This window comes from Macaca fascicularis, chromosome 11 (genome assembly GCF_037993035.2).
Source record: "Macaca fascicularis isolate 582-1 chromosome 11, T2T-MFA8v1.1".
NCBI lineage: Eukaryota > Metazoa > Chordata > Mammalia > Primates > Cercopithecidae > Macaca > Macaca fascicularis.
The window spans coordinates 78,403,801-78,547,979 of record NC_088385.1 but is presented as its reverse complement, the minus strand read 5'-3'; the positions used below and the strand labels follow the sequence as shown (position 1 = coordinate 78,547,979).

General features: G+C 38.0%; 3 protein-coding genes and 1 non-coding gene across 12 annotated transcripts; 1 reads left to right on the top strand and 3 right to left on the bottom strand.

Annotated features, from left to right (window-relative positions):
• Positions 1-50,612: 50,612 nt before the first annotated feature.
• Positions 50,613-66,518, bottom strand: TMEM19 (transmembrane protein 19). Of its 8 annotated transcripts, XM_074007421.1 has the most exons (8): positions 66,312-66,518; positions 65,806-65,844; positions 62,874-62,987; positions 56,007-56,144; positions 55,071-55,325; positions 53,516-53,725; positions 51,743-51,831; positions 50,613-51,647 (listed from the first exon to the last, which is right to left on the bottom strand). In XM_074007421.1, exons 2-8 carry the CDS (start codon positions 65,831-65,833, stop codon positions 51,624-51,626), a joined length of 858 nt encoding a protein of 285 aa, XP_073863522.1. In that variant the 5' UTR covers positions 65,834-65,844; positions 66,312-66,518; the 3' UTR covers positions 50,613-51,623. The 8 variants fall into 8 exon arrangements, with proteins under 8 accessions (XP_073863522.1, XP_005571606.1, XP_065380643.1 ...); XM_005571549.5 differs by having other exon boundaries at positions 65,806-66,518; XM_065524571.2 differs by having other exon boundaries at positions 50,613-51,831.
• A 5,724-nt stretch (positions 66,519-72,242) lies between these two features.
• On the bottom strand, positions 72,243-88,961 carry THAP2 (THAP domain containing 2). The gene is made up of 3 exons (XM_005571545.4): positions 88,687-88,961; positions 78,516-78,711; positions 72,243-76,225 (listed from the first exon to the last, which is right to left on the bottom strand). The coding sequence occupies exons 1-3, from the start codon at positions 88,755-88,757 to the stop codon at positions 75,800-75,802; spliced, it is 693 nt and encodes a 230-aa protein (XP_005571602.1). The 5' UTR covers positions 88,758-88,961; the 3' UTR covers positions 72,243-75,799.
• Positions 88,962-89,430: 469 nt separating this feature from the next.
• On the top strand, positions 89,431-143,843 carry ZFC3H1 (zinc finger C3H1-type containing). 2 transcript variants are annotated; one of them, XM_005571546.4, is made up of 35 exons: positions 89,431-90,231; positions 95,683-96,099; positions 105,484-105,548; positions 108,198-108,396; positions 108,953-109,176; positions 110,695-110,818; positions 114,643-114,740; positions 116,103-116,312; positions 116,824-116,988; positions 117,891-118,028; positions 118,649-118,770; positions 119,170-119,319; positions 120,053-120,227; positions 120,468-120,599; positions 120,971-121,513; positions 121,598-121,707; positions 122,530-122,661; positions 122,762-122,883; positions 123,770-123,871; positions 124,436-124,555; positions 125,521-125,704; positions 127,021-127,207; positions 129,192-129,380; positions 129,954-130,191; positions 133,238-133,343; positions 133,430-133,628; positions 134,157-134,251; positions 138,246-138,356; positions 138,622-138,726; positions 138,860-139,025; positions 140,108-140,208; positions 141,649-141,750; positions 142,434-142,473; positions 142,774-142,836; positions 142,966-143,843. In XM_005571546.4, the coding sequence occupies exons 1-35, from the start codon at positions 89,634-89,636 to the stop codon at positions 143,101-143,103; spliced, it is 5,970 nt and encodes a 1,989-aa protein (XP_005571603.3). In that variant the 5' UTR covers positions 89,431-89,633; the 3' UTR covers positions 143,104-143,843. The 2 variants fall into 2 exon arrangements, with proteins under 2 accessions (XP_005571603.3, XP_073863521.1); XM_074007420.1 differs by lacking the exon at positions 110,695-110,818.
• LOC123567793 (small nucleolar RNA SNORA17) lies at positions 113,647-113,770 on the bottom strand. The gene has a single exon (XR_006690896.1). It is a non-coding gene; the product is annotated as a small nucleolar RNA SNORA17 (small nucleolar RNA).
• Positions 143,844-144,179: the final 336 nt, after the last annotated feature.

Below are 144,179 nucleotides of genomic sequence, written 5' to 3'. Positions count from 1 at the left end.
ATTTAATATATTTTATATAATTTAATTTCCATTGAGACTTTCACTTTGATGGCTGAGTTGTTGTAGAAAGCAGAATAATGCCCTCCCCCTACTCTGGCCACAAGATGTCTACATCCCAATTCCTGGAACCTGTGAATGTGTTAGGTTATGTGGCAAAGCGAGGAATTAAGGTTGCAGATAGAATTAAAGTTGCTCATCATCTGACCCTAAAATAGGGAGAGGATCTTGGATTACCCAGGTGTTTCCAGTAATTCCACGGTTCTTCAAAGTGGAAGCGAGAGTTAGAGATGTGATTACAAAAGCATGATCAGAGTGATGAGATCCACCATAGTGAGCTTTGAAGATGTAGGAAAAGAACTTATGAACTAAGCTATATGGGTGGCCTCTGGGAGCTGAAAAAGGCAAAGAAAATGACTCTCCCCTATATCCTCCAGACACGAATGCAGCCTTTCCTATACTTTAATTTAATTTAATTTATTTATTTTGATACAGTATCTCACTGTCACCCAGGCTGGAGTGCAGTGGCGCGATCTCGGCTCACTGCAATCTCCATCTCTGGGGTTCAAGCGATTCTCATGCCTCAGCTTCCCGAGCAACTGGGATCACAGGTGTGTGCCAACACGCCCCACGAATTTTTGTATTTTTAGTAGAGACAGGGTTTTTCCATGTTGGCCAAGCTGGTCTCAAACTCCTAATCTTAAGTGATTTGTGTGCCTCGGCCTCCCAAAGTGCCAGGATTACAGGGGTGAACCACCATGCCCAGCCCCTGTACCTTAATTTTAACCTAGTGAGACCCATGTTAGACTTCTTACCTACAGAACTGTAAGACAATAAATTTGTGGTTTTTAAACCACTCAAAGAATGATAATTCCATTACAGCAGCAATAGCAAGCTGATACAATGATGTTAAAATGTGTCATTTAATTTCCAAATATTTGGAGATTTGCCATAATATCTCTTTCTGTTATTGATTTATAATTTGATTGTTATGGCTTGGGAACATACTTCATATGATTTTTATTCTTTGACTTGCAGTCTGACCTCTGTATCCACTGGTTCCACATCTGAGGATTCAACCAACCACAGACAAAAAATATTTTAAGAAATAAAAATAGGTCAGGTATGGTAGCTCATGCCTGTTATCCCAGGACTTTAGCAGGCTAAGGCAGGGCGTTTACTTGAGTTCAGGAGTTCAAGCCCAGTCTGGTCAATGTAGTGAGACTTCATCTCTTAAAAACAACAACAACAACAACAACAACAACAACCAGAAAAACAACTAGTCAAGGATGATGGCATGCACCTGTAATCCCAGCTACTCAGGAGGCTGGGGTGGGAAGATTGCTTGAGCTTGGGAGGTTGAGGCTGCAATGAACCGAGATTGTGCCCCTGTACTCTAGCCTGGGCAACAGAGCAATACGTTGTCTCAAAAAAAGTAAAATTAAAAATTAAAAATTACAATACTACAATAAAAAGTAATACAAATAAAAACCAATATAGTACAACAACTATTTACATAGCATTCACATTGTAGTAGGTATTATGAACTCTCATTTAAAGTATATGGGAGGATGGGCATAGGTTAGACACAAACGCTACTCAGATTTCGGTTTCCTCTCAGGTTCCTGGAACCAATCTCCTTTGGATACTGACAGATGATTGTAGTTTAAATGTCTCATTGCCAAGATTTTGATCTATCTTCGCGAATGTTTTATGTGTATTTGAAAGGAATGTGCATTATGCTGTTGTTGAGTGAAGTTTTTTTATAAATGTCAACTAGGTCAAGTTGATTGATAAAGTTATTCAGATCTTTTTTATTTTTATTGATTTTCTGTCTCCTCAAATCTCCAACTTCAACTGTGGATTTGTCTGTTTCTCCTTCCAGTTCTATTAGGTTTGTTTTTGTTTGTTTTGTTTGTTTGTTTGTTTGTTTGTTTGAAGACAGGATCTGGCTCTGTCACCCAGACTAGAGTGCAGTGGTAGGATCTCGGCTCACTGCAACAACCTCTGCCTCCCAGGCTCAAGCTATCCTCCCACCTCAGCCTCCCAAGTAGCTGGGACCATAGGTATGCACCACAAGGTCCAGCTAATTTTTGTATTTTTTATATAGTGGGGGTCTCACTTTGTTGCCCAAACTGGTCTTGAACTCCTGAGCTCAAGTGATCCGCCTGCCTTGGCTTCCCAAAGTGCTGGTGTTTCAGGTGTAAGCCACCACGCCTGGCCAACAGTTCTATTAGTTTTTGTTTCACGTATTTGAAACTCTATTTTTAGGTGCATCCACGTTTTGGATTTCTGTCTTCTTGGAAAATTAATCCCTCTATTATAATGTAATGTAACTATTTATTCTTGATAGTATTCCTTGCTTCAAAGTCAACTGTGTTTTATATTAATATAGATATTATAGCATTCTTTTCATTGTTGTTTGCAGGATTTTTTTTTCTATCCTTCTACTTTTTATTGTTGTTTGTTTGTTTGAGATGGAATCTCGCTCTGTCACTAGGCTGGAATCCAATTGCACGATCTTGGCTCACTACAACCTCCGCCTCCCGGGTTCAAGCGATTCTCCTGCCTCAGCCTCCCAAGTAGCTGGGACTACAGGCATGCGCCACCACACCCAGCTAATTTTTGTACTTTTAGTAGAGACAGGGTTTCACTATGTTGGCCAGGATGGTCTCGATCTCTTGACCTTGTGATCTGCCCGCCTCGGCCTCCCAAAGTGCTGGGATTACAGGCATGAGCCACTGCGCCTAGCTATCCTTCTACTTTTAATCTATGTCTATGGGTTTCTTATAGAAAGCATATAGTTGAGTCTCGCTTTTTAATCTGGTCAGACAATCTCTGTCTTTTAATTGGTATTCCCGGTCCAAATTAAGCCAATTAACAGGTACTGTCAGTGGATGACTTTACCTTCTTGATTACTAAAAACTAGATCAATAGATGTGTTCTCCCTCAACTTTCAATTATCCTATTTAATAATAATGGCAATGGTTGTAATTATTCAGAATTTTCTATGTACTAGACTTATTTTTACATGTATTAACTAATTTAATCTTAATAACAATTTTATGAGCACTATTAGTATCATCCTACTTTACAGATTAAGAAAACAGAGTGACAGCCGGGTGCGGTGGCTCACACCTGTAATCCGAGCACTTTGGGAGGCAAAGGCAGGTGGATCATGAGGTCAAGAGATCAAGACATCCTGGCCAACATAGTGAAACCCCGTCTCTACTAAAAATATAAAAATTAGCTGGGTGTGGTGACATGCACCTGTAGTCCCAGTTACTCAGAGGGAGCCTGAGGCAGGAAAATCGCTTGAACCCGGGATGTGGAGGTTGCAGTGAGCCGAGATTGTGCCACTGCACTCCAGTCTGTCAACAGAGCGAGACGCCATCTAAAAAAAAAGAAAAGAAAACCAAGGGACAGGGAGGTTTAAGTAACTTGCTCAAGATCACAATAAGAAACATTAGAGCAGTTTCCAAATGCAAGCACTAGGGCTTCAGATATCAATCCTACACTATATTTCTTCACCACCTTTAACGGGGCTTCTTTTCCTTCTCCTTCTCCTTCTTCTACTTTTTTTTTTTTTTTTTTTTTTTTTTTTTTTTTTTTTTGAGATGGAGTCTCACTCTGTCACCTAGGCTGGAGTGCAGTGCAGTGGCACAATCTCGGCTCACTGCAACCTCCACCTCCTGGGTTCAAGCGATTCTCCTGCCTCAGCCTCTGAGTAGCTGCGATTACAGGCATGCACCACCATGCCTGGCTAATTTTTATATTTTTAGTAGAGATGAGATTCACCATGTTGGCCAGGCTGGTCTCGAACTCCTGACCTCAAGTGATCCACCTGCCTCAGCCTCCCAAAGTGCTAGGATCACAGGCGTGAACCACTGCGCCTGGCCTCTTCTTCCCTTTCTAATCCACATTTCAAGAAGGATGTCTTCATGCATTATCTCTACTTTTTTCACTTCTTAACCATGCCATCTGCTCCCATAGTACTATTCTGATATAATTAACAATAATCTTCATATTGTCAAATCCAATACACATTTCTTAGTTATTCCTCTGGCCTTTTCTGCTATATTTGACTTTACAAATTTCTCTCCTCTAAACTGCATTAGATATTTCTTCTCTGTGTTCCCATAATACCCTATATACATTCTTATTTTTGCAGTTATATAATGTACCATAATGAAATATTCAGAAGTATTACGGTCTAAATGGGCCCCTTAAAATTCTTATGTTGAAACTTAATCACCAATGTGATACTAAAAGATGGAGTCCTGTAAGAGGTGATTAAGTCATGAGGGCACAACCTAATGGATGGGTTAGGAACTTTAGAAGAAGGCTTGAGAAAACGGATTCACTCTCTTCACTTTTTCCACCATGTGAAAGGACATAGTGTTCATCCCCCTTTTGCCCTTCCATCCCTTCTGACATGTGACAACACATAGATGGTGCCATCTATGAAGAGCATGCCCTCACAAGACACAGAACCTTGATGTTGGACTTCCCAGCCTCCAGAACTGTGGGAAATAATTTCAGCTCTTTATAAATTACCCAGTCTATGTTATATTGTGATAGCAGCACAGGTGGACTAAGACAAGGAGTTGGACTGTTCACTGTGTCATAAGCTCCCTGACATCAAATGCTGTTTCTTATTTATATTTGTATGTCCAGTGCTACTAAAGTGCCTGGCACATTGTAGGCATTAAAAAATAGTTTGTTAAATCAATAAATAGTCGAAAACCATTTATTAATAATGGGTATATTATTTGTTGTCACTTTTACAGCAGCAAACAAAAAAACCTCTCCAGGCATAGATTTTATGAACTGTATTATTATTATTATTTTTTGAGATGGAGTCTCGCTCTGTCGCCGAGGCTGGAGTGCAGTGGCATGATCTTGGCTCACTGCAACGTCCACCTCCTGGGTTCAAGCAATTCTCCTGCCTCAGTCTCTCAAGTAGCTGGGATTACAGGCCCCTGCCACCACACCTGGGTAATTTTTGTATTTTTAGTAGAGACAGGGTTTCACCATGTGGGCCAGGCTGGTCTCAAACGCCTGACCTCAAGTGATCCACCTGCTTCGGCCTCCCAAAGTGCTGGGATTATAGATGTGAGCCACCACACCCAGCCAGCTGTATTATTTTTTATGATTCAATAAGGAGATAAAGCTCGGCTGAAACGCAATGATTCTTCTCTTCCCCAATAGGACCCCTTATGATGCTCTGTGGAAAAAGGGAAATTAAATATGTTAATTTGTTAATTAACAAATAAATAAATAAATAAATAAATTGATATTATGGCCTTATAATAATATCCCCTAGCATGATTTTCATTAGAAAAACCATTGCCATGAACTATGGGCTTGACAGCATTAATATAGCATCTTACTGCCTCCATCCTCATGAGCTTTCTTTCATGTTCAAAAGCAAAGGAACTTCCATCAACTATTTTCAATCACTGATTCTGTAAGTTTAAGAATTTCAGGGACTGCTACAAAGAATCAGTTTGATTATTAAGTCAAAGCCAGACTTTTGTTTTCATGCTTGAAGAAATAACTACTCTGGGACTCCCCTCCCTCCTACTGTAGACAACAAGAAACAGGGTGGAGAGGGTGGAATTAAACTAATGGACAACAGGCAGCACAGGACTGTGATCTTTGAGTGAAGGGAAATAATCTAGATGAGCATGATAACTGCACTGGCTTTCTGTCTGGGGACAATTTCTAACCACAGTGTAGGAAGGTCTCATTAAGATGAGATGATAGTAATTGAAGTTCAGGGGTTCCGAAGCCGCTAAAATTTGTGGGAGAGTAAATAGGAGAGAAAGGAGCTAGAAAAGGAACTCCAGAAATTTGCATAGGGTTTCCTCCCTTGAGTCTTTGAGACTAAATTCAAATCTGTGTGCCTGAAGGGTGAAACTCTATGAGACTGGGCAAAGAACAAATGCTGCGGAATGAACATTTACAGAGGTGCTGTAAGGTAGACAATTTCTAGAACTCCCAAAAGCCTAGGAATCATTTTAGTGCCCATCAGAGAGAGTAGAGGGACCTCATTGAATAAATGGGCCATTGACTAGAGATCCCAGAGGGTTCCAGCTTAACAGTGGAGCTAAACTAGTTCTATAGTAAAGGCGACCTCTACTTACCTTAAAACACGTAAAATCAAACATTGAAAAGATGAAGTTGATCCAAAAGTCACTTAATTGCCTGCCAGAATAAAGTTCAATACTCCATAGGAATACTACAATAACTTTAAAGGAATATTACAAAAAACTCGTGAAGACAGAAATCACAGTTCAGGGAGATTAAGCTGCTAGAATTGTGAGACAGAACTAGAGAGTAGGGCACTGAGTAGAGACAGACTTCTGGAGAACTGTAGAGGGGTTTCAAAAAATATTTGACTAAGTACTGATTTGCACATGACTGAAAGAAATTTTGGAAATAGACACTGGAAAGGAGTGAGCAAAATAATTACTGGGATTCATACAGAGAATAATTTGTGTTCCCACCAGTTGGATTGGAGAGGCCTCATCATAGACAGGGCATTGGGTACAGCCCTCAGAAGAGTCAGGTCTTAGGAGTGTGGACAAACAGCCAAGTAAAGTATTCTCTGGACCCACCATAACAAACTTAATACAAAGCCTCAAATGGTTCAAACTGATCCTCAAGTGTATTAAGCTGAACATCAGAACAAAAATCAAAACTCTTTAAAAGGATACAAAAATTCAATACTTCACAATGTAAAGTTCACAGCGTCCAGCATCTAACAAAAAATGGCTTAACCTGCAAAGAAGCAGAAAATATGATCCATAACTAGGATAAAAATTAGTCAATAGAAATGGGATAAGAAATGACAGAAGTGATGGAATTGGCAAGCAAAAACATTAAAACAACTACTATAAATTTTAAAAATACACTAATGAATTAAAGGAAAATGTGAACATAAGGAGGAGAGAAATGGAAGACATAAAAATGTTAATAAAATTTTTAGAGATAAAATATAATTTATTAAATGAAAAATACACTGGATGGGATTAAGAGCCCATTAAACATTGCAGAGGAAACAATCAGTGAACTTGGGTAAGAACAATAGAAACTATACAAAATGAAGTATACAGAAAAAAGACCAAATATAAGTGAATTGAGCCAAGGGGCAATATCAAGTGGTCTAATGTATATGTAAATGAAATCCTAGCAAAAGACAGCTGAGCAAAAATATTTGAAAGTTGGTCAAGTACTTTCTAAATCTGATAAAAACTGTCATTCCAGAGATCCAAAAAAGTCAACAGACCCAAAATAGAAGCAGTATATAGAAAGCTCCATAAAAGGAAATCAGTTTCAAATTGTTGAAAACCAGTGCAAGAGAAAAGCAGCCAAAGGAACAAAGATTTTTAAAAAGTAATAATTTTCTCATGAGAAGTTATGCAGACCAGAAAACAATCAAATGGTATCTTTAAAGTGCCGAAAGAAAAAATATTCAACCAGTAATTATCTACCAGTGAAAATGTCTTTCAAAAATGAAGTCACATCCAATCCTGGAAGCTAAGCATGGTTCGGCCTAATTAGTACTTGGATGAGAGACTGTTGAGTGATGTAGGTTTATTAAAAAAAAAATTTAAAAATTTAAAAATGAAGTTAAAGTGACAACTTTTCAGATCAATGAAAGCTGATAGAATTCATTGCAAGTAAATCTGCACTGTAACAAAGTTCTCTAGGCAGAAGGAAAATTATGAAAATGTGGATCTGTGCAAAGGAATGAAGAGTACCTGGAATGAGAAATCTTTGAGAAAGAAACATTAAATTTCTTTCTCATATTTTAATCTCTTTAAAAGATAATTATTTGTAGCAAAACAGAGAAGTAGAGAAAACTCACAATGCTAAAAGTTGCCTCTTTGAAAATATTAAAACAACTGATAAACCTGGCAAGAATAAGAAGAAAGAAAACTCTAATTATTAATATGAGAAATAAAAGAGGGAATATCATGACAGATCTTATGGATATAAAATCCATGAAAGAAAATCTTATGTGAATTAATGCCTACATGAAATGGAAAAATTCCTTTAAAGACAGGAATTTTAAAGTTCCTTTAACTGACTCAAAAAATAGAAAATTTGAATAGCACCATAGCTATTAAATGAATTTATGATTTATACATTTTAAGCAAAGAAAGTTTCAGAGCCAGATGACTTCACTGGCGAATTTTACCAAATATTTGATGGAAGAAATAATACCAATCCTACACAAAGTTTTTCAGAGGATTAAGGACAAGGGAACATTTTCAATTCATTTTATGTTATTTATTTTTACTTTTTTATGTTTTTGAGTCAGAGTCTCACTTTGTCACCCAGGCTGGAGTGCAGTGGCATGATCACATCTCACTGTAGTCTTGACCTCCTAGGCTCAAGTGTTCCTTTCACTTCAGCCTCCCAAGTAGCTGGGACTACAGGCATTCGCCACCACACCCAGCAAATTTTCTCTATTTTTTATTGAGATGGGATCTCCCTATGTTGCCCAGGGTGGTCTCAAACACTTGGGCTCCAGGGTTCCTCCCACTCTGGCTTCCCAAAGTGCTGGGGTTACAGGTATGAGCCACCATGCCTGGCCACAACTCATTTTATGATGGCAGCATTACCCTAAAACCAAAATTAGGCAGAAATTACAAGAAAACAAACAAAACAAAACAAAACAAACAAACAAAAAAACCCCTGCTGGTCAATATCCCTGGTAACTCTAGACACAAGAATGATTTTTTAAATTGGCAAATTAAATCCAGTAATGTATAAAAGAATGATACGCTGTGATTAAGTGGAGTTTATTCCAGTAATTCAGAATAGATTTAACAACAACAACAAAAATCAAAGAATGCGACTCACTATACTAACAGAATAAAGGAGGAAAACAATAAGATTATTTCAATAGATTCAGAAAAAAAAATTCAACACACATTCATGATTAAAACTCTCAGCAAGCTATGAATAGAAAGGATTTTTCAATCTGTTAAAGAACATCTATGAAAAACTACAGCTAATATGATAATGGTCAAAGAGTAAACATTTCCCTTTAAGATAAGAAATAAAGCAAGGCTGTCTGCTCTCAGAGCTTCTATTCAACGTTATACTGAGGTCCTAGACATTGTAATACACCAAGAAGAAGAAATAAAAGGCAAAGAGACTGAAAAGAAGTAAAATTCTCTTTACTCATAGAAGATACGATAGTTAATGTAGGAAATCCTAAGAAATCTATAAAAAACCTACTAGAACCACAAACTGAAACTGGCAAGTCACAAAATAAAAGTTTTGTTTTGTTTTGTTTTGTCTGAGGCAGAGTCTCGAGAGTCTCGTTCTGTCGCCCAGGCTGGAGTGCAGTGGCGCGATCTCGGCTCACTGCAAGCTCCGCCTCCCGGGTTCACGCCATTCTCCTGCCTCAGCCTCCCGAGTAGCTGGGACAAAATATAAGATTTTTAATGTTAAAAAATCAGTTGTAGGCTGAGCGCAGTGGCTCACGCCTGTAATCCTAACACTTTGGGGGGCCGAGGCCGGCGGATTACCTGAGCTGAGGAGTTTGAAACTAGCCTGGGCAACACGGTGAAACCTCAACTCTACTAAAAAAAAAAAAAAAAAAAAAAAAAAAAATTAGCCGGGCGTGGCAGCGTGCGCCTGTTGTCCCAGTTACTCGGGAGGCTGAGGCAGGAGATCGCTTGAACCTGGGAGGCAGAGGTTGCGGTGAGCCGAGATCGCGCCACTGCACTCCGGCCTGGGAGTCAGAGCGAGATTCCGTCTCCAAAAAACAAAACAAAACAAAACAAAAATCAGTTGTATTTCTTTATAATAGCAAAATTTGGAAATCAAAATTAGAAAACAGTCTCTTTCTCTCTCTCTCTTTTTTTTTTTTTTTTAAAACATGGTCTTGCTCTGTCACCCAGGCTGGAGTGCAGTGACACCATCTCATCTCACTGTAATCTCTGCCTCCCAGGCTCAAGCGATCCTCCTGCCTCATCCCCCGAGTAGCTAGGACTACAGGTGCTGGCCACCATGCCAGACTAATTTTTGTATTTTTAGTAGAGACAGGATTTCACCACGTTGTCCAGGCTGCTCTCGAACTCCTGGGCTCAAGTGATTCTCCCACTTCGGCCTCCCAAAGTGCTGAGATTACAGGCATGAACCACTGCAACCAGGCTCTTTTTTTTTTTTCCTTTTCTTTCTTTTTCTTTTTTTTTTTTTCTTTTGAGATAGGATCTCACTATGTTGCCCAGGCTAGAGTGCAGTGGCACCATCATAGCTCACTACAGCCTCAACCTCCCAAACTCAAGTGACCCTCCCACCTCAGCCTCCTAAGCAGCTGATACCACAAGTGCATCCCACCATGACCGGCTAATTTATTTACATTTTTTGTAGCAATGGAGTTTCCCTACGTTGTCCAGGCCAGTCTATGTTGTCCTGGGCTCAACTGATTCTCCCACTTTGGCCTCCCAAAGTTCTGAAATTACAGGTGTGAGCTTGTAATTTGTGAGCACAGGCTTCTCTCTCTCTCTCCCTCTTTTTTTTTTTTTTCTCCTGGAGAGATGGGGTCTGTCTTGTTGTCCAGGCTGATCGCAAATTCCTGGCCTGAAGCGATCCTCCTGCCTCATCCTCCCAAAGTGCTGGGATTACAGGTGTGAGCTAGTGTGTCTGTCCACAATCTCATTTATAATAGCATCCAAAAATATATATGTATATATATAAGACACAATTAACAAAATATGAGCAAGATCTTTGTGGAGGCCAAAGCAACTCCATCTTGGATGCTAATCTGCCATGTTGACTTCTGATTAACTCCTATTCTGGGAAGACCTCTACGATTTCCAGTTTATTGTTCCTTGTGTAACAGCATGTACTTACAGTAAATCTTGCCCTTGGGTCAAAACAACCTTGATGTTGAAACAGAAAGGATCCTTCGTCACCCTCACAGGGTGTACGATGGGTGTTTGGCTCGCTTCTTCAGTGCCCCCACTGCTCAGACCTCTAGGGGAGCATACAGACTGGCAGGCTATGGGGTTCCGATCCCACGGCAGTGTCTAGGGGTGAATGTTTACAGCCGAAGCCCCTGTGGGCGTGCTTTACAGGGTGCTCTTTTAGTTTGCCATCTATAGGCGGCTTGTGTTAACCAGCTCAATTACACCCTCTACCTTGTCATAAAGACAGAGGGCTCTCTGTATCCGGGGTTCTTGCCTTGGTGCAGTGGAATAATAGGATCACACGTGAGCTTGGAGAATAAGTGCAAATTTTTTATTGAGTGGAAGTAGCTCTTCACTGATGGGGGAGCAAGAAGGGAGATGGTTTTCTCCTGGAGTTGGGCTGCTGATTGGTCTCGCTGTTTTCTGACTGCCTGGGCCAAACTCCACCTCCTCTCGTTGGTCGATGGCGGGTCGGCATGCCAGCCCTCATCCAGCCGCTTGTGTCTTCTTCCACAGATCTGCTCCTCTCCACGTCCAGCAGCTTGTGGGTGTGCCTGCTAGGGTCTTGGGTTTTTATAGGCACAGGACTGGGGGCATGGTGGGCCAAGATGGTCTTGGGAAATGCAACATTTGGGCTGCAAGGCAGGAATATCTGTCCTCAGCTAGGTCCATGGGGGTGGAGCCCTAGTCAGGGACTGTGCCCTACTCTACCCAGCACTTTTTTTTACCCTTCCCCACTTCATCATTTAAAGGACCACACTCTTCCCTTCCCAGCACTTCAGTAACAATGTTATGGTACTTCAATTGTCCCACACATCCTTCTGAGTCACGCTTTTCCCACGGTATGTAAGTCCTGGGTCTTGGGAGTAATGGTGCGAGACACTATCTTGTCTCCCTACCGCTCAAGACATGAACATGGCTTCTGTTCATAAGTCTCTATTAAATGTTTCTTTCTGAGAAACTGTATCCATCAGCCTCTTTCTTTGGCCTCTTAGCTTCCTCTTGTTAGATATAAGTTCTAAATTTCTTTTCAAAGAATCAATATGTCAGTATGTTCGATTCTTTGCCTTCTACTTTTAAACTTAACTTCCTCATAAAGCAACCTTTTTCGATTACCTGCTCCACCCTGACTCATTCCGATTACCTGCTCCACCCTGGCTCATTCTGTCATAACCATTTTTCCCTCCAAACCACTCACCCCATCGCTCTCTTTAGCCAACTGGAATTAGTTTAGCCTGTGCGGTCTAACCCTAGCCAATAGGGGAACGACACAGCAGTAGGGGCCACTTGCTTCAGGGATAAGAACCCCTTCCTCTCCCTTGTCCAAGTGTGTTCTCACCACTCCTCCATCTGTAAGGGCGCACCCTTCTATAGAAGTACCTTGCCTTGCTGAGAATTAAAAAGAAAATTTTACATTCGAGTGCGATTTCTTCTGCGGCACTGAAAGTTTATTTATAACACTCTGGACTTTGGGGGTAAGTTTGCATAGACCTGTTCACCTTGGAACAAACTGTTCACTGAAAACTACTAGGTATTTCTGAGAGACAACAAAAACTTAAACAGTGAGACGTACAATGTTTATGGATTAAAAAGCTAAATAATGTTAAGATGTCAATTATTTGAAAATTGCTACATAGATAAACACAATCTCAGTCAAAATTCCAGTTGATTTTGCCAAATGTATGTAACATATTGTAGAAATTGACTGGCTGATTTGGAATTTTGACCATTAAGGGGATTTTTGTTTTTTATTTTTATTTTTGTTATCTATTGTCTATCTATTATCTATGTATGTATGTATGTATGTATGTATGTATGTATGTATGTATGTATCTATCTATCTATCTATCTATCTATCTACTGTATTTGAGACAGAGTGTCACTCTGTCATCCAGTCTGGAGTGCATTGATGTGATCGCAGCTCACCACAGTCTCGACCTCCTGAGCACAAGTAATCTTCCCGTGTCAGTCTCCCTAGTAGCTGGGACTAAAGGCTGCGCCAGCATGCCCAGTTAATTTCTTATATATTATTTTAGAGACAGGGTCTGTTGCCCAGGCTGGCCTCCCAAAGTGCTAGAATTACAGGTGTGAGCCACCACACCTGTCCTATTTTTGTTTTTTTAAATTCAAATATGTTTACCATTTCTTGTATGTTTTCAGAGTTTTCATTTGTGGTTAAGAAAGTCTCTCCCCTCCTAAATTGTAAATATGGTATTTTATTTTCTTGAAACATCTAGAAAAAAAAGTTCAGTCATAGTCTATCTACAATTTATATTTGAATATGGTAAATAACTGGTTTAAATTTATTTTCTTCCAGATGGGCAATGAGTTGTGCTATGCCATTTAAAAAATAACCCATCCTCTCTCCAGTTAAACTATCATCTTTTTAAATGTGTGTGTATGTGTGTGTGTGTGTATATATATATATATATATTTTTTTTTTTTTTTTTTTTGAGACGGAGTCTCGCTCTGTCACCCAGGCTGGAGTGCAATGGCGCAATCTCGGCTCACTGCAACCTCCGCCTTCCAAGTTCAAGCAATGTTTCTGCCTCAGCCTCCTGAGTAGTTGGGACAGGCACCTGCCACCACACCTGGCTAATTTTTTGTATTTTTAGTAGAGACGGGGTTTCACCGTGTTAGCCAGGATGGTGTCAGTCTCCTGACCTCGTGATCCGCCCGCCTCGGCCTCCCAAAGTGCTGGGATTACAGGCATGAGCCACTGTGCCCGGTCCTCACTATTCTTATTTCTCATATTTTTTTGGCTGTTCTGTAGCATTTAGCCTTTCATATAAATGTTACAGCTATTATTATCCTTTTCTAAAATAAACATAACTGGATGACAACTATTAATATATTACTTTTGAAAAGACTGCCATTTTTATTCTGTTACGTTTTCTCATCCAAACATATAATTTATCTTCCCATTTCTCAGGTCTAATGTTCTTAAATTGTGGCTGTCAATAAAATTTTCTTTTTCTTTTCATATTTTTACTTTCATTTTATTCCGAAGCACTTTATATAGTTTTTCCATTATTATGAATGGAATATTTTTTCTCACTTTTTATTTCTAGGTGCTTATTGCCAGAAAATTGAAAAACCTATTGAATTTAGTATATTGCTTTGATATATAGCTACCTTACCAATTTATCTTTTAACTCTACAAGTATTTTACTAGCTCTCTTAGGTTTTCTAGGTATATAATGTCATTGGCAGAAAGAGATCACTTAAACTGTTCTTTTAAAATTTTTATGCCAGTTCTTTCATTTTCTCATCTTATTGTATTCATGAAAACTTCTAAGACAGTGTTAAATAAATATGGTGCCAATATGATTCTATGCCTAGTTTCTGATTTGAATGTAAATTGTTTACCTGGCCTGCCATTTAAAAAACTATTTTCCACTGTATTTTGCTAAATGATCTTCATTATGTTTAGGTAGTTTCCTTCTATTTTTATTTACTTGGAATTTTTGTTAGAATGGTGATCTAGTTTGAATATATGTCCCCACCAAATCTCACATTGAATTATAATCCCCCATGTTGGAGGTGGGGCCTGGGGGGAAAATGTTTGGGTCATGGGGGCGGATCCCTCATGGCTTGGTGCTATCCTCGGGTATTGTGAGTTCTTGAGCGATCTGGTTGTTTGAGTGTGTGGCACCTCCCCGCCCACTCCGTCTCTTGCTCTTGTTTTCACCATGTGCCGTGCAAGCTTCTGCTTTGCCTTCTGCCATGAGTCAAAGCTTCCTGAAGACTCCCCAGAAGCAGATGCCTACACTATGTGTCCTGTACAGTCTGCAGAACTGTGAGCCAATTAAACCTGTTTTTTTTTTTTAAATAAATTTCCCAGTCTCAGGTATTTCTTTATAGCAATGCAAGAATGGCTTAATACAGATGGCTAGTAATCTAGTCAAATAAATATTTTTGGCATTTGTTGATCTCACCATATACTTTTCTCTCTTTTAATTGTTATAGTAATTGATTATGTTGGTAGATTTCCTGATGTTCAAACATTATTGCATTCCTGAAACAAATCTTGCTTGAATTTTTTTTTTTGAATACCAGACTTCACTTTTTACTTTTATTTAGAAAATGGATTTTCAATTTATTCTGACATCCTAAAATAAATTGGGAAGTGTTACAATCTGAGCAATACCTTAAAAAGAAAAAACAATTATCTGTTCTTTCAAAGTTGTCAAAGGCTCTGGTACCAGAGCCTTTTTCAAGCAGTAGATTTTTTCTTTTTTTATTGTCTTCACACTGGGCATGGTGGCTCATGCCTATAATCCCAGTACTTTGGGAGGTCAAAGTGGGAGGATTGCTTGAGCCCAGGAGTTCAAGACCATTATGTGCAATATGGGGAGAACAGGTCTCTACAAAAAAATTAAAAATTAGCTAGGGGTGGTGGTGTGCACCTGTAGTCCCAGCTACTCAGGAGGCTGAGGTGGGAGGATGGTTTGAGCCTGGGAGGTCAAGGCTGCAGTAAGCTATGACCACGTCACTGCACTACAGCCTGGGTGACAGTGAGACTCTGTCTCCAAAATAATAATTTAGCCAAGCATGGTGGCATGCACCTGGGAGGCTGAGGTGGCAGGATCACCTGAGCCCTGGCTTATAGATGGCCACCTTTTCACTGTGTCCTCACATAGTAGAGAGAGAGACAGCTCTGGTGTCTCTTCTTTTTATAAGTCCCCAGCCCTATTGGATTAGGTCTCTGCCCTTACTACCTCATTTTACCCTAATTACCTCCTTTTAGGCCTTGTCTCCAAATATAGTCATGTTAGGGGTTAGGGCTTCAACATATGGATTTTGGGGAGACAAATCAGCTCATAGCATTCCACCCATAATCCCCAACATTCATTCTCTTATTACATGCAGAATATGTTCAGTCCGTTCCGACAGCTGCAAAGGTCTTAACTCACTCCAGCATGATTTCTGAAGTCTAAAGTTCAGTCTCATCTAAACATCATCTAAATCAGATATAGGTGAGATTTGAGGTATGATTCATTCTGAGGCAAAATTCCTCTCCCACTGTCAACTTACAAAAGCAGACAAGTTTCCAAAACACAATGATATGCCAGGCATAGGATAGACATTCCCCTTCCAAAAGAGATAAATTGGAAAGTAAGAATCGTGGTAGGTCTCAAACAAGTCCAAAACCTAGCAAGGCAAATTCCATTAGACCTTAAGGCTAAATAATTATCCTCTAGGCCGGGCGCAGTGGCTCAAGCCTATAATCCCAGCACTTTGGGAGGCCAAGACGGGTGGATCACGAGGTCAGGAGATCGAGACCATCCTGGCTAACATGGTGAAACCCCGTCTCTACTAAAAAAATACAAAAAACTAGCCGGGCGAGGTGGCGGGCGCCTGTAGTCCCAGCTACTCGGGAGGCTGAGGCAGGAGAATGGCATAAACACGGGAGGCAGAGCTTGCAGTGAGCTGAGATCTGGCCACTGCACTCCAGCCTGGGTGACAGAGTGAGACTCTGTCTCAAAAGAAAAAAAAAAAAAAAAGAAATATCTTCTAAATAAAATGTGGTACATATACACCATGGAAAACTGTGGAACCATGCAAGCATAAGAAAGAATGAAATTATGTCCTTTGCAGCAACATGGATACAGCTGGAGGCCATTTTTCTGAGCTAATTAATGCAGAAACAGAAAAAAAAAATGTTGCATGTTATCACTTATAAATGGAAACTAAATATTGAGTACTTATGGGCATAAAGATGGCAACAATACACATAAAGATGAAAACTACACAAAGGAGGGTAGGAGGGGACAAGGGTTGAAAAACAAACTATTGGTTACTATGCTTACTACCTCAGTGTTGGAATCAATCATATCCCAAAACTGAGCATCACACAATAAACCCATGTAACCGCACTTTACATCCCCTGAATCTAAAATACAAGTCGAAATGAAAAAAAGAATAATCCTCTTTTGATGCTCCATCTTCCAGATCCACTGAAGTGATGATCCCATCTTCTGGACCCATGTGGTGACAGCATCACCCCCATGGCTCTGTGGTGTGGTCATACCCCTTGGGCTCTCCCAGGGCCCTGCCCCTATGGCTTTCTGCTAGGGTCCCTTCCATGTGGCTCTCTGTAAGTACCCCACTTTCTGAAACATAATAGGAAACATCCTTCCCTCCTGGACCTGTGGTGGGAGTGGCAGCCCTGGTGATCACTGAAATCACCTTTGGGTTAATCTCCCCTTTTCTTGAAGAAGGGCAAGCATTTGCAGCCAAATAGCTCTATGATCTTGTGCTATAGAATTCCAAAAATTTGGCAGCCTTTATTTTATCCCATCTCCCTTCCCTTCAGTTCAAACTGGCAGTGTTTCTGCTAATAGAACCCCAAAAACTCTTTATCAAGTGATAATCCAGCCATATCTTTGATGTTCCCTTTAGAAAAAAGTTTGATTTGATTTTTTTTTTGCAATATGGATGGTTGAGAATTTTTCAAATCTTTAAGTTTTTGTTTCTTTTGTTTAAAAAATTCCCTTTTTAATTCACCTCTTTCCTTTTGCATTTTACTATAGTACTCAGGAGGAAACAAGCCACACCTTCAACACTTTACTTAGAAAGCTCCTCAGCTAAAGATTCCAGTTTCATTGCTGGCAAGTTTTTCTTCCACAAAACAGTAGAACAAAGTTTGGCCAACTTCTTTGCCACTTCATAACAAAAATCACCTTTCCCCAGTTTCCAATAACATGTTCCTGATTTTCATCTGAGATCTCACCAGAATGGCCTTTAACACCATATTTCTGCCAATATTCTGCTCATGATTATTTATATATTATCTGAGAAGATGGAGGCCTTCTCTCCAGCTCTCTCTTTTCTTCTCTGGAAGAGAATCTCCTTTGATGTTCATATTTCTATTGTGAAGCAGGTTCACTAATAACCAATCCCAAAGGGGGACTCCCACTGCAGAAAGGACAACAAAGATCATCACTATGCCAGCCACTAAGAATAGGATTCTAAACACTTCCACCCACTGCATCCTGGGTTGCAGTGTTACCAATTGCCTGAGGCCAGTGAGACAGAGCACACTAACATGCAACAAGTTACATGAAGCAGATTTATTACTTACAGATATGCAGAGGAAGACAAAAGAAGCCTAGAATCCATTGTGTTAGGATTATCAGCATAGTTGATCACTGGCAGGACAAGGGAGTCACTCTGGTCAGTGACAGAGTAAGGTCCAGGATGGCAAATCCAACACTATGTCATAGTGTCCCCAGCTTGGGAAAACCTCACAAAGGTCCCATGCTTCCAGGCCTCTGCATCCATGATCCTATAGAAAGACCAAATTGACAGGTTAGTTCCCCTTTCTCCTTCCCTCAGCCTCAGATGTTCTCTGCCTATCAGACAGGGGTTGCTCTGAGTTGGTGTAATGACTTTGTCTGTCTGTCCCTGTCCCGAGCCCACTACCTCTGCAGGCATCCATTGATTGCCCTTGTTGTTTGACCCATTGTAAGTTGAAAAGATCGTAAGTTGAAAATGCATTTAACACACCCTGACATACGGAATATCATAGCTTAGCCTGACCTACCTTAAATGTGTTCAGAGCACTTACATTAGCCTGCAGTTGGCCAAAATTATCTAACATAAAGCTTATTTTATTTTATTTTACTTTTAATTTAACTTAATTTCTTTTTTTGAGATGGAGTCTTGCTCTGTTGCCCAGGTGACAGAGCCAGTCGATCTTTTGGCCTCAGCCATCTAGTCCGGGAAAGGAAGTCACATTCTGTATAAACTTGACATTCTAATGTCACCCACCCCTGTGGGATCCTATAGAAGGGAGGATCCCAGGGAAAGCATTACTTCCCGATAAGAGTTAGAAAACTCCGTCTGGAGCACTATTGTGTGAACCATAAACCACCCCCACGATTTGCACTTTAAAGGAAAAAAGGAAAATGAATGAACAGGAGCACTAAGATTGGAATTTCATAGGTGCAGCCTAATTGGACTGCTACCTGGTCCACCTCCACCCCAAACAAACTCAGTGTTTGCCAACGTATGCTGCATTGCTGTGTTTCTCTTGTGATGGAGTGCAGTGTCTAGTGTCCATACTGCCCTAGTCAAATGGAAGTACCAACCCACTACAAGAGCTCTTTAATGCTCTTTCTTCAGTTGCTTTGTGAGGCAGCTGTTTCATTGAATAGCTCCATTTATCTGCAGATGATGGTGTGCATGTGAAGTCCTTCATATCCCACTAAAGTGTATTCATTGTCATGTTGCTGGGGGGAGTGGAGGATGTTCTTTGACCAGAAAGAAGTCTCATAGGGTATCCAAAAACATGACATAGGTTCTTTTCAAGGGCAGCTATGGTAGTCCCAGTATCTACTCAAGTGACATACCAAACTAATGATGTTTTGAATTATGATTTTTCAACTTTACAATGCTGCAAAAGAATACATATTCAGTAGAAACTGTACTTTGAGTACTCATATAACCATTTTGTTTTTCACTTTAAGTACAGTATTGAATAAATTTCACAAAATATTCAACATCTTATTGTAATATGGTGAAACCCCATCTCTACTAAAAATACAAAAAATTAGCTGGGTGTGGTGGCAGGTGTCTGTAATCCCAGCAACTCGGGAGTCTGAGGCAAGAGAATGGTGTGAATCTGGGAGGCAGAGCTAGCAGTGAGCCGAGATCACGCCACTGCACTGTAGCCTCAGCGACAGAGCGAGACTCCATCTCAAAAAAAGAAATTAAATTAAATTAAAAATAAAATAAAATAAAATAAGCTTTACGTTAGATGATTTTGGCCAACTGTAGGCTAATGTAAGTGCTCTGAGTACATTTAAGGTAGGCCAGGCTAAGCTATGATATTCCATATGTTAGGGTGTGTTAAATGCATTTTCAACTCATGATCCTTTCAACTTACAATGGGTTTATTGGGCCATAACCACATTGTAAGTGGAGGAGCATCTGTATATTTGTCCCTTCCAGGTAGAGGGCTGTTGCCATAGTTCTTGTCCCCCAACAGTGGGTTCTTTAATAGTCCAGTCATTTAATTGCCATTCTCGTGCCAGATGGCTAGGCTGTTAGCAACAGCCCATGAATCAGTGAAAATGTAACAGGATATGATTGTAGGGGTGGCTTGCATGGTCATCACCACTGCACCTAGTGCAGACCATTGGCAAAATGTTCACGTTTAGTCTCAGTCAAAAGACGGCCCTACATTGGCCAGATGGTAGCCCCAGCCCAGTGGACCCAATCTGCTTGTTGTTTTGCAGAGTCATCAGTAAACTGTGTCATACAGTCAGTAGGCACCCTCTGAGTCTTGGGCGTCAAGTGGCCACAGGAAGAGTCAAAACACACCTTAAACATTCCTTGGTCCCTTCTGGTAAGCTAGCCATTTGTTCATAGAGCCTGCTGGTCCCTTGGGGTTCCAGTTGGTTCCAATCTTGACTGTACCATTTCCATTTGATAATGGAGCTTTGTTGAGCTGATCCAATTTTATTTTGGGGGGTTGTGAGCACTCTAGTAAGAATGGGAAGTTCAGGTTGCATTGTTGCATGTGGCACCCCTGCCATAAGTTGCTCCGTCTCCACCGGTGTCCAATAACAAGCAAGACATTGCCTTTTAAAAGATGTATATCTGGTGACTGTCTCAGGTAACTTACATATTCAAAATCTCACAGGTTGATATACCTCAGTGGCAGTTTTCTGTTGCCACAGACTCTAATCAGCATGCATGGAGGTTGCAAACATTTGTAATTTCATCAGGTTAGCAGGCTCTAAAAGTTTTCAAAGTAGTGCCTGAGCCATGGCTTGTTAAATGACTTCCAAGGTCTTCTGCTGCAAAGGGCCCCATTCAAAGTTAAGTTTGCTAGTCACTTTGACTAAGGGAAACCAAAAAACATCCAAGTAGGGTACATGCTGTGTCTAGTGGTCAAAGTGGCCTACGAGCCATTGGGCCTCCTTTTTATGAGTGGGTACTGCCAAGGTTAAACATTTTTCCCTGACCATATCTGGGATACTCTTTTTTTTTGTCTTCCTATCCAAGTAGCCTTGACATTCAGCATATGATAGTCCATTGTTAATCTTCATACCTGGAAGGTGTTTTTGACCAGCCAAATTGGGCTGTTACATTGTAACAGGATGGGTTGTAACATTTTTGTCCATAGTAAATTTTGAATTAACTCAATAATATCCTGTTCTCTACTTAGTATGCAGCACTGCTTTTGTTGAATAACCTATTGGAGCTTAAGTCACTTGAGTGGCAGGCAGGAGTGGATATGCCCCACTGCTAAGGCTTGAATTCTTAGCTGTCAGGAGGCATAACCCGTTAGGTGGTGGTGATGCTGTGTGTCACAAGCAGCCAAAATGTCAATTCCTATAATGTACTCAGTGGTTGTAACCATGGTCACTAGCACTGGAAATGGCCCAAAGTGTCCCACCTATAAGGAGATAAACTCTACCAGCAGATAAGCACCACGGATTACCACATTATTCCAAAACTTCTTGATACAATGGGTTTATTTTTTCTCCTTTTATCTTGACAGAAGTATAGGGCCATTGCCTCCAATGGGAGCGTGGAGACCTGGTTCCCATCCCTACTTGTGCCATTTTTTTTCAGGAGAGCAAAATGTTCTGTTCTCCTTGAACAACTATCTAAGACAGCCAAGATAATATGTCCTTTGTTTTTCCCCATATCTGTCCCTTAGATCATAAGTTTCCCTTCCTGTGAAGGCACATGCCGCACTTGTTGGTTCCCTCTTAGATGCCTCAGAGACCATCTGAGGACTTCATTCTTGTTCCCTGTGTCTCAGAGTCCATCTGAGTACCCAATTCCTGAGCTCTCCAGCTCCAGGAATGAGTGATTACATAAATGCCCAACAGCCAGGGGACTGAGCACACACTTCCCTGTTTCCACATTTCTTCCTGTTGCTTCAGTCCATGCAACCAGCTCCCTCACATCTGTGAGGCAAGGGGCAGGGGTTATGTAACCTACATTCCACTTGTTATTCTTTCTTCCCTGTAAATTATCCAGTTGCATGTTTAGACCCTATTTCCCTAGGCTGACATCTCTATCCAGGGCTGAGTATTAAGGTATATAACTCCTCCTGTTTCTCCAATAAAGTCATGGTTCTGTCAGACTGGACCCTGCTCACTGCACCAATTTTGTCAAGCAGTCTTACTTAGTTCCTTTTTGTTTTTCTTATTTAATAATAAATTTATTTAATGGCAATAACCAATTTCAAGGGAGGACTCTGCTATGTGGAGGACAGCAAAGATCCTCCATTATACCAACCAACAGGAATAGGAATCTGAATACTTCCACCTACTGCATGCTGGACTGAGTCCATGAGACAAAACACACTAACATGCAACAGGTTATATGAAACAGATTTATTACTTACAGATAGGCAGCAAGGGGCAAAAGAAGCCTAGGATCCATCATGAGCTTTCCCCCAAGGCTTAAAAAAATCTGCCTGGGATGGATGGAGTCTCAACGACATGTGCCTCACTTGCACCACAAGTGAGGGAACAGAAAGGTGGCCAACACTGGGTCATATACTTTCAGAGAAAAAATGTGTCACTGGGAAAAGCTTTAAAGGACACCCTGATTCCAGAGGAGAAGGGAACAAAGCTCAGGCTGTCCTGGTCAGTCTCCCCCTAATTCAAGATGTTACATTTCCTAAGAGGGATAGAAACAAGGCCTGGGCTGTTTGGGGAAGGTCCTCCCTATCTCAGGATACCACATTCCCGTCACATTCTATCATTATTCTGAGAACTCCAGGTAAGAAGAAAAGAGGGGAGAAACTAGGTTGGCCATAGCTATCTAGGAATCATTGAGCATCTACCAACGTCTCTTCATGGCAATCCAGGCCTTTTCTATCATGCATCTCAAAGTTTCTCTAGCTTCTATCCATTACCCAGTTTCAAAGCCACTTCCACATTTTTAGATATTTGTACATCAGCACCCCACTTCTGCAACCAAATTCTGTCTTAGTCTGATTGGGCTATCATAACAAAATACTGCAGACTGGGTGACTTGAACAACGAAAATTTATTTCTCAGAGTTCTGGAGACTGGAAAGTCCTAGATCAAAGTGTCAGTTGATTCAATTCCTGGTGAGGACTCTCCTTGTAGATGACTGTCTTCTCATTGTGTCCTCACATGGCAGAAAGCAAGAGAGAGAGCTCTGGTGACTCTTCCTTTTCTTATTTTTTCTTTGTTTTCTGTTTTTTTTTTTTGGTTTGTTTGTTTTTGTTTTGTTTTGTTTTTTGAGACGGAGTCTCACTCTGTTGCCAGGCTGGAGTGCAGTGGTGCGATCTCAGCTCACTGCAACCTGTGCCTCCCAGGTTCAAGTGATTCTTCTGCCTCAGCCTTCCAAGTAGCTGGGATTACAGGGGTGCACCACCACGCCCAACTAATTTTTGTAGTTTTAGTAGAGATAGGGTTTCACCATATTAGGCAGGATGGTTTTGATCTCTTGACCTTGTGATCTGCCCACCTTGGCCTCCCAAAATGCTGGGATTACAGGCGTGAGCCACTGAGCCAAGCCCCCTTTTCTCATAAGGCATCAACCCTATCAGATTAGGGTCCCACTCTTAATTACCTCCTTATAGGCCCTATCTCCAAATATTGGGAGTTAGGGTTTCAATATATGAATATTTAGGGGACACACTTTAGTCCATAGCACTATTTCTTTTGTAAAGATTGCAATTTTATACAGAGTACCAATTTTTGGTAAAATATTTTACTAAAAAATTATTCATTTGCTTAAGGCTTTCAAATTTGTTGCTGTAAAATTGCTGGTAGTAAGACTTTAAAAGATTCATAAAAAATGTGTATTATGGCCGGGCGCGGTGGCTCAAGCCTGTAATCCCAGCACTTTGGGAGGCCAAGACGGGCGGATCATGGGGTCAGGAGATCGAGACCACCCTGCCTAACATGGTGAAACCCCGTCTCTACTAAAAAATACAAAAAAACTAGCCGGGCGAGGTGGGGGGCACCTGTGGTCCCAGTTGCACAGGAGGCTGAGGCAGGAGAATGGTGTAAACCCGGGAGGTGGAGCTTGCAGTGAGCTGAGATCGTGCCACTGCAGTCCAGCCTGGGCGACAGAGCAAGACTCTGTCTCAAAAAAAAAAAAAAAAAAAAAAATGTGTATTACAAAAAAAAACCTTATACACAAATTCCAAAATTTGTTTGCACCAAAGCAAACTTGTACTAACTTGTTATAACATGTCTGAACAGGATCTAATTTGAGGTACTAAGAAAGATACAACATCAGGTTGAAAAAGCCCCAATCAAAGCAACTTAAATTCTGCTAAAATTGAAGCAAGAACAAACATCAAATTTATGGGGAAGCTTGATTGGAAGAAAGGTGAAATCACCAATGCTTTACAAAAGGTATATGAGGACAATGCCCCAATGAAATCAGCAGTGTACAAATGGGTAGCTTCTTTTAAGATGGGAAGAGATGATATTGAAGATGAAGTCTGCAGTGGAACATCATCCAATTTTTGAGGAAAACACTTATCATGTTTGTGCCCTAACTGAACAGGATTGATGAATAACAGCACAAACAATAGCCAATACCATAGACATCTCAACTGGTTCAGCTTACACAATTCTGACTGAAAAGTTGAGCAAACTTTACATTTCATGGGTTCCAAAACTGTTGCACCAGATCAGTTGTGAACAAGAGCAGAACTTTCAATGAAAATGTTAAACAAGAGGGGTCAAGATTCTGACGTCATTCTTCAAGGAATTGTAACTAGAGATGAAACACGGCTCTACCAGTACACTCCTGAAGACAAAGCACAATCAAAGCAATGGCTACCAAGAGGTGGAAGTGGTCCAGTCAAAGCAAAAGTGGACTGGTCGAGAGCAGAGGTCATGGCATCAGTTTTTTGAAATACTCAAGGAATTTTTCTTGTTGGCTTTCTGGAGTGCCAAAGAACAATAACATCTGCTTATAATGATAGTGTTTTGAGAAAGTTAGCTAAAGTTTTGGCAGAAAAAACATCTAGAAAAGGTTTACCGAAGTCCTTCTCCACCACAATAATGCTCCTGCTCATTCCTTTTATCAATTAAGGGCAATTTTGTGAAAGTTTTGATGGGGAATCATTAGACATCCACCTTACAGTCCTGATGTGGCTCCTTCTTACTTATTTTTGTATCCTTATCTTAAAAAGTCTGTAAAGGGCACCCATTTTCCTTAAGTAAATAATGTAAAAAAAGTCTACATCAACATGGTTAAATTCCCAGGACCCTCAGTTCTTTAGGGATGGGCTAAATGGCTGGTATTATTGCTTACAAAACTGTCTTGGACTTGATGGAACTCATGTTGAGAAATAAAATTTTTAATTTTTATTTTTATCTTTTTTCTTTTTGTGGAGAAAAGGTTTCTCTTTGTTGCCCAAGCTGATCTCAAACTCCTGGCCTCAGGTGAGCCTCCTGTTTATTTTTATCTTTTAATCCATTTTTTTTCCACAAACTTTTTGAAGTCCCCTTGTAGTCTCATGATTATTTTCCGCTTTGCTGAATATGTAGTATGTCTTCTTTTTCATGCCTAATTGTGTCTATTTTTGCTGTATCCATTATACTTTATCAGACTCATGAGTTTATTTATTTTGTTTTCAAAGAACCAGCTTATGTAATTATGCACACTTTCTATTCTTTTTGTTTGTTCTCTGTTTCATTGATTTTGGCTACTAGATTATTTTTTTAAATCCTCCTGTCTCAGTATACTTTGCTAATTTTTAATTTTTAAGATGAAAAAATTAGTTCCTTTTTGTTTTTCTTATTTAATAATAAATTTATTTAATGGCAAACATTTCATTTTGGATTCAGCTTTCAAATGTCCTATAAGTTTTGGTATGCAGTCTTCTTTTCACTGCTTCCAAAATAGTTTCTAACTTACCTTTGGTTTTCCCCTAATTTTTATTGTGTTATTATCTGAGAAGGTAGTCACTAGTATCTCTACTTTTAAAATTTTATTTTTTTTAAATATTCTTCATGAGAAAATACATGGTATATATAAATGTTCTAAGGACATACAAAAAAAAAAGAGAGAATATTGTCTGTTAGAGAAATACGAGATTCTAAATGTAGCCTTTAAAGCAAGGTAATTTTGTGCTTTATTGTGCTGTTCCCCTAGAATTGATCAATTCTAAGAGAAATATACTTATGTCTGACACTAAATACTTATCTATATTATGCATTTCTAATGTTTTTGCTTTACATGATGTACCAGTATGATGTTTGGTGTATAGAATTTAAAAATTCTACCTTTTTCAGGCCAGGTGTGGTGGCTTATATCTGTAATGCCAACACTTCAGGAGGCCAAGGCAGGAGGATTGATTGAGGCCAGGAGTTCAAGACCAACCTGGTCAACATAGCAAGCTCCTGTCTCTACAAAAAAAAATAAAAATAAAATAAAATAAAGATTAGCTGGGCATGGTGTCACATGCCTGTAGTCTTAGCTACTTGGGAGGCTGGGGCAAGAAGATCACAAGTCTAAGAGTTCAAGGTGGCAATGAGCTATGATGATGCCAGTGCCTACCAGCATGGGTGACAGAGTGAGACCTAGTCTCTGAAAAAATAAATAAAATAAGTACAATAAAATTATACTTTTTGCATAAATTGTACTTTTTATTTTTTATTTTATTTTTTTTGAGACAGAGTTTCCCTCTGCCGCCCAGGCTGGAGTGCAGTGGTGCGATCTCGGCTCACTGTAACCTCTGTCTCCTGGGTTCAAGCAATTCTCCTGCCTCAGGATCCTGGGTAGCTAGGATTAAAAGCACGTGCCACATGCCTGGCTAATTTTTGGATTTTTAGTAGAGATGGGATTTCACCATGTTGACCAGGCTGGTCTCGAACTCCCAACCTCAAGTGATCTGCCTGTGTTGGCCTCCCAAAGTGCTGGGATTACAGGCATGAGCCACCACGCCTGGCCAAATTGTGCCTTTTAAAAATTACATAATGTCGATCTTTACCCTGTTTAGTGTTTTTTATTTTAAATTCCACTTACTCTTATATTATTGGTGGCATTTCTGCTGTCTTGTTTGCATTTGCTTGAGATATTTTGCCCACTATCTTGTTAACTTCATCATTTTAATCTTTTGAACAGCTTTTATATTTACATACTTTTTTTTTTAGACAGAATCTCGCCCTGTCACCCAGACCGGAGTGCAACGGCACCATCTCGGCTCACTGCAACCTCCACCTCCTGGGTTCAAGCGATTCTCCTGCCTCCCAAGTACCTGGGATTCTAGGTGTCTGTCACCATGCCTGGCTAATTTTTTAGTATTTTTTAGTAGAGACAGGGTTTCAGCATGTTGACCAGGCTGGTCTTGAACTCCTGACCTCAGGTGATCCGCCTGCCTTGGCCACCCAAAGTGCTGGGATTACAGGTGTGAACCACCATGTCCAGCCTCAGGTAGTTCTTTATAGCAGTGTGAGAATAATACACTCAGTATATTCTTATTCATTTACGTATAACTATGCATACACACGGCAGGGTGTATTTTCGCTCATTCTGTTTTTTCTCTCTTTGATTTTGAGGTGCTTGTACAGATTAATTGTTGTCTTTTCTTTAATATCTTTCTCAGACGAGTCATGTGAGTGACCCTCTGAATTACTGCACATTCTCAAAGACCTTTTTTTCCTTTGACAGATTAATTATATCTGTCAACCTAAAAACCATGAGATCTATAAATCTGGAAAGGAGAACTTTATTTCTTGAGTAGGGCTGCAACCTGTAGTCTGGGAAGCAGAGCCTCCAGCTAAGACCAAAAGCAGACAGTTTGAGGGAGGTAGGGTGGCACAGGAGTTTTATGCTAAATGGGTTGGCTAAACACATATTTAACAGGCTAAAGGAGAAACTATAAATATTCACGAAGGGGGGGGGTTGTGGTCATGCATGGTAAGCAAACATACATGTTACATACATTCACTTTGGGGTGGAGACTTAACGTTAAAATGCAGTAAAATTAGGCTCTATACATCAAAATGTGAAACTTAGGACACAGAGGTGCTGTGTGGGTAGCCTCTGTAAACCGGCCAGAAACATGGTCAGTGGTTATTTATCAGGAAGGAATAATTTGTGAAACTGGTAAGCTGCCATGTCTGTACTGCACAAGGGAGGGGAGTCTGGCCATAGTGTCAGGTGGTAGTTGAAGCTGAAGTTAGTGGAAGGGTTTTCCATTCTTTGTTTTCCAAGGCTGCTTTCTGTTTAACTCTTAAGAAAAGATCCAGGGCCGGGTGTGGTGGCTCACGCCTGTAATCCTAGCACTTTGGGAGGCCAAGAAGGGTGGATCATGAGGTCAAGAGATCGAGACCATCCTGGCCAACACGGTGAAACCCCGTCTTTACTAAAAATACCAATAATAATACCAATAATAATAATAATAATAATAATAATTAGCTGGGCATGGTGGCACATGCCTGTAGTCCTAGCTACTTGGGAGGGGAATCGCTTGAACTTGGGAGGCGGATGTTGCAGTGAGCTGAGATTATGCCACTGCACTCCAGCCTGGTGAAAAAGCAAGACTCCATCTCAAAAAAAAAAAAAGAAGAAGAAGAAGAAAGAAAAGATCTGGTAACAGTTAATGAACAAAGGGGTATACTGAGGTGTGACTGTGACTGACTTCCTGTCTTGTCATGGCCTAGAAATTCAATTTTTAGTTTTTCTGGGTTCTCCTTGGCCAAGAGGGGTCCATTCAGCCAGTCAGGGGCTTAGGATATACTTCACATATCATGGCTAAGTAGAGAATCTTGCCTTTTCTCTAAAGATGACGTTCTACTGCTTTCAAGTTTCCAACAAAGTACAATGCAAGTCTGATTCTTTTTCTTTTTTGACAACTTTTTCTTTTTAAATGATAGCAAATAATAATTTGCTCTTCAAAGTTCAGGAATTTTACCTGATTTTGTATATATCATTTTTCATCAATTTAGCCTACCTTGGATTTTCTGGGAGCTCTTTTAATTTATAAAATTAGGTCTTTAGCCCTCCTCCAATGTTTCTTTTATGTATCTAGAATGCCTGTAATTTTATATATTAGACCTCTTGACTTTTTCCTCCCGTTGCTTATTTTTTCTCTCCTAATTTCCGTATCACTTTTTTTTGCTGTATGCCTTGAGAGAGTTCTTCTACTTTACCTTCTAGGCCACTACAGTGACCTACTTCTTTTTCAATTTACTTACCAATATAATTAATTTTTTATATTTCTAGTAATTTTTCTTTATAACACTTGAATTTCATTATGTGGTTTAAAAATATATAAATATAAAATTTCTTCCCTTTTGGTGGAGATTATTATTTTATGACTGTTTCCCATTGGGCTTGGGTCTGGTTTTTGGAGGACCTGAATTAAAAGAAGCAGTTCTCTTTCCTTGTGCTGGCAATGTAGAAAGCAGGCAGGTTGTCATCTTAATTTTGACTCCATAAATAGAGGTTTGGGAACAGTAGATGCAAAAGAGGACTTAGGAGCCATACTTCCTGAGTCCAAATGCCAGCTCTTCTGTTAATTAGTGATCAATCCTTGGGCAAATTATTCAAATTCTATATCTCAATTTCCTTATCTATCCAATGGGGGAAAATAAGATTTAAAAAATTTAATTGTATGTGAGAAAATTCTTGAGGGGTTGTCATGACCATTAAAAAAGCCTACCTTTTTGAAGCACTAAGTATAGTTCCTGGCAAACATATTGGCTATTTTTAAAACTTCTTTCTGAAAATGAATGCATACATGGTAGAATACAAATTATTAAATCTGTGAACATTCTAGCTTCCCTTCTAGTGGTTCTCAACCTTGGCTCCACATATGAATCACTGAGAAGCACTTAGAAATCCTCCTACCTTATCTCAGACAAGTTAGATCAAGTCTCTAAACTTGGGGTTTCAAGGAAGTAGGAATTTTCAAAACTCCCCAGGTGATTCCACTTTGACGCCAGTGTTGAGAACAACTGCTTTAATACCTGTGCCAAAAAAAAAGAAATCAATGTTTGCCTGTTGATCTACTCTCATACTGGTCATTGCTGAATTTCCCCAGACAGATTTTTTGGCTTTGCAGAATGCAGATCTTAAAGAGAATGAGGACTTCAGAATGTGGCTACATCTCAGATTCAAGGAGATTTGTAAAAGCTGTCAGTGATTTCCCATTGCCCTAAGATAGAGTCCTAAATTCTGTCAAGGCAAAGCTCATTGGTCTAGTCTCTTTGTGCCTGATGCTCCCACCTCCTGTCTCACTCCCACTATGGCTCACTAGGTTCTAGACAAAAGAGCCACTTTTCCCTTACTTTAACATGCCAAGCTCTTTCCTGCCTCAGGGCTTTTCTGCTGGTTGTGTCCTGTTCCACCTTTGACCTGGCCACTGCCCATTATTGCATAGACACAATCTACTAAAACTCACACAAAGAAAAAGAGATATACTGAACAGGGCTTTCTATTTTAAAAATTGAATCAATAATTAATAACTTTCCAAACAGAAATTACCAGGCCTAGATGTTTTCATTGGTGAAGTCTACCAAGGATTTAAGGAACAAAAGATACCAGTTCTTTACAAACTGTTACAGAAAACAGAAGGAGAGGGAACACTTTCTAACTCACTATTTATAAGGTCAGCAATTTTCCCTAATGCCAAATTACAAGAGAGAAAAACTGCAGACCCATATCTCCCATAAATATAGTTTCTGTAGGTCATGAATTCAGGAGCAGCTTTGTTGGGTGGTTCTGGCTTGAAGTCCCTCATGAGGTTGCAGTTAACATTTGGCCAGGCTGGAAGCTTGACCATGACTGGAGATCTATTTTACACAGTGCTGGTTGTTGGCAAGAGACCTCAGTTTCTCCCCATATGGGCCTCTCTGCTGATTGCTTTAGCGTCCTCATGACATGGTAACTGGCCTTCCCCAAAATGAGTGATCCCAGGGAAAGCAGGTTGAAGCAGCAATGTCTTTTATGGCCTAGCCTCAGAAGTCACACACTGTCATTTCATCTATGTCCTATGGGTAACACAGATCAATATTTAGTTCCCTATTCATTTTGGGAGGGGACTAAAAAGGTGCCATCCTGGAGATTGTTGATGACATCATACAATAGAATACGTTTCAGCAATGGGAAGCCATGAATTACTTATACATGCCACCATGCACAGAAAGCTCTGATATTATAGTGATAAAAGCCAGACACAACAGAGTACATCCTACATAATTCCATTTGTATGTTGTTCTAGAATAGGCAAAACTATGGTCTTGCCTCTGAAAAGAGGAGTGATTGACAGGAAATAACACAGGGGAATTTCTGGGATGATGGAAATGTTCTATATCTTGACAAGGGAGTGCTTCACATAGGCATATCATTTGTCAAAGTTGTACAGTTAAAAATATGTGTGTATTTCAATGTAGAAACATTCACCTCAAAAGAATAGGACCATAAAAAAAATCTAGCAGGGACTGGGAATGAGTGGTGGTCTAGATAAACAAGAATGGCAGCATGTCCATAAGGGTTGAAGTTAGGTCATGGAATTTATCAATGTATATTATATTAATCTGTATATGTTTAAATATTCCAAATGAAAAGTAATAAAACCCCAAAACAAAACCCAAGCTGTAATAAGCTTCTTATTCCTTTGTGTAAGAGTGTATCTTCCCTTTTGTTTTACCATGCTAATTAAAAGAGCATTCATATCTCATGGAGGCTGTATTATTAATTACACACCAACAGGGTCAAGTCACCTTAACAATCTTAATTATAATTGAGAAGCCAAAGGTGGCTTCTCAACCCACTTCTGATGGGTGGGTAGTGAAAAAACCCTCCAACAGCCCAACCCTCCAAAATGTCATATTACTTATGTAAAAACTGGTGAAATCCATCCAGTTCTTAGGGAAAATGGGACAGCAATCATGGCACAAAGATGGCTCAGAGACCACGTGTCCTCTCAAGTCAGTTGACTTTTCCCCCTTTCTACCAGAGGGAAGCTGAGCAGGCAACCCAGTGATCTAGACATCTAGAGAGGACCTCCTACTTTTTTTGTAATATCTCCTATTTCTTCCCTTAAGGGCTCCAGGAGCATTTGGAGGTCGGGGTGGAGGTGAAAATTAAATGAGAGGAAAGGAATTTGTAAATTGGCACACAGGTTAGTTTACCATTCCTGAATCACTCCAGGATCTAATTCTAAATGCAGAAATACATATACATTCTCACAGACGCCAGTGAACTTTCTGCCAGTACAGAACCAATAGCCCTCTAAAAGGAATGTGCAGAACAATGTGGTGATGTTAGAAAGCACAGAGTATATCCTGGAATCAGTAATAGTCCAGATGGCCTGAATACACGAGGCATTTTAGGAGAATAAATATTGAAAAGGCTAAAGAAGCATAGTGAGCCTTGTGCCTATTAGTATGCCTTATCTCATCAGGAGAAAAATGACCCCAAAAGTTTAAGAATGAGGTTTGGTTAATATAGCTTGGTGTAAAAAAATTATTTTTTGCAAAATGAATTACACAAACACTTTTTGCATATCAGATTGGGACTCATCTTTTTTCACAGAATAGTAACACCAATAAATATAAAAGAAGAACCTTGCAGTTGTATGGCTCTTTAGTCATGTCGAATAGTATAGTAATGGTAAAACGTATTGGCTACTTAATGTCTACTAGAAACTGTACTAGGTACCTTAGGTGACTTAACTCCCTTGATCCTCCCAACTACGTCATGAGGTACTATTAATAACCCGAATTTATGGGCCGGACATGGTCTCACACCTGTAATCCCAGCACTTTGCGGGGCCGAGGTGGGTGGATCACCTGAGGTTAGGAGTTCGAGACCAGCCTGACGAACATGGTGGAACCCTGTCTCTGCTAAAAGTAGAAAAATTAGCTGGGCATGGTGGCAGGCACCTATAATCCCAGCTACTCGGGAGGCTGAGGCAGGAGAATCGCTTGAACTGGGGAGGCAGAGGTTGCAGTGAGCCGAGATTGCACCATTGTACTCCAGCCTGGATGACAGAGTGAGACTCCGTCTCATAAAAACAACAACAACAGAAACAGGCCGAATGCGTTGGCTCATGCCTGTAATCCCAGCACTTTGGGAGGCCAAGGTGGGCAGATCACGAGGTCACGAGATCAAGAGCATCCTGGCCAACATGGTGAAACCCCGTCTCTTCTAAAAATACAAAAATTAGTTGGGTGTGATGGCATGCACCTGTAATCCCCGCTACTCAGGAGGCTGAGGTAGTAGAATGACTTGAATCTGTGAGGCAGAGATTGCAGTGAGCCGAGATGGTGCCACTGCACTCCAGCCTGGCCACAGAGTGAGACTCCATCCCCAGCCCCCACCCCAGAAAACAATTTGTGGATGAGGAGCCTGAGACACAGGGAGGTTAAGTAAACAGGTTCACAAAGCTAGAGAGTGGCAAAGTTAGCATTTGAACCTAAGCAGTTGAGCTCCAGAGCCTGTGCTGCATTACCCTGTCACTCAAAGCTGACATGCTGTATTAGTTTTCTGTGGCTGCTGTAACAAATTATCACAAACTTAGTGGCTGAAAACAACACAAATTTATTATCTCACAGTGTTGTAGGTCAGAAGTCCTAAAATCAAGGTTTTAGCATCACTGTGATCCTTTCTGGAAGCTGTAAGGAAGAACACATTTCTTGGCCTTTTCCAGCTTCTAGAGCCCACCAATGTTCCCTGGTTCATAACCTCCTGCCTCCATCTTTAAAACCAGCATCTCTCTGACTCCTCTGTTGTTACATCACTTTCTTTGACCATAGTTAGGAAGAGTTCTCTTTTGCATTTACCTATGTTGTTTGAATTGTGGTAAAAAACATAAAATTTACAATCTGAACCATTTTTATTTGTACAGTTCAATAGTGTTAAGTATATTCACATTGCTGTGAAATGGATCTCTAGAACTTTTTCACCTCTGAAATCTGAAACTTTGTACCCATTAAACATCTGTTTTCCCTTTCCCCTTATCTCCTGGTAACCACCATTCTACTTTCTGTTTCTGTGAACTTTAGATACCTCATATAAGCAGAATCATATGGCATTTATCTTTTTGTGACTGGCTTATTTCATTAAGCATAAGGTCCTCAATCCAGTTTCATCCATGTTGTAGAATGTGACAGAATTTCTTTCCTTTTTAAGGCTGAATAATATTTCACTGTATGTATATAATACATTTTGTTTATTCATTCATCCATGGAGGGACATTTGGGTTGCTTCCATCTCTTGACTGTAGTGAATAGCAATGCCATGAGCATGGGATTGAGACCCTGCTATCTCTTTGGGATCCTGCTTTCAATTCTTTTGGATATATATCCAGAATTGGAATTGCTAGATCATATGGTAGTTCTATTTTTAATTTTTTGAGGAACCTTTAAACTGTTTTCTATAGTGGTCACACTGTTTCACATCCCAACACAGTGCACAAGTTTCATTTCTCCACATAATTGTCCACACTTGTTATTTTCTGTTTTTTTGTTTTTGTTTTTGTTTTTTTGAGTTGTCATCCTAATGGCTATGGGTGATATCTTTTTGTGGTTTTGATTTGCATTTCTCTAATAATTAGTGATGTTGAGTGTCTTTTCATATGCTTATTTATTTGTATGTCATCTTTGGAGAAATGTCTATTCAAGTTCTGTGCCCATATTTTAATTGGATTTTTTGATTTTTCAGTTGTTGAGTTGTAGTTCTTTATATTCTAAATATTAGCTCCTTATCAGAGATATGATTTGCAATTATTTTCCCCAAAGAACACTCTGATTGTATTCTTTGATGCACAAAATTTATAAATTTAATGTAGTGTCATTTGTCTATTTTTGCTTTTCTTGCCCGTGCTTTTGTTGTCATATCCAAAACATCATTGCAAAGTCAAATGCCATGAAGCTTGCTCCTGCATTTTCTTCTAGGAGTTTTAAAGTTTTAGATCTTATGTTAATGGGTTTTTTTTTTTTTTTTCAGACAAGGTCTTGCTCTGTCGCCCAGGCTGGAGTGCAGCCAGTGGCACAATCTTGGCTCACTGCAACCTCTGCTCTTGGACTCAAGAGATCCTTCCACCTCAGTCTCCTGAGGAGCTGGGACCACAGGGGCACACCATCATGTCCAGCTAATTTTTTGTACTTTTTGTAGAGACAGGGTTTTGCAATGTTTCCCAGGCTGGTCTCAAACTCCTGGACTTAAGGAATCCACCCTTCTTGGCCTCCCAAAGTGGTGGGATTACAGGAGTGAGCCACTGCACCCAGCCAAGATCTTATGTTAATGTCTTTAACTCACTTTGAGTTAACTTTTGTATATAGTGTAAGGTAAGGATCCAATTTCATTTTTTTACATGCAGATACCCAGTATTCCAATATCATTTGTTAAAGAAACTATCCTTTGGCATTGTCTATTATTGGTACCTTTGTCAAACATCATTTGCCCATATATAAGATAATTTATTTCTGGGCTCTCTATTTTATTCCATTGGTCTATCTGTCTGTCTTTATGACAGAACACATCAGTTTGATTACTGTCTCATTGTAATAATTTTTGAAATAAGAAAATGTGAGTCGTTCAATTTTGTTACTGTTTTTCAAAATTGTTTTAGCCATTTAGGGTCCATTGAGATTCCATATGAATTTTAGGATGAATTTTTCTATTTTATAACAAACGTCTTTAGAATTTTTTTTTTTTTTTTTTTGAGACAGGGTCTCAATGTGTCACCCAGACTTGAGTGTAGTGGTGGAATCATGGCTCACTGCAGCCTCAACCTCCCAGGCTCAATAGATCCTCCCAGCTTAGTCTCCTGAGTAGCTGGGGCTATAAGAGCATGCCACGACATCTAGCTAATTTTTGTATTTTTATGTAGAATTGAGTTTCGCCATGTTGCCCATGTTGGTCTCAAACTCCTGGGCTCAAGTGATCCACCCACTTTGGCCAACCAAAGAGCTGGGATTACAGGCATGAGGCGCTGTGCCTGGCCCCCACTGGAATTCTGATAGGGATTGTATTGAATCTGCAGATTGCTTTGGGTAGTACGAACATCTTAACAATATTGTCTTCCAATCCGTGAACACAAGATGTCTTGTAACTTATTTGTGTCTTCTCTCATTTCTTTCAGCAATGTTTTATAATTTTCATCACACAAGTGTTTTACCTCCTTGGTTAGGTTTATTCCTATGTATTTTATTCTTTTTGATACTATTGTAAATGGAATTTTTCTTAATTTCTTTTTCAGATTGTTTATTGATAGTGTACAGAAATGCAACTAATTTTTGTGTTGTTTTTGTATCTTGCAACTTGGTGACTTCATTTATTAATTCTAATAGGTTTTTCGGTGAAATCTTTGTGGTCTTCTACATATAAGATCATGTTAATTGCCAGCAGAGGTAGTTTTACTTCTTTCTTTCCAATCTGGATACTTTTCTTTTTCTTGCTAATAGCTCTGGCTAGAAATTCTAAAACTATGTTGAATAGAAGTGACCAGCGTGGTTATCTTGGCCTTCTTCCTTATTTTAGAGGAAAAACTTTCAGTCTTTCACCATTGAGTATAATGTTAGCTGTAGGCTTTGTATAAATCGCCTTTAATATGTTGAAGTAGTTTTACTTCTATTCCTGGTTTGTTGAGTGTTTTGTTATAAAAGGATGTTGAATCTTGTCAAATGTGTTTTCTACATCCATTGAAATGATCCTGTGGCTTTTGCTCTTCATTTTGTAAATGTGGTGTATTACACTGACTGATTTTCATCAGCTGAACCATCCTTGCAGTCCAGGAATAAATTTTATTTGGTTGTGCTGTATAATCCTTTTCATGTGCTATTCTGTTTGCTAGTATTTTGTGGAAGATTTTTTGCATCACTATTCATCAGGGATATTGGTGTGTAGTTTTCTTTTCTTGTAGTGTCTTTCACTGTGGTATCAGGGTAATCATAGCCTCATAGATTAAGCTTAGAAGTGTGTCCTTCTCTTCAATTTTTTGAAAGAGTTTGAGGAAAATAAATGTTAATTAGTCTTTAAACGTTTGGCAGAATTCTCCAGTGAAGTCATCTGGTCCTGGACTTTTCTTTGTTGTGAGGTTTTTGATTATTGAATTGATTCAATCTTCTTATTTGTTATTGGTCTGCTCAGATTTTCTATTTCTTCATGATTCAGTTTTGGTGGGTCATATATTTCTAGGAATTCATCTATTCCTTCTAGATTATCCAATTTATTGCTGTACAATTGTTCATAGTATTCACTTATACTATTCTTTTTTTTTATCTCTTTGGCATTAATTGTACTGTCTTTTCTTTCATTTATGAATTTAGTTATTTCAGTCTTCTCTCTTTTTTTAAGTTAATCTAGCTAAGGGGTGTCAATTTTATTGATCCTTTCAAAAAGCTACTTTTAGTTTTGTTGATTTTTTTCTACTGTTTTTCTGTTCTCTATTTAGTTTCTCTCTGCTCTAATCGTTATTATTTCCTTCTGCTAGCTTTGGATTTAGTTTGTTCATCTCCTTCTAGTTTCTTAAGGTGTAAAGTTAAGTTGTTGGTTTGAGATCTTCTTTTTTAATGTACACATTTATAGCTATAAAATTCTCCTAGTACTGCTTTTGTTGCATCCCATAAGTTTTGAAATATTGTTTCCGTTCTAATTTGTCTCAAGTTATTTTCTAATTTTCTTTGTGACTTCTTCTTTGACCTATTGGTCAAGAGTAGTATGTTGTTTAATTTCTACACATTTTTAGATTTTTCAGTATTCTTTGTGCCATTGCTTTCCAGTTTAATCCATTGTGATGTCAATTTTCTTGAATTTGTTAAGACTTGTTTTGTGGTCTAACATGTGGTTTATCTGGAGAATGTTTTATGCACCCTAGAAAGAAATGTATACTCAACTGTGGGGTGTTTTGTATATATCTTTTAGATCCAATTGATCTGTTGTGTTGTTTAATTTCTTTATTTCCTTATTGATCTTCTGCCGGTTGTTCTCTCCATTTTTTTTTTTAAAGTGGGGTATTGAAGTCTCCTACTGTTATGTGGCTATGTAATTCTATCTCCAATTTTGTCAAAGTTTACTTCATATATTTAAGTGCTCTGAGGTTTGGTGTATAAATATTAATAATTGTTATATTTTCTTAAAACGTTGACTTTTCCATCACTATATAATGTCCTTCTTTTCTTATCCCTTTTGCTGGTACTCCCTTTTTGGTTTTTGTTTTCTTTTGAGATGGAGTCTCACTCTGTCACCCAGGCTGGGGTGCAGTGGTACAATCTTGGCTCACTGCAACCTCTGTCTCCCGAGTTCAAGCAATTCTTATGCCTCAGCCTCCCAAGTAGCTGGGACTGCAGGTGCCTGCCACCATGCCTGGCTAATTTTTTTGTATTTTTAGTAAAGACGGGGTTTTGCCATGTTGGTCAGGCTGGTCTCGAACTCCTGACTTCAGGTGATCTGCCCGCCTTGTCCTCCCCACATGCTGGGGTTACAGGTGTGAGCCACTGCACCCAGCCCCCTTCTTAGTTTTATAATAACTTTGGTGCTGTAGCTTCTCAACTGACCTCTAGCATCCCCACAGAGGTATTCTGGTCAGTATACTGCTATTAATTTGGTGACTCTGTGGGAGGAGGAGGGCCTGTAGCTTCTTAGTCCACTGTCTTGCTGACTGGTCCTCTGCTTTTATTAGGTTGGGTCCACTTGGATAATCCAGGTTAATCTCCCCATTTAAAAATTCTTAACCTTAACCATGTCTGCAAGTCCTCTTTGCCACAGAAGGCAAATATTTACCATTTTTGAGGATTGGAACATGGACATTTTGGGGGAACCCTTACTGTCTACTATACATGGTTTCTCCAAAGGATTTTCACATATATTAACTCATTTAATATCAACAATGCGGTGGAATAGAAATTACAGTACTTTTCCATACAGGAAGACTAATAGATTTGGTTTTTGCCCCAGGGTTATACTAGTATTAGGGCCTTTACAAATGGATCTCATCATACCTCTCTAGCTTCATTTCACACAACTCCCTCCACCTGATTTATAATCACAGTCACCCCTCACACATGTCATGCCCCTTCACAATTCAGTCACCAAGCAGTTAGGTAGAGAGGTCTCACCAAACTTTGTCATACCCTCTATTATCATACATATACACTAGTGTATAGTGTTTTGCTACACATTAGCCACACATATGTGTACGCTGCTAACAAATGGGGTTTTAGGATAGAATTGACTCTAATAGCCTAGTTTTGCTTGAGAAGTGGTATAATAGACAACAGGAAACTGAATTGAGGGTGAGACATACATCTCTCTATGTAGAACTTATAAAAAGAATGGTTTAGACACAAGTCTACAAGGTGTTGCAAAACTTGTAGACTCCTTAGCTGGGTAAGGGTCATAAAATGGGATCTGAGAGGAAAAAGCTTTTGTAAGAGTAGGGAAGAGTTTCTTTAGAGGGAGTAGTAGTCAGGCTGTAAATCTCCAACTTGGAGAGGAGTGGGAGATTGCCATCTTCCAACATCACGCCTAGTGAGGGGGCATTAAGTGTACCTTTGAGGAGTGTTTCCTTTAGTTGGAGAGAGAGATGACTGGTGCCTGACTCATGCCTGAGAAAATTAAATGGACTATTACTCTGGGGGCTGACTCATGGCCAGGGATTCCAGAAAACACAAAAATGCCTGCCTCTCTGATGGTGAACCAGAAAGGTGCTGCTACACTGAGATCGACTAGCACTGTCAAAATCCCGGCTGTCAAAGCAAGGGATTTTTCCCATGAAGCATGTGGATGACCTGGTGAAACCCTATCACGAAGTTGTCTTAAGTCTTGGCCAAGATCACTGCCGGAGAGGGGAGACTGCCTAGCAGAAAGAGGGCAGATACCCAGGAGCTGAGAAAGCAACAACATGGTATAGTGTTAGAATAACAACCCCCAATGCATAATACCTCTCTGCCACCTTTCCCCTTGCATCTAACTTTGCTACTCCTTCCATCAAGAGGTGGAATATATTTCCTTATACCTTGAGTTTTACTGGCCTTATGAGTTTTATAATCAATAACTGCAGCAAAAATGACATTGTGAAAACTGAGGAAGAGAACTGGTATGGGTATTTCTTTTGAGAATATGCCCTCGGCATGAGATCAATGGGTCAAAGTGCATGTGTTCAACTTTAGCAGATACTGCTAAACACTTTTACAAAGTGGTTGTACTAAACATATTCCCTGTAGCAGTACAAGAGTTCTAGTTGAACTGCATCTCCTTCAACAATTTAGTATTTTCTATTGTTTTTCGCTTTAGCTATTGTGGTAGGTGGGGTATCCAGTGTGGTTTTAATTTGCATTTCCCTGATGACTAAAGATGTTAAGCACCTTTTCAGATGCTTATTGGCCATTGGATATCCTCTTTTATGAAGTGACTGCTTTGCTCATTTTTCTATTGAGTTGATGGGACTTTTCTTATTAATTTGCAGGTGTCTGTTTTATAGTCTGCATATGAATCCTTTGTTGGACATACATGCTGCAGATATCTTCTACTACTCTGGAAGCAACTTTTTCACTCTTAATAGAGCCTGGCTGACCAGAAATGATTAATTTTAACATAGCCAAACTTATTTTCTTTCTGATTAGTACTTTCGTGTTCTATTTAATAAACTGGGGCTTGGCACAGTGGCTCACACCTATAATCCCAGCACTTTGGCAGTCTGAGGAGGGAGGGTCGCTTGAGGCTAGGAGTTCAAGACCAGTCTGGGCAACATAGTGAGATCCTGTTTCTTTCTTTTCCCTTTTTTTTTTTTTTTTTTTTGAGATGGAGTCTCGCTCTGTCACCCGGGCTGGAGTGCAGTGGTGCAATCTCCGCTCACTGCAAGCTCTGCCTCCTGGGTTCATGCCATTTTCCTGCCTCAGCCTCCTGAGTAGCTGGGACTACAGGTGCCCGCCACCACACCTGGCTAATTTTTTGTATTTTTAGTAGAGACGGGGTTTCACCGTGTTAGCCAGGATGGTCTCGATCTCCTGACCTCGTGGTCTGTCCACCTCGGCCTCCCAAAGTGCTGGGATTACAGGTGTCAGCCACTGCGCCCGGCCTGTGAGATCCTGTTTCTAAACAAAATAAAAATAAATGAGTTGGGTGTGGTGGTGCACATCTGTAGTTTCAGCTACTTGGGAGGCTGAAGCAGATCACTTGAACCCAGGAATTGAGAGCTGTGGTGAGTTAGGATCACATCATCACACTGCAGCCTGGGTGACAGGGAGACTTGTCTAAATAAATAAATAAATAAGAAATGTCCTCCCATTTCAAAGTCACAAAGTTGTTCTGTTTTTCCCAAAAATCTTTCACAAGGTTAAACAATATATTCTATAATCTATCTGAAATTGATTTTCTTTGTGGTACAAGAAAGGGGTCAAAATATTTACGTATTTTCTCACCCAGATATCAAATGACCCAGAACCACTTACTCAAAAAACCATCATGTCCCCTCTGCACTGTACTGTGATAATCAAGTGACCACTTCCTTTCTCCATCTCCCTTTTCATAAAAAATTGCTGCATTAGGCCAGGTGCAGTGGCTCACACCTGTAATCCCAGCACTCCGGGAGGCTGAAGCGGGTGGATTGCTTGATGTTAGGAGTTTGAGACCAGCCTGGCCAACATGGTGAAACCCCATCTCTATGAAAATATCAAAAAAAAAAAAAAGCCAGGCATGGTGGCGCACACCTGTAGTCTCAGCTACTCAGGAGGCTGAGGCATGGGAATCGCTTGAACCTGGGAGGCAAAGGTTGCAGTGAGCTGAGGTTGTGCCACTGTACTCCAGCCTGGATGACACAGTGAGACTCTATCTCCAAAAAAAAAAAAAGAAAAGAAAACTACATTATTTAGTTACAAAAGCAAGAATATTCATTGTAGAAGATGCAAAAACATACAGTTAAAATAAAGAAAATGTTAAAGCCCCAACAATCCCACCTCCTGGGAGGTATATACACATCCTGACTTCTTTTCTGTGGCTATATATCTGTATGTGTGTATGTGTGTGTGTGTGTGTGTGTGTGTGTGTATTTTTTTTTCCTTAGGTGGAGTTTTGCTCTCATCATCCAGGCTGTAGTGCAATGGTGTGATCTTGGCTCACTGTAACCTCCAGCTCCTGGGTTCAAGCAATTCTCCTGCCTCAGCCTCCCAAGTAGCTGAGATTACAGATGTGCGCCAGGAAGGCTGCCTAATGTTTTTTTGTATTTTTAATAGAGATGGGGTTTCACCATATTGGTCAGACTAGTCTCGAACTCCTGACCTCAAGTGATCCAACTGCCTTGGCCTCCCAAAATGCTGGGATTACGGGCGTGAGCCACCGTGCGCAGCCTCTAGGAATATATTTTTTAAACCAAATGGGACCATACCATCAATTCTGGTTTTTGAATTATTTTTTGCTTAATACATTATGAGTATCTCTCACGTCAACAACTATGTATGTTAAATATTTTTAACTAAATACTATTCCTTTTAACATTGTACTCACCCAAGATATAATTATTTTGACACTTACTGGTTTTCTTTTTTTTTTTTTTCTTTTTTTTTTTGCGGGGCAGGGGGCAGAGTTTCACTCCTGTTGCCCAAGCCGGAGTGCAATGGTATGATCTTGGCTCATTGCAACCTCTGCCTCCCGGGTTCAAGAAATTCTCCTGCCTCAGCCTCCTGAGTAGCTGGGATTACAGGCACGCGCCACCATGCCTGGCTACTTTTTTGTATTTTAGTAGAAACGGAGTTTCACCAACATGGTGAAACTAGCCAGGTTGGTCTTGAACTCCTGACCTCAGATGATCTGCCCGCCTCAGCTTCCTAAAGTGCTGGGATTACAGGCGTGAGCCACTATGCCCGGCCCACTTACTGGTTTTCTTTTGGCCTTTGTCCTTAGAAGAAGTGTAATTAAATTCACTAACCATGAATGTGAAAGTTTTTAAACCTGCTGCCAATTGCTTTAGAGAAAATAAAAACTTCAGTCAGAGGGCAATTAGAGGGGCTGTTGAATGGCAATAGTTCAATTCTCTCAATTCTCCTGTCCCATTAGCACAATTATCTACTGGATTTTTTTTCTTCTTTTGGAAAATCTCAGTGCTGGTTGAACAAGCTATACCTTTGCTATTACAACACAAATAATAATTCCCTAACTGCTCAGTATTTCCTTCTATCATTAGTTAATCTGAGTGTCTATCACCCATGCTTTCTTACTTAACCTTTTTGAGCTCAGTTTTGTTATTGGCACAAAAATGAATAATGTACCTACCTCATATGGTTGTTGTGAGAATTAAGTAAGTTAATGTATGAAAGTGTTTAAAACAGTACCTAGCACAGAGTAAACTACTACTATTATTATTCCAAAATGCTTTTCCTTGGAAGACTACACAGACTGTGTAGTTTTCTATGCCCTCCTTCAAGATTCATTTCTTATAAATGAAAAACAGGACACCATTTTTAATCTAAATGGTAAAGATTAAGGAAGCAATAATATTCAGTGCTGCTGAAGCTGCAGTGAGACCAGTACACTCATACACTGAGTTATTAGAAACTGTTGAAATCTTCCCAAAGAGCAATTAAGTAATGCTTAACAATAGCCTTTGATGCAATAATTCCACAAGGTAGTCCAAGACTTTTCCATAAACCAGTCATCACTATGCTATTTAGTATAACACATATAGAATAAAAAACTAAATGCCCTCAAATAACAAATGAAAGTATGATGATCTCTAAGCTGGATTGCCCAGCCATTAGAAATATGTTCAAATAATTTTTAATGAAAAGAGAAAATTCTTACACTCTGAAAAAGCTTCTCAGAGGAAGTGTTATTGAGCTGGTTTTTGAAGGATCAATAAGGGAGTAGAAAAGAATTCTAGCCATAATGGATGCGTACATAAAGGAAAGGACGTATTCAAGAGCTGGATAAGATTATACTCACTCATGTGAGATAGTATATGTATTTTTTAGCTTCAAGTCTGGGCAATGAGGTAAAAAGTTTCCTTAAGGTTCTTTATTCTAGAATTCTATGACAATGTGTTGAGAATTTTGTCATGCAATAAGGTGTCTGCCATGTATTATTCCAAATGTAAACTGCTAAGCAAGATCAGAAGAATTTGAAAAGTCTGCCAAAACTCCAGTCTCATACCAGATTCGCTACGTGGGCAAGAAGACATGTGATACTTACATTAATTTCTACAATAATCTGAAAGCGAAGGTGATACAAACAAGAAGCAGAGCAATACTAGGTAGAAAAGGGAGTGGTCCCTGGTGAGGGCTCCACCCTCAAGCCTGGACCTGCAGCCCTAAATGAGAACTTCACATCCCCGTTTTCCCACCCAAATGTTGCCTTTTCCAAAACCACCCTGGCCTGCCCCACTCCCACCCTGTACCCATAAAACCCACAAGCTCCACTGGCAAGAGAGCAGAGCGGAGCAGCACAAGGAGAGAAGAGAAGCAGCAGCTGGAGAAAAGCAGCTTGACTTCAGAGGGATGGCTTGTTGGCGGGACTTCAGAGAAGAGTTTGGCCAGGAATGGCCAAACTCCAGGGGGAGATTATCTGCTCACTCCATCCCTCTCCAGCTCCCCTTCCCGCTGACAGCTACTTCCATTGCTCAGTAAAACAATCTGCATACACCACCCTTCAACTGGTTCGTATGACCTGATTCTTCCTGGATGCTGGACAAGAACTTGAGTACCAAGACGGAAGAGTATAAAAGTCTGTGACCCTCACCCTCCACTGAGGTGGTGAACACTTAGCCATCTGAGGACAGCAAACACTAAAAGAGCACTGATCGTAACACATGCCCTCTGGGGGTCTGGGGGTCACAGACACCCGCTCCTGGATGGCAGAGCTAAACATTGTAACACGCTTGGACGCTGCCATGGGGCCTGCTCAAAGCTTGATCCTACCAGAGAGGAGTAACCGGATGGTTCCAGCATTTGTTCGCCCCAGCAGCTACACTTGCTCACCTGTGTGCTCCCCCTTCTTGAGGGGTTCAGAGCTTCGGGCTGAGTAAACGAGCTACCCCTTCACAAGTCCTGTGAAGAGGTCAAGGGAAGTATCCCGTCTCAAAGGTATCAAAAAATTCCCTTGAGTATCCACTGTTACTTTTACTTATACTAAAATTCCATTTTACTCTTTCACTTCATTGTTAATAAAGTCGTTTATTAAGAGAAGAAATACGATTTAAAATAATGATGAGGGGGTGGAGGGGAAAGAGGGGTAATTCCCAGAGATTATTTTGTTACTTTGAGCATGTTTTTGATTCATAGAAAAAACAAATTTGATTATAGACTTTATAAAAAAGTACTTAAAATTATTTTGTATGTGTATTTTTAATAGCATTAAATACATCTGTAATTATCTCAGATAACAATAGTATTTTGGTGTACATCCTTCTAATCTTTCTTCCTAGATTTTTATTTTATTTTATTTCTGAGATGGAGTCTTACTCTGTTGCCCAGACTGGAGTACAGTGGTGCAATCTCTGGTGCAACGGAGTACAGTTCACTGCAACCTTTGCCTCCTGGGTTCAAGTGATTCTCGTGCCTCAGCCACCTGAGTAGCTGGGACTACAGGCATGTACCACTACACCTGGCTAATTTTTGTATTTTTTTAGTAGAGAAGGGGTTTCACCATGTTGGCCAGGCTGGTCTCGAACTCTTGACCTCAAGTGATCTGCCCGCCTCAGCCTTCCAAAGTGCTAGGATTACAGGCATGAGCCACTGCGCCTGGCCTTCTTCCCAGATTTTTCTAGGATATAAGCACCTGACTTGAAGCAGCAAAAAGACAATACTAATTATAACAATTTCATTGAGTTTAAAGTGTGTTAAAACACACTTAAACAAATTATGTACAAAATATTGCAAATTTATTTTTATTTTTTAAAGACAGGGTCTCACTCTGCCGCCCAGATTGGAGTACAGTGGTACAATCATAGCTCACTGCTGCCTTGAACCCCTGGGCCTAAGCGATCCTCTTGCCCTAGCCTCCTGGGTAGCTAGGACTACAGGCACACACCACTACACCTGGCTAATTTTTAAATTTTTTTTGTAGTGATGGGGGTCTCACTATGTTGACCAGGCTGGTCTCAAACTACTGACCTCATGCAATCCTCCTGCTTCAACCACCTAAAGTGCTGGGAATATAGGCATGAGCCACTGTGCCTGGCCCATATCCCAAATTTATGTCAATAATTAGCTTGGAGAAGATAGGAGGAGCTCAGTTGCTGAGGGGTTAGTGGGGGCAAAAGAACATTTAAGCTTTTTAGCCGGGCATGGTGGGGCGCACCTGTAGTCCTAGCTACTTGGGAGGCTGAGGCAGGGGAATCGCTTGAATCCAGGAGGCGGAGGTTGCAGTGAGCTGAAGTTGCACCACTGCCCTCCAGCCTGGCGACACAGTGAGACATCCTCTCAAAAAAAAAAAAAAAAAAAAAAAAAAAAATTTACTTTATGTCTAATGTTGTAACTTTTATTTATTTTTTATTACTTTTTAAATTGAGACAGAGTTTCTGTCACCCAGGTTCGAGTGCAGTGGCACAATTACGGCTCACTGTAGCCTCCAACTCTCATGCTCAAACAATCCTCCCACCTTAGCTTCCTGAGTGGCTGGGACTACAGGTGTACACCACATTTGGCTAATTTTTTATTTTTTGTAGAGACGGGGTCTTGCTATGTTGCTCAGGCTGGTCTCAAACTCCTGGCCTTAGGTGATTCTCCCACCTTGGCTTCCCAAAATGCTGGGATTATAAGCATGAGCTACCACATCTGGTCTAATGTTGTAATTTTTAAAAAGGAATAGAGTCAGTGTATTATTTAATATTAATAAAAATTTTAAAATCCAAATTTAAAAAAAGAGTTGTCATATTTATAAAATAAATTTGTGGCTGGGTATATGGCTTGCACCTGTAATCCCACACTTTGGGAGGCCGAGGTGAGAAGATCACTTGAGCCCAGGAGTTCAAACCCAGTATGGAAAACATAGCACATAGTCTGGATTCATCTCTGCAAAAAATTAAAAAAAAAAAAAATTTAGCCGGGCACGGTGGCTCAAGCCTGTAATCCCAGAACTTTGGGAGGCTGAGACAGGCGGATCACGAGGTCAGGAGATCGAGACCGTCCTGGCTAACCTGGTGAAACCCCGTCTCTACTAAAAAAATACAAAAAACTAGCCAGGTGAGGTGGCGGGCGCCTGTAGTCCCAGCTACTCGGTAGGCTGAGGCAGGAGAATGGCATAAACCCGGGAGGCAGAGCTTGCAGTGAGCTGAGATCCAGCCACTGCACTCCAGCCTGGGCAACAGAGCGAGACTCTGTCTCAAAAAAAAAAAAAAAAAAAAAAAAGTAGCCGGGTATAGTGGTGCAAGTCTGTAGTACCAGCTACTCTGGAGCTGAGGCGGGAGGATGACTTGAGCTGGAGAAGTTGAAGCTGCAGTGAGCTATGATCATGCCACTGCAGTCCAGCCTGGGTGATAGGGTAAGACTCTTGTCTTAAAAAAAAAAAAAAAAAAAAAAATCTTGTCTGGATTCACAATTAGATCTACAAAAACAAATTTTTTTGAAGAGGGTAGTTATGATAAATGGAGAGTTTAGTTTTGTCAGGGAAAATAATGTCAAGCCTTGCCCTGCCACTCCTTCACTTCTTCAATAATTCCTGACTCATTAGTTTCAAAACCATTAATACTGTTTGGCATGATTGAAAAATGCTGGAAACATTCCAGTTCTCAGAAGTTCAGGCAGCCAAACTGGTTTTTCATTTTTTATTTTCCTCCAGGAATATGGTGCTGATTATCACCTTCCAGTCACTCTTAAAAGAAACAATGAGTAGAGTCAAACAATTCAATGAATACATACTGAATGCTTAAGTATTTTAAAAATATCAAGAACCACTTGGAGTTATAAAAACAGATACTCCATAAGGAGATTAAATAATTAAGCCATATAATTGTGTTTTCATTTTTTTTTCATTTTTTTTTTTTTTTTTTTTCCGAGATGGAATCTCGCTCTGTCACCCAGGCTGGAGTACAATGGCACGATCTCGGCTCACTGCAACCTCTGCCTCCTGGGTTCAAGTGATTCTCATGCCTCAGCCTCCTGAGTAGCTGGGACTACAGGCATACACCTCCATGACCAGCTAATTTTTGTATTTTTAGTAGAGACAGGGTTTCACTACGTTGGCCAGGCTGGTCTTGAACTCCTGACCTCATGATCTGCCCGCCTCGGCCTCCCAAAGTGTTAGGATTACAGGCATGAGCCACCTCGCCTGGCTGTGTTTTCATTTTTAAAGCGCACCACAATTCACCTGAGATATGGTGGCTAGTACAGACCATTCTCATTGTGATAGCACTGGGAACATTAGATAAAACATCAGGACGGTCAGATGATTGGGCCCTAGTATACCCACTGTGCCTAATAGGCAGCAGCTGTTCATATCACAGGCATGCGGCAAAATTTAAAACATCATTTCACATGCTTTCTCTCTATACTAGTCCTTTATCTAATTGGGGTGGGGTTGGTATTTCTGCAGGCAGCATCCTACGTGTATAGCAACTAGAAACAGGAAAGATATATATGAGAAATAGATAACTCAAGTAATGAGAAAAGCTAATAATAGAATGTCCTGCTGAATCAATTCTTTGGTCTCCTGGTGGCTCCATTTAATGAGTTTTCAACACGCTACTCCTGGAATTCTTCAGGAGCTGTCCCAAGCCACATCTATCTGCTCTCTTCTATCATGGAACAGTATGAAAAGAAATAGTATGCTTTATATTGCTAGGTAGGTAGTTTTATTATACTGTTACATAGAGCTCTTTCCACGAAAAGTGTTTTTAACATGAACTGCCCATTCTGCAAAGAGGAAAAATATGTTGAATTAGGTAAATACCCAATTCAAAAGATGTTACAGTAAAATACATATAAGACTTACAAAAAAAAAAAAAAAAGGACAGAGACACAATTTCTTATCCTCAATTCTCATCTCCAAAAAGCTATGAAAACCAGTTTCTTTATAAAGTTTGGTGACAAAACCTGACCAAACTTGATCTGAGGCTTTTTATGATCTTTAGTTATACTTAGTGGGGATGTTCATAAATCACCACAAAAATAGGAGTATATTTGATAATGAGCTGCTATCCCAGACTTTTTTCAGTAGTTTTGAGTGAAATATTTTATACAGATCCTATTAGTTTTTGAATATCTCAAACATTTTGATTGCAAAACACAACTAGACCTAAATTTTCAAATACAGGATGGCAAAGCAATATTTCCCCAAACTGTTAATGATACAGTGATTCTACTAAATCCAAAGATAGTTCCAATAAATATTTTTGTCCCCTCGTATGTCATGAGGATGAATCTCCGGGAAAAGAAAAAGGGCATGTGAGAACAATGTGCAGGCTGTGTGAAAAGTGACACATGATTTTATAAGTGATGTAGCTGTAAGACACTGTGCAATTACCAGAAGTTATTAACCCACAAAGATAACATATTGTGTTGTTGCTAATAGTTATCTCCCCAAAACTGAAAAGTCCCATTCTTTTCAAGTGCTTAGATACAGTGCTTTAGGACATTCTTATTCAGTAGTTCTAGTGCTTAAAATATATATATATATATTTTTTGAGATGGAGTCTCACTCTGTTGCCCAGGCTGGAGTACAGTGGTATAAACTTGGTTCACTGCAACCTCCACCTCCGGGTTCCAGCAATTCTCCCGCCTCAGCCTCCTGAGTAGCTGGGACTACAGGCACGCACCACCACACCTGACTAATTTTTTGTATTTTTAGTAGAGACGGTATTTCATCATGTTGGCCAGGCTGGTCTCGAACTCCTGACCTCAAGTGATCCACCCGCCTCGGCCTTCTAAAGTGCTGGGATTACAAGCAGGAGCCACTGTGCCCGGCCCAGGATATTCTTATTCAGTGCTTCTCAACTTGGTTAAGCGTTAGAATCTCCCAGAGAGCTTTGTAAAAATACCCATGCATGGGCCTCATTGTCCAACATTCTGACTGACTTGGTCTAGAAAGGGCCCCTGGCAACAGTGTTTTAAAAACTCCTTACATGACGATTCAATGTACAGTCAGAGCTTTAAAACGTCTCAATATCCAGACTGTACCTTAGATCAGATAAATCAGAATTTTGCAGTGTGAAACCCAGACATCAGTACTTTTTTAAAAACATGCCCTGGTGGCTGGGCACAGTGGCTCACATCTGTAATAGCTCTTTGGGAGGCTGAGGTGGGCAGATCACTTGAGGTCAGGAGTTCGAGACCAGCCTGGCCAACATGGTGTAACCCTGTCTCTACTAAAAATACAAAAATTAGCCTGGCATGATGGTGCACGTCTGTGATCCCAGCTACTTGGGTGGCTGAGGCATGAGAATCGTGTGAACCCGAGAGGCAGAGGCTACAGTAAGCCGAGATCATGCCACTGTGCTGGAGTTCAGCCTGGGCCACAGTGTGAGACTCTGTCTCAAAAAACAAACAAACGAAAAAAGCAAACATGCCCTGGTGCTTCCAATATATACCCGAAGTTCTAACCCAACTGTTGCAACCCCCTGATCTGACTGGCTTAAAGATTAAGGGTGTGATTGTTTTTTTTTTTTCCTGTCCTGAAGTAAGTCAGTTCTAGATCATCACCACAGTAGGGCCACCAATAAAGAATTGTAAGCATTATCCACCCTGCTGGTGGTATATTCATAAATTCTTCCCCATTTTCTTTAAAAAAGCAAAAGGGGCAGGAGGAAGAAGGTACAGAAATCACATGAAAAACATTTAAAAATACTTTTAGTAAAATACTCTGTACCATGTCAAAACTCCTTTGGCACACAGTAAATCATAGTGAAGAACAAAATTGAAAAGCAGAATTTGCCTTAGTTGAGGCTACAGTGTAAGAGAGAATACAACTTAGACGGTAATAATAGAAAACCATAGCATTTTCCAGCAATTGATATGATAGTAAATTCATAAAGAAATACAATAATTTCCCAATGACTCTTAACTGTTCAGGACGCCAATGCTAAACCAGGCTGCCATATATAATTCAAAGAAAGCTAGAAAATACATTCCACATACTAAATTGAAGATAATTTCTGCTCAGAGAGCAACTGAAACATATAGTAAGGTATACTTTTTTTAGATATAAGATAAACTTCTTTTGCTTTTAGTTAAAATAACTTTTTTCATACATTCTAATGGTCATATGAAAAAGGTATTTACTTTTTTTCATCACTAACCCTGAGGAAGGAAGAACAAATGTGGAGTAGGCCACAAAACTCACTAGGAACCAATCTCCATACTTTTCCCAATTGTGAATAGCAATTAATGGGAGAAGTTCAGGATACTATACTTATTTAGGCTTCCATACACATCAGCTCGAACTATTTAAAATAGACATAACATTTGGGCAACTAGCACAGTGGCATTTCTCTGCTTCAACTGAGAACTATTTTAAATATCATCACTTTTATTTCCCACACTGGTTTAAACAAACAAAACAAAATAAGACAAAACTTGACACTGATTATGTGAGAACTTTCAGTTCAATATATAGCAGTATGTAGGGACAATATAGCTTCATTGCTCAAGACTTCCATTCAGCAGAAAAAAATATGCGTAAGTTCTTGGAATTCTTCTCTTTCACTAGAAAGATGCTAGCTGTTACAGGGGAGTTGATGAGAGCAAAATGTGAAATCCCATCACAATGGAATATAGGAGGAGCTGGCATTTCTGCTTTGCCATTACAATTATTCTTCTTAGGATAGAAGTTGGAATTGCAAATTTAGCTGGACTCATCAGTTTCAACCTGTGGAAATGAAATAAAGTTCATCCCCTGGGCCAAAAACCCCAAGCAGCAGTTGGAAGCAAGAGGGCAATAAGAACAGAAGAAAACAGATTCACCGCATTGTTATCAAGAATGGGTTTCCCTGCTATGTGCTTTGCCTCATTTGTTGGGCTGTTGACCACCATGCCAGTGCTTTCATCCAACCCTGGAATGGAAAAAGAAGCAAGTGAGGTAGAAAACCCAAACGACTTGATTTTGTTTTTTCTTTTCTTTTTTTAAAATTATACCTTAAGTTCTAGAGTACATGTACTTGATTTTTTAAAAAGAACAAAATAGGCTTTTTCCTCCAAAGGAGACAATCTTTGAAAGGTTCTAAGTGACTTGCTAAATGACTTTAATGGATCATTTATATGATGAGAGATATGGGACCCCTGATTATAAACGGCCACTTTGAATGCTCAGTAATTTTCTGTCAATATCTCTGGAATTGCTTCACAAGTAGAAGAGAGAACATGAAAAGCAGAGAGGGCATGAAAATGGCAGGTTGGGCCTGCCTTCCCAGTGGTTCCCCTCCAAGACTGATCTATGAGGTCCCTGGGAGTAGGGATCATGTCTTTGGCCACAGTACTGTAAATGCATGGTTGAGCATGGGGCTGGCACAAAGGAGGCACACGAAGATTTACAAAATCTCCCCTACTGCACGCATTTCTTTTCAACCCACTCAATGCAATCAGAAACTTTCCCAGTTAGAACCTAATTTAGAATAAAATTCACACTCTTTAAAAAACATGTTTACTGTCTGTGTGTGCGTGTAGAGTTACTGACCCTTTAGTGAGAATTAAGATCAGATTCCTTCATCCTTAAAATCTAAATGAGACTAACAAAATGGAGAACAAATATTCTGACTGATGGGGAGAGGGGAGGAAGGGCACATAAATTTTCTGAGGCATGAAGAGCGCTAGGAGGACTGTACTGAGAGAACCCTTCTCTAGCCTTCCAACCTCTTCCTGATGTCAATCAAAGGAGAAACATGGTTGATGAGAGTGAGTGAGGAGCAAATACACACCTAACAGAATATGTGAGTACACTGATAGGATGGGAGAGCCTTAGAAACAAAGCACAGAAAATTTTGAGAAAAACATACTCTACCACTCTACCAGATATTTTTTTTTTTTTTTTTTTTTTTTTTGAGATGGAGTCTTGCTCTGTTGCCCAGGCTAGAGTGCAGTGGCATGATCTCGGCTCACTGCAAGTAGCTGGGATTACAGGCAGGCGCCCCCACGCCAGACAATTTTTTTATTTTTAGTAGAGATGGAGGTTCACCATGTTGGCCAGGCTAGTCTCGAACTCCTGACCTCAAGTGATCCAACCCACTTGGCCTCCCAAAGTGCTGGGATTTGGATGTGAGCCACTGCACCCAGCCACCTACCGTATATCTTGATTGAAGCAAAAAACTCAGGGGCAAGAATAGCAAGCATGATACCACAGTAAAAAAGTAGGTGGTATGTATAGTCAGACTAGTACAATTATCCCTCAAATGGAATAGGAAAATGAATGGAAGGAATTTTATTAAAATGATATGATCCAAAATGTCTTGCTTTTCTGGGATTAGGTAATGGCCCACACAAAAGCGTCTGTTCTCTGCACTACTGTATCTTCCCCACGCAGCTGCTAATCATTGCTGTGCAGGACTAATTCGACTAATTCTCTTTCAATTAATTTAATACAAAAGAATAAGAAAACCGAAATTGTGAGAGACTTTGCCCTATCATTTCTAGTCCCTCAACACCCTGTGTCTTTGGATTTGTTTTCATTGTTGACATTTTTTCTTTCTTTTCCCTATTTCTTTAACACACCAATAAGTTGCAAGAATGAAGGAATGTTCTTACCAGTATACTGCATTATAGCCCCTAAGTATGAGTCCACAATTGATCCTAGTAATCCAGCTAAACCACCAAATGCAATAATTGGCCACTGGGGGGCAGAAATGTCTAAATCATTCACAAAAATCAGCTGTGTGAGGAAGTATGCAATGCCCACAAAGGTACCACCAAGGAGACTAGAGACAAGGCCCACCACTGTAACGCCTCCATTGGTACCTGAAGAAGAAGAAACATGTAGAAAATCATCTGGTTAATAATCAGCAAACACATAAAGGCAAGGACAGCAAGGTACCTATCTAATCAAGACTAATTTAAAGAAAGCATTCTCTTTAAAGCAATCTAAATACTGTAGCTATTTAGAAAATAGTATTTTCTCCTCAGTAACTCTCGACATTTTAAGTGATGAAGCAGAATGGTTCAACGAAGCCGGACTCCCTGGTTTCAATCTTGGTTCCGCTTCTCTCTCTCAATCTCTCTCTCTCTTTTCAGAGACAAGGTTTTGCTCTATCAACCAGGCTAGAGTACAATGGTGTGATCATAGCTTACTGCAGCCTCCAACTCCAGGCTCAAGTGATCCTCCCACCTCAGTCTCTCTATTAACTGGGATGACAGGTGTGAGCCACCTTGCCAGGCCCAATTCTGCTACTCTTAAGCCGTGTGACTGTAGTTAATTTATCTAACTTCTTTGTCCTTTAGTTTCTTTATAAGACAGAAATAATAAAAGAACCAATTCATATGATTATTAGGAGTACTAAGTGGCAATCCATGTAGAGCAGTTACAATAGTGCTCTGTAGTAGGTATCTAAAATGTGTTAGCTGTTATAATCATGATGAAGAAGAGAAGAAAAAGGAGGAGAAGGCGATGATGGGGGATAGGATGGGGTAGAAAGAAAAGAAGGGGACGAAGAGGAAGAGAAGCATCAGAAGACAAAAAGAAAAAGCAGTACAGGTTGAGTATTCTCTTTACCCGAATTGCTTCGGACTAGAAGTGTTTTGGATTTCAAATTTTTTCAGAGTTTGGAATATTTGCGTTAATATAGACTTACCAGTTGAACACCCAAATCTGAAAATCGTAAATCTGAAATGTTCCAATGAACATTTCCTGTGAGCATCATGTCAGTGTTCAAAAAGTTTAAGATTTTGGAGCATTTTGGATTTTGGATTTTCAGATTTGTGATGTTCAACCTATGTAGTTGTTGATAATGTTGATAATGGAGAATTGAGATATATGTTAAAACACTGATACCATAACAGGCTCTCAATAAATATTCCATTGTTCCCTTTCTTTTCCTTCCCTACTGATATGTTTGCAAATCAATCTCTAAGTTCCTGTATTGCTTATCTAGGTCTTGCTAACATTTCCTGCAAATACTATTTATTATTACCAATTTAATAGTCTATAGAAATTTTCCAATTATTAAAGAGACTAAATAAAGTTTTTAAAAGGCTCTAAAATAAGAAATACATTAAATCAAGAGGTTTTTTGGTTTTTTTAAAGAATCTCAAACCAAGACTCACCAACTGTGTCTACCAATGGGTCAAAAAGAAGAAAAGGACTCACCAACTGGAACTTTCTCCCAGGTTGTTATCAGTCTTGGAGGACTTTTACTCAGAACTGTGCCAACTTCTGAAGCCCATGTGTCTCCAGCAGAGCAGGCCAGTGCAGCCAAGAGAGACAAACACATCCAGGAAGCAGAGTACTGCTTGGAAAAATCGACTGGGATTTCCCCAGGGCCATTTTCTATCATGTACAGCAGGGCCAGTTCTGTGGGTACAGCTCCATTACAGAATACCTGAATCCAATTCCTTTGCCCACCTGGAAACAAACAGATGAAAAGGACAAACAAATGCTTTCTCCATAGAAGAAAAACCATGCAGTTATAGGTATTTATGTTTTAAAGTTTAGGAAAAGAAAAACAATGAAAAAATATTTCAAAACAGTAAAAGTGTTATGGTACATTTGCCCAGATTCTATACTGTTATTAACAAATCTGGAAAAATTATGACAGACTCTAGTGCTTCTAAAATTCTGCTGTTATTTCCTATTGTTGTGAAATAAATTATAAACTCAATTTGGCTACTAAAGGAATTCTCATATAAAAAGTGATGTGTTTTGACAGTCTAAACAACATTCTGATTGAAAGCTTATGTTGGCCAGGTGCAGTGGCTCACGCTTGTAATCCCAGCACTTTGGGAGGCCGGGGCAGGCGGATCACGAGGTCAGGAGATTGAGACCGTCCTGGCTAACACGGTGAAACCTCGTCTCTACTAAAAATACAAAAAATTAGCCAGGCATGGTTGCAGGTGCCTGTAGTCCCAGCTACTCGGGAGGCTGAGCCAGGAGAATGGCGTGAACCTGGGAGGCAGAGCTTGCAAGGAGCCAAGATTGTGCCACTGCACTCCAGCCTGGGTGACAGCGAGACTCCGTCTAAAAAAAAAGCTTATGTTACGATGAAATGAAGTTTACTATTTTGAATAGTATCAAACATAATCTTACCTTCCTTATATTCTGAATCTAGACGCTTCTTCATTTCTCCCTTCCATTTAGTGAGTTTTGAAGAAGACAAGAAAAACATCAGCAAAGAGGTAAAAAAGCTGAAATTTGCAATGGTTAGGATAAATCCAACCACGAGCCCTGAAAGAAACATATATAAACACAGAATTATATTCAATTCATACATCAATGCTGTGAAAAAAGGATGGATTTTTTCCGTTTTTATGTTATAACCTGAAATGTACATTTCTAACAATTTGCATTTTGCCAATTAAGTTGTTACCAAGCAGTAAACTGAATGCGATTTTGAGTACACATTTTTTTTTACCATATTTTAATCTCGTTTCAAGCAATGCCATATGAATGTAAGATATTATTTTAGATAATATTTTAAAAATACCTTTATTTTAAAAAGGTAGAAATAGAGATGGAGTCTCACTATATCGCCCAGGCTGATCTCAAACTCCTGGGCTCAAGCAATCTGCCCAGCAATGGCCTCCTAAAGTGCTGGGATTGCAGGAGTGAGCCACTGCACCTGGCCTTCTTTTTCTATAATAACCCTTTCCATTGCTTAGCTCAAAGTTCAGATATCATAACCAATGAGATAGTTATTCATCGACTCTTCCAGAGATGCTCAATTACTGGTATTTAACTTTGGTACCTTTTAATTGAGAGCACAAGAAATAGGGTAACTTGAAATAAAGTATTAACAATAACAAAGAGCTTCAGCTCTGGAATTGAACAGTCTAGAGTTCAAACTTTGGCTCCTTCACTTACCTCTTCAAGATTAGGATAAGTTACCCAACCTCCTGAAGTCTCAATTTTGCACCGATGAAATGAGAATAATCAGAATTTACTTTGCCAGCTTGCTGTAAAAAGTCAGGGATAATCTTTGCAATATGCTTATTATATTATCCAGGATGTAAGAGGTCCTTAATAAGTGTTACCTAATGTTATGGATACTAATAACAGCAACAGTTCCAGTGGCAAAAGCTCAACAATAATCATGATAAATATTATAATATTGTTATCCAACCTTTAAGTTTTTTTAATTGATTTTTAAAACATTAGAAAAGTTGTACGCAACTACTGAAGGGGAAAGTCAAAACATATGGAGGTATACAAATTGAAAGTCAAAGTGTCTCCCCTCCTCCTCTTCATGAATATTCACTGTTAACAATTTGTTCCGCCGTCTCTAAACAAACCCAAAGTAGAAGAGCCCTAAACAACCTACACTGAGATGTTACAAATGGCATCTATATCCTTTTTACTTCAACCACCTTAAAATAGCACATGAGGTGATCAATGTTCATGTTGGTGACAGCTTCAGATTGAGGAAATGAACAAGACAAGTTTTGAGGGAAGGGTTTCTTTCACGTAGTCCTAAGAGAGCTTGGAACTTTTAGCAACTCCCACCTATGTCTACATTTTAGGTTAGTAACTGCTATCTCCTGTTCGTATCTTTTCCACCTCTCCATCCTGCAGATCTCTAAATATCATTGATAAAGGGTTCACAGATATGACAATAGGGTACTCCCAAATAATTTGAAGACTTGAGGACTATGGTTGCCTTCTGAGCCTTAAATAGGTAAATTCTGTACCTAACAGATAGCATCAGGGGAGTAAAATGACGCTGTCTACAAATTTCTGACAATGGGAGTACAGTTATACCCCAAATTCCAACCAGGGTGACCTGGGTAATCTCTAGGAGGCGTAAAAGAGAAAGGCAGGACTGGAATTTCATAGCAATTTAATAAACTCAGGGCTAACCTATTGATTCATACATATTCTATGATAATTTAATTGGCTAGCCCAAAATGTAGAAAGTGAAGGCCAAAAAAACCAGAGGCTGGCAGACTTCTTGAACCACGTCCAAGGGAGGGGAACCTTTGATTTGTGGACTTGCATAACTGTTTCTCAGACTTTGTACTCACCAAAGCAGCCTTCTGATTATAATCCGACTTCTCAAGCGGCCTGACTACAAGAATAGGGCATGCCTGAACAGTGATGTTTGTGTTCTTCTGCCTGGTAGTTCTTCTATCTGACTAATAAAGTGGCATTCTGGCTCATATAGCAATCCTTTATGACAATGAGCAACATTCAACCAGTTTTCTAGGCTCTAATCAACTCTGGGTACATGACAGAGTGAGGTTTCTACTTCAGAAAGACTGAAACCAGACCCAACGTATAGTGACCAAAAAGAGGTCAGGCCACCCTTGTGAAACCACACAGAGCACCACCACTGGCCTCTCCTGACAACACCCCCTCTTGCTATGCTCTTCCACAAACACTTTACCACAAATCCCCCTCATGTGACCCTCTCCTTATTCTGGCAATGCTTGCTCTCTCTCCAAATGACCAGAGTCCTCCACTTCAGTGTGCAGCTTAGAGACGAAGTGTGACTGAACCCCTGCCCAATCCTCTCAATACTGAGGTATATGTTTCTGTCATGAATGGTTCTAAATACCCAGATCCTGAGGAAGTTCTGTAACTCTTACTTCTCAATCCTAGACACACTAAAGTCATGATGTAGCAAAGTAAAATTCCTTATAACTGCGTGTATTAGTCCGTTGTCATGCTGCTAATAAAGATAAACCTGAAACTGGGTAATTTATAAAGAGAAGAGGTTCAATTGACTCACAGTTCCACATGGCTGGGGAAGCCTCACAATCATGGCTGAAGGCAAATGAGGAGCAAAGTCACATCTTACCTAGTGGCAGGCAAGGGAGTTTATGTAGGGGAACTCCCCTTTACAAAACCATCAGCTCTCATGAGACTTACTCACTATCATGCGAACAGCACGGGAAGGACCTGCTCCCATGATTCAATTACCTCCCACCAGGTCCTTCCCTTGACATGTGGGAATTATGGGAGCTACAATTCAAGATGAGATTTGGGTGGGGACATGGTCAAACTTGTATCACTGTGGACAGCAGTAGTGGAAGGAAAACAGTAATAATAACTAACATCTATAAAATATTTGTATGCCAAGTACTGTGCTAAGCATTTTACATGGATAACACTTCAAGATAATTCATTGCCATAGATACCATTATTCCTTCACATTTTATAGACAGGACAAGTACAACACTGAGAGTTTAAGTGATTTGCAGTCATACTCTAGGATAGTATACCCAACTACTATGATATATTTTAAATCAGCATTAGATTTTTTTTTATCCTTAAGGAAACAAAAAGTTCCAAACAGTAAGAAAAGCTGGGTGTGGCGGCGTGTGCCTATAGTCCCAACTACCCAGGAGGCTGAGGCAGGTGGACTGCTTGAGCCCAGGAATTCAAGGCTGCACTAAGCTATGGTTGCATCACTGCACTACAGCCTGGGTGACAGAGCGAGACCCTGCCTCTAAAAAAAGTTTTTTTGAGGACAGGGCCTCGCTCTGTCACTCAGGCTCGAGTGCAGCAGCATGATCTTGGCTCACTGCAGCCTCCGCCTTCTGGGTTCAAGCAATTCTCCTGCCTCAGCCTCCCAAGTAACTGGGATTACAGGCACCCGCCACTATGCCTGGCTAATTTTTGTATTTTTAGTAGAGCAAGGTTTCACCATGTTGCCCAGGTTGGTCTCAAACTCCTGGATTCAAGCGATCTGCCTACCTTGGCCTCCCTAAGTGCTGAGATTACAGGTGTGAGCCACCATACCTGGCCATAACTTCTTTTTTCACAAAAAGGTAGAAAAAAAAAAAGATAAATGTTTCATAGAATGAAATAATTAGGAAAAAAGCAAAGGTTTTTAAAAATCAGACTACATCTATTCCTAATCATCTATTATGTATCTAGCACTATTCAAAGAAACATGGGACACAGAAGCATAAGATACTCTTTGTCCTCAAGGAGTTTACAATCTAGTAGATTTTCTTTATGCTCAAACAGATCAAGTGGCATGTTATACCACCATGATAATTTTTAGAAACATGCATATTATATTTTTGCTACCTGACTTTAGAACTATCAGTTACTACTGAAAGTAAGTTAATGACATGCTTCCATCTACTACTACATCTGATCATTTCCATCTCTAAGGGCTGGCAGCAAATAAATGACTTTATTAGATTTGAATCCTATTCAGTAAGAATACTTCATTAAGCACTAAGAAGCCTAGAACCAGAAACTTTCTTAGTGGGAATACTTCATTTAATTTTACTCTGCAAGCATTAGTTTCAATTTTCTACAGTTCTCATTGTTTTCTGCCCAGAACTGTCTCTTCATCTTTGAAATCTCTCTATATACTTCTCTATTAATGCAGATGATAATAATAATCAGCATATATAATGAGGTAGGAGAGAGGTCAGAGGGGGAGGAGTAATGTGAGCAGAGGTATGGAGAAAGAAAGAAAGGTTTGTGGCAATGCCAATTTAATAGTCATTCGCGTATAAAAATATGGTTGAAAGTACATAATCACTAACAATGAACATTTTTGCACCATTTACAAAGATGTGTTGCCTCACATAATATCTTGTTTGAGCTTCACCAATAAGCCCATGAGGTATTACTATTGGAGGTATTTTAGAAGAGAGAAGAAAGTGAGGCTCCTAGGAGTTATGTAGCTTTCCCAAGTTTGCCCTGATAATAGGTGGCAGTGTTAGGTTTCAAATACATATCTTTTCATTCTAATCAACATAGGACAGGAGTAGATGCCCAAGGGCTAGAAGGCAGCCCTTCCAGCAGCAGGAAAGAAACAACAGGAGAGATCATAAATGCCAGAGCAGCAGGACTATATACAGCACAGAAGCCCAAGGAAGACAGAATTTCAAGAAGGACTTGACCTTTCTTTCTATAAGAATAATAAATTCCAAGGCGAGGATATCTGAGAGCTTTTTTTTTTTTTTTTTTTTTTTTGACACAGGGTCTCACTCTGTTGCCCAAGCTGAGTGCAGTGGCACGATCAGCCTCCTGTGTAGTTGGGACTACAGGTGTGCACCACCATGCCTGGTTTAATATTTTGATTTTTTGTTTTTTTTGTAGAGGTGAAGTCTCATCATATTGTCCAGGCTGGTTTCAAACTCCTGGACTCATGTTATCCTTACGCCTTGGCTTCCCAAAGTGCTGGGATGACAGGTGTGAGCCACCGCAACCAGCCCAGAAAGAACTTTTTTTTAGCAAAGCATAACTCCATGTTATTATATTTAAGCAGAGATTGTTCAAGTTATGTTATAAATGAGTTAATACTACCAAAGTGCTAACAGCAGTGCCTGGTACATAGAAAGTGTGATACAAACATTTGTTAAATAGATAAAATATAACCATTCCTAATACTTATTGATTACATGGTAAAATAAAATTCATACAAAAATATCAATATGTCTAGTTAACTTTAATTCTCAACTACCCCACAAAAGGAAAAGAAATCTCACAATATAACTTAAAAAATATTTCTTAATTATGAAGAGAATTGGCATGATTTTGAAGAACTCTGCCTAATAATAATAGTTACAAGCACTGAATAAATGTTGGCTATGTGTTCAGGCAATGAGGTAAGGACTTTAAATTATCTCATTTAATTCTCTCTATGCCCTAAAAATGAAATAAGGGGGAGATCGAGGCTTTGTGGAGCCCGAAGCTTATATAATTTGGGGTTCCCTCTTTAAGAAAAAGAGTACAAAAGTTTTGACCTTTGCAAAATTGACAAAACCATAGGACCATGAGAGCACACTGCTAGTTTATTTATTCAGTTTTATCTCTCACTTCTTTTCCTATTGTTACTATTTTCTAGTCAAATGAGCCTTATTATTCTTACTCTCAAATAAGCCTCTAAAATATCTGGACTTTTGCACTTGTTATTCTGTCGGCCTGGAACATAATTCTGTCAGCTCTCATTGCTAGCTTCTTTGGATGCCAGCGCAAAATGACCTCCTTACAGAAAAGCACCTGACACCATTTACAGAAGAATGCACCACGTCTTCCAACATATGCACTTAACACTTAATTATCTTTTCATTTTTCTCATAAACGTCATTACCTGAACAGTTTTATATATTATCTACCTGCCCTAAAGAATATAAGTTTCATGAGAACTGACACTATGTTCTTTTTGTTTACAGATATATCCCAAGTTTTTAGAACAGTGGTACATACTAGTAAGTGTTCAATAAAAATTTGCTAAAAGATGGGTCAGGCATGGTGGCTTACACCTGTAATCCCAGCACTTTGGGAGGCCCAGGCAGGTGATCAACTTGAGGCCAGGAGTTCGAGACCAGCCTGGTCAACATGGTGAAACCCTATCTCTAATAAAAATACCAGAAAAAATTAGCTGGGCATGGTGGCACAGGCCTGTAATCTCAACTACTCGGAGGCTGAGGCATGAGAATCGCTTGAATCCAGGAGGAGGAGGAGGTTGCAGTGAGCCGATCGTGCCACTGCACTCCAGCCTGGGCAACAGAGCAAGACTGTCTCAAAAAAAAAAAAAATTGCTAAAAGAATGAATACATGGCCTGTTCTCAACTCAGTTTTGGAAAATTAATCCAGAATGCTAAGTTTGGACTGCTCTGTTTGAGATTACTAACAGCAACTTCCAAGAGTTTATTCTCTCCAAATGCTCTATTTTACATCTAGGAGGAGTGCTCCAGTGTTTCTACTGGTAGAAGACTAAAGGAGCAGAAAAGTCAAGGTTCATCTATCCTATTAATTTACTTTGTATCAATCACAAAATTTAATTTGTATGTTACACTAAAAGTGTATGTTAGTTTCTGAAATTTTGACAATAGGAATGCTGAGCAAGATGTAACTTTATCATTGTCTAAAATATATAACACTATGATTTGTAGTCAGTCTCATATATTCAGAATTTAGAAAACATAAATTTAAATTATATAAGCAAGCACTTAGTAGTTACTGTAAACATTCAAAATAAAAACATACCTCCTAGAGCCCCACTGTGATCTAGACTTTTCTTTTTAAGTCCATTAGAGACGATCAGAACAGGAACAACAACAGAAAACAGCCAACGCCATGGAGAAATAGGTCGTAAGTTACCTGAAACATTATAAAGGTGGAGCACAAATTGTGTGAAGTCTGCACAGGTTAGTTTTGGCAGTAAACTTCCATTACTGCTTTTGGACTAAAATACTGTCATAAGTACAAACACCAAGATGAAGTCACCAGAGAAAAATATAGTCATGCATCACTTAAGATAGGGATATGTTCTGAGAAATGCATCCTTAGGTGATTTCATGGTTATGCAAACATCAGACTGTACTTACACACACCTGGATGGTAGAACCTACTATACACTTAAGCGATATGCTATAGCCTATTGGTCCTAGGCTACAAACCTGTATAGCATATTACTGCACTGAATACTGTAGGCAATTATAACAGAATGTATTTGTGTATCTAAACATAGAAAAAGTAGAGTAAAAATATGGTATTATAATCTTATGGGAACATGTTATATGTGTGGTCCGTCATTGACCGAAACATCGCTAGGCAGAGCACGACTGTATTTATGTTGAGACATGCATGCATATTTTCAGAGAAGCAGTCTTACTGGAGAATGGCCAAATAGGTTATGTTCAAGTTTTGAAAACCTTTTACTGCTATTTATGATAATAATGGATATCTAGATATTTAAAATGAATCTCCGGTTCATTTTTTTTCAAGGGGGCATATATTAAATTTCAAGCACTACCTAGAATGAACTCTTTCTGTAACAGGGTCTTACTCCTCTCTGCCTTTTAGAGGACACCTGATTAAATGGTTAGAAATTGATTATTCCAGAGGCTGCATCCAGCTCACAGACATTTGGCTAGCAGAGTGTTTTCAAATAATTTGAGTCAATATTTAAAGATGAGAAGATATCATATAAAAATCCAGATTCTTGGCTTCTGTTTTAAAATTGGGAAGTTCTGGCCAACACGGTAGAATTGACTGAAGGTAAAGAGAGGTCCCCTCCTTTAAACAGGCCATGGCTTTCCCATTTAAACTGCCCACCACTCCTGAAGGCTCCTAAACGCCAAGGCTAAGTGATTTCCTTATGGTAAAGAAAACCGTGAACCACTGCTTGTATCCATGTTTCTATCAAAAATGAGAAAATGGGCCCAGCACTTTGGGAGGCCGAGGCAGGAGGATCCCGAGGTCAGGAGTTCAAGACCAGTCTGGCCAACATAGTGAAACCCTGTCTCTACTACAAATACATAGCCAGGCATGGTGGCAGGCACCTGTAATCCCAGCTACTTAGGAGGCTGAGGCAGAATTGTTTGAAACCAGAAGGCAGAGGTAGCAGTGAACTGAGATCGTGCCACTGCACTCCAGCCTGGGCAAAAAGAGCAAAACTCCATCTCAGAAAAAAAAAACGGGGGGGATGAAAGACAAAGAGGGCCCAAGCATTCAACAAAAGATGAGAAATATCCTATTTCTGGAAGTGAAAACTATTACCACACGTCTAACACACAAAAACTTGCACAGTTTCATTCATTTGCATTAGGTGACTGGTCCGAGGGATATTTCAGTTTACAAATCCTGATTTATTCTATTTAGTTCAAGTCATAGCAAATACTATGACTGCATGACAACCATTCACTAACAAGAATCTTCTCTTATACCCCTCCCCTAAAACTCTGATGTCCCACTGTGAATCATTATGAATGAACAGCCCTGAGAGCTTCTGTATCCCGGAGAACCCTTTCCAATTATTCACGTGTTCTCTTTGCAAAAAGCCTACAGTCTGAAATGGCAATCCCTTACGATATAACCATTTAAGAGAGTTCACTTTCTCATTCTCCTTTTCATTTTTTCCCTTGTTGTAAACTGACCAGTATTTTGTTTTCATAGGAGAAGGAAGTTTGTGTAAATGGAGACTTACGCTCTAAAGCACCTTCAAAACCTTAAAGATCTGAGTCCAGAGTACCTTATATTTAAGCAATGTAGCTTTACGCTTTAAAAGGAGTCTATTCTTTTGAAGCAGCCAAATGGCAGATAAGTCCTTCAGCTCTCCAAATGTAAATATTATACCGTCTTTAATTCTTATTATATTTACAGAACATGTGAAACTGATAAACTACATTACTAATTTCTTTTTTTCTTTTTTTGAGACGTATTCTCGCTCTGTCGCCCAGGCTGGAGTGCAGTGGCTCGATCTCAGTTCACTGCAACCTCCGCCTTCAGGGTTCAAGTGATTCTCCTGCCTCAGCCTCCCGAGTAGCTGGGATTACAGGCGCGTGCCACAACGCCTGGGCCATTTTTCTAGTTTTAGTAGAGCTGGGGTTTCACCATGTTGGCCAGGCTGGTTTGAACTCCTGACCTCAGTTGATCCTCCTGCCTTGGCCTCCCAAAGTGCTGAGATAACAGGCGTGAGCCACCGCTCCTGGCCCATTACTAATATTCTTATTCAAAATTAAAAGCATGACTGTAATTGCTTTACAAAGCTATGTTCACCTCACTTATCTTTCACCAAGACAGATGGAATAGTTACTTAACATATAAAGACATTTTGAAACAGGTATAACTAGGCCAGAAGTGGTGGCCTGTATTCCCAGTACTTTGGGAGACCCAGGTGGGAGGGTCACTTGAGCCTAGGGGTTTCAGACCAGACTAGCAACACAGAGGGACTCCCATCTTATAAAAAATAAAAATTAAAAAAAAGAAATAGGTATAACTCGAATTATCACAACAAGCGTTTATTAAAGGCACTGTTTATATTATCTTGTTACTAAGTTAAATCAGGCTATGGAAGTTAAGTAAACACAACCATTCCTAACCATTCAGAGGATACGAGTTTTGGATTTCACAATGGTATGGTTTTAAATTTCACTGACTAGATTACAGAGAAACAACTTAGAACATTCATACTTACCATAATAGGTGCTTGCAGTCATTGACATAATCCAGAAAGCTAAGGAAATGCAAATGATCAGGCTCAATATAACTATATTAGTTATCATCTTTATATATCTTTTGCATATATTGTCGTTAAGATCTGTCATGGAAAATAAGGATGTGAGCTCCTGCGGGGCAGAATATTTAGCGTTTCGGAGAGAAAGTCATTTACGATGTGAGCAAGACACTTGTTCAGAGGCAAACATAAATCCCAACATATTCCACCGACCAAACAAGCAAAAAAAGTCACAAAAATTCAAACTCCTTCCGGAAATTCCTGCTGGACGGAGAGCTCCAATGCGTACGGGCGAGGCCAACGCCTCACCGCAAAAGCAAAGCGCCACCCGGTCGACGGTGAGGGCCGGCTCCCGGCTGCTCAGCGCCTCACACCGGAGCCCCAGGGGGAAAAGAGAAAGCCGAGGCAGCCAATCCGCGGTCCCGGCGCTGGCGAGCTCCACCCACCTCCCGTCGCAACCTTCTCACCCGCAGGCGGCGTAGGTCCGCGGCTGCAAAGGGGCAGTTAGGGCACCCTAACTTGGGCAAGTCTGGGAAGCAAGCCCGACGCGGCTGAACGCAGTCACGTCCGGACAGCTGCGCAAGGCGCCCTAGGGTCCAGGTCCAACTGGCCAAGGCCGAGACCCCAGGAGCAAAGCCCGCGCCTCCGCGCGCCCCCGCCTTTAGCCCCTCCCCGGCTGTGGGCATGCGCCGCAGCTGCTTAGGGGGACGTCACCTCGCTGAAGTGGGCGGGCACTGCTGGCATCCTGGCCGGCTGCGTTTGCACTGCTTCTCCGAAACCACTTTATAGGTACTAAACAGCATTGTTTACTACCTATAATGTGCTAGACTCCTGGCTGCTAGCGAGGTAAAGTTAAACATAGATTCTGTTACTGAGCTCTCGTCATTATTGTCATAACACCACTTAAATTGTGGAAATACCTGTCCTCACACCCCTTATATTTCAAGTGTGTTCATTTAGAAAGCAAAACGTCTTGTTAGCATAAAAATTCTGAATCGTGGCTGATTTCATTATTATTATTATTATTATTATTATTATTTTTGAGACAGCGTCTCTCTCTGTTGCCCAGGCCGGAGTGCAGTGGCACATCTCTGCTCACTGCAACCACCGCCTCCCAGGTTCTAAGCGATTCCCCTGCTCCAGCCTCCGGAGTAGCTAGGATTAAAGGCGCCACCACCACCCCCGGCTAATTTTTGTATTTTTGGTAGAGACGGGGTTTCGCCATGTTGGCCAGGCTGGTCTCGAACTCCTGACCTCAGGGGATCCACCTACCTCGGCCTCCCAAAGTGCTGGGATTACGGGTTTGAACTACCGCGCCCGGCTTGATTTCATATTTTATGTGAAATTAACTTGTTTGCCTGGGTTAACAGTAACTAACTGATAATTACATATTATTTATCAATTTTTTCAGTTAATTGCTGACAGTGTAAGAAGAGGAGCCAAATTCATTTCAGACACAGTATGCAATTGTGTTTTAACCCCCCAGAGTAGTTACTTAAAAAAAAGCTCACATTATTTTAAATTTCAAAATACATGCCAAGACTGCTTGTCATTTTCTTTGGTAAGGCATCTGATTAAGTAGTTAACTAAGAACCAAATCTGTGAAGTAGGACTAAATAGTAGTGGGCTTCTTGTACTAGATAATATACATATGGTCTTTATGCTGAAATTTATTATGTGCCTACTTTCTTTTTGTCTTAGTCTGTTCTGCATAGGTAAATGTTTGGATTATCTTACCAAGCTGGCCAATATCAATGCTACCAGACTATTGGGTAAAATTATTAATAATCAAAGCTAACGTTTTGTGGTTTGCACAGTGGCATTTTTTTTTGTCTCTGCTTAGACAAAATTATGAACTGGTCTGTTTTTTTGTTTTGTTTTGTTTTTGTTTTTGGCCTTGCTTCACCATAGTCACAGAGTGACCCTCTCTGATTAGTTGGTGTTCTATAGGAAAATCATAGCCTAGCTGTGAATGTCAAGCTATCTCCCAACACTGGGGTGTAGCTGTGTCAGGTCAGTCCCTGGATGTCAGGGATGATTTTCTCATGACTGGTAGATCTGGCTAAAAATGCATATTAAATAGTAGTGTCAGTGAACTGACCCTTCAAATGAGTATTTTCCCTTGTATTTTTTTTTTCAGTGACCTATTATTGATTTTTTCTCCATAAAAGTTATTCTAGCTTAAGACCAAAATAATTTAGAGGAGTTAATATAATTAAAATACGGTAAGTCTTCCTCACATGCAATAGGCAGTTTCAGTTACCAAGGGTTAAACATGATCTTGAGGCAGGAGAATAGGGTCTGGAGGCAGGGAACCTAAGGCGGATTCATGCTGACTTCCTAGAGCTAAATCAAAAGGAAAACCCCAACTTTCCACACCTAAGTAACAAAAGCACCCGAAGCTACTCCCTTTGCAACCACCCTTCCTTTTCTTTTCTGCGTGGCAGATAGAAAATTGAAAGTATCTCTGCTTGGTCGCTTTCTGCAACCAATCAGACGTTTGGGTAGGAGTGTAACTTTGTAACTTCACTTCAGCCTCTAATTGGTTGTTTTTCACAACCAATCAGACTGATTGCGGGCTAGTACTTCATTTACATAGAGTGTACACCAAGTAACCAATGGGAAACCTCTAGAGGGTATTTAAACCCTAGAAAATTCTGTAAGGAGGATTTTGAACCCCTATGCTCAGGTGGTTCCCACCCTGTGGAGTGTACTTTGTTTTCAGTAAATCTCTGGTTTTGTTGCTTCAATATTTCCTTGCTTTGTTTGTGTGTTTTGTCCAATTCTTTGTTCAAAACACCAAGAACCTGGACACCTTCCACTAGTAGCAATCTGAAAATATTAAAAAGAAAATTCCGGAAATATTCATAAGTTTTAAATTGCGTGCCGGTCAAAGTAGCATGATGAAATCTCATGCCATCCAGCTCCATCCCACTTGGGACGTGAATCCTCTGTTTATCTAGCATATCCATGCAATAAACATTACTCTCTCGTTAGTCACTTAGGAGCTGTCTCAGTTATGAGATGGACTGTTGCAGTATCACAGTGCCCTTATTTTAGTTTTATTACAATATATTGTTATAATTGTTCTATTTTATTATTAGGTGTTCCTCCTAATCTCTTACTGTGCCTAATTTATAAGTTAAACTTTATCATAGGTATATAGAAATCGGAAAAAACATAGTATATATAGAGTTTGATATTATCCAGGGTTTCAAGCATCCACTGAGGATGTTGGAATGTATCTCCAAGGATAAGGGGAGAGGGGCTATTGTATACTTTTAAAAGAATCTATTGTTATAAATTTTATAGACTATCAATCTTAAAAATTTCAACGAAGTCTTCGTTTTTCTATTTACTTTAGAAGCCATTTTCTGGCAATGGAAAATTTCTGGTTAGGCATTTCCTAAACTGTATTCTTTAACTTAATAGTAGTTGTTCTTTATTAGTAGGCATCCCTACCACCCAAAGATACCTATGATCAAATTTGAGAAAGATTGTCTCTACGTGGGATAGTTAGAGTGTATTATTAATGACTCTAAGAAGTTAAGAAACAAACACATTTGTTTAAATGGTTCCAACAGTTAATTGTCTTCCCCAGATTTCTTTCCTGTAGAAAACATGCAGTTTGAGACTTACTATAGCAATCGTAGAATAAACTGAAAGTTCATTGTTGTGCTGCTCTTTAAATTTCACAATGTAAATACCCATTTATGGTTTAGTGCTCTTTGATATAAAGTTTGGATTTTTCTGTGATAGACATTTATATTCAATACCAATCACAAAAATTATCCTAATGGCAAAAAGCACTTACTGTGTGAAACTATCAGATTTTATTTACAATCCCTTTGAATCTAATCCAAAGGGATTGGTTTCAATTTTCTGAAATGTGCAAATATTTGAGTGATTTGAGTGCCAACATACATATACCACAGTCTCTGCCTTGAAGGAACATAGCAGATGAAAATGGACAGGTAGACCATTACATTATAATAAGATGATGATTTTATCCAAGTCATATATAAACAGGATTCAAGGAGAAAAGCACTTACGTCCGTTAGGGATGGTGTCACACAAGAGAGGGGAGCATCCAAGGTAAGAATTGAAAGATGACAAAGAGTTTGCTCAGTGACTAAGCTAAAGGAAGGGCAATTTGTAAAGGTTTGTTTGGTGGTTAAGAAGAACATGAAAATAGGAAGTTCAAGAGAATGGAGAAGAGTTAGAAATAACACATTTTGGAGTGTTTGCTAAATAATTTATTAAACCAAAAATTCATCTGAGAAACAGACACCTCTTTAAAAAATTTTTTAATATAAAAATAGAGGTGAGGTCTCACTGTGTTGTCCAGGCTGGTCCCAAACTCCTGGCTATAAGTGATCCTCCTGCCTTGGCCTCCCAAAGTGTTGGGATTACAGGTGTGAGCCACTGCATCCAACCAATATGTGCCTTCTTGACATTAAACCCAAATATTTTGTTTTTTAAATGTTTGTAGTATAGATTTTTTTTTTTTTTTTTTTTTTTTTTTGAGGCGGAATCTCGCTCTGTCGCCCAGGCTGGAGTGCAGTGGCGCGATCTCGGCTCACTGCAAGCTCCGCCTCCCGGGTTCCCGCCATTCTCCTGCCTCAGCCTCCCGAGTAGCTGGGACTACAGGCGCCGCCACCACGCCCGGCTAATTTTTTTGTATTTTTAGTGGAGACGGGGTTTCATTGTGTTAGCCAGGATGGTCTCGATCTCCTGACCTCGTGATCCGCCCGTCTCGGCCTCCCAAAGTGCTGGGATTACAGGCTTGAGCCACCGCGCCCGGCCTGTAGTATAGATTTTAAAAGACTAGGGAGCAATTTGAAGATGGATTTGTTGTATTAGATCGAGCTCATTCTAACAGGGCCTTAGGGAGAGGGTGGGGAGCAGTGAAGGCAGGAATAAATAAATGGAATACTGTTTACCAGCAACCTTGAGGACAGACACTATGTCTGTTTGGCACATCCTAGTTTGATCAGTGTCTCTTATGAGTGTTAAGATAGTATTTTTGGGCCAGGTACAGTGGCTCACACCTGTAATCCCAGTGATTTGGGAGGCCAAGGTGGGCGGATCACCTGAGGTTGGGAGTTCCAGACCAGCTTGACCAACATGGGGAAACCATGTCTCTACTAAAAATACAAAATTAGCTGGGCATGGTGGTGCGTGCCTGTGATCCCAGCTACTCAGGAGGCTGAGGCAGGAGAATCACTTGAACTCGGGAGGTGGAGGTTCTGGTGAGCTGAGATTGTGCCATTGCACTCCAGCCTGAGCAACCAGAGCGAAAATCTATCTCAAAAAACAAACAAACAAACAAACAAAAAACATAGCATTTTTTGAATTACAGTATTCGAAACAATTTTTTTTTTTTTTAAGACAGTCTCACACTATTGCCGGAGCTGGAGTGTAATGGCACAATCTCGGCTCATTGCAACCTCTGCCTCCTAGGTTCAAGCGATTCTCCTGCCTCAGCCTCCTGAGTAGCTGGGATTACAGGCACCCGCCACCACGCCTGGCTTATTTTTTGTATTTTTTAGCAGAGACGGAGTTTCACTATGTTGGCCAGGGTGGTCTGGAACTCCTGACCTTGTGATCCGCCCACCTCGGCCTCCCAAAGTGCTGGGATTACAGGTGTGAGCCACTGCGCCCGGCCCGAAATAATGTTTTAATCAGAAAAAAATTAATAAAATATCACAATCTTCTTTCCCTTTTGTTAGTAAAATTGTGCTTTGATAATGTCTTTTTTTTTTTTTTTTTTTTTTTTTTAAGAGACAGGGTTGTACTCTGTTGCCCAGGCTGAAGTGCAGTGGTGCAATCATAGTTCACTGCAGCTTTGAACTCCTGGGCTCAAGCAGTCCTCCTGCCTCAGCCTCCTGAGTAGCTAGGGGACTACGTCACATGCCTCCATGCCTGGCTAATTTTTATTTCATTATTTTTGTAGAGACGGGTGTCTCGCTAAGTTGCCCAGGCTGATCTTAAACTCCTGGCCTTAAGTGATCCACCCATCTTAGCCCCACAACATGCTGGGATTACAAGCACGAACCCCTGTACTTAGCCTGCAAATAAATTTTTGTGTGAGCCTCAAATTATGGTCAGGATAGAGATAGACTCTTACCATTTTTATAGCCCTTCATATATCTCGTCTAGATTGCCTAACCAGATCTAAAACAGTGCAAATAAACTATAATGTACATTTAGATATAACTTGAGCAACAAAAATGAAAATAACTTCTCTTCAAGGCTTTACATTATCTTTATTTGTTTTACCATTTGCTTCAGTTTAGGGAGAAGGACTTCACAGAAGTCTTTTAGGGGGTCAGTGTAAAAGAACTTTCACAGAAATATTTAGGTACATTTTTTAGAAATAACAGGCATGACAGTAATTTCCTTGGGGAAAAATGTTTAATATCACCATACTCAGAATACATTTTTGTGAATATGCAATTATTTAGTATACATTACAAAATCCTCAATTTTAGAAAGTTTCCAACTGTCTAAATATCAGAAGAATCCAATATTTTGGTACAAAGATGAAACATTTCCTATATTATAGCAAAATTAAAATCTACCCGTATTCTAACATTGAGAAATGAGATAAAACACAGTATTATAAAGTCTACTTTATAGGAAAGATCAAGTGACCTCAAAGACTTTACTATTTTCGTATTTTAAGACACATGATTTGTCCTATTTTAGTAACCTGGTTCATATGTTAAACAAAGTGTAATGTGAACAGCAGAGAGGATTTGTTGGCAGAAGATCTATGTTCAATCTAGAACTATCTAGATCACAGACATTTCTATTCCTTGTGCAGGTTGGCACATAGTAAATGCCCAAATGAATAAAGAAATCGAATTAACAAAGATGTCTTCATGTGTAAATCAGAGGTAATACCACCTACCACACAGAATGTAAGGAAAAAGAGCACAAATAAATACCAAAGTGCTTTATAAAATTCTGAGTTATTTTAAAAATCTGTGTTCATAGGTTTGTTATTTTACACAAAATACCAAATTTCAAATGAACTCCAGTACTAGATTTTGATGTACTATTTTATTTATAGCCATGTTTTCCTTTTAACAAAGATACCATTAACACCACATTTGTTCAGTGTTCATTTTAAAGGGTAAAAATGTTGTCTTATAGCTCCTTCAATAAAACACCATAATTCAGGTCAAATGCCAATGTCCTGTACCTCCTTTGCTAAGTCAATATAAGGAGGAATCTGTTTTGTTTCAAAACAAAAGCATTTGATTATAAAAAGGTCTACAGTTTATAGTTCTTACTGAATTCCAATTCAACAGCATTTACCAAAGGGACTTTATAGCTATTTCTTTTGTAGCATTTATCATATTGTGTTATAAATATTACTTCTCTCAAGAGATAGAGCAACTTGAGGGCAGAAAATAATGTCATATTCCTTTGTATATCAAGTACCTAGCCTTTGGCTGGTTCTTTGTAGAGGTTGGTACCCAATAGACAGAGGACAAATAAACAGAAGATCTGTGTTGTGACCAGCAGAGGAAAAAAAGCTATTATAATTTCAGTTAGTTTTATGGTCAGGGTGATTAAAAAAAAACCTATTGAACTGAAAGCAGGATTTTAATAGACTCCTTTTAGGTTTTTCTCTGTGAATAAAGCTAGTTCAAAGGTAGACAAATGTATACTAATAAAACAATTTGATGCAAACAGTTTGGAGCATGTTGTCAGGACAGTAAAACGAAAATGACAGAGAAAACACAGAAAAGTTTACTCTAAAATTATTGAGTAGTAGTTTATTTAATACTGTCAAGTAACAATGAATGAAGATGAAGTAACCTTGTCAAAAAGTTGTTGTATTTTGCAATATTTTATTTTTATGATTTTTAAAATTTATTAAGATTTCAAGGTATTATTGTAGATGGGAACTGGGCTACGTAGTGTTTTGTATCTGGGGTGAAGGGTGAACTACATGAGAGTGGTTATACTTGGAAAAATAGCTTTTATTCAAATGATTATTTGTCCAACTTATTTTGAGTTATAAGGTAGATGTGGTCAGTAAATGTTTGATGATGATTATATGCTGGTGAAAAGTTATTTGAAACCATACTAGAAAAAAATAAATATGTAATGACAATTCCAAGGAACTACATCTAATACTTAAGATAAAGATAAAATAACTAGCAAGATTTATAACATCCACAAAAAGATTTTCATAAATATCTGTTTTAAATACCTCATGGGCATTCTAAGAGACTTTTCCTACGTTTGCATTTCCTTGGGAGGCATTCCTTAGTAAAGAGAGTGCTAAAACTGTAAAAGAATTCTTACTAGGATCCAAGCAAATGCAATCCTAAACAGTTGGCAAAAAGAGGGATTTTTTTTTAAAATCATAAATTAGCTATTACTTTACAGAAAAGTTTTACAGCAATTTATGACTTAGGTTTATGCTACCTTCATATGTTAGTATCACCAGTTTGAATTAAATAAGTTGAGTTAAATAACTTGATTATATATTAACACATTTTTACATGATTTCAACAAAGGTGTTTGAAGCAAAGGGTTCCTATTAAACATTAGTGAAATAAAGCAAACCCTTTAATTGTTCAAGTGCCAATGATAAGAATAGTTCTGATACTTTTATTTTGTAAAATAATTAGCATTTGTATACCACTATCACAGACATACACATATTTCTATAGGGAACATTTAATTTCCCTTATGCACTATGGTTGCTTTATTTGTTTTTGCTGTTGTGTTGTTGTTGTTTTAGAGACAGGGGTCTCACTCCATCGCCCAGGCTGGAGTGCAGTGGTGCAATCACAGCTCACCACAGCCTCAACCTCCTAGGTTCAAGTGATCTTCCCACCTTACCCTCCCAGGTAGCTGGGAACACAGGCATGCTGGTTGCTCTATTTCACTCACTAAAAAAGGAGATAAAAAGCAAGCTGATGTCTAAGATAAACTGATGTCATTTTAAGTTATTAATACAAATTGTGAAGATATAAGTAGTTTCCTGTGATTAAATTTTACTGTGGGTTTATGAAGAGGAAAAAAAAAATCCCACTATATTGATATACTATTTCTGAGGTACAGCATGCATTTAGAAAGTAGTTAAAAAGAAAACAAAAAACCTTAGGAGTTCTGGTTATCAATCAATACGTAAGCACCAATTTTGAAGTTGGAAATGTAAGGTTTTTATTATGAGAAAAAGAGGAGTATACATTTACTTAGCTAGGTCCTGAACTCTGAATTATTTTACAACGTTTTCTTAGGTGAATATTATCAGCTACTAGATTTTACTAGTTTAAAGTACTTGAGGCCTTACCTAGTTTAGATGACTCAATGGTACTTCACATTCAAATATTTTCAAAATATTTTACAACCTATTTTAAAATCTAATATTCTTACGAGAGAGGCCATGACAAGCTCACTTTTACTGGTAAAACAAAATACAGAACATTTTAATTTAAAAACTTGCCCTGTACCTTTTTTTTCTATAAATTTTTCAAATCACAGTGCCAATTATAATTTAATACAAAACCCAGCAGTTTTAAGGTCATGTAAATGTTGGTTAACTGTTATTTAGCATCTTATTTAGAATGCAATATGCCAACTTTGGTACAGGAAAAAATTCTTTTCTAATGTAAGTTAAACATATTACTTATCATAAGCGGTTCTTTTAATAGTAGTTTAAAAAGACAGAAACAAAAAACACCTTTCAAACATACAATTTATTGGCAAAAATTTTAAGTCCGTAATTCTAATGTAAGGCACTTCCATTCATTTTCAAATAAAAATTTCATACAAATTTTTTTATTCTTTTGTAATCAAGTCTTCACAAATTATACAGTAATGTTACTTCAAGTAAAACTTTATTAAATAATGCATTTTGGCGTAAGTGCCATAATTATCTTTACTTCTGGAAAGAATGAAGGATAGGCATCAAGCTCTGTGCAAGCTAAACTGAAATGAAGGTACTCTTGGTCTGTTTTAGATTTAGACTCGGCAGTGTTTTATCTTGTTGATCTTGTTCAAGGATCTTAAAATCTTCCAAAGGAAGAGTGCTTAAGGCAGTTGGTAAAATGTGTTCTGATGTACCTTTAGGTAATACACTATTCGCTTCTAAATTCTTTACCAAACAAGTGGCTTTGATCCATCTTCGAGTTGCTCTGCGTTCCTTTTGTAGGCAAGTTTTCATTTTTCTTCTTAAGCTTGCTATTTCTTTTTCCAGTTTAATGATTCTCTTTTTTGCCTCCATAGGATTCCTAAAGGCATAGCTGTGTTCAAGTAGTACTTGCTGACTACTCATGTTTGATTTTAAATTAGATGGTCCAGCTGGGGAACAACTGTTGTTTTTCTTCAGAAGATTCCTTGACTTGAGTTTCTGAGCCGAATAAAATTAGAAGGTTGAACATAAATTATGAAATATCACAAATAAGCAAATAGTGTCCAGTTTTGGATAACAGAGTATTTAAACTGTTCTTTTAAAAGTCAATATCAAAACCTTAATAGGAAACAGCAGCAGCCATCTCATGTAATCCAAGATTAAGTTTTTTAACTGGCTGAATAAACTCTAGTCACCTACTTCTTTTTGTCCCATATCCAGAGAGATTCAAACATTGATTTGGAAATAGACAATGGACGTCCAAGGTTTTTTCCAAATTATTGACTGTGATTCTATAGAGACTTTAAAGATCCTTTGCAATTTACTAAGGTCAATTTAGAATATATGTAGATATTATTTATGATATTAATTTGATCCCCTTTTAATTAAATACCATTTTCTCAATCTGATGAATATTTTAGAACCAGGGTCCTACTTAATGAAAACTGAAGGATCTGGAGAAATATATTCTTAAGTACCAAGTTTCTAAATATATTTACCTATTCATTTTTGATAGTTACATATGTCTTCAAGGATTTAAAATCTGGCTAGGAACATTTGCCAAAATCAGGAGATTTGTTTTGCTTTTATCTCTTTCATTCAAATGGTCATCAAGTCCTGTTAATTCTACCCACTAAATATTCCCACCATGAATCCTCTCCTCTCCATCATTCTTTTTTTTCCTTTCTCTGTTCCACAGTAAGGCTGAACACTGTCATTCTCGATGTCACTACTTACACTGGGCCTCTATCATATCTGTTCTGACTGTATTATTCTTTATTGATCTCTGCACTTCATTTTGATCCTCATTAATCCACATTCTGCCATGAGAATAATTTTTCTAGAATATTTGACATTTCTATTCTGGCCAAATTATTCTTTGCCTACCTATTATCTCAAGGGAAAAAAAATCTTTACATGGCATACTACACAATTTAGGATCTCACCCCATTCTGCAATTTACCATCTTGATTTATACTCCAGCAATACTAAGCCACTGAGAGTTTCCAGATTATATCATATCCTCATAAGTCTGTGTCTTTTATTCATAAACATTTATTGAAACACATACTATGAATTCCTGGGGACACAACACTGAACAAATAAGACAATATGGTTCCTATCCTCATGAAACCTCAGTTAGTCCCTCTGCCTAGGGAATTGACAGGGACTCTTTTTTGATCTTTGTATCTCTAGCACTGAGCTTAGATTCTGGCATAATGGAAAGTTTCCTTGTATTTATTAAATAAATAATCAAAATGTCAAAAATAAGGTACATTTCAAATTCAGTATTTGAGTATATACTATGTCCCAGACACTGTTTGAGGTGCTGAGGATTCACACACGAAAAAGACTAAGTTCTTGCCCTCCTGGAGCTTTTCTAACATCAGTGGTAATTAGCTTACCACAATCTGGTCTCCCATTTAGATTATAACTCATATACATTTAAAAGTTTAACTGTTACAAACAAGAGAAACAGTAGTTTTTCCTCTCTCAGAGGAAAACATGTTTGTCCTGCCTTTCAAAGCTAAACTATTTGTGTTCATTTTACCCTTTCTTACCCTTGGTGACCCTGTCTTTCCCAGCTAGGTTTTCCTCTCTGGTCAGATCTTCCCTAACTAGATAAAACATTGTTTTAATTCATTCGTCTTATATCTTAATTCTTTCATTTTTTAATTTTACTTTTTTTGCTTCATTTTTTCTTCATTCTTTCCTTTTAAATATCAGTTGCTAACATTTCCTACTCACCCCTTAGCCCACTGGTTTTTGATCTCATCATGCAACTGTAATTATTCTGTGCAAAGCCAAGATCCCTTTCCTCTGTTTTAAACTCCCAAGGCTTTAAAGCCCGCTCTAAATGCCCAAGCTCTCTGAAGATTTCTGTTATGTCTGCCTCCCTCTGAACTTACATTCTTTGGTGTAACTCTGGCTGTGCTGCTCTTAAAGTACTTTACACATGTTATTTGTATGTCATTTTAAAATCAGAACACAGTGATGCTGGAAGTTTCATTACTTATATGATTTTTCAGTTTTACCAATGGTACAATTATTAATAATAATTGGTAATAATGTAAAATTCCAATATAGTAAAACAATTTGGATTGGGGAAAGATTATTGGAGTCAGGAGACCCAAACTCTGATTCTAGCCTGTACCTTTACTGTACAAAAGGAAGGTCTGCAACTTTTTTGAGGCATATCACTATAAATGAATCTCAGTTAATAACTGCATAAACAAAAAGGAATGGGTTCTAAAAATGGTTTTAAAAACAGGAGAGTAACATTACCTACCATAGACTTTATATGGGTACAAAAATCAAAAATGGTTGGAACAGCATCCATTTTAAGTCTTCGAGTTTGTCCTGTTAGGTCAAAACAGGAGGCTTCAAAGTGCTTTGAACAAAGAAATGTGTGTTTTCCTGGCACAAAATTTTTGCGCCTAACCAGGCGAACCCATTCTTTTCTTCTTTTAGGATCCAAAGGAAACCTTAAACAAAAAAAAATATGCAACTCAAGTTCCAACTATCATAATTCTGGTTGCACCTAAATGATTAAAAGAAATTTCGAAGATGATTAAAAGTGTGTCCCATTTACATAGAAAATGTTAAACTCACAATATCCAGACACTGAAACAGAAACCAATTCATGGTAATGTTTTATAAGTTTGAAAAACTTAGTCAGAAACTGACTTGAGTCGTTGTATATTTCAGGGCTTTTAAAAAGAGACACTTCTTCCCAATTAGCCCTTAATCTGGGCAGTAAAATAAAACATGACTAAACTGATTTAGATCAAGTTTAAGTAGAACCATTATAAGCAGGAATAATTTCACCATGCTTTAATCTGCTGCTGATATATGTAGTCCAGAAAAATCAGGTATCTAAAGATTAAATTTTGTCAAGGAAAGCCTAGGCAGATGCCGGTACTCCTTCCTCTATGTCCCATCATTATGACACTTACCACATTATTTTGTAATTTTTCCATTTTAATTTCCAATGACATAAAGATTATAAATTTCTTGAGGACAGGGATCATTATATCTTGGCATGTATTTATCTTTGACACTTAGCACAATGCTTTGCAAACAGCAGGGATTCAACAAAATTTGCTAAATTAATACAAATACAGAATAATAATATTCTGTATGTAAACAACAAATATTTTTAAAAAGTCAACTCTTTAATTATGTAGTGCAGCAGAAAGCAAACTTACAAAAACGTAAAATGCTTTGTAGCAATGTTTTTCCTTTCATATTTCAAGTATAAAATACAGTTGACGCTTTAACAACATGGTTTTGAACTACACAGGTCCAATTATATGTGCATTTTTTTCAATAAATATATTGGAATTTGAAACAATTGGAAAAAACTTGCAGACAAACCATGTAGCCTGGAAACATCAAAAAAATTAAGAAAAAGGTATGTCATTAATATATAAAATATATGTAGATGCCAGTCTATTTTATCATTTACTACCATAAAATGTACACATACTAGTCTATTTTGTCATTTACTACCGTGAAATACATAGATTTTAAAAAGTTAAAATTATCAAATTTTGCAGACTGCACATGGCATCATTCAGTCCAGAAGAATGTAAACAAATGCAAAGATGCAGTATAATGATAACTGCATAAAACCAACTGTAGTACATACTGTACTACTGTAATAATTTCATAGCCATCTTCTATTGTGGTGAGCTCAATAAGTGCTGTTGAGTACCCACTTAAAGTGCCATGTGATGCTAATTATCTCTGTCTGAGCAATTTGTCTCTCCAGTAAGTTGTGTATCATGGCAGAAAGCGATTTCTCGCAGTTCTTGCATATTTTTCATTGTATTTAGTGCAATATAAATATCATAAACCTTAAATAATACCATGATACCCATATGAAGTGCCATTAGTGATGATGGATGTGCTCTAAGAAGCAGAGTCATGACAATACAAGAAAAATTTGAATTGCTTGAGGGATATATATATCCCCCATAGATTTAGGTGTGCAGCTGTGGTTGCCTGCCATTTCAAAATAAATAAATCCAGGACCATTGTTAAAAAAAAAAAATTGTCAAGCTGTTGCTACAGCTATGCCAGCAGGTACAAAGATCTTGTACTTTTTGTGAAATATCTTTCTATTCTGTATTGGAAATGCAGCTTTTATATGAGTGCACAATTGCTGTAAGAAAGTCATACCTATATTCCAGGACTACAGGTAGTTTTTTTTTAGAAAGAAAATTTTTTAGAAAAATCATATTAGAGTTTATATAGAACTCTGGAGAAAAAGTGAGGTTGTCATATGATAAAAGAAAAGGAAGGTGAATGATCTGAAGCTGCAATTTAATGCCATCAGAGGATGTTTGATAATTTTAGAAAGAGGTTTGGCTTAAAAAATGTCAAGATGAGAGAGAAACAGCTTCTGCTGACCAAGAGGCTGCAGATGTTCCCCGATGCCATTAAGACCATTCAAGAGAAAGGCTATCTGTCTAAACAGGTTTTTGATGCAGACAAAAATGCCCTTTCTTGAAAAAAAAATGCCACAAAGGATATTTATTAGTAAGGAAGAGACGCAAACATCAGGACTTAAGGCAAGAAGGCATAGGCTAACACTGTTTTGTACAAATGCAGTTGGGTTTATATCAATTCTGCCCTTATCTACAAACCTGCTGAACCCTGAGCCTTGAAAAAGAAAGATAAACACCAGCTGCCAGTCTTTTTGTTGTAAAATGAGAGGCCTGGACACCGAGAACCCTTTTTCTGGATTGGTTCCATTAAATTTAGGAAGCACGTTGCCAGTAATGTACTGCCTTTTAAAGTTCTTTCCATTTTGGACAATGCCCCTGGCCACCAAGATCCGTGAGTCCAACACAGAAGGTGTCAAAGTGGTCTATTTGCCCTCAAATTCAATGTCTTTAATTCAACTTCTAGATCAGAGGGTCACAAGTTTTAAGGATCATTACACATGGTACTCTATGGAAAGGATTGCCAACGTGATGGAAAAAAACCCCAACAAAGATAGAAAACATTATGAAAGTATACAAGGACTGCACCATTGAAAATTATTACAGAAAAAGTGGTGAAAGACACCAAGCCCAAAACAATAAATTCCTGTTAAAGAAAACTGTGTATTTGTGTGTGACCGCACAGTCTTTATGACAGAGCTGATAAGGGAAATCATGAAAGAGATTGTTGATATGGCAAAAAAGGTGGACAATGACAGGTTTCAAGATATAGATCTTAAAGAAATTCAAGAACTGATTGAAGACACCACACCAGAGGAATTAACAGAAGACTGCTTGATGGAGCTGAGTGCTTCTGAACCACTGCCAGATGATGAGGAAGAAGTTGTAGAAGAAGCAATGCCAGAAAAATTGACATTAGAAAATCTGGCAGAAGGGTTCTGATTATTTAAGACTGCTTTTGACTTCTTTTATGACATGGACCCTTCTATAACAGGGTCACTGAAACTAAAGCAAACAGGGAAGAAGGATTGGTACGATATAGAACCATTTTTAGAGAAATGAAAAAGAGTAAGACAGAAATTATGATATATTTCCATAAAGTTAGACCTAGTGTGCCTGCCTTTCCTGCCTCCCCTTCCACCTCTTTCACCTTTGCCATGCCTGAGGCAGCAAAACCAACCCCCCTCTTCCTCCTCCTCCTCAGCCTACTCAATGTGAAAACAACAAGGATGAATACCTTTATAGTGATCCACTTCCACGTAATCAATAGTAAATATATTTTCTCTTAAGATTTTTTTTTTCTTTTTTTGAGACAGAGTTTTGCTCTCGTTGCCCAGGCTGGAGTGCAATGGCGCCATCTCGGCTCACTGCAACCTCCACCTCCCAGGTTCAAGTGATTCTCCTGCCTCAACCTTCTGAGTAGCTGAGATTACAGGCACCTGCCACCACGCCCGCCTAATTTTTGTATTTTTAATAGAGACGGGGTTTCACCATGTTGGCCAGGCTGGTCTCGAACTCCTGACCTCAGGTGACCCACCTGCCTCGGGCTCCCAAAGTGTTGGGATTACAGGGGTGAGTCACCATGCCTGGCAGGATTTTCTTAATAACATTTTCTTTTCTCTGGCTTACTTTATTGTAAGAATACTGTATAGAACACATGTAACATAAAAAATGTGTTGATTGTGTTATTGTTTAAGGCTATTAGTTCAATTTGGGGGGAATCAAAAGTCATACTCTGATTTTCGACTCTGTGGTGAGGGAGCTTCTGCACCCCTAAACCCTGTATTGTTCAAGGGTCAACTATATACTGATATGCATCCAGTGTGTACCTGTTAAGGAAGAGACAAATATAAGGGGTTCTCTCTAAAAATTATACCGGTAACTTGGAAATATAAGAATCAACAGTCGCATGTAGTCAGCTTGTGTAAAACTCTTTGGTTTGACTACATTATCCTTTAGATATTAATTATGAAATCACTGGTGCTTAAAAAGAACCACAAAATCCAAGTTAGAAGATCATGTGGTTCAGAAGCCCCCAAATGCAGCCTCATTAGGTAACAGCTTTGGGTATATCACATATACTAGGTTTGCTAACATTACCAGCAATGAGGGGCACAAAGAAATGAATGTCTGGATTTACAGTCAACACTCTCTCATCTTCTGTCTCCATCCCCCTCAACCCTATAGGCACCCTGATCTGAAGATACTAACATCTGTGTATCACTCCACAATTCACATATGCATTTTTTTTTCTATTTTACAAGAAAATAGAGTTTTTTTTTTTTTTTTTTTTTTTTTTTTTTTTTGAGACGGAGTTTCACTCTTGTTGCTGAGGCTGGAGGGCAGTGGCAGGATCTCAGCTCACTGCAACCTCTGCGTCCCGGGTTCAAGCGATTCTCCTGCCTCAGCCTCCTGAGTAGTTAGGATCACAGGTGCCCGCCACACCTGGCTAATTTTTTTTTTTTTTTTTTTTTTTTGTATTTTTAGTAGAGACGGTGTTTCCCATGTTGGCTAGGCTGGTCTCGAACTCTTGACCTCAGGTGATCCACCTGCCTTGGCCTCCCAAAGTGCTAGGATTACAGGCGTGAGCCACCGCGCCTGGCTGAATAATTTTCTGATAACTTATTTACTCTGCCTAGCCTCACCTCTTAACAACAATCTAGTCTCATTTCAAAGATCTCTGTCCCAGTATTTGACAGTTTGGAAATATTTCCTAAAGACTAAGCAAAGGCCGGGCGCGGTGGCTCAAGCCTGTAATCCCAGCACTTTGGGAGGCCGAGGCGGGCGGATCACGAGGTCAGGAGATCGAGACCATCCTGGCTAACACGGTGAAACCCCGTCTCTACTAAAAATACAAAAAGAAATTAGCCGGGCGTGGTGGCGGGCGCCTGTAGTCCCAGCTACTCCGGAGGCTGAGGCAGGAGAATGGCGTGAACCCGGGAGGCGGAGCTTGCAGTGAGCCGAGATCGCGCCACTGCACTCCAGCCTGGGCGACAGAGCGAGACTCCGTCTCAAAAAAAAAAAAAAAAAGACTAAGCAAAAAATAAGGCTTTAAACATATTTCTTCTTGTCAGGGCCTCGATAAAGACTCAATAAATAAGTACTATCATTGTATTATTATTTGTGTAAGACTCTTCCACTCTAAGACTGCCTTTCAGATATTATTCAGGTCCTTAATTCTCTTTCTTTTAAAGCTCTTTTTAAAACTAGCTCCTTAATTAGGAAATCAATGCCTTGAATCAAACCTTAACTTGACCAGATTCTACTTAAGACTGTTAAGGAATCCTATCTTATTAAGGAAGTTTTCCATGATCAGAAGACTGGGTTAGATGTTGCTATAGCACTGATATCTCAGTTTTTTTGGTTGCTTTTCTATCTTTCCCACTGGACTGTAAGTTTCTCTAGGGTAGGAGCTATGTTTTTCACTGCTTTGTCCCTTAGTTTAGCATAGTATCTAGCATAGTACCTGTTACGCACTCAATGAACTTTTCTGAATCAATGAATCAATGAACTAATGAGGTTAATTTGGCACTACTAGTCTTTAGATTTTTAGATTCATAACAGGATATGAATAATCAATGATTTTATATTTAATTTTGGTGTAATGTTTTTGTACAGCACTAACCTTGACCATGTTTTGGATGTGTTGTTTGGACTTTTCTCAGCACATTCAAAGAGTGGGAGATATAGCCATAAGCTAAATTTAGGTTCACCTTAATTTAATAATAAATCATCACATAAATATGATGAAATTAATATTATGGTAAGAGAAGGATATATTCTTATCTATACAGTAACAGAACCAGGCTCTTACAAATATTTGATGTTTTGAAAAGTCACTCAGTAGTTTAAACAGTGCTATTTTGTGTGCATCTTCAATAATCAGTTGAATGCCTCATACATTCCAAGCACTGTCCTAGGCACTGAAGACACAGTAGTAAACAAAATAGACATAGTACTTCTCTTCCATGAGTGTATACTGTAATGGGGAAGGTAGGGAATCAACTAGCTGGATGCAATGGAACAGTGGCCACTGTCTCTGGACTCAAACCAGGGCACCAATCCTTGCTCCTCTGCATAACATCTGGGTGACTTTAGGCAAGTTAACCTTTTTGGGTCTCCTTTTTATCATATATAAAGTGGTGATAAGAATGGCGCCTAGTGTGGTCATAAGGATTAAATGAAAAAATGTCAGTAAATGCTTAGCCCAGTGCACAGTACCTGCTAAATACTAAATAAATGCTATTTATTATTATTATAAAAGTAACTACAAGTGTCCATGAGTCTTATAAAAGGGTAAGTACAAGATTGTATGGAATCATAAAACAGGAAGAGCTAGTCTAGTCAGGAGGCCCTAAAAATTATAGGAATCAGCTAGGAAAGTTAGGGTGGGTCAGTAGAGTGTTAAGAATATCTTGGGGACAGAGAATAGTGTTATGAAACAACGCTGGAGGACCTTCTAAGTCAAAGAGTAATTTTGAACCTTGTCCACCTTATGCAAAATGGCAATTGTAAGCCATTAAAAGGCTGAATTGTGAGAGCTGATTGTTAACAGAAAATCTGTGAGCCAGTTGTTAAACACAGCCATTATTAAAATTAAATTAATATAAAGTTGCAATTAAATAAATTAAAATGAAAAGGTAATGAATTCCAAAATCCCCAAATTTCCTAGTGATTTTACTGTTACCTTTACTCTTAAGGTTGTCTGTTTTATCTGTATGGTGGAAGTACTACAGAATAGTGTGAGACTGCACATCTCTTCCCAACTCCATAATCAGTGATGTTATATTGATAGCTTGAAACTAGACTTGGTAGTAGTATTTACATCATAGAAGGTGGGGAAACACTACAAATCAGGGCTTTTTCCCCTCCCTAGAGAACCATTTATTAAATATTTAGCAACATACTATTGATTATAGAAGAGTGGCTAGGAGTGCATGGATGGAAACAGTGAGCCAGTTAAAAGCCTACTGTAATAATCTAATCAAGGGGTAATGGTGAGAAGTCAAGGGAGGAAGACTTCCAAGTTTCCAGATGGGTAGTGTCTTCATTTACTGAGAAACAGAGTACAGGAAGTGGGGGTATGTTTGGGGAAGGGCAGTTTGTCAATATAGATAACAAATCTGGGTAACTAAAAGACCAGAGAAATACTGAGTAGACACTTGCCTATAGGTCTAGAACTCATTAGACAGAGATGGACTGGAGATACTGATTTGGGAGGCATCAACAAGTAGATGCTGAGACCACAGAACAGCTGAAATTATTTTGATATGAGTGTGAAGACCTGGGTTAAGGAGTAGAGAGAAGAGTAGCAAAGGAGATTGAAGACAGGCCAAAAAAGTAAGAAGATAATCATAAAATTAGTGTCAATTAATTTAAAAGTAGAGAGTATTTCAAGGAGGAAATGATCACACACCATGAAAAATGAATGTAGAGAGACATAAAGGTCATGTTAGCAAGAGCAATTTCAGATTACTGGGGAGACTTAAGACTAGAGTTGGCTAAGAGGTAAAAAAGATAGAGACAGTAAGTTTAGGCAAAATAACTTGCACATGGAGATACAGAAGTCTACTAATGGCCAGGCGCAGTGGCTTATGCCTGTAATCCCAGCACTTTGGGAGGCCGAGGCAGGTGGATCACGAGGTCAGGAGTTCAAGACCAGCCTGGCCAATATGGTGAAACCCAGTCTCTTCTAAAAAAATATAAAAATTAGCCAGGCATGTGGGCATGCACCTGTAGTCCCAGCGATTTGGGAGGCTGAGGCAGGAGAATCGCTGGAACCCAGAAGGTGGAGGTTGCAGTGAGCCGAGATCGCACCACTGTACTCCAGCCTGGGTGACAGAATGAGACTCTATCTCAAAAAAAAAAAAAAAAGTCTACTCATGTCCCAGTAGTAAAGGAGTGAATCAATTGAACCTGGTTTGTATTTATGAAATAGGAATGTATTTTTATTATAATGAATACTATTTTAAGACCTAAATTTCTGAGGTTACACATGAAAATATTCAATTCATAGGCAAGTTTTATGCATGTTATTGTACCACCATCCATCTTTTTTTTGTTTTTTCTTGACCCTGGCAATACAGGGTCTCACTGTATTGCCCAGGCTGGAGTACAGTGGCACAATCACAGCTCAGTGCAGCCTAAACTTCCCCAGTTCAGGCAGTCCTCCCACCTCAGCCTCCCAAGTAGCTGGGACTACAGGCACGCGTCACCACGGCCAGCTAATTTTTTGTATTTTTTTGTAAAGACGAAGTTTCACCATGTTTTCTAGGCTGGTCTCAAACTCCTGGGCTCAAGTGATCAGCCCACCCTGGCCTCCCGAAGTGCTGGGATTACAGGTGTGAGCCAACACACTGGGTTAAACATTGTTATTGGTGTCTGGACTACCCTCTCTCATCTATCCAAATTACTAAATTCAGTAGTTTCTCCTAGAACATTTCTCAAATCTGTCCCCTCCTCTCCAATTCTACTCTAATATCACCCTAGTCTAGAAAATTGGGTGGACTTTCCTTGTTTTATTTACTACAGCTTCCTAACTAGTTTTTCTCTGTCAGCTCACACCTTCTCTAATCCAATGCTGATTGTGCCAGCAACTGAGTACAGGGTTTAGTTTAGTTGACGTTGTAACAAGATTTCCCTGTGAAGGAAAAAATAGGTACATTAATATTCTGTAATAAGTTCCTTTCTCATCAAGTTCATTCCCGATGATGCTTGACCAGCACTTTCAGTAACACTACGATTCTCTACACTGCAACCAGAGGACTTTTAAATATGCAAATCTAATCGTGCCATTCTTTTTTTAAACCCTCCATGGCTTCTTAAGTACTCTTAGGATAAAACAGAAAATACTTAAGTAGCATACAGGACCAAATCTGTCATCCTTTGGTCTCATTTGAAATATCACATCCTTTGAGAAGTGTTCTTTGACTTTCCAAGACTAAGTCAGGTTTCTTCTGTGGCACTTAATTATAATGATTTATGTCTTTCTCCACCACTAAATTCTAAACTCCAGGAGGATTAGAACTTTCTGGATCCTTAGCACAATGTCAGGTAATTAGGAACTCCGTACATACTTGATGGATGAATGAACAAAGCACTACATATGCATGAACTAGTTTAAAAACAGAAACATCACAAGATTTTTTTTAAGTGGCAGCTTTTAATAAAAGTACAGTTCGTAATAGTGAGGTAGGGAAAAAGGTCAAGGATATAATTTCTACATACTAACATCACATACGTTGTTAGGTATATAAAATATATAAAATCAGGACCGGTGTCACTTAACTTTTTAATGTGTCTTTTCTTGAGGCACGTGGCAGGCACTTGCAGAGAAGGTAAACATTTACAGAGTACCTGTTATTTTCCAAGCATTGTTCAAAGTGCTTTCAAGAGTTCTGGTTTGACAGAACTAAAGAATTTTGATTTTTCTTCCAGCAAACAAAAGAAAACCTAGGTTCTTTTTATTACTCTGTTCTAGTAAGAACAGAAAGGTTATCTTTTGCACTTTAATTAACATCGCTTAATTCCATGGCTATCAAAGATGACTCAATTCCTCCGCAGAATTACTATGTGACTATTAGAAATCTAAATGCCTCCCAAGTCAATTCATCTAGTGAGAATTTCCTAATTATAACGGGAACACAGCAGGCTTTTACGGTGATTGCTGATTGAATGGGAAGATCTCTTTCTCCCTTACGGCGTCATTCATGTCAAGACCCGGTCTAACAGAGGAATAAAAGAGTAGAAAATTACGATATCCTCCTGTTACTTTTTTACTAAGGGGTAATCACCAAACAGTACTTGGATTTCTTTTAGAAAATGAGTAAAGCTTCCCCGAAAGCAGGGAAAAATTGGGCAGATTTGAGAAAAACAAAGGACGTATGATGCTTCCCTGCTACCAGCTGGGAAAGTTATTAGAATTAGGAGAATCCTCCTGTTCCTTCCACACAAGCGATAGCCAGAATAGGAACTCCAGTTTCCGTCACCCCCACTCCCTGCCCAGGTTACCTGTGGAAGCTGATGTTAATGTGCTTGTTGTAGGTAGTGGCACAGCCCGCCGCGGCGCAATTGGTCGGCATTTCCCTTTCCCACTCATTCAGCGCCCTTAAGTCTCTACTGAGGCGCTGGCTGCTAAGCTTCCTTCGGGCAGAGGCTGGACAATCGAGGCAGGCGTGCCTTAATCGTGAGAGCTTAGTCGTGAGAGCGGAGTGGGAAGAAGGGGTGTGTATATGGGGGCGGAGGCGAGGGAGGGTCAGCCTTCCCTTTCTCTTTATTAATATGGCGGACTAGAGCCCACAGAACTGGCCCTCCTGGAGCTCTAGTCGCCTTCGCTTGACTTCACCAACATGGCGGACACAACCCGTTCTTTCTCCCCGCCCCCAAAAGGGAGCGGATCTACTGCGTTTCTTCGGCAGCGGTCCTCACAGCAATTAAAAGGAAGTGTTTTCCCCTCCGATTACTATAAATCATAAGAGTTTTACAATAAAACTCTCTCAAGGATGCAACTAAGAGCAGCTCCACCTACTTCTGCATGCACCCAGCTGTACCAGGCCAGGTCCTGCAGTGGGTGTGACCCGTAGACCGGAAGAGTGAACCCGAAAAAAGAAGAAAGACTACAAATCCTAGTGAGTATCGAGTGGTGTTATTATCGCGTGAACTGTGAGCCTTTGTTTCCTGCGTGTCGCAGGAAGTGACGTTTCGGGTACAGCCGCTACCAGAGTCCCTTTCTCGCGAGGCGGAAGAACCCCGATCGCTGAGGAGCAAGGGGACGCTAGGAAAAGGAACTGGGTTGCGACGGTCCGGCGAGAGAGAGCTGGGGTGCGGGGAAGTTGGGGAACAGAGGCCGCTAGGTGTCCGAGTAGGGTAAGACCGCACCGACCCGGCGGAAACGAGGCAATTGTCGGGCGGATCCCCGGACGGAGAGCTAAGGTTGTGTGGAAGGCGCTGCTCCCCGGATGGCGACCGCAGATACTCCGGCCCCGGCCTCCAGTGGCCTCTCGCCGAAGGAAGAAGGGGAGCTGGAAGATGGGGAGATCAGTGACGACGATAATAACAGCCAGATACGGAGCCGGAGCAGCAGCAGCAGCAGTGGCGGCGGGCTGTTACCCTATCCGCGGCGAAGGCCTCCTCACTCGGCCCGGGGCGGTGGATCCGGCGGAGGCGGTGGCTCTTCCTCGTCATCGTCCTCTTCTCAGCAGCAGCTGAGGAATTTCTCACGCTCGCGGCACGCGTCTGAGCGGGGCCACCTCAGGGGACCCAGCAGCTACCGACCCAAAGAACCATTCCGGTCTCATCCGCCCTCTGTACGGATGCCTTCGAGTTCACTGTCCGAAAGCAGTCCCCGGCCGTCTTTCTGGGAGCGGAGCCACCTCGCCTTGGACCGTTTCCGCTTTCGAGGCAGGCCTTACCGGGGTGGGAGTCGCTGGAGTCGGGGGCGAGGAGTGGGTGAGCGAGGAGGCAAGCCGGGGTGCAGACCCCCTCTGGGAGGAGGAGCAGGATCCGGGTTCAGCAGCAGTCAGAGCTGGCGAGAGCCCTCTCCACCTCGGAAGAGCTGTATCCTTAACGTGGCGGTCGGCGCTGGGTGTGTCACTTACCAAAGTTCCCTTTAGCGTCATTACTAGGTCTGTGAGACGAGTGTAACTTTGAATCATCAGAACCGCTGATTTCTCCCTGTGTCAGTATACTTAAAGTAAGTTGTTCTTTGGTAATTCCCCGTGTGTCACACTATAGCGTTATTGTTAAGACTGCTTCATTGGATATATTAACGTGCTATGGACTGGGTTAAGCTAATGAAATCCAAGACAGTTAAGTCTGATTTGTAATAATACCTTAGAAGCCCGACTTTCTTTAGCATTTGTATTTTTGCTGGGACAGAAACTTTGTATTTTATGTGAAGTTGACATATTGTTAGAGAAAAAAATATTCATAACCAGTTTGGGGAATACTGTTGCTTTATCATATTGCGGTTTGACATTGAAAATTGTAAAAGTTTCAGTCTGCGCAGTCCTGCACTATTTTTGTGATGCTGTTTTTATCTTGATTTATTCCGGTTGCTGCCTTTTAAATTGCGGGGGGGGGGGGGGAGGGGGGGAGGTTAAAAAAAAACACTCTGGTGTCTTTAACAGGTCTGTTTCAGAGCTTTTTGATTCATTTGATCTTTTTGGAACGCTTTACCTCCTTTACGTTTGTATCTGTGTTCACTTTTGCGCATTGTGTAACTCTTCGTGCTGACTAAATGAGGGCCAGAAAGAGAAAGATAAACTTATCAGCATTTTTATTTTAATACGTTAGAGTGGAGGAATGTGTATGCGAGGGTGGAGATTACGGATACTTTGAGAAAGGAAATAGTAACATACCAGATTTTTGCTACTTCTAACCTTATTCTCAGTTTTAAACATTACTGAGTTTACTCAGGATTTATACAGAGGAATCAGTCATCCGAAGGTTTCCTGTTTTATAATGGGTTTGTAAAACACTATCTTGACTTACACTGTGACCATTGCAAAAGTTTAAAGACTTTCATTACTGGTTGTAATTCCCATAGTGTGATTTTTAATTTCGTCATTATATATGAAACTTAAAAGTAATGACAAGTTATTTGGAAGACAATCAGAATTACTTTTATAGAACACTTAGGTCCAGAATAGGTCTTTCTCAAATGTCATGATGTAAAAGGGGCAAGGAATGTACATTTAGGTAAGAAACAGCAGCTTCTGATGCTAGTCCCCTGAAAAACCTTACTTCTGCAACGAAAAGTTGGGTTAGGAACATTTTAGGATTGTTTCAGAGAAAATCATGTAGGCGCTGGGTGTGGTGGCTCACGCCTGTAATCCCAACATTTTGGGAGACCAAGGCGGCGGATCACTTGAGATCAGGAATTCGAGACCAGCCTGGCCAACATGGTGAAACCTTGTCTCTACTAAAAATAAAAAAGTTAGCCAGCGTGGCATTGGGCGCCTGTATTTCCAGCTACCCGGGAGGCTGAGGCAGGAGAATCGCTTGAGCTTGGGAGGCGGAGTTTTAGTGAGCAGAGATTGCACCTCTGCACTCCATCCTGCGCGGTAAAGCGAGACTCCGTTTCAAAAAAAGAAAAGAAAAGAAAATTATATAGATATTTAACTTTTTAAAAGCCAGCACATGGTTCTTCCAAGAAGGTTAGAAAACCTCTGTCTACGGTGTTTCTTAATCCATGGATTTGTAGTCTATTTTCAATCCAAACACCAGAAAGGCTATTTGAGCATATGTGTGTGTATGATTTTAAAATTTTTTCAATTAAAAAAATTTTTATTAAATTTATTTTAAAAAATTTGGAGAGACGAGGTCTTGCTATGTTGCCCAGGCTGATCTTGAACTTGTAGCTTCAAGAGATCCTCCTTCCTCGGACTCCCAAAGTGCTGGGATTTATAGGCGAGAGCCACCAGTCTATATGTGTTTTGTAAAGGTACAAAGATGAAAACTGTAGTTTGTATTAGGGAAACAAATGAAAATAAGTAGTTGTAGTTTAGTATAAAAAGTTGAAACTGAGGTATGTGTATAAAAAGTACTATGGGAGCTCAAAAGTTTTTCTTAAAAGTTTTATTCTGTGTTAGAAAAGGGGGAGGTGAGTGGGCTTTCTGCTTTTGTCCTCTTTCTGCGTGTTTATTCAATACTATTTTGGGCCTCTACCATAGACCTTTATTAATTGGTAAGCTTGTATGTTTTTATTAGTAAACTGACATATGATGTTGCAAAAAAAAAAAAAGTACCGGAAAATATCCAGTCTGTGTGACTTTGATTTCTGTAGTAACTTGTCATAAATAAGATATCTTACTGTTTTTCTTTTGACAGATGCCGCACTTAAAAGGATGCTTGTTTTGATCCTCTTCTCATTGTTTTCCTCATGAAGTATCACTGATTCATCCTAGAGATGGTGTTCTTTTTAAGAATTTGAGAAGGAAAACGTAGTTTCCAGCTACTTTTGTATAATGTGAGCAAACAAAATATTTGTTACAACACTTTATTCAAATTTATTTAATATCAAGATTGTACTCAGTTTAATTCATATTTCCATTGTGTGATTATAATAATACCTTTTTTATTTTGCAAATACTGTATAAAGAAATAATGCAGGTTATTCTGTGGCATATTTTTATAATTTAGAAGTAAAGTAGCCTGAGTATAGGGTTTTTTTATTTCTGTTTTTGTCATAACTCCTTTCACTGTAATAACTAAGATATGCTAGTTGCAACTTTGAAGAAATAGAATAAACTAAATTCAATTGCAGTTCTTATTTTCATCCTTAATTTTTCTTAATGATAGACACTTTGTCAGTACATCTTAGCCTGTCTCCCTTGAATGACTGCTCTTTTAAACTTTCAAATCTGATGAGAGCTAACATAATTAGGCCAGTGTCTCTCATCAGTAAAAAGTAATTCCATTTTCAGCTGCAGCTGAAAAGGTTGAATAGCACTTCTTTTTGTTTAAACCAAGGTTCAGTTAGAAATTGTATCTTGACAAGCGTAAAATTAAATCTGGTAAGTGTTGGTTTGATCTTAGCTATTCTGTGTAGATAGGGGTAGATTTTCTTTAGCCTTAAAGGAGATTAGTCAGTTATAGTTCTAACTCAATTGCTTTTCCTTATTTTTCTATTTAGCATTTTTGTTAGTATATTTAATCATTTCCCTTTGCAGATATTTCCAAGGTCTTCAGTCTTTTTTTTTTTTTTTTAACTGCAGTTGTGCCTTTAAATGACTCCAGTGAAAAGTAAGATATAAATGCAGATAATTACAGAACTTACGTACAAAGAGTGCATAAGAGGGGAAAGGGGAGTGAGAAACTCCGCCTTCATAGAGGTGACGCTCGAATTGGGGTTAAATTGAAGAACAGACAAACTTAGACACAAAGCTATGCAAAAATTGTGATGAAAGGGGAAAAAGTAAGTTTGGAAAGGAAAGCACAGGTCAGATTATATTTATTCTCAGGATTTTGGACTTTTTTATTAGTGAAATTTAAACAAGGGGAGTAATCTTATATTTTTATTCTAGAAAGATTACTCTGGCAGCAGCAGTATGAAGGATGGCTTGTAGGAGATAAGATAAATATCTTTTCACCAGGGTAAACTCTCCTGTGGTAGGTAGAACGGTGGAGGTGCTGCATTAGAATGCTCAAAATAAGAAGAGAAAGAGGCTAAGTAGTGCTCCCTGAAGAGCACCATTATTTCACAAGTTAGAAAGGACTCAATGGAGACTTAAAAGACAAAAAACAAATAGGGAAACAAAGGGAAACGGGGAGTTATGGAAGCCAAGAGAGAAGTGGTTTATGGTGTCAGATTCTCATAGGGGTCAGGTAAAAAAAAAATAAGGTTTGAAAACATTGATAAGGAAACTTAGCCACAGCAGTCTCTCTAGATTAATGGGACAGAAACCAGATTCCATTTGGTAAGAAGGGTACAGAGAAACTAGTTTTCTTCTAAGAAACTTGACTTTGAAGAGATCAGAAAACCAGAGATTTACTAGAACAGTTTTGCTGTAGAACTGTTAAGATTTTCAGATGTACTTACTGCTTATTTTTGTTTCTCAAATGATGGTAATTCTCATTTTTAGAACTGATCATCAGGAGAGTTTAAAAACCTTTTCTGCTGCTTGTCCTGTGAGGAGTTTAAACAGAAGAACCATATTTGGGGTACTGAATTGTTACATCCTAGCCAACTGAAAATGATCTATAGGCTGGGTGTGGTGGCTTATGCCTGTAATCCCGGCACTTTGGGAGGCTAAGGCAGGCGGATCACCTGAGGTCAGGAGTTCAAGACCAACCTGGTCAACATGGTGAAACTCCATCTCTACTAAAAATACAAAAATTAGCCGGGCATGGTGGCACGCACCTGTAATCCAAGCTACTTGGGAGGCTGAGGCAGGAGAATTATTTGAGCCCACGAGACGGAGGTTGCAGTGACCAGGATCGCGCCACTGCACTCCAGCCTGGCTGACAGAGCAAGACTGTCTCAAAAAAAAAAAAAAATCTATAAATGGTGTATTAAAACCCTAGGAGGTGCTGTCTTTTCTCTTGCTAATATCTGGTCTGGAAAAATGAGGTATAACAATTCTCATGTATGAATTGTTTAGAATAAAAATTGTAGTTTGAAATTGTGTAGCTGTTTCTAAGGAAGAAGTTACTTTTCGTGTATCACTGTGTTAGAGAAGAAAATAAGAACAGTTGCTTCAGATTATTTTCATTACATTATCCCTTCTCTGTAGGGGGAAAAATAGGAGATATATTTTAAGTACTATTTTAAAGTGGTTTTTTTTTGTTTTTTTTTTTTCTTTTTTTTGAGATGGAGTCTCCCTCTGTTGCCCAGGCTGGAGTGCAGCCGTGGGATCTTGGCTCAGTGCAGCCTTCGCCTCCTGGGTTCAAGCAATTCTCTTGCCTCAACTTCTCAAGTAGCTGGGACTACAGGCCTGCACCACCATGCCTGGCTAATTTTTATATTTTTAGTAGAGATGGGGTTTCACCGTTTTGGCCAGGCTGGTCTTGAACTCCTGACCTCAAGTGATCCTCCTGCCTCGGCCTCCCAAAGTGCTGGGATTACAGGCGTGAGCCACCGCGCCCGGCCCCCTGAAGTGTAAATTATCCACATCTGTGACAAACCATTCAGTTTCTCACTTCTTCATTCAGAAAATAATCTTTAACATACAGCTAATTATGACTTTCCTGGCACTTACAGAAGGAAGGATGCTATAACCTAACTAGGTGGACTATCTGTGGATACTACTGGTAATTATGACACTAGTGATTTTGTAAGTGGACTATTTATATGGTACTTATTAAATTCAAATATGGGCACCTAATGAAAGTGGGTATTAGCTGCACATACATTAAATGGAATTTAGCAATTTAAAAATATCGATTCGTTTTTCTTGAAAAATTAAAAAGGGAGAAAATTCATCCATAATCTATGTTTTTTTTTTTTTTTGTTAAATTTAACTGTGGAAAATTTTTGGAAACTGGTTTCCTTAATATGCTGCTCAGCCAAAAGTTTTGGAAGGTCTCCATCAAGAAAACAAAATTATTCATCAAAAAGTGAAAACTGTGTGGAAGAAACTTTTGAAGATTTGCTTTTAAAGTATAAGCAAATACAATTGGAACTAGAATGCATCAATAAGGATGAAAAACTAGCATTGAGTAGCAAAGAAGAGAATGTGCAGGAAGATCCTAAAACATTGAACTTTGAGGACCAAACTAGCACTGATAATGTCAGTATTACAAAGGATTCAAGTAAAGAAATAGCTCCTGAGGAGAAAACACAAGTCAAAACTTTTCAGGCATTTGAATTAAAACCACTCAGGCAAAAATTGACTTTACCAGGAGATAAGAACCGTTTGAAAAAAGTTAAAGATGGAGCAAAACCGCTTTCCCTGAAATCCGACACTACTGATTCTAGTCAAGGTAATGGAATTAAATATTTCAGATAGTAATGACTGTTCTTTCTCTAAAGGAGTAACTACTTGTTTTGGTAGTGTACTTCATTTAAATGATTGTACGCTCATTTAAATGATTGCAATTATCTGTAAATTTTGTACTTTCTGTGTAGACATATTATTGAATAATTACTAATTTTGTTTACTTTTAGTCTTTATTTCTTTATTTTTTTTTGCCTGACATGCTGGCCTCTATAATAGAATGTTACACATAAGTGATAATAGTGGACACCTTTGTTTCCTAACCAAAGAAAATGGTTTTGACATTTGTCATTAAATATGATGTTAATTTTTTTGTAGGTATCCCTTATGGGGTAAAGGAGGGTTTTACTCCTATTCCTAGTTTGAAATTTTCAGTGTGAATGGATGTTGAAGTTTACAAAATCTTTTTTCTTCATTATTGGGATGAGCATCTAATTTATCCTAATTTGTTAGTGTAATGAATTATATAATTTATTTCTAGTATTAAAACACCCTTGTATGCTTGCGTTTAATACAGTTTATGATATACCATTTTTAAATCATGGATTTGGCTTTTTTCTTTTCCTCTTTATTTTTAAGATATAATTTATATACAGTAAAATTTACCTTTTAACATTATAAATGTGTGTGTAGTTCTTCAGGTTTTGACAAATGCAGACAGTGCGTAACCATCACCAGCCACCATTAATATACAGAATTCTTTCATCAACCTCAAACAGTTTCTCCAAGTGTCTTTGTAGTTATCCCCTCCCTCAGCCCTTAGTTCACCTGGTAACCACTGATTTGTCCCTATAGTTTTGCCTTTTCCAGAATGTCACATTAATGAAATCATACAGTATATTGCCTTTGATTATAACTTCTTTCATTGAACATAATGTGTTTGAAATTCATTCGTGTACTTGTATATGTCAGTAGTTCTTTTTTGTTGAGTATCCCATCATACTATAGTTTATCCATTTCCCAATTATGTTTGGGTTTTTCCAACTTTCCGCAATTACAAATGAAGGTTTGCTAGTGTTTTGTTTAGAATTTTACAGGCTATGTTCATAGCCTGTAATTTTTTACCCCCTCTTTTTCCTTGCCAGTTTTTAGTGTAAGGTTGTGATACTCAAATCGGTTGGGGCTGGTTTCATCTTTATTCTCTGCAATAGTTTAAGATTGGAAACATTCTGAGATACTTGGTAGGTCTTGCTGCTAAGTGTCTGAGCCTGGGTGGAGTTTTTTTCCGAGAAGGTTTTAATCTGACTTTTTGTGTTTTCTATTTCTGTTAAGGCAGTTTATGTAAACTATATATTTTTTGTAATGTGTCTTTCCTATCAGTTATAGAAGTTATAAAAATTATTCTTAAGAATCTTTACTTTTTTATCTATAGTATTTATAAGTTGTATCTTTTTTTCCTTGCTCTCTTATTTAATTTCCCCTGAAATAAGTACATAGGTTCTTAAACTTTAATTTCCCCTGAAATAAGTATATAGGTTTTTTCTCTGCTCTCTTCTTTAATTTCCCCTGAAGTAAGTACAGAGGTTTTTCAGCCTCTCTCCTATTAAGATCATTTTAGGCCATCAAATTTGACTTTAGTTCTGTCTCAATCAAGTTGGGATGTTTAACTTTTTTCATTCGTTCTAAATATTTTCTAATTTTTATTTTTCATTGACTTGTAGGCTACTTGAAAGTGTTTCTTCGAAACGTAGGTTGTCTAGCAGTGTTTTTTATTGATATCTAAGTCGATCATACTGTCAGAAAATAAGATTGCTATGATAACCAATCTTTTGAAATACTTAAAGACTTCCTTTATTGTCTAGTATGTAATCAGCTCTTGTAAGAGTTCTGTGTATGTTTGAAAGAAATTTATAGATTACTTGAGCTTTTTGTGTTGTTCACTTCTTTATTTTTTGATACGCTTGATCAGCTACTAAGAAAAGTTTGTTAAAATTTGCCAGTATGATGATGGATTTGTGATTTTTACTTTTTGCTTTAAATACTTTGAAGCTGGGTAATTAAGTCATTATGTGGTGACTTTATCTCTGATGTTTTTGCCTAAAAGACTATTTTGTCTTATATATTAATAGCCACATCATCTTTCTCTTTATATAATTTCCCACCCTTTCAGTCTTTCTATATCCTCATGTCTCAGATATTACTTGTACATAGTATAGAGCTGGTTTTAATTTATAATTCAGTATGACAATCTTTGTCCTTTAGCTTAAACATAGTCTACTCACATTTTTTATGATTATTGACATTTGGTTTTATTTCTTCTTTTTTTTTTCTCTCTTTTTAGTCTCTTATTTTTCTTCACACAATTTTTTTTTTTCATTTGCTAGTTTGGAAGTTAAATACTAAATTTCTGGTCTTATATTCCTGCCAGTGTTTAAAGTTAATCAGGAACCTTACCCTTTCCCCGAAATACAAAGAATGATGTTTGCTTAGTTTTGCCTGTATTTTTAGCACTTTCTTGGCTGTTTGTATTATGTCTGGAATTATATATGTATAAATACATTCTCTTTGTGTGTGTGTGTGTGTGTGTGTGTGTGTGTGTGTGTGTGTGTGTGTTTTAGATAAGGTCTCACTAGGTTGCCCAGGCTGGAGTGCAGGGGGTGTGATCATGACTCAGTGCAGCCTTGACCTCCTGGGCTCGGGTGATCCTCCCACCTCAGCCTCCTGAGTTGCTGGGACCACAGGCATGTACTACCATGCCCGGCTATGTTTTAAAAATTTCTGTAGAGACGGGGTCTCAGTATGTTGTCTAGGCTGGTCTCAAACTCTGGGCGCAAGTGATCCTCCTGCCTTGGCCTCCTGAAATGCTGGGATTACAGGTGTGAGCCACCATGCTCAGTGCTTAAATACATCCTTTAGACATTTTTGCTTTTAATGTGTTTTTGCTGGGTGGAAAACGATTTCTGTTTACTCTTTTTAAAAGATATTTTCCCTGGGTTTAGAATTCTAGGTTGTTTAATTATATGCTTTTTGTTTGTTGGTTGGTTTGTTTTTGAGACAAAGTCTTGCCCTATCATCCAGGCTGGAGTGCAGTGGTACTATCTTGGCTCACTGCAACCTCCGCCTCCTGGGTTCTAGTGATTCTTATGCCTCATTTACCTGAGTAGCTGGGACTATGGCACATGCCATTGCACCTGGCTAATTTTTGTATTTAGTGGAGATGGGATTTTGCCATGTTGGTCAGTCTGGTCTCAAATTCCTGGCGTGAAGTGATCCACCTGCCTTGGCCTCCCAAAGTGCTGGGATTACAGGCATGAGCCACCACACCCAGCCCCTAATTATGTTCTTACTAACAATATTTTCTGATTTCCATTGTTAAAAGTTATCAGTCTTAATGGTTTCCAATTTGAAGATAATCTTTTTTCTTTGATTGTTTTAAATATCCTTTTTGTCTTTGATATTCTGTAGTTGAACTGTGATGTGCTGATTGTAGATTTCTTTTTTTGTATCCAGCTTGGAATTTGTTGTTTCTTGAATCTGGATTGGATCTTGGCATTGGTTCTGAAAAAATGATCATTATCTCTTAGAATATTATCACATTCTCTCTCTTTTTTGGAACTCTTTATAGATGTATGTTATGTTAAGTCATCGTACTTTATCGTTCATGTCTCCTAATTTCTCTAAGTTTCTGTCACTTTGTAATTGACAAATTCTGGAAAATTTTCTCTGATACATCTTTCATTTTACTGATTCTCTCTTCAGCTGTATCTGATTTGCCTTAAGCCCACTTATTGAATTTTAAATTTCAATTACAGTTTTTATTTTTATTTCATTTTTGTTTGTTTTCAAATCACTTTGATCATTCTTTGCACTTTTCTTCTCCCTGCTTATAATTTCAGCTTTATCTTTGTTTCTTTAAACAAATTAACCATAGGTCTGTTTTGTTTTATCTCCTATCCCTGCTAATTTTCAATATGTCAGGTCTTTGGGGGTTTGATTTCTGATGTTTGTTTTTGTTATTACTCATTTTTGGTACTTTCTTTCTTGAACAGTTAGTGGTTTTGTTTTGTTTTGTTTTAATGTGAGATGATCATTTTCTTTTGAATTTTAGTGGTGGGAAGTTTTTGAGACCTGGGACAAAGATGCATTCCCCAGAGAGAATTTGCTAAAGACTTTAGCCTTGAAATCATTTCAACCCTCACTGGCTGCCCGTATAGTGTGAATTTGGTTGTAAACCTAAGTGATGATTATTTTGGGTTGCACATTCTCAGGGAGATGCCTTTCTTTCCCCTCTTCAATTTAGTACTATGATTCTATACAAGTAGTTTTGAAAAGTATAACACAGAGGGATAGAAAAGACACACAAATAACTGTCATGGAGTATAATACGAGTTATGTGTGAAAGCCTAGAGTAACACAGGAAGGATTAAATATCCTCACCTGGATTTAGAAAGGTTTCATAGAGATGTAAATGTTTGACATACTTCTGGAAAAATGAATCTTTTCCACTGGGGAAGTCAGAAGGAACCAAATGAGCAGATAGGCACAGAGGGCTTTTTAAGGGCAGTGAGATTCATCAAATATGTATGCAGTATGAGAGATAATGGTGTTTTTTTGGTGAGTGGTTGGACATAAAATTATAAAAGGACAGGTTAATGTTGGATTGGGAGGGGCGTTTAATATTTTGCTAAAGAATTTGAATTTTGTTCTTTAAACATTGGGTGGGCTGTTACATGTTTTTAAGCAAGAAGATGATTGATCAAATGTGTGTTTTAGAAAAATAACTGGCATCAGTATGGAAGAGTGATTGGAGGAAAATCAAAGAAGCTAAAATGTCATCTGAATCAGTAAATTATATAATTGTTTCTACATGTATATTTCCCCACCAATCCTCACCAAGACTCTACTGTCAAACTTATGTTATTGGTGAGCCTTTTTTCCATATCTCTTGACAACTCTTCTATACGTTCATAATTTTTTCAGGCCTTTTACTCAAGCTTTATTATTGTCAATATATAAGCTTGCCTCTTATTTGAGGTAATCACACTCAATTCCAGCTTTTCACTTCCTGACCATAAACTTGTTTGTAATCCGTATCAATTTTCACTTCAGTTCTTTCATCCTGAGGGTAATGATTCTCTTGTTCATGGCCATTTTTTTTAAACTTGTTCCCCTGGCTCTAACTTCTTCTGCCTTCTCTGGGACCTTGCTTTATTTATTCTGCTTTATCTTGAACCATTGTCTCCTTAGGGTGTTCTTAATATATTTGACTTTTCCATCCAAAAATGGAAATCCTCTTCCACCTTATCCTACATTCTGTCTTAAATTATGTCAAGTATTCTTCCTCTTTTCAATAAGACTTCTGAGACGTCTAGTCTGTACCAGCTTTTCGCTTTACCTCTCATTTCCTTATTAGCCCAGTACAGTTTGCTTTTCTACCCCCATCACAATACTGAAACTACTCATGGTAGTTTTCTGTGACCTAATTGCAAATTTTAGTGGGTGTTTTTTATTTCATTCTTCCATTCATTGAAAAATTAGTTGAGCACTTTATTCCACGCTCTTGGAAATAAATTGGTGAGCAAAATAGTCACTTATGTTTTCATGGGCTTGCATTTTAGAAGGTAAAACAGTAAACATGATGAGTAAATTAACTGTTATGAAAGAGAAAAAGTATAGCAGGGTAAGTCGGAAAGGGATATTGAGGATACAGGTTGCAGCACTAATAGGGTGGTCAGCATAGGTATCTATTTGAAGGTGAGATTTAAAAAAAGACTGAAGACAGTAAAGGAATAGCAAAATGGATATCTGGTGGAAGAGGCTTCTACACAAAAGGAATAACTAGAGCAGTGATTTTCAAAGTGTGGTTTCTGGGGACTGCATTATCTGGGAACTTGATAGAACAGAAATTCTCAGTTTCTACCTTAGATCTGTTGAACTGGGAGCTCTGGAAATGGGGCCTAGCAATCTGTATTTAACCAGCCCTTCTGTTGATTCTGCTACATGCTGAAGTTTGGTTATTGCTGAACTAGAGAAATGACCATAATACAGAAGGATGCCTGACATGTTTGGGGAAGAACCAGGAGTCCTGTGCTAATACAGAAGAGAGAGTGAGGGGAATGAATAATGGGAGAGAAGCTGTTGGAGATGGCAGGAGGGCGCAGATCTTATAGACAGAGCCTTGTAAGAACTTTGTTTTTTTATTCCTAGTGAAATGGTGACCTCTTACAGGGTTTTGAGCAAAGGACTGACATAATCTGTTTTATATTTTTTTTTTCTTTTTTTGAGACGGAGTCTCGCTGTATCGCCCAGGCTGGAGTGCTGTGGCTGGATCTCAGCTCACTGCAAGCTCCGCCTCCCGGGTTTACGCCATTCTCCTGCCTCAGCCTCCGATTAGCTGGGTTTACAGGCGCCCGCCACCTCGCCTGGCTAGTTTTTTGTATTTTTTAGTAGAGACGGGGTTTCACCGGGTTAGCCAGGATGGTCTCGATCTCCTGACCTTGTGATCCACCCGTCTCGGCCTCCCAAAGTGCTGGGATTACAGGCTTGAGCCACCGCGCCCGGCCTGTTTTATATTTTTAAGGCATCACTCTGGCTGCATTGTTGAGAATATTCTGTTGGGGGTAGATATCTCAGCTATATTCATTGATGTTTTTCTTCCTTTGAAATTTTGGAATTTCTGTAATGCATTTTAAAAATAACTTTCTGATTTTCCTTTTCTGTCTTTTGTTTGTTTTAAATAATTACTTTTCCTATGTAATTTCTTAATTTGTCATGTCCTCAGTGTCCCATTTTCTAGGGGTGTTCTTGTTGTGATTTTAACTACTACCTATGTGCTGGTGACTTTAGCTCACATTAGACTTTTAGTGGGTAATATTTTAAATTCTGTGTGACAAGAACAGTGTTCATTTTGGAGGTTTTGAGTAAAACTTGAGATAATTTTATTGTACAGACCTATGACAGTGGTAGAACAATGTCTAGCTACCCATTTGATCAGTTTAAACCTGCATTTATAATCTTTGTATAACGTTATATTTATTGTCTGGAATTTGTATTTATTGAATTTATTGTATTTATTATTTTGTTTTTGTTTTTGTTTTGTTTTTGAGACGGACTCGCTCTGTTGCCCAGGCTGGAGTGCAGTGGCGCGATCTCGGCTCACGGCAGGCTCCATCTCCGGGATGGACACCAGTCTCCTGCCTTGGCCTCCTGAGTAGCTGGGACTACAGGTGCCCGCCACCATGCCTGGCTAAGTTTTTTGTATTTTTAGTAGAGATAGGGTTTCACCGTGTTAGCCAGGATGGTCTCCATCTCCTGACCTCGTGATCCACCTGCCTTTGGCCTCCCAAAGTGCTGGGATTACAGGCGTGAGCCACTGTGCCCGGCGTATTGTGTTTATTTTTAAGGTAGCAATGTAGTCGTAAGGTACCTGTTATGTTAATAGATGTTTGCCTCTATGCTACATTAAAGGGAGGTGCTGCCATTTTGTATAGACAAGTGAGATCCTAATCGACCAGTAGATTTCTCATGACCTAATGAAACTCATGTAGGAGAATAATTTAGTGTTTAATGTTTACCTGTTTATTTTTGTCTGATAGTTATTACTATTCTGTTGTTTTTAAAAGCTTGATCATTTTTCCTACAATGAGGCATACGCATTCCCCAGAATTACCACACTGCAAAATTGTGCAATAAAAACAATAGGGTGTGTGGAGAAAATGGGGTTAGAGGAACAACACTCAAAAACTTTATCCGTGGCACATAAAAGATAGGAATAAATGAAAAATGATAGCACAGCTTTGCATGTGAAATGGGGGAAAAAAGTGTGAAATATTAAAGTAAACATGTCAGCATTCCATAAAATAGACCTGAAGTATACCTGTGGAAGTGGAATGTTTGCTACTTACGAGTTATTATGAAGTAAAACAAGGAGTGTTACCTGAAATCAGACAGTAAATTGTAGTACCAGATGTGGATGGATGTGACTTATAGCACACACAATGAACTTGGGTATTTGATAGATGTTTGAAGTGTATGTTTGTGTATTCCTACATGGCTCAGATCACTTGGATGCAGTTTTCTGCAATCTTAGTGTTTCTCTGAGACAAATCACACATATAAATTTGTGTTATGCTCAAATTCTTTTCTTTTCTTTTTTCTTTTTTTTTTTGAGACAGAGTCTTACTCTGTTGCCCAGGATGGAGTGCAGTGGTACAATCTCAGGTCACTGCAACCTCCACCTCTCAGCTCCAAGCGATTCTCCTCTCTCAGCCTCCCTAGTAGCTGGAACTACAGGCACGCACCACCATGCCTGGCTAATTTTTTGTATTTTCAGCAGAGACGGAGTTTTGCCATGTTGCCCGGGCTGGTCTCGAAATCCTGACCTCATGTGATCCACCTGCCTCGGCCACCCAAAGCACTGGGATTACAGGCATAAGCCACTGCACCTGGTTGCTCAAATTATTTTCTACTATATCAATCATGTTGCAACAAGTTCACATTTATAGACTAAGCCTTTCAACAGAACTCATTTGTCTTGAAATTTGGTCATTGCCTTCTATTTACATTGATTGAGGTGCTTGATTAGTCATTTCTCTATTGAATAAGTTGCATATTCTTTGGTTCACTTGAGCAGTCAAATTAGGATGTTTGGAACATTGACAGGTGTGGTGTTGTGGTAAAAACACTAGGCTTGAAGTTAAGATCTAATTTAATCCTAGCTTTGCAACTTCAGTTTTGTCATCTTAAGGAAAGATTTCTGAATTTTTAACATAATCTGTTTTAGCTACAAAAGTATCTCAACAGGATTGTAGATATTCTGTAACTTTATTATGTGATGTTTAAAGCTGTTGTAGATTACATAATATATAAATAAGGTTTCGTACATTGTTTCATCAGTCATCTGGGCCCAAGGCTAGATGTTTAGAAAAAAATGTATGGATGGACTTAATTTTATTGATACTTAAGCTGCCTCTACCGATGCTTTTCTAGGTAAATAAAAGACCAATTCTCTAATGCACAAATGTAGACATTGAATTTATTTCAGTTTAGAGGACTGGATTAATTTAGTCATCATTATATTCTATCAGTGTGGATAATCCAGTTGGTAATTAAGTGTTGCTGCTTGTTTCTATGCTTTATAAATTCTGTTCTTATTTGAAATGACTGTTTGTAGTTCAGAAGTCATTTTATTGAAAGTGTGGATTTTAATATTTTGAATCATTTTGCCTTATAACTTTCAGGAATGAGGCTGATAAGAAGTTTGTTCAGATTTTCGTTCTCTTTAATGGTGTTTTCCTTTGGTTGAGAGATTGAGAAAATGAGACCCTTTAATGATATCTTTAAAATAATTACCAGATATTATATAGGATTATTTTATTTTAGATTGTGGCTATCTTTTGGAGTATTCAAAAAATATTATTTTATTTTAAAGGATTACCAGATAAAGAACAAAATTTAACAAGAAGAATTAGTACCTCAGATATTCTGTCTGAAAAGGTAAGATGCTGCTTTGTAAGACTGTATCATCTCTGTATGACCCATTTTCACATTGCTTTATTTTGTTCTTTTGTAAGGGAAATTGTCTTACTTTCACTCATTTTCTTTCATCATTCCTATAACTCCATTTGGACATAAGCCTTAAAGATAAGAAATTCTGTTGTGACATCTTGGAATCTCTTTTCCCTGGGTTCTGCAAATTATGTTTAATTAAATGTTATATATATTCATACAGGATCTTTTTTTATCATTTGTTTTTTTGAAACCTATAATTTTGATCCAGATATTTTCTCCATTTTTTGTGGATTATCCTGTGTGGGTAAGCTTTTGGAGTTAGGTAGACCTTCACCTGGTATCAAATTCTATTTCCACTTCTTGTTAGCTGAGTGACCTTGTATAAACTATTTAGCCTTTGCTTGCTTCTATATTCTTTTCTACAAAATGAACTTAATGTCTTCTGTTATCTGGGTTGTTGTGAGGCTTCAGTATAATGAAATACAGAAGCATCAAGCACTGTGTTTGACATGTAACAGGCACTCAATAACCCAAGCCTTTTCAGTTTGTTGAATTAGAGATCTGAAATATCTGTAGTTTTTTTCTTTTGAGATTTCAGTTTGTTTTTCTGTATAAATTGAAATGATGTAAATGGTCTAGGAGCTTTAGGAAAAAGATGGCCCTGAATTTAGAAATCATACTATAACGTACACATACACATTTTTAAGACCCTCACAATAACCCTGTGAATCAAGTTGACATTATGTACATTCATAGATGAAGTAAGAGTCCTGTGAGTAGATTAAGTGACTTGCCTAAAGTTATATAGGAATTAAGTGTCAGAGCAAGTAATTTAATGAGCTTGTCTGACTAATGGGAACTAACGAGCTTAGCCCTGTGCTCTTGCTGTTCAAGTAGCTACCTCACGTATCGTATAGATGGGGGACAGAATCAGTGGTTTCTTTCATGCCAAAGGGAGTAGTTGCAAAAAATAATCAAAAGCCTCACTGGGCGTGGTGGCTTATGCCTGTAATCCCAGCACTCTGGAAGGCTGAGGTGGATTGATCACTTTAGCTCAGGAGTTTGAGACCAGCCTGGGCAACATAGTGAGATCCCAACTTGAAAAATTAAATAATTTAAAACAAAAGAAAACAAAAAGACTTTGTCTCAGTGGAACAGTGAGGATAGCTTTATTTTAGTTAAACTCTCTACATGAGTACTGTTTAATAGAATTTTCTACAATAATGGAAATGTTTTATAGCTGTATTCTCCAATATGGTAGCTGTTAGGTACACATGGCTATGAAGAACTTGAAAAGTGATTAGTGTGGCGTAGGTCCAAATTTTTAAATTCAGTTTTGGTAATTTAAATTCAAATAGCCACATGTGACTCATTGCTGCCATATTGAACAGCACAGCTCTAGAATTTCAGTACTAGGCAATAGAATTTGATACAGTTAAGTGACTGAGAACTTAAAAAAGGAATCATGATAATTTTAAAATTATTGCTTACATGTAGTTATCAACAGTGGAAAGGGTAACTGTATTCTGGTTTGGTTAAATTGAAGTACTGAAGTGTATGACAGTAGTTTAGGGCTTATAGTAGTTCATATTCAGGTGAAATCATTAGTTAGTATCCACTGTTTTCTTTATGTTTAACAATAGAAATAATTTAATTGGATTTTAGGAGAAAATATAATTACGATTTACCTATAAGAAAAAGTTACTAGATAAGTAGGCCTTCATCTTTTGGAATCTTTTTTGACTCTTCCTTTCCCTTCTATGCACATACATAAAGAAAAAACAGAGTTTGTGTTTAACTTCAAGGGTGGGGAAGACAAAGCTATCTTCCCACCCCTTATTAAAATCAATGGACTCTAATTATGAGCCTCTTCGGAGCCTCCCATTTTTCAGTTCTATTTTTGCTATCATGTGGAGAATATTTCAAAAGTGAAATGCAAAAGTTATTTCAATTTGAAAAAAGTCTCAGACATCTGCTTTTAACATTATTGTCCTGTTTTAGCTTTCCTGAAGAAAAGTCTTATGTTTTCAAAACATATAAAATATTCATATAAATATCTGTAGCCTTAGAACACATGTCAGATGTAAGCAAATCTCTGTAGATTTTTCCCTTCACTAGTAATTTAAAGAATTAAAAAATATACACATAAAAGAAAATTTGTACGTTTGAATCTTGAGTATGTCTGTTGTTCTCTATTACTGGTGAGGCCAGCAAATCACGTGATCAGGGAACCACTTCCTCCTTCTTTCCTTACCTCTCCTGGGTCTTATTTCTTCATTGCATTTGCTGCCATCAGACTTTTACTCTTTCAGGTTTGGGAAGCCCTCTTAAATGTTAGCTACTAACTCTTTTATTTTTTGCATTATCCTGTTCTATCAGTTGTACCGCCTCACCAACCCTACGTTACATATATACACATACCTTCTGCAGACTGATCTTCTATTCATATTTTAGGAATTACATTAGAGTCTTAGGCTATGGGAAGTAAATTAGTTTACTTATTTTATCTGTATTTGCCTTGTCATATTTGTCTTCAAACTTTAAATTTTTATCTTATAAAGGATTTGACTTGATAAAATGTATAAGCTAAATAATAGAATTAAAAAATTTTAGCTCTTTCTTTTTGCTTTAAAGAAACTTGGTGAAGATGAAGAGGAACTATCTGAATTACAGCTTCGCCTTTTGGCCCTTCAGTCAGCCAGTAAAAAATGGCAACAAAAAGAACAGCAGGTGATGAAAGAAAGCAAAGAAAAGTTGACTAAGACGAAAACTGTACAGCAAAAAGTTAAAACAAGTACAAAAACACATTCGGCCAAAAAAGTTAGCACTACAGGTGATCATTTTTATTAAATTCTTGTGTTTTTGTTTTGTTTTGTTTTGTCTTTTGAGACAGAGTTTTGCTCTTGTCACCCAGGCTGGAGTGCAGTGGTGTGATCTCTGCTCACCTCCACCTCCACCTCCCGGGTTCAGGCAATTCTCCTGCCTCAGTCTCCCAAGTAGCTGGGATTACAGGCGCCCACCACCACGCCCAGCTAATCTTTTGTAGTTTTGATAGAGACGGGGTTTCGCCATGTTGGGTAGGCTGGTCTCAAACTCCTGACCTCAGGTGATCCGCTCGCCTTGGCCTCCCAGAGTGCTGGGGTTATAGGTGTGAGCCACTGCTTGTTAAATTCTTCTAGTTGAATTCATGTATCAGTATAGTTTTGGGATTTTAATTCAGAGTTTTGAGTTTGGGGAATTATAGGGCCCTAAAATGAAAGACAGTCTTATATAAACAACTTAAGAGGAGCATCATCATTGATGAATCGATAATGAAAATATTTTTTAAGACTTTTATTTTTCTTTTATCTCCTAACAGATACTAATGTTTATGTATTTTTTATTTAAAGCTAAACAAGCATTGAGGAAGCAGCAAACGAAGGCATGGAAGAAGCTACAACAACAAAAAGAACAGGAAAGACAGAAAGAAGAGGATCAGCGGAAACAAGCTGAAGAAGAAGAGAGAAGGAAAAGAGAGGAAGAAATCAGAAAAATTCGAGATCTCTCAAATCAGGAAGAACAGTACAATCGATTCATGAAATTGGTTGGTGGCAAGAGGAGATCAAGAAGTAAAGTAAGAAATGCAAAAATATAAAATCAAAATGTTACTCTAAGTTTCCTTAAAGTCTTATTTCATAGATTCTGTCAAATAAGAAAGCTGCTTTTATAAATAACTCTTGGAAGAAAGGAAGGTAGATTATAATTGGGAAAGCATCTTTTGTAATCGTAGGTATTAGAGGACAAAATGAAGGCTAAACTTATGATTAGCAGAGACTACTTTTAGCTTTTTTACCATTTTCTATTTAGGTGAAAGTAGGATTACTAAATTGTGAAAACAAAACGGCTGTTTCTTAAGTACAGGGGTAGAATTTCATTAGTTTTTCATTGTTTAGTAATGTAGATTGACAAGTGTGTCATGACTAGTATGGACTATTTTAATGTTAAATCATCATATAGTAATAACCTTAGTGCATGTGGCTATTTTGTGTTTAGTGGTCAAGCATTTGTTGAACATTTACTATGTATATGAATATACTTGTTGTCTTCTCTTTTTCTTACTCCCTCCCTTCTTTTACCCTCTGCACCCAAAAAGAAGAAAAAAAGCCCAAAAAGAGTACACTTGAGAATGTATTAATGAAGAATAGAGGGATATTAAAGAGTAAATTCATTAATTGGAGTTAGATTTGCTTAATCAAGGAATATTGTAAATATTTATACTTTGAACTTTTTTTTTTTTTTTTGAGAGGGAGTCTTACTCTTGTCGCCTAGGCTGGAGTGCAGTGGCATGATCTCGGCTCACTGCAACCTCCGCCTCCCAGGTTCAAGCGATTCTTCTGCCTCAACCTCCCGAGTAGCTGGGATTACAGGCGCCCGCCACCACGCCTGGCTAATTTTTTTGTATTTTAAAAGTAGAGACGGGTTTCGCCATGTTGGCCAGGCTGGTCTCGAACTCCTGACCACATGAGCCACTGCACCGGGCCAATAGAATCTTTTTCTAGATATAAATATGGTATTATTTGCACATTATTCTTTACCTCCTCCTCGAGAGGTTTTGCGAGTTTTTAGTTTATTATAAACTGTCTCTGAGTGAAACATAGTAAGAAGTAGATAAGAAAACAGCATACAATAGGTAAACACATTTACCCAGAATTTGTAGTTTTCAGGTATCATTAATTTATTCATAATTAAAATGTTTTTGAATTTTTAGAGAAATGTTCTCTATGTAGTCATGATGACATAAAACTTGCTTGTATTCCTCTAGTTTCTTAATCATACAGAAGTCATAAGTGTACAAGAGTTTGATGTCATTTTTACAAGAAGAGCTAATTATTTAGTGGCTTAGCTAACAGTGGGGGATTTCATCTGTATAGCTAGTATTTTGGAAATTCCATTATCTATCTCATACAGTTATGAAACGTCAGCTAGTGTAGCTGTCATTTAAATTGAATCTCCCAAAGATGTGATAGGCACATCTAACTGAATCACCATGATTTTTTATCCTCTTCCCTAGAAGATAACTATCAGTTCTTTTGTGATTTGTAACCCAAGACAGAAAATGCTTTGAAACTAAAAAAAAGTGTTGTATACTTAGTCTTCAGATCCTGACCTGAGGCGATCCTTAGATAAGCAACCTACTGATAGTGGAGGAGGCATTTATCAGTATGATAACTATGAAGAAGTTGCTATGGATACAGATAGTGAAACCAGTTCTCCAGGTATGAGCCAAAACTTGAAACCTTTGTGTATTTACATGTATTAAATAGAGAATAGTCATTATGGTACTCAAAACCTTGAAAGAAATGTGTCATGCAAGTGAGATTTGCTGATGAACTGTATGATGATAGACATTTGTTGTTATAAATACTTAGCAAACCTCAAATAAGTAATATTAACCTTTATTTCCGAGTGTTTCTAGATAGCCTTTAAATTAAAAAATAAATAAATAAGGCATTGTTTAAACTCTTAACTATTGCTCCATAAAGTGAAGATTGGGCCGGATGCAGTGGCTCACGCCTGTAATCCCAATACTTTGGGATGCTGAGGTGGGCAGATTGCTTGAGGCCAGGAGTTGGAGACCAGCCTGGCTGACGTGACAAAACCCCGTCTCTGCGAAAAATACAAAAATTCGCTGGGTGTGGTGGCATGTGCCTGTAATCTCAGCTTCTTGGGAGGCTAAGGCATGAGAATTGCTTGAACCTGGAAGGTGGAGTTTTCGGTGAGCTGACATCGCACCACTGCACTCCCACCTGAGTAACAGAAGATTCTGTCTCAAAAAATAAAATGAAAAGTGAAGAATGGAAAAGATGAGAACACTACTCTTTAGAAAAACAAACTCTTGATGTTTATATCCAAGATTCTTTCTGCTTTAGTCAAAGAACAAAAGACCTTTTTTGCTATTTGGCTTCCTGTCTCTTTCTAGTATGATAATTTGTAGAAATTTTGAGACAGAAAATTATACTAGTGGCATCTCAGGAAAGACTAGTTAGAACTGGTCAGGGCTATAACTCTCCTTTAGGTTGCATTGTCTAGAATCTGACTTATCTTTGAGGGCCAGAGACTTGATTTTGTTGATGTTCAGGGGTGATTGGCTGTGAGAGACCTATTCCTTCACAAATAATTTAAAACACGTAAGACTGAGGCAGATAACAGAATGCAGTTGGCATTCCAGGAACTGGAGAATTTGGAAGAACACATAATCAGTGTAGTCACATGGTGAGACCAAACCAAAACTAGAATCCTACTTTGGTGTATCTAGACTAGAGACAAAACAAAATATGTATTATTTGGCTAGTGTTTACCAAAATGCTTATTTTTCAGGTTGTTATTGTAAGCTGGTATATGATGGTCTTACATTATATTATGTTTTGATAACGTAATTTAACTTGCTTTGGTCAATCTTTAATTTTCTTATTTTCAGATTCTTGGAGATGATTCTTTGTAATTCCCAAGTATTGACAATATTATTAATACTTTATTTCTATAAAATAACTTTATGATCTATGCTTTTTAATGATTTTGTGAAACATGTAGAGAACATACTCTCTATGCAGCTTTGTCTAATTTTTTTGCCACATTAACTGCAGATTTTTATATATATATATATTTTTCCATTCAAGATCAATTTTTTTCTCAAATTTTGCCAACACAAACATACTATATTTGAGGAAATGTGCATTAAAAATATCTTTTAATTCACTTTATCTTGTATTTAAAAAATGTTTTCCATATAGAGTTTTTCCCTTGAGGGGGAAAAAACAAGATAATTCAAATACAGTAAAAAACCAGTTTAGGATCTGAGGTTCCAGGCAGTTGAAAAATTGCTGGAAGGTTATTTTTTTTTTCACCAGGATACCACAATGGCAGAACAACTTAAAAATCAGAATACTAAAATGGTGGGGTGGTCCCGGCAGCTTCCCCATCCAGCTGGAGCACACAGTGCCACCAAGGTAGAGAGGCCAGGGTCAGAGGCAGTGGGCCTCCCAATGCCAGCCTGCCCATCCATGTAATGAAAGCAGAGCAGGAACTGCAGCTGCATGGCCTTGGGAGCAGGTAGACTTGTGGAAAGCCAGGCTTTGAGGCTGCAAATACTTTGAGTACCACTGGTGGTCCCAGAGCAGGTAGAGCCTGTATCTGCACCTCTGTTCCAACCAGCCTCCTGGCATAGGGCTAGGCCCACGTCCTGGCCTCTGCATCCTGATCTGGGCTGGGGCCGGTCCACCTCGTATTTCTGGCCAGTGCTCATACTGTAAGCCAATCACAAGTTATGTCAACTTCTTTCCTGTGTTGAAAAACAAGAATGAGTGGGCACGATGGCTCACACCTGTAATCCCAGAACTTTGGGAGGCCGAGGTGGGAGGATCACCTGAGGTCAACAGTTCGAAACCAGCCTGATCAACATGGTGAAACCTCGCCTCTACTAAAAATACAAAAATTAGAGCCAGTAGTGGTGGCTTGCCCCTAGAGTCCCAGCTACTCAGGAGCCTGAGGCAGGAGAATCACTTGAACCTGGGAGGTGGAGGTTGTAGTGAGCTGAGGTCGCTCAACTGTACTCTAGCCTGGGCACTGAGCGAGACTGTGTCTCAAAAATAAATAACAAGAAAGCTTGACACAGAATCAAGAGCACAGTAGAAGTGCTTACTGTTAATACTATTAACTGAATCAAACACCAGCAAACACTTTCCCTGTTCTTTGTCCTCCTGGATGATCCTGACATGGTGGGTAGCATGAACCAGCACGTAATGGACTTCATCTTTTCTGCCAGTAGTATCTAACATTCATGAATGAAGGCTCCTCTTGCTGAGGGCATCCTCTACCTTCCCACTGTCCTTTCAGACCCCCTAGTGGCGGGCCCAACACACAGGTTAGAAAGTCCTCAGAAGCCTCTCCTGGCACCTGGCAGTGAGTCAGGGCTGGTTAAATCTGGATGAGGACAGTGCAAGCTGGAGGGCTTTCCTTGGAGATCAGTGCACTCACTAGGTCCACCCTCTCTCCCAGATACTAGGAAGGGAAAACATGCCAAGTCCGTAAAACGAGAGCACCATCAAATGTCACACTATTAAACATTCAAATGTTCATGGGGCAGAACACTGAGCATAGACATAGCCTCTCTCTGCCACCTAATAACACAAATGTGACACAGCAGCCACATCTGCAGCGCTATGTAAAATGTTCCAAAGATTAGTGTAGATTCAGATGATCTCATTTGGGACTCGAGTCAACCCCATATAAGGCATGTGGATAATAATGTATTGACTTGTGAGACAACTGGGATAAAGAAGAAATGTTAGATTTTCTCTAAGATTATATAGTTAGTGGGTAGGGTAGTAAGAGTAGTCTTTGAAACTGCTATATTTCAGTGAGCCTAACAAGTCATTGAAGATAAAATACACAATTATTTTTATCTGCTACCAAGGAAGAAAAATGCTGAGATGCATCAACTGTAATTATTTCAAAATTAAAATGTGAAAAAATGTGCACCTTATTGACTAAATACACTAAGTCATTCTTCTCATTCCTGGTTTTATTTTCTTTCAACACAGCTTATATAGTCTGTATCCTCAACTTTCTTTTGCTCCACAAGAAGGGAATAATGAAGTCACCACATCATTGTTTTCCTTTGGCTAGGGCACTTTGGCAGGATTCAAGGGAATTTTTTGTTTCATTATTTCTTAAAAAGTATGCTTGTGGTTTTGCTGTTTGTGTGTGCGTGTGTGTGTGTGTGTGTGTGTGTGTGTGTGTTTTAAGTGTGCTTCTAGCCTTTCCTGCTCTATTCCCTGCTCTCATCATTAGGTTAAAAGTGGAACAAAGTGAGAATTTTGAGGGACTAATCGTTAGTTTGAAGTGAATGACTGACTTTATGATGATATGACAATTTTAAATGGCTAGAGATGGACTTACGAGCGTTAAAGATTTTATCAGAGGTTGATAAAATCTAATTTGCACTCCACCTAGATGTATTTCTTCAAACATAACATAAACCTAATGTATTCCTGGTGAAATATTTCTGTTACTAAACTCTTAACAAAAAATTTGTTTACAGCTCCTTCACCAGTGCAACCGCCATTTTTCTCTGAATGTTCATTGGGGTATTTTTCTCCAGCACCATCTCTTTCTTTGCCTCCACCACCTCAGGTTTCTGTAAGTCAAAATTGATTTCTAAGAAAATTATTTTATCTTGTCTTTTCTAATTTGTTTTTAAAAACAAATGAATGGTTAGGTTTAAAGACGGCTTAAAAAATCAGAATTGCTTACGAGAATTAATAGCAATGAAATATGTAGAATAAACAGTTGATTAAAGCAGCAAGCTATCCATTTGGTAGATTTTTTTCATAGCTAATTTTTAATTTCATGTTGACTTTTAGGTACCTATCATGTTTCCTTCTTCTCTTTACTGTTATCTAGTAGCTACTCAGAAAATTTATTCAAAAACAGAAGTTATCTACTGTTTTGGACTGTCTCTTTTTTAGGGAATTGGAATTTACGTGCATTAGGATGCTTCTAAAAATTGATATTCTCTCCTTTCTCCTCTTTTCATAAAGATGGTTATTTTTAACTTGAAAATCCAGCAAAAGAAAAGCATTTTCTATGAAGTTAATTTCTTTCTCCCTGTCTCCAGTCCTCCCACTAAAAACAAAACAAAACCAAAAAACAAAAACAATAAAAGGAAAAGGAAAAAAAGGAAGTAGTGGAATCAGACATTAAAAGTTTTGACATTATTTTTAGATTGTGAGAGCCTAGAGATCAAATTGAGTATCTCTCAGTAGGTGTAAGAGGGAACCTTTCCGTTTCAGGAAAGATGCCTAGTGTGTTTCTAGAACATATATGGTGAGGGGAATATTAGAGCCAATAGTGAGAGAGAAAACAGCACTTTCTTCGTTGTAATGTTTTCTTTTGGGAAATAAATAAATGAACTAAATGCCGAGAGAAATACTGGAAGATCTTTGATGCAAATACATACCCAAATTCAGGGATTTGTGTAAAATTAGTTTCCTTTATAGATATTCTATAAGAAGCCATTTTAAGAGAGTAGTGGTGATTATTCTTGATACTTAATTAATGATTAAGGTACTCTGGACTGTTATTCACAGAATCCCTTGGTTTCTAATTTTTATTTTTTACTGAAATATGTCTTGGGTTTCAGTATCTCTTCTTGTTTTCAGGTAGTCATCTAGAAGGAAGGACCCTGTATAGTTTGATATCTGTATTTTCTAGAATGCTAAATGTATATAAGAATGAGAACAGATAGGTTTCTATAATTTTCCTTGAAGTTAATAAATGTTTCAAATAAATATATATTTTTTTAATTGTAAAAATAACACTTTTTCGTAGTTGGCTATTGATTTCTGGGTTTGTTTTGAGGTTAACATATACTTAGCTTACTATACTTACAGCTAAAATAATAATATAAAGTTTATTTTTTTCTAGTTTAATATTGCTGCAGAGATAAGCATTTGAGTTGATAAAATTTGCATTGTAATTATTTCTTTTTTAAAAAAATAGTCTCTGCCACCTTTGAGCCAGCCTTATGTGGAAGGCTTGTGTGTTTCTCTTGAACCTCTACCTCCTCTACCACCATTACCACCTCTCCCACCTGAAGATCCAGAACAGCCTCCAAAACCACCTTTTGCAGATGAGGAAGAGGAGGAAGAAATGCTGCTTCGAGAAGAACTACTTAAATCTCTAGCAAATAAAAGAGCTTTTAAGCCAGAGGTAATTTAGGTACCTGAACCTCTAGGTGGTGCTCTTGAGCTTAGCTTTACGGTAGTCCTACTTTTTTCTGGTTACTTGGGATTCATTGGACTTTTCTGCCAAGTGGGGATAATTCTAACATGCTCCAGATTTTTTTTTTTTTTTTTTTTTTTTTTGAGACGGAGTCTCGCTCTGTAGCCCAGGCTGGAGTGCAGTGGCCGGATCTCAGCTCACTGCAAGCTCCACCTCCCGGGTTCACGCCATTCTCCGGCCTCAGCCTCCCGAGTAGCTGGGACTACAGGCGCTGCCACCTCGCCCGGCTGTTTTTTGTATTTCTTAGTAGAGACGGGGTTTCACCGTGTTAGCCAGGATGGTCTCGATCTCCTGACCTCGTGATCCGCCCATCTCGGCCTCCCAAAGTGCTGGGATTACAGGCTTGAGCCACCGCGCCCGGCCCATGCTCCAGATTTTTAAAGGTGGCAGAAATTTATTTTTATTTGGAATGTTTCATATCTTTCTCTTCCTTATATAGGAAACATCCAGTAATAGTGACCCACCTTCACCTCCAGTTCTGAACAATTCACATACTGTGCCAAGAAGCAATCTATCAATAGTCAGTATTAACACAGTGTCTCAGCCTAGGATACAGAATCCAAAGTTTCACAGAGGACCTCGTCTTCCACGAACTGTGATCTCGGTAAAAACAAAAATTTAATGTTACTTTTATTCAAACAGTTGTGAGAAATTTCTATGAAGTTTAGCTGTCCTGTTTTCTACCCCTTAGTTTATTTATATATACACATATATTCACATATAAATACAAATTTTTAAAATTTATTTTTAATTTATTGATAAAATGAGAGCAACACCTTCACTTGAAAACTGGTAGAGTTTGGTGATAGTGTGTTGGGGGAGTTATTGTTTTCATCAGAGTGGTATACTTTCCTCTGTCGTTTCTTCAGCTTTTTTTCTATAGAAATTGGCTTATTCAGATTTTCTATCTTTTTGGAGTCAAAATTTTAATAAATTGCATGTTTTTTATTTCTCCCATCTCTTTGTATACTTTGTGTATGTTTTCCAACCAATGACTATACTATTATGGAAGAAATTATTAGTGATGTTTATTAAGGAAGTTGAAATGATAGTTTGTTTCTATCTTGTTTTCTAATGGCTTCAAAGTAAAATAAATAGAACAAAGACAAGTTGAAATCTTGCCTCTGTTAGGTAAGCCAGTTTTGGCAATTTACCCTCTATATGTAACCACAAAGTATAGAATTTTGATAATTATGTAAAATTAACAAAATAATTTTTCTTTGGTTTTAAAAGAGTTAATTTAAATTGCATTGTGGTTCTTTATATAGAAAACGAAAATAAAATTTTAATGAGAGTAATTATAGTATAGAAAGACTTAAAGAGTATACAACATTTTATGTCTTGGGCATGTAACCAGTATTGGTTGACACAGTGGATTATGTAATACAACCCTAGAAGGAGACATAAACTGTCTACTTGGAGCCCATTACTTTTGTGGATTGAAATTCAGAGAGGTTAAATGACGTCCTTTTGTTATCACGAGTAATAAATATATTGTCTTTGCAGCTTCCAAAGCATAAATCAGTGGTTGTAACACTAAATGATTCAGATGATAGTGAATCTGATGGAGAGGCTTCCAAGTCAACAAATAGTGTTTTTGGTGGATTAGAGTCCATGATTAAAGAAGCAAGACGAACTGCTGAGGTAAGTGCAATAATTAAAGGTGGAAAGAAAGATAACCTTTTGACAATCAGTAAAGTTTATTTTTTCCTGAAAATTAAACCATAAAGTTACAAATTTTTAATAACATTGATTTGTGAACATATTTTAAGTATTTGTGCTATGAGGACTTTATCTAATGAAGCATGTATCAATGTAGATTGATTTTACTATTAAAAGTTTCCATTATTTGTGTTTCCTATTAAGTGTTTCCTTTTTCAAAATAGTAAAATTGGTTGGATAATTGTTGTTTGTAGTAAGGAGACTATTGTTTTAGAGTTGTGTTGTGTTACCAGAAAACAGTTTTTATTAAAATTTATTATCTAAGTACAACTTCTATCCTTTTTTCCCTATTTCAATTGTTGTTTAGCTATTAAATAATACAATGATTTTCAGACTGTAGATCTTGACTACTTGGTGGCATATATAATTTAGTAGTTATCAATGAACGTTGTTTTAGAAAAAAGAATAGAAAATGATGAAGACATTCAGGTATTTCTAAATAAATTCAGTATACGCTGGGTTGCAATGTAAAATATAAATCTTAGTATGGAATTTTGGAAAGCTGATGATCTAGTTGACTTCAAATTTTTTTTTTTTTTTAGCAAGCTTCAAAACCGAAAGTACCTCCAAAATCTGAAAAAGAAAATGATCCTTTGCGAACACCGGAGGCTTTGCCTGAAGAAAAGAAGATTGAATATAGATTGTTAAAGGAAGAGATTGCCAAGTAAGTGTAATTTTATGTAATTTACATTAAAAGTATGTGATGTTTTCAAAACTTCTCTTACAGAGTTCATTGGCACTGGGAAATGACTGATGATAGTTTTATCCAAGATACAGAGTTAATGTTTTATAACTCACACAGAAGAGGGAGCTGGATGATCATACATAGACTTGAATAGAGTGATGTGCTGAGACATAACCAGCTTAGAAAAAAGATGAAAACTCTCAACGAGAAGGACTCCACTATCAACTTTGAATGTTAACTTGGGTCATGCATATTGGTCATCATCTTTATTATTAGTCGGTGTGATTAATATTGTTACCGCATGAAGTAGAATACGTTTTAAAATTAGTTTAAGTTTATTCTTGGGTATAATGCATATATCCTTTTTGATAATTTTAGCCGTGAGAAACAGCGTTTGATTAAATCAGATCAGCTGAAGACAAGTTCATCATCTCCAGCAAACTCTGATGTGGAAATTGATGGTATTGGCAGGATAGCAATGGTTACTAAGCAGGTTACAGATGCAGAATCCAAACTGAAAAAACATAGGTGAGCCTTGTTATCTTCACATATCTAATTGTTCCTGTAGTAGAGAAATATATTTTTGTGGTATATGTTATTAATAAGCATACTGTAGAATTATACATTTTCTCACTTAAACTTTGTAGAATGTAGAAGTCTGTCATTTTGTTGAATGATACTACATTTACATAAAGTAATGAAATTAATGTTTAAGTAAAAATACCAGCCAGGCACGGTGGTTCATGCCTACAATCATAGCACTTTGGTAGGCCGAGGCGGGTAGATCACTTGAGGTCAGGAGTTTGAGACCAGCCTGGCCAACATGGTGAAACCCTGTCTCTACTAAAAATACAAAAAAAATTAGCCGGACATGGTGGTGCATGCCTGTAATCCCAGCTACTTGGGAGGCTGAGGTGGGAGAATCACTTGAACCAGGGAAATGTGTGCCCACCGCACCTGGCCCAACACTGAGTATTTACTATAAGTTTTCAACAGTAATTGACATTACCTCAAGCTTAAATGGTGTTTTTGTTTTTTTTAAAGAGATCAGCCTCATAGTTACTATTATCGGTGTAGCAGTGTTACTTTAAATACCTGTGTGATGAATATAAAAATATTCATCCCTTTAAATTTTTATCTGTGTCCCACTGTAGATGCATTTTTAAAAATTGTGTTACTACTTTGAAAATTTTTTATTCTGACAGTATTAGTCTGCTCTTGTAGGGAAACATTAACAAGAATTTTGTTATTTCTCATTTAGGATTCTCTTGATGAAAGATGAATCTGTTTTAAAGAATCTTGTGCAGCAAGAAGCCAAGAAGAAAGAATCTGTTAGAAATGCTGAAGCAAAGATTACAAAACTTACAGAACAGCTTCAAGCCACTGAAAAAATTCTTAATGTTAACAGAATGTTTTTGAAGAAGCTTCAGGAACAAGTAATTATTTTAAAATACTGTAGTCTCCCATTTACTACACATTTTTATAGGCCAAATTTTCTGTAAGACAAACCACCATATACTAAAGCCAGCAAAATATGTGTAACCTATAGTTTCTCATTGATAAATAATATTGGAATATTTTTATTTTCAGTTGAATAAAGCTGCGGTGTTTGAGAAGAAGAAATTTCCTGTTTTAAGGTTTTCATTTACATTTTGAGGATTATTCTATATTTTCAGATTCACAGAGTTCAACAGCGTGTTACAATTAAGAAAGCTTTGACTCTAAAATATGGAGAAGAGCTTGCTCGGGCAAAGGCAGTGGCTAGTAAAGAAATAGGAAAACGTAAACTGGAACAAGATCGCTTTGGGGTGAGTTTTTAATAGAAATATTTTACTTTTAGAAAGCAGAAAGTTTTTATGATAGTTTTAAGGGTAAGATGTATATATAAAGTAACTCTTTGCTATAAATTCCAAGAGATTAAGATTAAAGCTTTGTTTTTAAATGACATCCACATTTTTGGATGCCTACTTTATTATTTTGTCTTGACTTTGTTTTTTTCATAAGTCATAGATTAACTAGCAAAACTTTTGGCTACTTATGTTAAACTCTGTTTTATTCTCCATATTGATTTAGTTTTGGAATGTTAGCATTGTATGGTGGGGATAGCACAATTATCTTACCAGAAGTTGTTTATAAAATCACAGTGATGTAAAGTATTTATATCATTTTTCTCCCTTAGCCAAACAAAATGATGAGACTGGACGGTTCTCCAGTATCAAGTCCAAGAAAGCATTCAGCAGAACTAATTGCTATGGAGAAAAGACGGTTACAAAAGCTGGAATATGAATATGCCCTGAAAATTCAAAAATTAAAAGAAGCCCGGGCCCTTAAAGCAAAGGAACAACAAAATATCTCTCCAGTTGTGGAAGAGGAACCCGAATTTTCTTTACCTCAACCCTCACTTCATGATCTGACACAAGATAAATTAACCCTGGACACTGAAGAAAATGATGTTGATGATGAAATTTTGTCTGGTTCAAGCAGAGAGCGAAGAAGATCCTTTTTAGAATCCAATTATTTTACTAAACCTAACCTTAAGCACACTGATACCACTAACAAAGAATGCATAAACAAACTTAATAAAAATACGGTGGAAAAACCAGAACTTTTTCTAGGGTTAAAAATTGGTGAATTGCAAAAATTATATTCAAAAGCTGACAGCCTAAAACAGCTGATTTTAAAAACCACCACAGGCGTTACAGAGAAGGTTTTGCATGGTCAGGTAATTGAACATTTCATATTTTCTCTAAAATCTGGAATTCACCCCAGCCTTACTTGCCTTACAGAATTTTGTTTTCTTTTGCAGGAGATTTCTGTAGATGTGGATTTTGTCACAGCACAAAGTAAAACAATGGAAGTGAAGCCATGTCCTTTTAGACCCTACCATAGTCCTCTTCTAGTTTTTAAGTCCTACAGGTATAAAAGAAAGATTCAATAAGCTTGAATTTTGGGATTTCTCTTTGGTTTTTAATATTTTACCTTGAAAATTTGATGATAATGAAAAAGCAGTTGAATCATTGCTCTCGATAACCAGACTTAACCCTTTTAAGGAACATAAAAATTAAGTGTCCTGCTGTTGGGCTCAAACCACACTCTTGGATTTATCAATTCGTATCAAATTCCAGTTTCTGGCTATTGGTAGAAATGTGGAGAATTTTGGATTTCTGTTTGTTAGGGATTTTAGGAAAAATAATTGGAGTCTTAGAGGTTTTTTTAATTTTTGATTTTTAATTTTACTGTTATTCAGTGTAAGAAGTGCATTGGCCAGCCTTCAGAGTATTTATTTAGATGTTTTCAAATGATTAACTTTGTGGGTCCCCCAAAGTTTTTAGACTTTTAAAAGTTGTGAGAATGTTAAAGGTTGCATGTTTTTATCTGAAAATTGTAAGGCACCTTCTGGGTAGTATAGACTTTTTCCAGATTTTCTTGTCTTAGCTGGTGATGTGTGTAAGAAATACCAGTATTATATAGTATTTTATCATGTGGTGAGAAACTACTTTTAGAATACAAGGTTTTTTTCTATTTCAACTGTTTTATGTTCTTGGTAAGCGGCTTGTTTCTATCACTTGATATTCTGGGTGTTTTCTCGAATTAATTTTGGCATTAATTTAATTTGATAAAAACCTCATAAATAGTAAGTATGGAAATTTTAACTTGAAAAAGAAAAACTAAAGTTTTCTTAGTTTTCTGAGGAATATTTATTGGGCATAATATACCTGTTCACTCTTTTCACCTTAGATTTAGTCCATACTATCGAACCAAGGAAAAACTTCCTCTGAGCTCAGTGTCATACAGTAATATGATTAAACCGGATCAGTGTTTCTGCCGTTTTGATTTAACAGGAACATGTAATGATGATGATTGTCAATGGTGAGTAGTTTTTGTGAACCTTCTGTAATTTGAAAAATGGTCTTATTTGCTTAACTTTGATATGTACATGATTATCTTTTCTGTGTTTTTTTTATCTTAGGCAGCATATACAAGACTATACGCTTAGCCGAAAACAATTATTCCAGGACATTCTGTCATATAATCTGTCTTTGATTGGTTGTGCAGAGACAAGTACTAATGAAGAAATTACTGTTGCAGCAGGTTTCTAAAGATTTCTTATTCTCTCTCAAATGAAAATTGAATTTAAGCAACTTAAAAATTATATGTTTAGTTGTTGACATTGTAAAATACTTACTATAATTCAGTGTGTTTACCCATAATGCTTTATCTAGATTTGCTGTATCCAGTATAATTAAGGTAAAAATTTACTTCCTCTGTTATACTAGCCACATTTCAAGTACCCAGTGGCCACATGTGGCAAGTGCATGCCAGCACAGATTTAAGACATTTCCAACATTGCAGAAAGTTCTTTGGACAGAGCTCATTTAAATATTTAGTTCCATTTATTTAAAAGAAAATATTAAGCTATTTGTATAGAAACTTTCCTGTTGATTTTACTTACTGTTTTCAAAAATAGAGGAAGGCTGGAAATTACGATGGCTGTTGTTTCCAATTCTATAATGAAATAAGACTTCATACACTTTGTGTAGAAAGCAGAGATTACTGTCACACATTGTGAGCAAATATTATTAAGCTTTTTCTCAAATTTGGTGCCAAGTAATAAACCTTAAGCTACAAATCTTTTGAAAGTAAAGGAAATAATAATTACTAAATTTGGTGTTATCACAGCCCGGAGTGATTGTAACGTCACTGAATCTATTTTATTGCTCCCAAATTGGGACTTTAAGTTAATTATTTAGTTCATTTCAGGAACTATTTTTTTTTAGCCTAAATTGGGTATATGATGTGGTAGGATTTGCTATAGTAGTTAAGATAGTACAGGCTTTGCCCTTTCAAATGCCATAGGTGTTATTGACTAGTACCATATACTCGCCTTTAATTCTTAAACTAGTTCACATCTTACATTTTAATTATCCTAGTCTCTTAATTGATATTTGTCGTGAAGATTGCATTGCATGTATTTCAGAAAAATACATTGAGAAACTTTTTGGAGTAAACAAAGATCGAATGTCAATGGATCAGATGGCTGTTCTCCTTGTTAGCAATATCAATGAAAGTAAAGGACATAGTAAGTACATATATAAGAGAGAGAGAGAGAGAGAGAGAGAGTGTGTGTGTGTACTGCATCTCTTTCTGAAAAGGACTTTTTAGTTTCTGTATGACAGATTTTGTTGGTATTATGTTCTTAATACAAAATACATATCATTTCAGGCTGGGTGCGGTGGCCCACGCCTGTAATCCCAGCACTTTGGGAGGCCTAGGCGGGCTGATCACTTGAGGTTAGGAGTTTGAGACCAGCCTGGCCATCATGGCGAAACCCCGTCTCTACTAAAAATATAAGAAGTAACCGGGTGGTGGTAGCGTGTGCCTGCAGCCTCAACTACTTGGGAGGCTGAGGCAAGAGAATCACTTGAACCCAAGAGGCGGAGGTTGCAGTGAGCAGAGATTGCGCCACTGCACTCCAGCCTGGGTGACAGAGCGAGACTTCTGTGTCAAAAACAAAAAAAACAAAAAAAAACACATATCATTTTTAAGATGGAGTAAATGTAGTTCTTTTCAAATATTGAATATCCTTCAAAATGTTAAAAAAAACTAGTTATATCAATTAACAATCTTCTCCTATCTACTTTAGCTCCTCCATTTACAACCTACAAAGATAAAAGAAAGTGGAAGCCAAAGTTTTGGAGAAAACCTATTTCAGATAATAGCTTCAGTAGTGATGAGGAACAGTCTACAGGACCAATTAAGTATGGTAAGAAGTTATGTAATTTAAGATCCAGAATTATTAAATTGTGGTGTTCCATCTTTATTTAACACTTTGCTACTCCTTTGGTGTATCAGCCTGCCTAGTTAAAAAAATGTTTTTTGTAAAAACGATGCCATTGGGTTTTTAGGCAATACAGTTAATTCACTGTGCAGGATTGCCTCTGAAATTGTAGGATATTTGTGTTCATGGCTTCTCTCCAGTAAATGCAAGCAGTACTGCTTAGTAAATAATTATGACTGCTTCAGATATTTCGAAACATACATTAGTTGTCTGGGAAGGTAGCTTCCATTTGAGAACCACTGCCCAGCCTGTGTCCTCCTTAAGGGCAGGTGTTCTATTTTACTTCATCTTTGAATATGTTTTCTGACATGCAGAAGGCTCAAAAAATGAGAATGAACAAATGATAGATGAACTAATGAACAGAATAATGTATGAATGAGTACCTGTATGTTTGGCACATTTTACTTTCTAATTTCAAGTTTGCATTATTTGTGAATTAGCAAGTATCCAAGAGATGAATACTATTATAAACACTTTTTTTCTAGTTTAGATATAGTAAAGTAATCTTTATAAAGTATGACTTTTAATTACTTAATTATAATTTGCAATTTAACAAATGTGAATTCATTTGATGATAATGAAAAAGCAGTTGAATCATGGTTACTGATAAGTCGACTGAAAAGGTAATGTCACTTAGCCTTAAAATAGTAGAGTCCTAATTACTCCTTTTGTTCTGGTGTAATTTTTAATAGCTCCTCTTTCCACTCAGAAGGGTCCTGGTTTGGGCGATAAATAATGTCATAGCTCTACCTTAAAGCTATGAGCTAGTACATATCATTAGAATCTTTAGGTTTTTAAGTTATTTTAAAGATGAGAACAATTGTTTTCTTTTTCTTGCATCTGTGGACTAAAGAAAATATGAAGCTAATAATACTTTTTTTTTTAAATAGCTTTCCAGCCAGAGAACCAAATAAATGTTCCAGCTCTGGATACAGTTGTCACTCCAGATGATGTCAGATACTTTACAAATGAGACTGATGACATCGCTAATTTAGAAGCAAGTGTGCTTGAAAATCCTTCTCATGTACAACTTTGGCTCAAGCTTGCGTACAAGTACTTGAATCAAAATGAGGGGTAGGTCAGCTTCAAATCTTTGTGTAAACAGTTGCACATTTATATTTTTATGTTTGAGGTTTTTTTTACCTATGGTAATCAGTCAGGTTTCTTTCCTAGTATCAATGGAGTCTTTGTTTTTTGACAAAGCCAAAAGCATTTTATTGTTTAAAAGCTATTAGACAAGTTTAAGATTAGATCTTGAGTTTGTGTGCATGGCTCAGTGTATGGGTAATAAATTATACTAAAGTTTTTTACTCCAGTAGGCTCTTATTTCAAAGTAGGATTAGTTAAAACAGTAAATTCTGATTGGTGGAATGATTGATTATTGTTTTTTTAAAAAATCATAGTAGTCATAGTTTTTTAATAAAATTATGATAAAATAATGGTGGAACGGGTTAAATTTTGTTAATTTGTAATGGATATTTAAAGCTTATCTGAGAACCTCCAAATTATGGTGAATTTTCTTTTTGTCTCTGTGTCATATTAAATTATATGTATTTAAATAAGGTAAATAGTAATAACTTATACAACCAATAGTTTGTATTGCAAATGGCATCTTCTAACTTCTTGGTAGTATAAATAAGCCAAGAATAGTCTTTTCATAATTATAACTTTATAGTTACAATAATTCAAGGGTTTTTGTTTTTGTTTTTTTTTACACATTTCTTTGAAATATTTGACTATCTTAAAAGCTTTTAAGTAAAGCAGTGCTGCAGAGTGCTAATAAACCCACACATGCCTGGATGTGTTGCTTATTTAACTTTCCTGTGTGTCATTTCCATGTTAATGGGATAAATACAGTGTTTTCTTTTCTGACTCATTTACTGAGTGAAGGCCAAAAGAACTGTACATTATTTTATGAATAGGATCATGAGAAAGAATTATCTTCTCCAAGAGATAGCAAGCCCTTGACCGTTGAAAAGAACTATTATACTGAAAGCTTTGATATTTTGTACTTGCAGTAGCTGGCCTTGAGAGAGAGTCGTTTAACTTTTCCCATTCTTGAACAGTGTAAATCATAAAAGGTGTTGCTGAATATAGACATAAAGCACATTTGAAGTTGATAATCTTAGTGGTTTTATAACACTGTGCTTTTGTCTGTGGTAAATGCTTACTGAACGTTCACTTAAAACATTGTTGAGTCTGTGGAAAATCAGAAACTTTCAGGCGCGTGATTTAAAATCTTAATCTAGTACCCCTTTTCATAAGTGATCCTGGCTTCTTGGTAAATTCTAATAAAAATGGAATTTTAAAATTGATTCATTGTATTAGCCCTGTTTAAATTTTCAAGCAGGTTCTAAAAAGCACTCCCGCCTTTTCTTTTATATATACAGGGAGTGCTCAGAATCCTTGGATTCTGCTTTAAACGTTCTGGCGCGAGCATTGGAAAATAACAAAGACAATCCAGAAATTTGGTGCCATTACCTCAGATTGTTCTCAAAAAGAGGAACCAAGGACGAGGTGCAGGAAATGTGTGAAACAGCTGTTGAATATGCTCCAGATTATCAGAGCTTTTGGACTGTGAGTAGAAAAGATAACGTACATGTGCGTGTGTGTGTGTGCGCGCGCGTGTGTGTGTAATCCTTTGGATCATCTTAAATATTGATATGTAGCTTAATAGAGCATATGCCTTATCTGAATATGGATATAATAACCTTACTTTCAGTTTCTAGTAACCACAAAGCCACTTCTGGATCAGAATTTAGACTAAGCAGAAGAAAATATTTAGTGAAGCAGTGATTTTTTGTTGTTGTTAACTTTATTAGTAAAGAAAAAATGTAAAATTATTAAAAATTTCACACTTGCCTATATTTACACAGTTTTAGTTTGGGCAAAGTTAAGTGTAGCTTTTGCAAAACACCTGAAAAAATTGTTTCTTTTAAATTTATCTTAAATTGCCTCTATAAAATTATAATGACTGTCAGGAAACATTTTTGTCTTTTTATTATTTGTTTCCATGCTTATAGAAATAATCCCAATCTGTAATTCACACTAATATCTAAAGTTGCCAAGCTAAAAACATTTGATTGAGAAAAAGTGGCCTCCTCTTCTTTCTCCAAGAGAATGAGATGGTTTTTTTGGCTGTCAATTTTTGAGACAGGGTCTTACTATGTCACCCAGGCTGAGTGCAGTAGTATAGTCATGACTTACTGCAGCCTCTACCTTCTGGACCCAAGCGATTCTCCTACCTCAGCCTCCTGAGTAGCTGGGGCCACACATGCGTGCTACCATGCCTGGATAGTTTTTAGATTTTTTTGTAGAGATGGGTTCTTGCTCTGTTGCCCGGACTGGTCTTGAACTCTTGGGCTCATGCAATCCTCCTGCCTGGGCCTCCCGAAGTGCTGGGATTAAAGATGTGAGCCACCATGCCCAGCCAAGAATGGGATGTTTTTTACCCAGACTTAAAATTATAATTGATCCACTTGAGAAATAAAATAAATATTCACCTGAACTTTTATCACCTGAACTTGGGAGCCATTAGTTTCAGATAAATTTTTAAATAAATCTGTTGCTGTCAGATCTGTCATTTACTTACCAACTGAAGTTGTGAACCTGATAGATTTAGATAACATGATACTCCTTAATAAACTTCCTACTCTATTTCTTACTCTTTGAACGTAGGTACTGAACAGATTTGGATAGTAAAGGATGCTTGATTTTATTTTTTTTCTTTTTTGAAACCTAGAGCATTGTACCAAAGTGAATGTTGTTGATCACTACAAGATTTTATAAGGTGTGGAATATTCAAAAGTTGTAATATTTTTCTTTGAAGTTGTTTGGTCTTTAATGTGTTTTGTCATGCATTTCCTTTCTTTTTTAAAAAATCTTTTTTGAAACGGAGTCTCGCTGTGCCACCCAGGCTGGAGTGCAAGGGTGCGATGTTGGCTCACTGCAACCTCCGCCTCCCAGGTTGAAGTGGTCCTCCTGCCTCAGCCTCCAAAGTAACTGGGACTACAGGCATGCACCACCGAGCCTGGCTAAGTTTTGTATTTTTAGTACAGGTGGGGTTTCACCATATTGGCCAGGCTGGTCTCAAACTCATGTGATCCACCCACCTTGGCCTCCCTAAGCGCTGGGATTATAGGTGTGAGCCACTGTGCCCAGCACATTTCTAATATAAGTCTATTCTCAAAACTTTTATATAGTCACACACCTAAGCAACACAAATTGTATGTGATAATAAATGTGAACTTTGGATATTCATCCTGATCTTGCTGCGATTTACCTTTTAAATCAGGGAAAAGAGAAATGAAATTGCTTCAGTGATGACTATAAGAGTATATCTGTATTGTTTTAGTTTTCATATGATTCCACTTTTTGATATGTGATAGAAGAGGAGTCTAGGTTGTAGTACTAGAAGATGGATTTATACATTTTTACAATTATCCTTTTTGCAGAAGTTGAAGATTTACTATGAGATGGTTTTTTAATGAAATGTGAAAAGTCTGTAGTTTTGGTTTATTCTCGTAAGGCAAGATTAATAATATAAAGGCCCTTTGGGCAGTTTTTACACCTAGAAAGCACCTTTGAAGAGAAGGATTATGTATGTGAGAGAATGTTGGAGTTTCTGATGGGAGCAGCCAAGCGGGAAACATCCAGTATTTTGTCCTTTCAGCTTTTGGAGGCTCTTTTGTTTAGAGTTCAACTGCACATATTTACTGGAAGATGCCAAAGTGCACTGGCAATTTTACAGGTAAGCACTTGTTACAGGATTTAATTGCATTTTGTAGAAAAAGTTTAAAAGGTCTACACTGTTATCCATAGCATTATTTAATGGTTGAAAGCACAAGATTTGGATTTGAATCCTTGTTCTTCCACTTACTGCTAAGTCCTGTGACATTGGGTAAGTCTGTGACTTTATTTCCTCATTTGCCTGATGGGTGTAGTATCTTTTTTTATAAGATACTAATAAGTCGAGTTTTTGTAAGATACTAATAAGTAGAGTTTTATAATAAGTAGAGTTTTTATAAGGTTTCAATGAAAGTATTTTATGTTAAGTATCCACAGATAAACTTCAAGATTCAAGCCATAAGGGAAAAAATCAGTCTGATGAAAATAATCTATATGAGTGTGGTTTAAAAAAATTTTTTTCTTTTTACTGTTTTGTCTTTGTCTTACTAGATTTTAAGTATCAGGACACTTAAGATGTACCAACAAATGTGACCTTTTTATTATTTCATAAACTTTAGCATGGTAAAAATTATGTTTATCTGGTATTGACATCTCTAAATAATTTTTTTATCAAAAAATTTAAAATTTTTCCTAGAATGCATTGAAATCTGCTAATGATGGAATAGTTGCTGAATACCTTAAAACAAGTGATCGATGTTTGGCATGGTTGGCCTACATACATCTTATTGAATTCAACATTCTCCCTTCAAAATTTTATGATCCATCTAATGATAATCCTTCAAGAATTGTTAACACAGAATCATTTGTAATGCCATGGCAAGCAGTTCAAGATGTAAAGACTAATCCTGACATGTTGTTAGCAGTTTTTGAAGGTAAGTATAAAGTTTATAAATTGTAATATCAACTGTTATGTTATAACATCAGTGTTTAGAACATTAACTACCCATTATTGTGATTCTCCATAATTAAGTGGAACAAATTTATATCTCTATATTGCAAGTTTTAGTTTCACAATTTATAAGGCAAATTAAGTATTGAATCAGAGAAGATGGTCACTGGCATCTTTGAAAACCAGTAACTGCATGATATTACATTATCTTTCTGATTGTGGCACAGGGTATTTGTTAAATGTGTAGAGAAAATAAATTATGTAAGTTTGATGAATTGATTAAATCAGAGAACTAGGTACCTTTTTTTTTTTTTAGCAGTCCATTAAGGTGGAAGTTTAAAGATTTGTATCTTGTCAGCCAATTAATATTTTCTCCATCAGTCAGTGAGGTTGGTTGCTTCTCTATATTAAATGATAGGCCTGTTGTGGAACACATTACAAGATGTAAAGCCTATTCCTAAAAGAAGTATATAGCCTAGTCAGAAGATAAAATCTATACATTTGTCATAATTATTAAACATATAAGGCCATATAACTGTGTGAACTGTGTGTTTAGTATATAGTCTAAACTGTATGCTACATAAAAGAGACTAGGGCCGGGCACAGTGGCTCATGCCTGTAATCCCAGCCAAGGAGGCATGGGCAGATCACCTGAGGTCAGGAGTTCGAGACCAGCCTGGCCAACATGGTGAATCCCCATCTCTACTAAAAATACAAAATTTAGCGAGGCGTGGTGATGCACGCCTGTATTCCCAGCTACTCAGGAGGCTGAAGCACAAGAATTGTTTGAACCAGGAGGCGAAGGTTGCAGTGAGCTGAGATCACGCCATTGTACTCCATCCTGGACAACAGAGTGAGACTCAGTCTCAAAAAAAACAAGAGACTAGGATCTGTGATTTATAGAATTATTTGATACTGGCCGTGAACCCAAAGGGAAGAGATTATTATAGATTGGCATGATAAAGGAAGTCTTCATAGAAGAATGGGGACCTGGAGCTAGATGTTGAAGCATGGCTATCAATATGACAAAGTGGGTCTCCTCAGAGATGGGGGTGGACCCTTGTCTTATTTATCGTTTTACTCCTAAGGTCCTGTAAGGATGTGTGGCAAAATATTAAGTGCTTATTAAATGCTTGTTAAATACCCAGTGAAGGAAGGAAAGTAAAGAAAGGACATTACTGTTAGGGGAGTTAAACAAAAAGCAACAGGTAGATGGAAATTTATGCAATGGATTTGAAGTGTGATTGGGAAAAGGGATAGGTCTTACCAAACTGAGAATTCTGTGCTGGACAATCGTAGTGATTAAGCCTGATAAGTAGAATGATACTTGATTTTCAAGAACCTTGAAAATGTGGTAGACTTGATGGCAGTAGAGGTTCTTTAAGAAAGAGAATGTGCTTAAAGAGAAATTACACCAATGGTAGGAAAACCAACCAGAAGCTGATGGCAGTAACTGAAGTACAAGAAAAGTATCCTGGGAAGGAGGGTATTAGAGACGTTTTAAGTTATCACATAGAAATACGTGGCGGGGGGAGGCAGGGGCGGGTTGCAGATTAAATGTCGGGAAAGAGGAGAAGGAGTAATCAAAGATTTCAGAGTTTTGAGATGGGGAAAAGGAAAGTATCATTAATAGAAAACTGGTAAGTTGGGAAGACTGATTTTGATGGTAGGAGTAGTATTTGTGATTGTAATTGGTCATTCAAGTGGAAATGATTGTTGGCGGTAGGAAATAAGGAAGTGGACCTTGGCCATGCGTGGTGCCTCACATCTGTAATCCCAGCACTTGATAATCTGCTGACGCAGGTGGATCACCTGAGGTCAGGAGTTTGAGACCAGCCTGGCCAACATGGTGAAACCCCATCTCTACTAAAAATACAAAAATTAGTGGGGCATGGTGGTGTGTGTGCCTGTAATCCCAACTACTTGGGAGACTGAGGCAGGATAATGGCCTGAACCCAGGAGGCAGAGGTTGCAGTGAGCTGAGATCGTGCCACTGCACTCCAGCCTGGGCAACAGAGCAAGACTCCGTTTCAAAAAAAAGGAAGTGGACCTTACTTGGACAATTATCAATACATAAGTGGATTTGAGTGTTATTCACATAGAAGTTACTGTGTTATAGAATGCTTTACAGTTTTTATAATGTGCTTTTGAAGTAAATTATGCAGTAGTTGAGGCTATGGGATATTTTCTCTGAGGAAATGAGATTTAAGAGCATAACAGTAAGGAGTAAAAGGGACAGTGGAGTCATTAAAATGGGAATAAGAGGAAATGTAAACAATCTCTTGGAAGCAGAGGCAAGAAGAAATTAAGAAGAAGAGGAAGAACACTGTCAAATGTTAAATAAAATGAAGGTAGAGGTGAGCTTTTGTGTTTGGTTAGATATGAGTCCTTATAAGTGAACTTCAAGAGTGTAGTTTCAAAGTGATTGCATTCACTTTTAAACTCCACGGATCTGGGAAGTTGTGGTACCATTGGGTAAGGAGGAAATGGTCACAGCTGTGCAAAGTAAAACATTGTACCATTTAGTAAGTAGCAACAAGATCAAGAAAGAACTCTTTACAAGGGGAAAAGTGTGTTTTGATGGAGTAAGGAAAGGATCTAGTTTGGAGAGACATTCAAATGGCTGTGGGGCAGCAGGGCAAGACTTCCTTTGCAGTTGTCAGGGAAAGATGAAAAGATAATTTATTCTATAATTTTTTTTTTTGAGATGGGTTTTAAAGAATTTAGGATAACAGAGATACTTGTTTAAATGAAAACACTGATAGATGCAAAAGCTCATATGGGATGACTTTATTCTTACCAGGAAAGTTGAGGAAAAGTTGAAGGAATTGAATTTTAGGATTTTGGAGATTGCTTGAATAACTTCCTTTGAGTAAAAGCCAGAAGCTCAGTAAAGGTGAATAAGATGATGGATGGGTAATCAAAGGGAGGGGTCATCTTTTCCCATTGGTCTCTAGGAGTTGAAGTAACACAGTCAAATATTTCATTTTTATGATTGACATGATTCACGTTGTGATGTTTTTGGGTAGATGCGGTGAAAGCTTGCACAGATGAGAGCCTTACTGTTGAGGAAAGAATAGAGGCCTGCCTTCCACTTTACACAAACATGATTGCTCTGCACCAACTCCTGGAGAGGTACAACTTAATTGCCAAGCAGCTCACCTTGTATTAAAAAGTGATCTTTTCATGTCTTTAACCGTTTTGTTTTTGTTTTTGTTAAGGTATGAGGCTGCAATGGAGCTTTGTAAATCTTTACTGGAATCATGTCCCATTAACTGCCAGTTGCTGGAAGCCCTCGTTGCATTATATTTGAAAACAAATCAGCACGACAAAGCCAGAGCATTGTGGCTTACTGCATTTGAAAAAAATCCTCAGAATGCAGAGGTTTTTTATCATATGTGCAAATTCTTCATCTTACAGGTAAAAAATAATGTATAATTCTTAAATATGATGCTTTTATATTTCAAATTTCCCTGTCAGCACCAGGAAGTGTTTCCTGGTCCTTTTACCCTTTGCAAGCTGTGTTAGGTGTTCCTTCTCTCTCTGCCATAGTTCTACCTTAACACTTATTACAGTGCTTTGTAATTTTATTCCTAGCTACTTTAATATATGCTATACTAAACTTCTTGAAGGCAAGGAACATGTTTACTCATATTTGCAGCCCAACGCCTACCACAGTGCTAGATGGCTAGTACGTAATTGATGGATGAAATGTGAGCCTATGGTAGTGTTAGAGGTTAAGCTGTTTAATCGTTAGTGGAACTTAATTCAGAGAGTAAAATATAATAACAGTTTTCTGAGTATGTCTCAAACTCATCCCCTCCGCCCCTTACCCACCCAAGAAACTTAATCTAATGAGTACTTTTTTAAGGCTTTTTTTCTCCCTTGTGACATTTTAATTAAACATTGTAAGCCTGATATATATCCCCCTCCCTCTTTTTAAAATAGAATCGAGGCGATAATCTTCTTCCATTTTTGCGGAAATTTATTGCATCCTTCTTTAAACCGGGGTTTGAGAAGTTTAATAACTTGGATCTGTTTCGGTAAGTTGTAGAATTCTTAGTTTGTAGAGGAATGAGAGATAGCACAGTTCAGTAGAAAGATTACAGTTTTTTTCTTATATGATTACATTTTAGACTGACTTTTTAGTACTTGAATACCCACTTAACAGAATACTCGAAACAGAATAAATATAACAATAAAAATGGAGGCAAGATGGAAAATTCTTTAACATTCTTTGGATTAAACACACTATACAAAGTAAGGCATATATTATAACCATAGTAACTCATTCTTTTACTTTATTGTTATTGTTGTTAATTTTAGTACTGAATATTATAGCACTTAGTTATCCCAAGGCAATCTCAGTGATTTTTTACAAAATATATTTTCATTTATTTGATTGGTTATCAAAGTGAATATAAATAATATGCCTTTTTCTTTTTTTAATTCTGAAGAGAACTACTTTAGCCCTTGATATGTCATGGAGTAAGAAGTTTCAGAGGATCCTTTTCTCAACCATTAATTTCTTAATAGCTCATATAGAGCTGTACTTACTGTCTTTCCTGAGAGTTCCTATTCCAACAATAAGAGGTCGTGGCAAGTTTTGAATAATGATTTTTTAGGGGGGAGCCTCTTAAAATTATCTTTCCTTTGTCCTCCTCATCTCTTTATGGGGTTAGCAAACTTTTTTCTTAAGAGCCAGAAAGTAAATATTTTAGGTTAGCAGGCCATGTAGCCATGAAGTCTATTACCACTACTCTACTATATTGCTTTATTGAGAAACCAGCCACAGATGAAATGTAAATGAATGGTTATGACTGTGTTCCAGTACAGCTGTTTACAAAAATAGGCATGGTTTGCTGATCCTAAGTTAAAGCAGCATCAAAAGGAAAATACTTTATCACGACATACTCTATTTTGTATTAGGAAGAACTGAGAGAAGAAAGCTGAATATCTCTCAAAAAAATTTATTGTAGAAAATACAGATGAGTGAAAATAGAATCTTAAAGCCCAAATTTTTTTAAGTAAGTGATCTATCCAACCTAGACCTTGTTTTTTTTGTTGTTGTTGTTGTTGTTTTTAAATTTACTTTAAGAAATGGAATCTCGCTCTGTCTCCCAGGCTGGAGTGCTGTGGTGCAATCTCACCTCATTGCAACCCTCCGTCTCCCAGGTTCAAGCAATTCTCCTGTCTCAGCCTCCAGAGTAGCTGGGATTACAGGCACACACCCCCCACACCTGACTAATTTTTTGTACTTTAGTAGAAACAGGTTTCACTGTGTTACCCAGGATGGTCTCGAACTCCTGAGCTCAGGCAATCCGCCTGCCTTAGCCTCCCAAAGTGCTAGAATTACAGTTGTGACCCACTGTGCCCGGCCCACCCTAGAACTTTTTGTGAACATGGCAGTTTTATTTGAGATTTGGGAACTCTATTCCCTTCCAGACTTGAGTCTTTATATATGTCCTCTTATGGTAGCAATTTATTGCCATAGCAATTTTAGTGCCCTTCCCAAAGGACCCTTCTTTCTGCTCTGTTACATCTATATTAATATTTACAAATAATTACAAATGAAATAATTCTAAATGCAAATTAATAGAAAATAATTAAACTTCTATAAGGAGTTTAGAGATTTTTCAGCTTCTCCATACTCAATTTCTTCCTCGTTTAAATTAGTTTGCTTTAATATCTCAAGCTCAGGCAAAGGACTAATTCAAGGCTGAACCAAGCTCTTTAGAGATTGCTGGTTCTGGTCTTCCCTTGGGCACGGAGATAATTGGTTTAGTTTAAAAGAAAATGCTACCAATTTCTGCCTTGGTAACTAATCAAAGATTTTCAGATCTTCTTGATGCCAGCTTAATAAGGCAGAATAAATAAGCATCAATAAAAATTTGAAAATGAGTTGTCTCCAAATATATTCTCATTACTAAGTCATCTTTATTATTTTGTGGAAATAGTCATAATTCACTGAGAATTAAGAGAAAAAGGTATTCTGTTTATAGCTTATTTAGACAATAATGAAACCCTTGTTTACACAAAGATTGTGCATTTCTGTTAATTTAGAAAGTCTTTTTTATCAGCTATTAGGAGAATGATGATAGATGAGATAATTTTTGGCCTTGCCATACTTACTGTATATTGATACAAGTTTTTAAAATTTATAAATTGTCAATGTTTATTAATAGGAGAAATCTGCTTTTAATTGGTTCAAAACACTTTTAAAATTTCATGAGTAGAAATTGTTAAGCAAAATACTTAGCATTGTAATTTTTACCTGGAGTTGAATCAACTCTCTATGTGACATTTAGTATAAAGATGGCAGGCAGAAGGAACTAGATAGGTAATTTTCATGTGTTTCAAGTCAATTTGAAGATTAAGTAGATAGCTAGAAAAATTAATTTGGGGATATCATTTACTTTACTAAAGTTAAACTAGGGATTATAGTCTTAAGTAGATTAGATTTGAAGTTATCTCTTCTGACCATCTCAGTTTTCAGTGAGGATGTTAAGGGATTAACTCATGGTAATGTAGCTTGTCTTGGCAAAGTCAGGATGATAACCTGACTTCTAGATGTTCTATTTCTTCTCTTTCTTATGTTTGCCCCTGATGCAGCCTGTCTAATTGATTAAGACTTGTCCCCTTGCAATTATTTAAAAATTTAAGACAAATAGTTATACCAGATTGTCATTTTTGTGATCAATGTATTTCCTTTAAAAACGTTGTTCTTAAGGATGGTGGTATCTTACACACAGATTAAAATACATTGGAGGGAAAGTGGACTTAGTCCAGTAGAATTCTTTACTGATTGACTTTTTAGAGTTACTGGGATCGACTTACAATCCTAGTAAGTATTGTGGTTTTTCAAGAAGGGGCTATAATTTGTAATATTTCCCAAACTTATTTGATCATAGATCTCTTTTGAGAGGTACCTTATGGGCTAATGTGTTATAGAATACACTTTGATATCATGTCTAAAATTAAACTTAAATGGGTTGTATGTGTGTATGGCTGTATGTGAGAGAGATTACTTTCAGACATAAGGTTTAGTAAATCCTTTTTTTTCTTTTTTAAGAAAGGGTCTCACTCTTTAACATGGGCTGGAGCACGGTGTTGTGATCTCAGCTCACTGCAATCTCTGCCTCCTGAGTTCAAGCTATTCTCCCACCTCAGCCCGGGAGTAGCTGGGACTACAGGCATGCACCACCATGCCTGGCTAATTTTTGTATTTTTTGTAGAGATCTTGGGGTTTCACCCAAGTTGTTAGCCAGGCTGATCTTGAACTCCTGACCTTAAGTGATCCACCTACCTCGGCCTCCCTAAGTGCTGGGATTACGGGTGTGAGCCACAGCCCCAGGCCTTGTAAATCTTTTTTTAACAAGAAAGTACAGATTTCATTGGAAAATTTCAGATACTTGGTAGACTCATTTGTTCTTTTTAAACTAGGTTTAATTAGAGGATTATGGGGTTTCGTTTAATCTTGGGGATAGAATAAAAAATTCATTTTAGGAGGAGAGTTTTTCATATAGGTATAAAATAATAAAATTGTGGGCCAGGCACAGCGGCTCATGCCTATAATCCCAGCACTTTGGGAGGTTGAGGCATGTGAATTACTTGAAGCCTGGAGTTCAAGACCAGCCTGGCCAACATGGCGAAACACTGTCTCTATTACAAATACAAAAATTAGCTGGGCGTGGTGCTGCATGCCTGTAGTCCCAGCTACTCGGGAAGCTAAGACATGAGAATCACCTGAACCTGGGAAGTGGAGGCTGCAATGAGCCGAGATTGTGCCACTGCACTCCAGCCTGGGCGACAGAGCGAGACTCGTCTCAAAAACAAACAAACACAAAAAACATTGTGAGTAACGTGTAATCCTAGAGATGTGACCAAAGACGTATGGTATGCATATGAAAAGAAAGTCTCGTTGCTTTCTAAAAAATATTTAAATGAAATTTAAGTGAAACTAACAATTTTAAAAAATATGTGTGTAATTCATGTGTGTATCGGTGTAATTTAAAACAATACTTGGTTTTTTTTCAGGTATCTTTTAAATATTCCAGGACCAATTGACATTCCATCTCGTTTATGTAAAGGGAATTTTGAGGATGATATTTTTAACCACCAAGTTCCTTATTTGTGGCTGATTTACTGGTGAGACATCCACTGTGGAGAGATATTGCATACTAGGCCTGCATTTGCTGTTTATTATTGAATTACACTGTGTTTGTTATAATTAACTTGCTGTTAAAGTCATTGAAGCACAATTGAAGAGATGCTAAGGTTTACTATGTACTAGAGAAGAAAGGTCAAAAGAAGGATTCTATTGTAATAACATCTGTAATGTTTAAAATCCTTTGTCATTCCTTCACCTGATAGAATTGAATGATAGACATGTTTTCCTTCATTTTTTAAACAGCCTTTGTCATCCTCTTCAATCAAGTATTAAAGAGACAGTGGAGGCATATGAGGCAGCATTAGGGGTGGCCATGAGGTGTGATATAGTACAGAAGATATGGATGGAGTAAGTTTAATTTTTCTTGATAAGAATGGGATTTGGGGATAAAGGGGTATGGTTGGGAAAGGGGTGACCAGCTTTCTTGGTGAGAGAACTGCTGGCTTAGTTATTCTAAATTACAATATTTTTTTTTTGGCAGTTATCTTGTCTTTGCGAATAATAGAGCTGCTGGATCCAGAAACAAAGTTCAAGAATTCAAATTTTTTACTGATTTAGTGAATAGATGTTTGGTTACAGTCCCTGCCCGATACCCCATTCCTTTTAGCAGTGCTGATTACTGGTCCAACTATGAATTTCATAATAGGGTAAGAACTCAAAACTTTTTTCTTTAGATGTTTGTATAAAACAAAGACTTTAAAAATGATAGCAAAACTCCTGTTTTATATCAAGAGAGCTTTTTCTAGGACTACTTTCTTAACATTCACTATTATTCTTGACCATGTTTCTTATCTATTTAGAGTCTAGCAATAGAACCCTTTGAGGCTCAATTAAAATGTGCATTAATTATTATGTTATAGTTATGAAAATTTAACATTGGAAGCAAAATAGGGATATTAAGGTGTAATACATATTAATGAAAAAACACATCAAATCAAAGATTCTATTGTAATACCTGTAATGTTTTGCTTGAGTAGTTGAAAATTCTACTGAATGAAAAATTTAGTAACTTCAAAATAAGTATGGGCTTATACGTTGTAGCTGCTCTTTTTGTAAATATTTCGTCAAGCAAATATAGCTATACATAAGGCATAAGAAAGTTTAAGATTAGGTGCTGCTTATAATTCTAACAGTAGAATCTAAAGATACAGTTTTGTGATTACCTTTTTAAAAAATTTTTTTTCAGGCACTACTTTTATTCAGCGCATTATAGGCTAAAAAGCTCCTTGCTAAAGCTTATTGTAGACTAAAACATATATATGTTTTATTTATTTATTTTTGGTGGGGTGGTTTTGTTGCTAATCAGGATAACCAATTATTATGCTTGTACTTCTATGCCATTCTTTATCCCAGGATCTCAAACCACTTTATGGACATTAAGTCATTTACACACGGGCATTCCATGAGCAAGATGTGGCAGGTATTATTAGCCCTATGACTTGCCGAGCTATACAGCAAGTAAAGGTAGACTCAGGAATGAAAACCCGGACTCCTGGCTTCTTGTCAGTGTTCTGCCCATGGTTCTCATCACTAGACCATATTTCCTAATTCGTATTTGGAAAGTCACTAATAAAATTAATGGTAGGAACTGTAACTCACAACATCATACATTACTATAATTTATACATTCATATCTTAAAGACCATTTTGGTTTTCGTGTTAAAACACATAGGTAATTGGATTTCACATTTTGGTTGCATTCATTTTTCGCCCCCCTCAACCTTTACAGGTTATTTTCTTTTATTTGAGCTGTGTTCCAAAGACCCAGCATTCCAAAACCTTGGAACGGTTTTGTTCAATTATGCCAGCTAATTCTGGACTTGCATTGAGGTAAGAAAAAGTAACATTCTTTTGGTTCTCTGCCTAATGGAATAGGCTCTTCATATAAAATTATTCTTGAAAACTTGATAAAAATAGTCTGTTGTTCCATTATGTCCTCATGAATATATACTACTTAATTTCAGAGTTGTTAAGCCAATGTTTAGCTATTCGTTCAAAAGTCAATGTAAAAATTCTGGTCGCTTCAGAAAACTTCAAGTTACAAGGGGGCAAATAATTCCATTCAAGTAAAGTTCATCTGTGTTCCCTAAACACACACCATCTGTCCTTAGCATGTGCATTATAAGCAGTAAGCTTGTTTTCCATGGCAAGGAAATATTATTTAAGAGGCTTTCATATTTTCACCTAGGTCAGTTGCTCTCAAATATTGGCAAACATTAGAATCTCCTGGGATGCTCATTTAAAATGTAGATTCCTGACCTTGAGCCCTCACACCACATTTTTGAAGCACTGATTAGGGATTTCATATATTCAATCAGAACGAGATTTCTCAGCCTTTCTTTGTACTTTCTCTGCTCTGATACAGCAAACCCACTTTCATCCACAAGAATTATGCTTTTTAATTCAAAAAGGTACCCTGCACGCTAATGCATTGGCCTCCACTTGTACAGTCATTCCCACTGCATCAGTTGTATCTTATCGTTTTATGGATCATAAGATGCCTAAAATATTTATAAAATGTTCCCTTATGTTTTAAAGGATTTACATTTCATTTAGCATGTATGTGGGGAAAATCATATAAAAGTTTATAAACTACAGTTGAGACAAACATAATGGTAGTATTTTACAATTTTCTTAGCAAGCCTGCCAATCTATAGAAGCTCATTACAGAAATGTTAATTATGAAACACCTTTGATAAAATGTGAAATAGAAAATGTCATATTTTGACATAATTTTCTATTGTGATAGGCATTTTAGAATGTAGGTAGTTTACTTGTTTATTTTGTTGGTAAATCCCTACCTCTGTGTTTCGACACTTATTTCCTCTGGTCGTCCCTGTTCTTTTTTTCCAGGAGAATAGAGAACTTTAATGGTTACTATACATGCATTTTAGTTCAAGAAATATTCAAGATTGATCATACTCTAAGAAAGAAAAATACCAGGAAATTGCATTAGTATCAAGCCATTAGTTTAAAAAAAAAATGGGATGGGAAATAGGTACTCTTATTTGGAGGGAATGCTTTTATGTCCTATAGAAATACATGCACCTTAGTGTAGTTTGGTAAGATGAGCATAGATCTTGACCTCTTCATAGTTTGCACATTCCTGTCCCAGGGTAATTTTTGTAAGAGACATTCTGAAATATTTGCTGGGTAGCCTTTATGGAATTTAACTAATCAAGATTTATACTTAATCATTGTGCTTGTAGAGCACATTTGGGGTTCCCTACACTGCAATGCTTTGTTCATTTTCCTGAATATACTTTACAGGTTACTTCAGCATGAATGGGAAGAAAGCAATGTTCAGATTCTGAAACTTCAAGCCAAGATGTTTACATATAATATCCCAACATGCCTGGCCACCTGGAAAATGTAATGCAACAATCATGTACATGTTTTTATAGCTATTGCTTTTATTTATAAGGTTTGCTCCAGACAGGTAAAATCTGAAATGACATCTATATATATATGTATTTTTTTTTCTTTTTTTCATGGACAGATTGCTATTCTTAATTTAGATTTGTTTTTAGCATTTACTGAGGTTTAATGAGAGTGAGTACTCATTAAGAATTGCCTCTAAAAGCAAAAAGCGTAGACTTTTAATTTTCTTTGAAGGAGAACATTTAAGTAACAGTACTGTTATCAAACAAATCTGCTACAGTCATTTTAAGACCGCCTCTTTTGAAATGGGGTGTGTCTACCCTGTTATAGTCTGATTTCTTCTTTCTTTTAAAGGTGTTAGTGCTAGGTATTTTTGACTAGTAATTATGAGGTGTTTTGTTTTTGTTTTTGTTTTTTTTTCCTCCTGTGAACGTTATTTATGTTCAAAACACTGGTCTGCTTTTTTCTTGTAAAGTTGATAAAAATTGTTGAATTTTTCTTTTCACTATAGGTTTTCCTCCTTGGAAGTTTAGCCTGTTAACTTTCAGGAAGTTTTGTACTCAGATTCCCACAGTCAGTATTCTGCCAGTGGTGGTGTTTCATTTTGTTCAAAGATATATAAATTTTTCTTTTCCTTTTTCTGTATTCCTTTTTTTTTTTTTTTTTTTCCTTAGAGCCATTGCTGCTGAGATTGTTCTAAAGGGACAAAGAGAGGTAAGCCATGGTTGAATATCAGATGGGTCACTTTTAAAAAGTTTTTCTGTCCCTTTTGTTGACTTCTCAATTTAAAAGAATTAAAGCACAGAAGTTAACATTTCATGCACACTAGGAACCAGGTGGGGAAACAAAAGTAGTTAACATTTTAAGAGCACCAAATATTTGGAAACTCCAAAACTCAGCATAACCATTTTGTCTCAGATGTTACTGTGAATTACCATTCTTTAAACAGATAGAATTATGAAGGTGTTTTTCATTATGTTTTCTGATGGAATTGTGTGTATATCTATCTTACAGGTCCACCGTTTATATCAGAGAGCCTTACAGAAGTTACCTCTTTGTGCATCACTGTGGAAAGATGTAATGCTTTTTATCTTTTATTTTATCTTGATGTTTTCCTGTAAATTTTCTGCATGTGCCATATCCATTGATGTGGTAATGCTCAAACTCTAGCTAAGTCTTACTTCTATGCTTCCCTGTCTTTTACAGCAACTCTTGTTTGAAGCATCAGAAGGAGGTAAAACTGATAACCTGAGAAAACTAGTTTCCAAGTGCCAAGAGATTGGAGTCAGCCTAAATGAGCTCTTAAATTTAAACAGTAACAAAACAGAAAGCAAGAATCACTGAACACTGGGTGCAGTCAGTTCTAAGTCCTTATAATAATTGCCAAAATTATTTGAATGATTCTTCAAGATTAGGCTGATCCCTGGCTAAGGTCTATGTAAGGCAGACAAGCATTATTGATCATATCAAGTTCCCTACAATATCCTGTCCTCAAAACCGGAAGCAATGAACATGATCCTCTTCGGTTGGATAAATGAACTTCCTGTTTGGCCTGCTTCTAGGCCCTGCCAGATTCTCATAACATCATATACGTAAGTATAGTTCCTCAAAGTGACTGACATTTATTTTAATTTTGCCTTGTTTTTGTTTTTTATTTTCTCCCCCATTCCTTTATTTTGTGTTATTCCTGATTCACTTGACACTCTCTGATGCCTGAGAGATTCCTGTTTGGGATTTAATATCCAGGGCTGTGTTTACAGTAAAAAAGCAGGCAGTCCCTTTTAGTTTTTCCTTTTTAAATTTTTTTGAGATTCTTCATTTCAGGATTTAAAACTATAGCAGTCCATCTTAAGGAAAGTGTAACTGCCATGGCCACAAGTCTGCTAGTTGCACTTGAATGCTCTATCAGGGTTGTTTATTGCCCTTTCTACGTTCTGGACTCCTTGCCGAGACTGTTTAACTTGAAGATTAAAGAAACTATTGCAAATGCCAGTGCATCAGAACCTAAGAGTGGTCAAATATTATGTGCAATTTTTTTGTAAAGAAATTTTAATTTATAATAAAGTTTAACAGTTTAAAGAACAGTTAATATTTGAACTGCTTTGTATTGAAATACTACTTTGTAGTATTAAAATTGTTTATATACTTTTTTAATATAAGTTAACTTTCTAAAAACTCTTGCTGTCTTTATTCACTTTTCACACTGGTGGGAAAGGGTCGAAGTCGGAGATAAAGATATTTACCATAACTTATATTTTTTTATCTTGAAACTGCTTTCTTATTAAAAAAAAAATTTAATGATTTCTTAATTCATGAGAAGATGGATACTGTTGTGAGGACAGTGAACAGAGAGGTTTGCACTACCATTAAATTCCTTGTTCTCAAATTCACAGTGTTTAGAAGGTGCCTCCCAACTGTAG

Bases quoted from the DNA above. Each gene is read 5' to 3' on its own strand.
- TMEM19 (XM_005571548.5), bottom strand. From the start codon at position 65,935: ATGACAGATCTTAACGACAATATATGCAAAAGATATATAAAGATGATA. The intron at 62,988-65,805 runs GTAAGTATGAAT...ATAATGTTTCAG, and splicing joins GACTGCAAGCACCTATTATG to GTAACTTACGACCTATTTCT. The intron at 56,145-62,873 runs GTATGTTTTTAT...TGTTTCTTTCAG, and splicing joins TCACAGTGGGGCTCTAGGAG to GGCTCGTGGTTGGATTTATC.
- THAP2 (XM_005571545.4), bottom strand. From the start codon at position 88,757: ATGCCGACCAATTGCGCCGCGGCGGGCTGTGCCACTACCTACAACAAG. The intron at 78,712-88,686 runs GTAACCTGGGCA...TTTTTGTTTAAG, and splicing joins ATTAACATCAGCTTCCACAG to GTTTCCTTTGGATCCTAAAA. The intron at 76,226-78,515 runs GTAGGTAATGTT...TATTCGGCTCAG, and splicing joins GTACCCATATAAAGTCTATG to AAACTCAAGTCAAGGAATCT.
- ZFC3H1 (XM_005571546.4), top strand. From the start codon at position 89,634: ATGGCGACCGCAGATACTCCGGCCCCGGCCTCCAGTGGCCTCTCGCCG. The intron at 121,514-121,597 runs GTAATTGAACAT...TTTCTTTTGCAG, and splicing joins AGAAGGTTTTGCATGGTCAG to GAGATTTCTGTAGATGTGGA. The intron at 134,252-138,245 runs GTAAGTTGTAGA...GTTTTTTTTCAG, and splicing joins AATAACTTGGATCTGTTTCG to GTATCTTTTAAATATTCCAG.